At 43.2% G+C, this 144,179-nt stretch overlaps 1 protein-coding gene across 1 annotated transcript; it reads right to left on the bottom strand.

Annotated features, from left to right (window-relative positions):
* Nucleotides 1-80,430: 80,430 nt before the first annotated feature.
* Nucleotides 80,431-131,213, bottom strand: LOC126455432 (odorant receptor Or2-like). Its single transcript, XM_050091181.1, has 6 exons — nt 131,047-131,213; nt 121,991-122,090; nt 110,417-110,518; nt 90,018-90,125; nt 89,776-89,931; nt 80,431-80,487 (listed from the first exon to the last, which is right to left on the bottom strand). The coding sequence occupies exons 1-6, from the start codon at nt 131,211-131,213 to the stop codon at nt 80,431-80,433; spliced, it is 690 nt and encodes a 229-aa protein (XP_049947138.1).
* Between the last annotated feature and the right edge of the window lie 12,966 nt (nt 131,214-144,179).

Below are 144,179 nucleotides of genomic sequence, written 5' to 3'. Positions count from 1 at the left end.
CTGCAGGCACATTATTTGGTACAGAGGATGAAACATTACACCATCAGATAATCAATCTTGTAAGCTTTTCTGAATTCTTGCCACAATGGAAACGTAATATTCTAGACAAGTAGTACATGAGTACGTTTTATTGGGAACATTTAATTGGCTGTTCCCAGATGAAAGAAAGGAAGACAGGTTTAACGGTCCGGCGACATGGGAGTCATTACAAACAAAGCACCACCTCAGACTGTTTCAAGAATGTGGAAGGAAACCAGCCATGTCATTTCGAAGGAACCATCCTGGCACCTACCTGGCGGTGATTTGGGGAGATCACAGAATTCTTAAATCTGGATGGCCAAACGCAGATTTCAACTCTCGTCGTCCTGAATGCGAGTCCAGTCTGCTGACCACTGCCTCATCTTTCCTCAAATGAACGTAAGTTCCTTTACCACAGTGTGTGCCAGGGATGAACAACTGGAAATGTTATACACTTGAGCACAAAATAAGGAGAAAAGTTTTATGCGAATTTTGACCTTGAATGTGGAGGCCACAAGACGCCGTTTCTAGGCTAGCCATAGCTCCAAATTCTCAGTGAAACGTCAAAACGGCAGAGGTGACGTCGCACTCACCTGGGACAGGGCAGCGTCCGCTGTGGACAAAGGTACTCAAAAGAAGCTCGTGTTACTGTCTAATTTCCTGTAAGTAAAGCAGTCGTTGAGCTGTCCACTTTCTGCGATACCATACTCAAATGAGATAGTGGGCAGTCATATGTGGGGATGAACACATCAAAGATTGAAAGCAGTTCCAACCAGAGTGGGTATATAGAAGAGGTACTCTTCACAGCCACTAAATCTTGGAAGTTCTGACATTCACGGCGCCATTAAAGATTGTAAGAAATGATCATATGGCATTTATTGGCCGGGATATCCCCTTCAAGGTTCGGCCGCCGTATTGCAATTCTTTTTAGTTGACTTGCGTGTCAATGATGATGAAGGATACACAATACCCAGTCCCCTGCCGGGAATCGAACCCGACCACATAGAGTAGTAGGCGGTAACGCTACCGCTGACCTACGGAGGCGTCCGCCATTAAATATTGAAACGAGACTTCATGTTCAATCATCGTCATCACTAATACATATTGCGACTGGAGGCGACAACATGTCAGTTGATACGCCTAGGCAACAAAGAGCTATATCACTTTCATTAAAGTATAATGCAATAACAGTGAACTGGGAGGGGATACTTGGTTCAGGACCTATTTTCTTAGTTAATCATTAAAAATTCCAATAGCTGAATGAGCACTTTTACGTCCAGTATCAGAAGACTATGACCGAAAGTCTAATTCAAGCTGAAAGTTAATCACTGACATTGAATGCTGGAATGCCCCCTCTAAAGCCTTTTTACTTTACCTATTGGTGACATCTACCTATCCATCACGTATGCACGTTTCTACAACCCTTCAAATGTTCTCTAGTCATTCCGGGCTAGCCACCTTGCACTTGCTGTCAATCTCATTTTTTATGTGTCTATTTCCTTTCGGCTGCTCCATTTGCTCCATTTTTATTTCTTCTCCTTTCGATACGTAAACTCAATATCTGCTATGTTATCCAGAAACTTCTATTGTGCACTGGTGAATTACTGTTTGTGAATGCTGTCCTCCACCAGGCAGTGGTCCCTGGTGAACGGTAGCCGCACAATACGCCGAGGACTGCGAAGAGCACGCCCAGGTGTAGTAGCTTCAAGAGCGGGACTGGCTTGCTAGCAGCCGGTGTCCATTTTAATACACACCAGGCGAATGGCTAGGCAAAGTAGGTTCGTGACTGCAGCACTGCTGGCTGCGATACGGACCGCTCGAATGCCAACACTCACAAGTTCCGTGGAGCTATCCGCAGCCGGACTTGCCAACACTTTATCATGCCAGCGTGTATAACCTGACCGCATTATCTACACCGAAGCGCTAAAGAAACTGGTATAGGTTTTCGTATTCAAGTACAGAGACATGTAAACTGGCAGAATACGGCGCTGTGGTCGGCAACGCCTATATAAGACAGAAAGTGTCTGGCGTAGTTGTTAGATCGGTTACTGCTGCTACAATGGTAGGTTATCAAGAGTCTGTACGTGGTCTTACAGCGATGAAGTGGGGATTTTCCTCTTACGACCATCTTACTAGTGTACCATGAATATTAGGAATCCGGTAAAACATTAATTCTCCGGCGTCGCTGCGGCCGGAAAAGATCCTGCAGCAACGGGACCAACGACGACTGAAGAGAATAGTTCAAAGAGACACAAATGTAACCCTTCCGAAAACTGCTGCAGATTTCAATGATGGGCCATTAACGAGTGTGAGCGTGCGAACCGTTCAACGAAACATAATCGATATGGGCTTTCGGAGCCTAAGGCCCCCTCGAGCACCCTTGATGACTGCGTGACACAAAACTTTACGCCTCGCCTGAGCCCGTCAACGCCGACATTGCACTGCTGATGACTGGAAACATGTTATCTGGTCGCACGAGTCTCGTTTAAAATTGTATCGAGCGGATGGAGAGAACCTCATGAATCCGTGGACGGGTATGGAGACAACCTCATGAGTCCGTGGACCCTGCATGTCAGCAGGGGACTTTTCAAGCTGGTGGAGGCTCTGTAACGGTGTGGGTCGCGTGCAGTTGGAGTCATATGGAATCACAGATACGACTCTGACAGGTGATATTTACGTAAGCATCCTGTCTGATAACAAATGGTTCAAATGGCTCTGAGCACTATGGGACTTAACTTCTGAGGTCATCAGTCCCTAGGGGACTACTTAAACCTAACTAACCTAAGGACATCACATACATCCATGCCCGAGGCGTAGCGGTCGCGCGGTTCCAGACTGCAGCGCCTAGAACCGTTCGGCCACCCCGGCCGGCCCTGTCTGATCACCTGCATCCATTCCACTTGGGCAATTCCAGCAGAATAAGGCGATTTACGGACAGCCCTGCAGGATTCATGGTGTCAGTTCCCTCCAGAACTACTTCAGACATTAGTGGAGTCCATGCCACTTCTTGCGGTTCTTCTGCGATCTCGCGGGGGCCCTACACGATATTAGGCAGCTGTACCAGTGTTTTTGGCTCTTTAATGTAGTTACAAACTGTGCAGACGAGCCACGTGATGGGAGTGGTGGACATCTGTCGGTGCAGCAACCAGTCCGCCGTTATTATGTCACCGTCTAATAACCTAAGTAGGATAAGTACGGGCATATAGCAGCACGGCTGTCGATGCACTCGCCGTAGTAGATGGAGGGCTGGAATTCAGTAGTAAGAAACAGAAGGATGTTTCCAGCATGTTTGCAGAAGAGCTTCTGTAAAGTTTGGAAGATAAGAGACGAGGTACTGGCAGAATTGAAGCTGTGAGGACGGGTCGTGAGTCGTGCTTGGGAAGCCCACATGGTAGAGTACTTGCCCGCTAAAGGCAAACGTCCCGAGTTCGAGTCTCGGTCCGGCACACAGTTTTAATCTGCCGGGAAGTTTCATAACAGAAGGATGGAGAAGCAGTATGACGGGGACTGGAAAAAAGGAATAAAAGGGTAAGCCGCATGACAGAATTTTGGGCTAAGCATAATACAATCATCGCTAATATTTGGTTTAAGAATCATGAAAGAAGGCTTTATATACGTGGAAAAGACCTGGAGACGCTGTAAGGTTACTGATTATTATATACTGGTCAGACAGGAATTTCGGGACCAGACTTTGAAGTGTGAGACACTTCCTGAAGCAGATGTATACTCTGACCGTAATTTATTAGCTATGAACTTCAATCCTAAGCCACTTCAGAGAGTTACGATATTAAGGAGATGAGAACTAGATAATAGAAAAAAGCAGAGGTTTATAAGAATTTCACAGGGAGCGTTGGGTGACGACTGAATCAGGGGAACGAAATACAATAGAAGACGAATAGGTAGCTTTGAAATGTGAAGTAGTGAAGATAGCAAGAAACCGAATAGGTAAAAAGCAGTGCACAATAGAAGTTTCTGGATAATATAGCAGATATTGAGTTTACTTATCGAAAGGAGAAGAAATATAAATGCAGCAAATGGAGCAGCCGAAAGGAAACAGAGGCATAAAAAATGAAACTGACAGCAAATGCAAGGTGGCTAGGCCGGAATGACTAGAGAACATTTGAAGGGTTGTAGAAACATCCATACGTAATGGATAGGTAGATGTCACCAACAGGTAAATTAAAAAGGCTTTTGGAGAAAACAGAAGCAGCTGTACGAACATCAAGATCTCCGACAGAAAACCAGCGCTAAGCAAAGAACCAAAAGCTGAAAGACTGAAAGAATGTATAGAAGGGCTATACATGGGGAATTGACTTAAAGGAAATATCATAGAAGAAAGTAGACGAAGATAAGATGAGAATATGGTGCTACGATAATAATTTGACACAGCACTGAAAGACCTGAATAGAAACACCGCCCTGGAGCAGACGTTATTCCCTCAGAGTTACTGAGACCTTTGAGAGAGCCAGAAATAACAGAATCATTCCATCTGGCGTGCAAAATATGAGACAGGCGAAATACTCTCAGACTTAAACTAGATTGTAATAATTCCTATTCCAACTGATATGTGTATTACCTAACTGTCAGTTTCCCTTGGGGAAGATTAGACTGGATTCCGCGGAAACATACGGACACGATTTACCTTAGCAGATAGGCCAAAGAAAGGCAAACATACCTTTACACCATTGGTAGATTTGTAGAAAGCTTCTGACAGTTTTGACTGGGTTAGACTCTTTTGAGTTCTGAAAATGGCAACGGTAGGACACAGAAAGCAAAAAGTTAGATATAACTTGTACAGAAATCAGACTGCAGTTATAAATCTCGTAGAATATGAAAAGGAGGGAATTAGAAAAGGAGCTGCTAGAGTAATGGATGAATTTTGGTATTTTAGCAGCAAAATAATTGACGATGATCGAAGCAGAGAGGATACAAAACGTAGACTGGCTGTAGGAAGAGACGTATTCCTGCAAAATAGGATTTTGTTAAAATTTAATATAAATTTAAGGGTTAGAAAGTCCTTTTTCCACGTATTTGTTTAAAATGTAGCCTTGTATACAAGTCGCAAGTGGACGATAACAGTTCAGAACAGAAGATAATACAAACTTTTAAAATGGACGACTATACCAAAATGCTGAAGATTAGACGGGTTAGTTCGAGTAGCTAATGAGGAGGTACTGAATGAAATTGAAAAAAAAAAAAAAAAGGAATTTATGGCACAAATTGGCTAAAAGAAGGGAGCAGTTGATAGGACACAATCTGAAGCAGCAAGGAGTCGTCAGTCTGGAAATGGAAGGTAGTGTGGAGTAAGAATTGTACAGGAAGGCCAAGAGATGAATACAACAAGCAGGTAGAAATGGATGTAGATTGTAGAGATGAGAGGACAGACTAGCGTGGAGAGTTGCGACAGACAAATTTTCCGTCTGAAGAAGAAAACTACAATAACGTGAACAGGAAGTAACGCATATCATAACGCGGAACATCTTTACAGCACGGCTGATGCAACGTTTCTCTGAACAGTAGACAAATAACTTCTATTTAACCTCTCTGATTGCTTTTTAACTTCACATTCTGTTACACTAGAGTATTACGAGTTCCCTTCATGAACTGATATCAAAATGCCCAAAAAAGTAGATTGTGTCGTAATGAAAGAAAAGCCTGCGATGAAATACACTGTGATCCGGAAGCTACTCAGAAATTTATTTTTCTTTTCTCGAGGTTTTACTCACTAGTAGAATCGCTAAAAAACTGTTACACAGCCGAAATTTACCAAAAATGCAGGCAGTATGTACAGCTGTTGGAGGAGGAAATTACCTGGCACAAAAGGTGACCGTGATAATGAATACAAAACGAATCAGTCGACTTGATAACAATATTTTTACATCGGAATCGTACTTCCGCATCGTTCTTAGAACAAAACGTTTAACGAACAAAAGAATTCAGAAATAGCGCACTGACCGCATAAGCACCTACACTGCAATTAAGGGGAAACAATTGTCCTTAACAATCTGTTTCTAACAAAGTTTCTGATGTACGCTACTGGAGCTCACAATAGTCAGTTTACTACGAAATGCGTTCCATATGACTTTTGTAAGTACCCGAAAGTTCTACAAAATTTATCTTTAATGGTACAGATATTTGCTGGAATTACTGCCAACATTTATGGAGAGTGAAGTTACACCCCTGATGATGCAGTACGAATAACGTTTCGCGCAGCTCTCATAACCATTTGAAAATGCAGACTATGTCCTACTACAGACACGTTTCGGCACACTAGAGCGCAAAAGATAAACGCTGTAGCGTTAGTTTATCTGTTTAAAAGTACAGAAAACTGTGGAACATCAATATGGCATGTCTTTCACTTAAGGCAGCTCACTTCCAAAGGCTGCATCATCACATGACGACTAATGCAATGTGTTACCCATGATGTTAGTACATGGATTACTTAATTTTTATGTAAATTGTTTGTTAAACTGACGGGTGAAGTACTCAATTAGGCATTATATTTTGTTGCTGAGTCATGTTTTTGATACATTTCTTCTAGCTTTCATTTTTGTTGACATATTACCCAGGTACACACGAAAATAAGTAAGGTATTGAAAGTGGCCATTCACGTGAAGTAGTAATGTCCAATAAAATAATAGCTTGCGTGGATAAATGAATTCATTCAAGCACTGAACACTGGTTGAATTTTCTCACGTTGAGAAATCAGAAGGAGCGATCGGTTTTGTCTCCGAAGATCGCGTGATGTTCCAACTCAAAATGAACACGTTTTGTAACAAAATTTTTGAAGATCTGAAGATGAAAGTAAAGTCTGTCGAAACTGGTTGTAGTAAATAAAGAAATATTTATGTGATTTGGCTTTAGAAAGTTTTTACCAAAACTGAACACTAATCTTCGATGTATGATTCAGTTTTATCTCTGTACATCAAATTGTTTGTTTAATTGTATAGGATGTAAAAAGAACTACGTACCGGTATACAAAATTTCGGAATTTTTAATATAGGTTAAAATAAACACTTTTTTGTGCAACAGTAATGTCACTCTTCCCTGGCTATGGGTCGATGAAGGTTTTGAGGCTAGGGATGTTCAGGGACGGTGTTCAGACTGTTAGGTGACGAATATTGTCTTAGAGATGTTGCTGAAAATATCATGCATGCGGTTACATGAATGTACAACTGGCATCTGTTTGCCAATAATTATCTAATACACTTAAAACAACGAGGTAAATTACAGATAGTGACTGTAGCTTCTGACAAACGACAGACAGCTGTTTTAGAGTGTGTTGGAGTGTCTTACATCAAACACTTCATGCACCCACCCCTTTCACCCCTCCCCCCCCCCCCCACCATCTGATCTCCACTCAAAAATATTTGTAGAGTGTGATGGCTACGATACTGGCTCAACCCTCCTAAACAAACAATTTGGAAACACATTTCTAAATGTTCTCTGACATCAACGACAGAGTGTTGTCATGCTGGAACCATAATCTTCACTGTTGGCGGTGTAGTCTCCAACACACTAAAGTTAGAATTCTGGATACGGTAGGTTCCTCCATCAAGCGTGTTAAGCGGAATATGGTCGTGAACAATGGCGGACTGTGTGAGACAATCACTATCACGCAAATGTCATTTGTGTAAATGGACGACATATTCATAAACATCTCTAAAACAATATTCATCACACAGGTTGGATCCTTAAAGAGGAAAAGGTGCACCTGTGACATTTTTCATTACAACTGAAAAGCCGGTCCAAAGTTGCAAATTTTGCTTTTTTTTACTCACTCAATGACTAGTTCCGAGATCCACTTTCGGATCATCGTAACACAGTCAAATATGGTATTTCCGAAGAAGTGAAAAGCATATCAAAAATGTGCAGCGAACAGTTACAGCGCATACAGAATTATCTAAAGAATGACATTGAACAATATGAAATAAAATCGTCACAACTTCTGAACGGTTTGCGTTAGGAAGTTCAAACTGCATGGTTGGTCATGGGGCACGATGGGAATTAGTATGCGCATGCATGGTTTGGTTTAGCGACAAGGCCAATTTCATTTGGATGCGTTCGTCAATAAGCAAAATTGGCGCATTTGGGAGACTAAGAATCCGCATTTCGTGATCGAAAAGTCACTTCACCTTAACGGGTGAATGTGTGGTGCGTGAAGATTTTGGAAGATGATATCATCCCCATTACCCAAAGTGACCCTGATTTCGACACGATGCGGTTCATGCAAGATGGAGAGCACTTTGGGGACCGCATTCTGGCCCTGGGGTTCCCAGGGGCCACTGACGTGGGCCTCGATTGGCCGCCAAATTCTCCGGATCTGAGGACATGTGACTCCTTTTTGTGGAGCTATATTAAAGGCAATGTGTACAGCAATAACTCCAAAACCATTGCTGGGCTCAAAACAGTCCTTCAGGATGTTATCGACACCATGGATGTTGCAACACCTCAGCGGGTCATGCAGAACTTCGCTATACGTCTGCGCCACATCGTCGCCAGTGGTGGCGGCCGTATCCAACATGCCATAACCTAAATCCGAAGATCCGTAGTGACGTTTACAAGTTTAATAAAGTGTGTGCACCACGTAGTTTGTAAGTAATTTATGTTTCTTTCATATAATTCAGTAATTGTCACCATATATGTGCGCTGTAAATGCTCGTTGCACATTTTTGACATGGTTTTCACATCTTCGGAAACACCATTTTCGACTTTGTAACGATGATCTGAAATTGGGTCTTGATCCGAAACAAGTCGTCGAGTGAATAAAAAAAAGTAAAATGTGCTATTTTGGACTGGTTTTTCGTTGTACTGCTTCCGCTTGTGACTGGTGCCATTATGTTGTGTTGCAGCTGGTGAAGGCTTCCTACTCGTACTACACGCTGCTGAGACAACTGGACAGCGACTGAGGCATGCTGCCACGGATCTTCGACTGAAAGGAAGGAGCATTAGAAATGGAACGACCAAAATGCAAACAGAGCACTCTTCACAAAGCACACTGACATTATGCATACCATAGGGTCCAGCTTGTAGCCAACCTCTCTCATAATGAAAACTGATTCTAACACCCTCAACCAGCGTTCGCTACAAGTCGCAAAAGATGGCGAGACAAACAAGGCAACACTGTGACTTTCGTCGGCTGTTCTGACATCTAGGAGATAAATAACTAAAATAAAAATTACACTGTAGCGCTCCAGACTTTGACAAAGCGTCTTTCACTGACATCTAGAGCTGTCCAGCTCATTAATGACAATGGTCAAACCATTTATTTTTCAAACCAGTCTATCTTGAATACATTGTAACAAAATGTGAAACAATTTAAATTTATTCTATGTAAACAGGCCACATCTCACTGTTTCGTCTTTGTGGTATAGCTGAATGTGTGCTAAGCCTTGAAAGACCTTACTGTCAAGAAGGAGATCAAATGTTAGCTTCATCACTGGAGTTGCCTTGTCTACTACTTTACGTCCAGTCACTTTCCATTTTCATCCACTCAAAACAATTAACATCATACTTCATAACATGAGGGTTGTCCAAAAGAAAAGTTTCGAAACAAACTGTGGGTATAACAGAAGGCCTGAGCACAACTATCCTCCTATTTCAGAGCCGAAGGACTCCCTGTTCCAAGAATTCCGGTGTCCGTGACAAGAAGGGGTCCTCCACTGCGCAGTTCATTGTCCGAGTAGAAGTTCTTCCGTTTGAGATGATTTTTTAGGGGCCTCGGCATTTGCATGTCGCAGGGTGACATGTCTGGGCTGTAGAGTAGATGTTGAAGCTGCTCCCACTTGGATTTGGCCATTACACTTGGTGAGACCTTGGGAACGAGTTACCGTCGAGTAGATCTTCTGTGGGCAGGCCAGGCAGTTTGCCCTTGATGTACTTGGACTTGCACAGGCTACAAAGTATCTCACAGTACACGTAACTGTTAATGGTTTTTCCGTGCTCGAGGAATTCGTTGACTTGGTCGTCGAAACACACGGTGAGCATCACATTGGCTGCTGAGGGCCCAACTTTGAAATTTTTGAGGGGTCGTGACAACACATACGCATAACCACCGCCAACACTACATACGCATCCCTAGATGCCTCGTTACGCTATCTCTAAGCGGCAAGAGCAGATCTTAACCACTGTGGCTGTTACGACTTTTCGAACCTTTTTGTTTGAACCCTCCTTACGTAATAGTTCATAGTTATTCAGCAACATTGTTTAGGCAGATAACAACCTTTGTAGAACAAATTAGCTAAGAAAGATGTTTCGGTTAAGTCAAACTTATAATCACATTAGCTGCTCTTATCCTGAAGACAACAATACTATTGTTGGTATAATCTTTAGCCATAAATACTACCTTGTAAATAAGGGCACTGATGTCATTCACTTCCAGCCATGAGCTATGTTTATTTACTTTACTTGCAGCTATCATAGTATCAGTTTTCACGTTACATGAAAACTTTTCTAACGATATTCAAATATTAGTTTGTATGCATACTGAGTTGTAGAATGATAAGTATGGAATAAAATTACAAAATATGAAATACTCTGAAGCACATTTTTTTACGTACTGTGTGACAATTCTGCTAATACTGTACTTTGTTTAGAGTCTAGAACTTACAATCAAGGAACAATAAAATAAAAGGTTGGAATGCCATTCCTAGAATACAGCGTTGGTTCTTTTGTAAATTCTTTATTTTATACAACACTAATTAAATGAAACAGTTGTTAAACGTATTGTGAAACTACTTACGTTTCTCATCATTCATTTTCTTTGTATATTTCACGTTTCGTGCTTAGGGCATTAGTGAGAGATGAGTTGCACAAAACTGTAAATTTTTGTTCCTCATATTGGTCAACAGAAATGTTTTATGTGTTCTATAAAGATGAAAGCAAACGGAATAAGAAAAAGGTAGTGAAAGCCACCCAACCGACGCTGGTAGTTCTTCCATATTCACTGTACCTTGCAAACCTGACGAAAACCAGTAGTTTCTACAGTATTTCAATTACACGAAGAATCAACTTTCCTTCAAGAATGTATTGCAATAGCGATTTGCAATTTTTTGACCACTATCTCTAGCTCATGAGAGTTAATGTCATAATTCGTGAGGTTAAATGGTTTAAAGTACTTGGACAGGTATATTTGAAATACTATCACGTTGTAACCACAGTGAAGCCCAAATCCGAAAGCGGGATCGTCAATGAAGTACAGCACTTAGCAGTGAAAACACGTTTATTGCTGGAACCAACGTACAAACAGAATTGAACTGAACCCCTCGAACAAAAATGTTGCTTTTTATACGAAAGTCGAATATGGCAGATTATGAAAGTGTTAAAAAATTTAAAAAAAACTTAGAACTTTCCATAAATCGTATGTTCTAAATAAAAAATTGTTGCTGGTGTTTGAATCAGCGATCCACAGCCCATCAGCCAACAATGCTACCTGCGACTCCACAAGGCATGCAGCGCGGCTGGTGATACTGGTCCTCTTCTGGAAAACCAGCGACCCACTACCTCAGACGTTCTCACTGGAGCCGGCTACATCGCCGTCCACCTATATTTTGTCTGAGATCCTCTGTAAGCCAGAGCCGGAGATTCCTCGCAATCTGTTTGCATTGTTACATCCTCTTTAATATGACGAGCATCGAAGGCAACCCTCTCATCGAAGCTTCTCGACCTCGAGTCGGTCTTCCGTTTCCTTGTACAAGAAGCTCCCATCGTCGATCTTGGACTCTGAACGGTAGCAGGGATAATATGGAGTACATTGACGACAACTCAGTGCTCTTATGTTATTGACGAGGATCATAATCCTCGGCTTCATATACGACACCCGACAAGCAACAAGGGATACTAAACATCCAAAAGTAAAGAATTAGTAACTTTTTCGATAATCCAGCTTTCTGCACAGTCGTACCACGTCTCCCGGACTGTATATCATTGGCTGGCGCTTGGCGTGGTAACGCCCTCGGTCTTCCACCTGGGTGCCCAGTGTCCATGCGTGACCCAGCTGCTTTCTTCTTCAGTCCCAGTGATGGGGTATCTCAAGTATTCATCCTGAGTAATGCCCGGCTAAATGGGAATAAAGCATCCATAGCCGTTTCGGGCTTCCGATGGTGGGGCAGAAAGAACGGTGTGAAACAACTAGTGTCTTGGTTTGCTGTGTTATGTGAGATCACCTCATGCTTTATTCGTTCTTATGTCTCTCTAGCCCAGATTTCTGCAGAATTGTGTCATCAAACTCTTGGTAAGAGTGACGCATTGTGATAATTCTGCGGAAGTTTTACGTTGCCAATAATTCTAAATGAATACAGATAAAATCAAGATTATACCGTAATGGCCAGTACGTTGACAAAACATGCAAAAATATGGGACACGAATTAATGGTATACAGTGCTTAGGCATTGGGGGTGTTGCTTCCTCTTGACGTCCACGACTACTGAAGTTTGCTAAGCAACAAATGAATGTTTTAACAATGCTCTTTTCATAATGAAAGGTCGGACCACAACCAATCGTCTACTTGCCAGTCCATCGTTAGCCAGCTGAGGCTGTTAAGCTACTGGCTTCCTTACCGCTGATAACGCAGTTCCATCACCCACGGTAGAGGCTAACCACTCCCAGCCTCTATAGATTTTACGTCTCCTCCTCCTCTAATTTTTAAACAGTGTGCTTGCTGAAATTAGCAGAAGTTTATTGCAGGGCTTAGGGAGCCTTTCTCCTCTCTCAACCGCGCTGCCAAGGCTGTATTTCAATCAAAGTTTAACGCGACATGAAGATACAAAGTTACTAGGACGGTATTTGTGTTAGGTCGAACTTACAGAAAATTATAGTCAACTTACTTAAAGGACGAGTGGATAACATTTAGCTGAGACCTGGAAAATGGAAATCAATTGAGGCTAAAGCTGAATCACATTATAAACCGTGGTTAGATAAATATGTGCCTAGGGAATAATAGCAGTCGACAAACATTCTTTTAAGTTCGATAGCATCCTGACATCCCAAAAACCCACTCAACATCACCGTGCCCTTTGACTGTTGGATCTGTTTCTCAAAAGTAGGGAATCCATCCATATCCACTGCTGTCGCCTCGTGATACTCTGAATTTTGAGCCCAAAGGCCAACACATGTCTTGTGATTCCTGGTTCTTCACAGAGAGATAATCTGCCGCATGGTTCTTCGTGTTTCAGAGTCGTTTGACCACACTTGTAGGATCAGCGCCACCCAAGCACTGCAGCGCACTGTGGTGCATTGTAGCCATACAGTGCCAGCAACTCGGGATGGACGCAGCATTGTTCTCCTTCAAACGCGGAAAGCGTATGACCGCGTGATACTACGCTTTATCAGTGGGCTGTAGCATGTTATTTCGGATCTTCTTCCAGATCGCTATTGTACTGCAGAGTCGGGATACCGGTGTGCACGAGGGCTGCAGACATGTACCTTCACATAAACAAAATAACAATTACATCGCTCTTTTTTTTCTAGTGGTGATATAATTTTTGCAATCCCTCGTAGGCAGCCGTTCTCACTTGGTCAGTACACGAATGGAACAGTGCAACATATAGTAAATAATGGTACTATGTACCCTCCACCATACACTTCACAGTCGCAAGAAGAATATACATCCTGACCAGAGGAAAAATGTTCCCATCAGAGCACAAAAAAGGCGAATATGTTTCTCTTTATCAAAAGACTCTGATTGAAAAGTAGGGCACCAGCAGCCCACCCACTTGCGATACTCGCGTTATTTTTAACACACAGTTCACTGCCCTAAGGGAATGGACAATCTACTGAGTACAGAACATGGATTGAGAGCAGATCGAAGAAAGTAATGAGAAATAGCAGAAGTGGAAACAGCGACAAACTCATCAGGATTGACGGTCACGAAGTAGATGAAGTTAAGGAATTCTGCTATCTAAGAGACAAAATAACCAATGACGGACAGAGTAAGGAGGACTTCAGAAGCAGTCTATGAATGCCTATATAGACATACCTGGCCAAGAGAACTCTACTAGTATCAAACACAGGCCTTAATTTGAGGAAGAAATTTGCTAGAATGTACACTATGTAATCAAAAGTATCCGGACACCTGGCTCGAAATAACTTACAAATTCGTGGTGCCCTCCATCGGTAATGCTGGACTTCAGTATGCTGTTGCCCCACCCTTAGTCTTGATAAGAGCTTCCACTGTCGGAGGCATACGCTCAGTCAGGTGCTGGAAGTTTTCCTGGGGAATGGCAGCCCATTCTTCACGGAGTTCTGCACTGAGGAGAGGTATCGATGTCGGTCGGTGAGGTGTTCTATAGGATTCAGGTCAGGACTCTGTGCAGGCCAGCCCTTTACAGGGATGTTATTGTCGTGTAACCACCCCGCCACAGGCTGTGCATTATGAACAGGTACTCGATCGTGTTGAAAGATGGAATCGCTATCCCCAAACTACTCTTCAACAGTGATAAGCATAAAGGTGCTTAAAACATCAATGTAGGCCTTTGCTGTGATAGTGCCATGCAAAACAACAAGGGGTGCGAGCCCTCTATATGAAAAACACGACCACACCATAACACCACCGCCACCGAATTTTGCTTTGGCAATACACACGCTGGCAGACGACGTTCACCGGGCATTCGCCATACCCACACCCTGCCATCCGATCGCCACATTGAGTACTGTGATTCGCCACTCCACAAACGTTTTCCCACTGTTCATTCGTCCAATGTTTACGCTCCTTACACCAAGTGCGGCGTCGTTTGGCATTTACCGGCGTGATGCGTGGCTTATGAGCAGCTGCTCGTCCATGAAATCCAAGTTTTCTCACCTCCCGCCCAACTGTCGTAGTACTTGCAGTGGATCCTGATGCAGTTTGGAATTCTTGTGTGATGGTCTGGATAGATGACTGCATATTACACATTACGACCCTCTTCAACTGTTGGCGGTCTCTGTCAGTCGGCCTGTACGCTTTTGTGCTGTAGGTCTCGCTTCACGTTTCCACTTCACTATCACATCTGAAACAGGAATGTGGAAATCTCGCGTACAGACGTATGACACAAGTTATACGCGGTCACCTGACCATGTTCGAAGTCCGTCAATTCCTCGGCGCGCCCCATTCTGCTCTCTCACCATGCCTAACGACTACTGATGTCGCTGATATGGCGTACCTGGCAGTAGGCGGCAGCAAAATGCACCTAACATGAAAAACGTATGTTTTGGGGTGTACGCATACTTTTGATCACATAGTGTACGACTGGAGTACAGCATTGTATGGTATTGAAACATAGACTGTGGAAACAGCGAACAGAAGAGAATCGAAGCATTTGAGATGTGGCGCTGCAGACGTATTTTGACAATTAGGTGGACTGATAAGGTAAGGAATGAGGAGGTTCCGCACAGAATCGGAGAGGAAAGGAATATGTGGAAAACATTGACAAGGAGAAGGGGCTGGATGATAGGACATCTGTTAAGACATCAGGGAATGACTTCCATGGTACTAGAGGGAGTGGTAGAGGGCAAAAACTGTAGAGGAAGACAGAGGTTGGAATACATCCAGCTAATAATTGAAGACGTAGGCTGCAAGTGCCAATTTGAAATGAAGAAGTTGACATAGCAGAGGAATTTTTGGCGGACCTCATCAAAATAGACAGAAGACTAATGACCCAAAAGAAAAAGTGTAACTCGCTCACATACACTAACTCAATGCAGTAACTCTTTCATTCTGATCCAGTCCCAATTGTCCATTCTCACTCATTTGGCCCAACTGATATCATTATATCTTTGCAGCTCTCCAGCTGTCACTGTCTCTTGTCTAACAGCGACAGTCACCTTCTTTCGTCCTTCTACTACTGATTACTCTTACTGTCTCCCTCTGGTTCTTTCTTACTGCCACTATCTCATTTATTCCTTTCCACTGCTGTTGTCTATTCTCTCTCTCAATGTCTCTCTCTTCCTCACTGCCATTGTCATAGATTGTCTCTCACTATCACTGCCTCTCGTCCATTTCTAGTTTCTCCTTCTCTTTATTCCTCTCCCACAGGCACTGTCTCTTTCACTCTTATCCTAGCAGTGTTTTCTCACCGTCCACTATATTCCACTGCGACTATGTCCCTTTATTTCTCTCACACTGCCATTGTCTCCTTCGCTCTTTCTATATCACAACCACAATGAAATATTTTCCAGCATTTATTACTTCCCTGCCTTTTTTCCGCTGCACTGTCTCCTTCCCATCACCATAAAAAAGCGCGAATATGTTTACTTGCCAATATTTTTGCGAAAAATTTTTAAGTGCTGAGAAAGGTAGATTGAGGCAGCTGGTACCCCACTTCTCAGTCAGAATCTTGTAAACAGGAGCATATTCCTCTTTATGTGCTCTTTTCACAGTGTGAATCCTTAACATATAGATAGATTGTCTCAAAAACGACACATATTTCACCTTAACCTACAAATAACGTCAACCGATGGTGAATGTGCAATGAAGAGAAAACTGGAGTTATTAAAGTTAATAATTACACTTACACTAAACATTATGTGACAAGCATAAGCTGTGTGAACTTGTGTGTAGAATGTGCATTGCTGACGTCTAAAATTGCAACGCTGTGAACGGAGCGGGCAACGAACGTCAAATTAGCGTTATGTCTACTTCGTGCTTTGATATGAAAATGGTTAGGACCGTAACACAGCTGAAATAATTTGGTAAATGTAACATAATCAACTTTCTATGTTTAAGGAAATATTACTTAGCATGTTTATTATTCATAAGCCTCATATAGTTAGTTGCGTGTATTGTGCCTCGTATAAGAGGGGGGCGGGAACGTCTACTAACGAGTTTCAGAATTCGACAGCGCCGGCAGGAGCGCAGACTGCTGCTCACGTTGCTCGGGATTCAGCGACGGTCGGGCGAACATGGGATCTGTGGTGGTGTTGAGTGCCTGTAGAACCGAACTGCTGAGGTCATCGATCGCTAGGCTTACACACTACTTAATGTAATTGTAACTAAATTACGTTAAGGACAAAACACACACACACACACTCATATCCCCGAGGGATGACTCGAAGATCAGACGGGGCAGCCACGCGAACCGTGGCAAGGCGCCTAAGGCCGCGCGGCTACCCCGCGCGGCACGGGATCAGTGTTTTCACCGCAGACCACACTCATCGCCATGCAGTTCTCCTAGGGCAGAGGTTCCCAACTTGCGGTTAATTACCCCCTGAGGGGTAAAATGCAATTCCTTGAGGGGTAAAAACTAAACGATTCCACTCTGTTTCAGTCACGAACCTAAATTGTTTTCGAAATATCATTACAATTATCACAATGTTTTAATATTGATAAGTTATCAATAATTACTTTTCTCAATTAGTAGCATTAATGCATTGGAGGTTTTGGGTTCCTCACATAGCCGGCCCATTACACACAAATGCTGTTCTTCGTCCCATACTTCACTGATGACAGAAGTAAGACGTACACGGAACAAGCGCTAAATTTCTCAAGAAAATGTCCTCTCCAGGTTGTAGATAGCATCTACAGGAGTCCAGAAATTGCTTCATTACTCGCTTCGAAACAGATGAATGAATTATTTGTCAGCATGACACAGCAGTAACTACATAAGGGCTACTATTGTGCTGCACACAGTGTTATTATTACTGCTACTATTAGTGGCTGTGGTCAGATGCAAAGCATTAACAGCCTGAAGTCTTTCAATTCCTGTCACTTCAGAAGTAAGGAGTGCAGCAATAAATTGATTTATGAACAGTAAGTATAGTGTCCACATTTCAACTTGGCTAATTTTAAATGAGGTTACAGTGTGGAGGTCAAGTAAGTGCCGCGATGGGGAGGAGTAATTCTGGGGAAATTTGTTTTGTTACAAGTGTCTACCCTCACTGTGGATAGTCAGCTTTCTTATCTGAGAAGAGTTGTGGGTAGCACTAGCGATGCACCACGAATTCCTTTCTCCCTCATTCAAACACACACGCACACACACACACACACACACACACACACACACACACACACACTAAATATCATTCATCATTTAAAAAATAAAAGTGTTCCAATAAAAGTCTACCATTCTACAGTTTATTTAAGTGCTAAAATTGGTGAGTATCTGTGGGAGGAGGGGAGGGGGGCGCAACAGACGGCAGACTATCCAATGTCTAATAGCACTCGGGGGTAATGGTCTAAGAAGGGTTGGAAACCACTGTTCTAGGATACCTGACGACCAGTGTCCGTGAGGACAGGCATATGACAAACTTGGCTGTGCACTATGTTCCAGCCATGTTACGTACCCCTGAAGACAGTGCTATGACGTCCAGAGCACTGAGGACTCTCAGCAAGTCGGTCACTGTTGAGGCTTCCTTTCATTTGTTTCATGTGGCAGCTCAGGAGGGGCGGGGGGGGGGGGGGGTGCCAAAATCGATGCACCCAACGAAACTTGCGGACATGAAGTGTCACTGTACCTTCTTGTCGGATTAGCCCTGCGTCTGCGTGTCACGTGATTGCGATTGTATCCATGTGTGGAGGTTGAGGAGAACGAAAGTTAACATCATATAGTCCCAACATATGGTGTGACGGTAAAGTCCTATACATCATCATCACCTCTGGCGTGCATAGTGGTATTTCAGACAGTGCCATTACGTTTAGGCCATGTTAGGACTGGCAGCAGCGTACAATATTTCAAGTCTCCAGGACGTTATCTTTCAACAAGGTAACAGATCAATGTACATTCCCTGAGTTTTCCTGACAATCAGAGTATTTCGACTCTTGTCCTGGCCAGCATATTCTCCAGATGTCTCATCCACTGGAAACATGTGGTTGTGGATTACCGAGACACTGGAATGTCGTCACTTCCCGGTCTCTACCTTTACGAACTATGGCACAGAGTGGAAGCAGATTGGAGTGGCGTACCATATCTCTCATCCAAGCTCAGTTCATCTGGGTGCCCGGCTGGGTTAAAGCCGTCGTTATTCCTAGAATATTTAAGCTCTACTTACTGATTTTCGTACCCAGTATGAACCCAAATTACAAATTGCATAAAATATTGTTTTTAATATACTGTATATCCACAATAAAGTAAATTTTCGTTGTTTGCTATCCTTACTGGGGTTTGAATTTTAATGGCTAACAGCGCAAAATGTCGTATGGGTTCGACATAGCAAATTGTTTGTCTCCTGTCTCCCTGATCGATTAATTTAATATTAAAGTACCTGTCATTCTCACATTACATTCTTTAATTACAGTGGCGAACCGCCTAGGAGGGGAACATTTTGTTCCCACTTAAATAGACGGTAAAACATTGAGTCCATTACAGATATTACAGCTGTTTTTTCTCGGTGGCGTGTTAGCATATTTGTGTTCATTAACGAGATGGCCTTCGTCGAGTGATTAAACTATCCTCCTTTAGAGAAGGTGTGACAGCATCGATCGAAACAGCAGGGTTATCACATTAAGTGTTTTAAAGCTTACCAGACACCTGTGCCGCAGGGTGTCCGCTCGGCTCGTGTGTGACGTCGACCACAGTGATGGCCGCTCGCGGACTGTACACAGATCTGGCCAGTAACCTGCAGCCTCTGCAGCTGTTGTCCGCAGTGTTTGGAGTCCCCCTGCAGCGACCACGAGGATGGCTCTGTTGCGCCTTCTCGTACGCTTACAGCCTACTCGTGTTGTCAGCAGTCCTGTGTCTCACATACAAAGCCGTGTGCGATTTGCTGGTACTAATGGCAGACAGTGATATGTACCGGTGGTCCATGACGGGAATCTTCACCTGCATACTGGCCACCGCTACGACCGCTGCTTTTATACTGTTCTCAATGGGCAGTCGCTGCAAGAGATTTGCAGAAATTGTTGTTGACGTTCGACGTTTAGACACACTAATGAAATGCAGTGCTTCGCAGTCTAATAAGAACTTCAGACGTCTGTTGGTCATCACACTTTCCTCTTTATCGATTGTTTTCGTTGTCTGCTTTTATTTCTGCACGTACATGGAAGACTCTTTCTACATAGCACTATTGGTAAGCAATTTCGTGTCACTTTTGGTCTTGCTCCAGTTTGTAACACTTTGTTCGAGTCTTGCTCAAAGATTCAGATTGCTCAACAACACACTACAGGCGGGATTCTGCTACAAATCTGAGAAGCTTGCAATGCAGGACATACTAACCGTTCTCGAGAGACCATTGCTTCCACGAACCTGCCCAGACGGCCAGTCCCGTTTGACACAGAGCGTCTTACGAGTATCGTGCAACCGACTGCTGGAACTGCAAGTTTTCCACATGAAACTGGCGAATCTGGCTGCACTACTGAATGAAATGTACTCTGTGGACATAGCTATGGCATTGGTGCTGATTCTTCTGACAATGATACAGGCTGTATCTGACGTGATTTCTCTGGAAACAGACGACGATTCACGTATATTGAGAGTAATGTGCCTTCTTTGTGCCATTGCGTTACTCGCAGAAGTCTCATACCTAATACTAACCTGTCAGTCTACATCTGCTCAAGCGAATCGCACGGAAAGACTAGCTGAAGAACTTCTACTATGGAATAATACCGGTGAGTAGTTTCAGTTTCTCTGTTCGCAAAATGCTGTTCCTTTCGAACTTAATTAGAACCAATTGCACACATGAATTACATTCTTGCCAGTGGCATATTAGGAAGACTTCGCTGCCAACATACCACATTAGCTTCTTAAAAGATGAATTAACTGTTGATGCAACTAGCCCAAGCCGAAGTGCAGAGGAATGTCTACTGGGCAGTCTATCAATTTGTACAAATGGGAAATACGTCACCATCTTTCCAGAAAGTTTCCAGAATAATTCTCCAGTAAAGAGCCAGAATCACTTTCTTCTGAGCGTATGTAGGGATTTGTGATGTGCGATTAGACTAACCCCCCATTAAGAACCTATTTGATGTTAATCACGATTATTAACAAAGAAATAATAGTAGTTGAGTTCGAAATTTCGAGTTAATTTCGTATGAGAGGTTAACTACTAGAGTAGCACAAATGTGAGTAGAGAATTACAGACTCACTTTATATTTACAAATTATATCTGTTCTGAAGCACACTATATCGACTGTCGTTATTCAAAACGAAACATATCTTCGCACTTTTCATGTACTTCTATTGCATGCCATCATTAAGAGAAAATATAACTGTCCATTTGGTTAATAACTACCGCAGGATCACTTACTTAGATGCTTCTCATTACAACGAACATTGACTGGATTTTTCGGAACTACTTCACTCTTTGTCATTAGCAGCCAGCGATTACACTGTTGGTGGAATGACCATTACGTGGTATCCATGCTGCTTTCTCTGCAGACAGACTGTGATGGGCGAATATTGCGTTCGCCGTGTCGCCCGGGTTGGACTAGGGAGGGGTCTTGTATGAATGACCAGCTCGCGGTCATCGCTCACGTGCACAGACAGTATGGATTCAGAAAGAAATGATCACGTGAAACCCAACTCACTCATTTCTCACGTGACCTCCTGAAAGTCGTGGATGAGGGCAGTTGGATAAACACAGTATTTCTCGATTTCCGAAAGGCATTTGACTCAGTGTCATACCTGCGCTCACTATCGAGAGTATCACCTCCGCATATCAAACAAAAATGTGATTAGGTTGAGAATTTGTTGGTAGGAAGGATACAGCATGTTATCTTGGACAGATTGTCATCGACGGACAATATTAATAGTAACTTTAAAATTTTTGCGGATGATGCAGTTATCTATAATGGATTACCATCTGAAAAATGTTGCACAAATATTCAGTCAGACATAAGATTTCAAAGTAGTGAACAGATTGACAACGTTGACCCGTGGGAGAGTGTTACAGAGATGATGAAGAAACTGAACTGACAGGCAATTGAACATTGACGTCAACTATTCTGGGGAAGCCTGCTTACATGTTTATTCCTGAAATTCAACTTATCTGTAACAGTCGTAGATAGACTCCTAGAGCGACTTATGAAAATTTGTGCCAGACTAGGACTCGAAGCCAGATGTTCCACGTATCACGAGTGGTCGCCTTAGCGCGTAGGCTACCCTAGAGCATTCCCAGGACAGACCCCAACTTACATGTATCACACACCTGTCTATTTCTTCTCACAGATTATGACTACTGCTTATATAGTTTCACGATTCAACTTTATGTGCTGAATCTAGGAGCTTACTACAACTCACGACACATCACTTCAGTAGGGATCATGAGGAAAAGATTAGATTAAGTGTAGCATTTACAGAAGTTTTAAAACAGCCATTCTTCCCATACCTCATGCGTAAATGGAACAGGAGGAAGTGCAAATAATCGGTACAAAAGACAGTACCCTCCACCAGGCACTTTACAATGGTTTCAGGAATACAGACGTACACACTGATCGGCCAGAACATTAGAATCACCTGCCTAACAGCCAGTATGTCCATCTTTAGCACGCATAATAGCGGCGATGCGTTGTGACATGGAAGTAGTAAGATTATGGCACCAGATCTGCACACACACGCCACCTAGTTCCCGTAAATTCCGGGGAGGGGGTGATGAGCTCTGACGCCAAGTTCAATCACACCTCAGATGTGTACGATCGAGCTCAGATCTGGCGAGTTGGGGAGGGGGGGGGGGGGCTAGCATATCAATTGGAACTCGCCACTGTGTTCCTCCGACCATCCCATCACATTCCTGGCCTTGTGATACGGAGCGTTATCTTGCTGAAAAATCCCAGTGCCATCAGGAAGCATGATCGTCATGAAGAGGCGTACGTGGTCTACGCCAGAGTACGATACTGCTTGGCCGTCATGGTGCCTCGCACGAACTGCACTGGAACCACTGATGACCAGATGAATTTTCTCCGAGTCGCTGCCAGTTTGTCTCCATCCTGCAGTACAGGCGTCAAGCAGCCATTCCTATGGAAGATGAAGGATTCGCGCCCTCCTATCGATATGATGAAGAAGGTATCAGGATTCAGCATACCATGCTACGTTCTGCCAGTGGGTCAACGTCCAGCGCCGATGGTCACTTGCCCATTTCACTGGTAGTTGCCAACGTTGGGGTGTTAACATTGGCACATGCGTGGGTCATCGGCTGAGGAGGCCCGTTGTTAGGAGTGTTCGGTGCACTGTGTATTGGAACGCGCTTGTACTCTGCCCAGCATTAAAGTGTGATGTTAGCTCCGCCACAGTCCGGCGCCTACCCTCTGCCCAGCCAACGAAACCTGTGATGCGGGGCGGCGGCCCAACGCCACGACGTCCGGACGTGCTTTCACCTTTGTTGCGCCAAGCATTGGAGACATCATGGCACACAAGTCGTGGAGTTTCCGAAATGCTCGTGCCGAGCCAACAGGCCATCGCAGTAAGCCCCGTGTCAAAGTCAAGAAACACCGCGCTCCTTCTCCATTCTACTACATGCACAGTGCGTGTGTCTGTTTAGCAGGCATTCCTAGTCGGTTGACACATCTGTCGCCGGGACGGGTTTATATCGACGGTACGGCGGTGGTCATAATGTTCTGTCTTACCAGTGTTTGTAGATGTAGATACTATAGTACCTGTCTACAGTACCTCATATGAGTCAAATCTGCCCAAAACCTGGCGGATCTGTCTCGCAGTATTCTCGAAAAGCGCCGTATTTTCAATAAGTATTTAGGACTGCTATTAAAACTAAAGATTGGATTAATAATATTAATAATTAAAAATAAATTAAATTCTATAGGGCATATCTAAATGTAGCTTTTCCCAATTTTGGTAGAACTGCTAGATGTTAAAACCATAAGCACGTATAATTTTTGTATCTGTGCATTTTTTTGCACTTTTAGAGATTTTGGTTGTGGACTGATGTAAGCAGCTGCTTAATAGATCTTGCGATTGCAGAGGATACGTTGGTAACAGTGGGCTGAAAATGCTGTAATTGTGCATACATTAAACAAGCAGTGGCGTTTTGGGCGATTTGATGGTAATCCCTCTGACCGTAAATGTATGTGAGGTGAGCCGCCCCAGGTAAGACACCACAACCAAACACACGTTCACTTCCTGTGAATGCCTGCCTCAGAAGAAAAGCACCAGCCGCACAGTCAAATTACTGTCAAGCCAGTGGAGGGATTTTCGTGATGTGGGCAGATTCACAAGTATGTTCGAAGAAGAATACGTCACTTTGAATCGGATATCTTGAGTAGGATACTACAAAGTTTCATCTACATCTACATACATACTCCGCAATCCACCATACGGTGCGTGGCGGAAGGTACCTCGTACCACAACTAGCATCTTCTCTTCCTGTTCCACTCCCAAACAGAACGAGGGGAAAACGACTGCTTATATGCCTCTGTACGAACCCTAATCTCTCTTATCTTATCTTTGTGGTCTTTCCGCGAAATGTAAGTTGGCGGCAGTGAAACTGTATTGCAGTCAGCCTCAAATGCTGGTTCTCTAAATTTCCTCAGTAGCGATTCACGAAAAGAACGCCTCCTTTCCTCCAGAGACTCCCAGCCGAGTTCCTGAAGCATTTCCGTAACACTCGCGTGATGATCAGACCTACCAGTAACAAATCTAGCAGCCCGCCCCTGAATTGCTTCTATGTCCTCTCTCAATCCGACCTGATAGGGACCCCAAACGCTCGAGCAGTACTCAAGAATAGGTCGTATTAGTGATAAATTGCAGGTTAATGCCTTTTATCACGGCAAACCGTTGTATTCCCTAGCGTTGTATTTTTAAGATCCACTTAACAGAGTTATGAGAATGCAGTTCACTGAAGCGGGTGGAGTAGCAAGTAGACATTGAGCGTCAGAAGTAGGTTCTGTGGGATTGTGTTATCACTACCGTAAATCACGACCTGACCTTTAGTGAGTGAAATCAAAAACGTGGGTAACATATCTGTTACTGTGGACCGCATGAGATTAGGTCATTTATTCGCATAGCGCGTATGTGACCGCCACATAACTGTATTGCTAATAAGTGATCACATCTACTGCGTGTGCCTGGTGTCTCATAATCAAAGTCATGCCAATATATGATGCAGATTAAGATTCAATAAGAAATCAATTATTAGCTCTCTCTGGTAGTGAAATGAAGGACATATCGGTGGTCAAAATGTTTCCTTATTCACGTTAGTAGGCTAGTGTGCTACACATAAATTCTGCATATCCTTCAGTTGCTGTAAATGAGTATTTCAGATCTGAGCTAACCATATGTTTTGCATAAGATAGCAGCACATAGACACACAAATATTTTAGTATGATCCTTGGAAACATTGAGACTGTGTTCATTGATAACTATATCAATCTGGAAAATATTTAAGAGAATTTAGTAGCTCCATACTGTAATGTGATTACAGTTATTCAACACAGAGTGACGACCGAAAACATGATGACCAGCTGCTTCATCGTGTAACTCCACATCTGGAACACAATACAACCAACATTTTCGCGTGGCATAAATTCGACAAGTACTTTGTATATATCTTGAGGTATGTGGCACCAGAAGCCTATGGTCAGGTCATAACACTCCCATACGTGACAGGCTGGTGTACTGTGAGTGCGTAACTGGCCCCCATTATAGTTCCAGGTGTACTTCATATGGTTCAGATCTGGCCAATATCAGATGTCAACATGCGTACAGTTTCCCGCTTCCCAAACCACTGCAACTCGAATCAGGCCACGTGATGCTGATAGTTTGCCTGCTGGAAGGTGCCATCGCCATCGTGGAAGACATCAAGCATTAAGGGATGCAGGTGATCCGTAGTGATGTTCACATACCCTATAGCTGTCACGAAGCCTTCAGTTGGTGCAACAGATCCCACGCAAGCACATGTAAGTGCGCAAAGCATAACATTGCTCACGCTGGCCTGAGACTATCGCACGGTGAAAGTTTTGAGTGGCCAGCCACCTGGATGGTGGTGTAATTGAGAACCACCATCGTCCTGGTCTTTCAACAAACGTGATTCATCCGACCCTGCGACATGTTTCGACTGATCCACACTCATATCCCACTGATCTCCTGCACACTGCAATCGTAACTGACGATGTTGTTGGGTCACCACGCGAACTCGAAGGGTCTTGTGTGGATGATTAGGCTTTGACGTACTGTCGACATTCGAAACACTTTAGAACAGCGCCTCTCTGCAGAGGCCAAGCGACTGGCCTCCTACACCCGCCATCTGGCTGCTGATTCCTCTGAGTGAGCTCAAAGCAGCTCCATGACATTTGATTTTACATTCGGAGATTTCATCTAATTAGCTTTAGAAGTAGAATGATGTTTCATTGTCCATTTTCTGCTATCCTTGATGGCACCCCTCTGCGAAGTAGAGCTTCATGCCCAGACTAATCAGAAATATATTTGCAACAAGTGCCGGATAACGCCTACTTTCACGATAAAGTGACTAGCCTTTCGACAGCGTAATGCGCTGGCCATAAACCATTTACGTATATTACAGGAAGATCGAATATCTCTCCATCCTGTACAAAGCCCTGTTCCACCACAAAATGAAAACTTGCTGTTGGGTACCTAACCACCCACAAGACGATCCACAGTTGGGTCAGAAAGGATGTGTTTCAATCAGGCTGAAGCCGTCGAATGCACTGTAGAATATGGCGGACAAAAAGTTTTGTTATTTCTATTTATAATATATCTACATTAGAAATAATGTACACTAGTGATTGATAGAAGGGAAACTGATTTTAATGCAATAGTAATTGTAGGTGCAGTTAGCTGTGGTAGTGAGTGTTGTCTTAATTATTAGTAGAAGTAATTACGGGAATTGCAATTAGTATTATGTTTATTGTACTAGGAAAGTTGTTGCCAATGTATAGGAAACAGTTATTATTATTATTTACAATGTAGAGGAAACAGTTAGCAATTATTTTTTGTCTTGATATATGTTTTTATGCTGTTTTACCAAAAATCTATCACCCAATGACAGGCGATAAACTGTCCTTAGTAGTTGACATTCCTGCACTTATACCCAAAACGCCCTCAATATACATTCGTTCGCCGTGGCAAAGCCAACAATACATTAAGGTGGCAAAGGTCATGGGATAACTCCTAATAAGGAGTCGGATATTCTTTTGCCCAGGTTCATGCAGCAACTCCACATGGCATGGACTCAAGTCGTTAGAAGTCCCCTGCAGAAATATTGAGTCATACTGCCTCTATCGCTGTTCATAATTGCGAAAGTGTTGCCGGTGCTGGATTTTGTGCACTTTCTGACATCTTGATTACGTCCCGTTAGTGTTCGATGAGATCCATGTCGGGCGATCTGGGTGGCCATATCAATTTGCTCGAACTGTCTAGAATGTTCTTCAAACCGATCGCGAAGGATCGTGCCCCAGAGACAAAGCGCTATGTGCAGAGTCTGGCACGGTAAGGAAGCAAGGGAGAGGATGTTGTTATGAGTGGCCAGTATCCTCTTTCTACAACAAAATGCACACATGGATTAATACGTTTCTTCATATACATAAACTGGAAGTGTTTACTTACCTTGAATAGAGCCCATGTGTTGTGATACAAGGTCATCAGTAATACTCCTACTGCAGTCAGTATCGGTAATCTTGCTATCGAACTTTAGTCTCACTGCTAGGCCCGCTACGATCACCAATCTGATCGCTGTGTACTGTCATAACCTGTGACGTGCAATGAGCCTGCTCGGCGCGTTTGCTGACAGACACCAAACTGGAAGAATGACTCTGTGAGGCCTTCCGGTCAGCAGCGGCGGCCTAAATGCATTAAATGCATGCTGTAGAGAGGGCGTTGGCAGCATGTTGCTTGTCAGTGTGTCTCTGGCCTCTCTCAAGGGGTGGGGGGGGGGGGGGAGGGGTGGGGGCGGGCGGAGCAGGACTCTCCATAGAGATGAACCGGCAGCTGTAGCTCTGGAGGGTGGCGTCCCCCCAAGCCTACCCCACCACCTGGCTTCCGAGGCAACAGAAGCTCCTTTGGAAGAATGCTGCCAGGTCACACGTCTAGGCCTGAGGGCGTGTCCTGGGGCGATGACGGCGGCGGCGACGAAGGGTCCACGTCCATCGGGTCGGCCTTGCGGGGTCGGCGGGGGCGAGGGCGCATCATCCGTCCGCTCCTCCTGGAGTGCCCTGGTGCCACCAGCGGACGGCTGCGAAGCCCGCGTTGTCCCGTCAGGCCGTGAATTTGGGGGAGAAGAGCAGCAGAATCACAGGGCAATTGAAACGCACGAATTTGGTTCTTTTGACGGCGCTGGTTCTTTTGACGTGCGTTCCTGGATCATGCCTCTTTCCCTGCGCCCACGGTTGCCATAAGCCCTCAAAAGAACAAGATCGTGCGGCGCAAAGCGAAACTTGTGGACCATTGGCGACTCCGGATGCTCTGGTGGGTGTAGCAAGTGTTGCAGCGTCCGATGGCGGCGGCCATGCATAAGTTCCGCCGGTGATGGTCTGTCTCATGGGTGGCAGCGATAGGACGCGAGAAAGAGTTGCGGGAGCTGTTCCCGTGTGTGGGTGGTGCGAAGTTCCACCATCTGTTGTTGAAAAGTGCGTACGAAGCGCTCTGCTTCTCCGTTGGAATGGGGGTGAAACGTAGAACTTGTTAGATGAAGAATGCCATTTCGTTCACAAAACTGTTCAAAATTACATGAATCGAAATATAGTCCGTTGTCCGAAACAAGTACTCCTGGCGAACCTCCTATGCAAAATATAGAGGACAGCGCTTGAAGCGTGCTTCGTGATGTGGTAGAAGCCATAAGCACCGCAAATGGAAACTTGCTACAAGAGTCTACCACTATGACCCAACGAGTGTTCAAAAATGGTCCTGCAAAGTGTATGTGCACTCGATGCCATGACGATTGAATTTTCGGCCAACCTTGGAACGTCTGTGGCGGAGTGGATTGGTTCCTGCGCGACACTGTGACGTCATATGTTCAATATGGGTATCCATGCCCCGCCAAATACAGGGCAGTCGCGCTAACTGTTTGGTACGAACAGTTCCCCCAATGCCCTAGGAGGAGAAATCGCGACACATCCATTTGTAGCACTCTCGGAATAAGCACATGCGACTGTCCACTGTCATTTTGAACTTGAGTCACACACTGTTGAACTGAAAGGTTACACCGACGTGCAAAATTTCGGCGCGCAACTGAGTTCTGTATTCTGTTTAATGAAAGAAGCCAGGACGTGCGAATGTAAGGCAACAAAATCTTGAGGTCTGGGCCTGCTTTCGTGGCCTGTGCAGTTTTTCTCTAGTTATAAATATTCCAGAAACACAGAGTGCTGCTCATCGATTTGGCAACAAGATGCGACAGATGCATCAAAAGCAGTCAGCGTCAATGGGAAGGCGAGATAGGGCGTCTCCATTGCCAAGATTTGCCGTGGTTTCGTACACAGTTTCATACTGATACTGCGAGAGCAACAAAGCGCATCGTTGCAATATTTTTGCAGTGCGTGTAGGAACCGGCTTGGACGGATGAAACAAGGACTGCAAAGGCTTGTGATCTCTCACTAAATAGAACTTGCGACCAAACAGATATTGATAGAATTTAGTCACACCATACACAAAAACGAGAGTCTCTTTTTCTATTTGACAATAATTGCACTGGGTTTGAATTAACAACTTTGAGGCAAAAGCAATCTGTCTTGTGCACCAATTGTGTGCGAAAGCACAGCGCCGATTCCGTAGGAAGAAGCGTCGGATCCCAAAACTACTGGCTTGGCAGGGTCAAAATGCACTAAACTTCTATCAGTAAGCAAAGCAATTTTAAGTTCCTGAAATGCGTCTTAATTTATTTAGTATTTACTCCACACGAAAGGTACATTTTTGAGGCGCAAGTGATGTGTTGGAACCGCGATCTGAGCGGCATGCGGTATGAACCGAATTTAATATGTTATCTTGTCTAGTACTGACTGTAGTTCAGACACATTGCGAGGAGCAAGTAGGTCACGGATTGCAAGCAAATGAGACTGGAGGGGGAGTACACCCTGACTGTTTATCACATGACGTAAATACTGTAGTTCAGTTTGAAAAAAGTCACACTTTTCGAGGCGACACTTGAGTCCTGCTTCCAGCAACACTCGAAAAATAGTACGCAAATTGGCAATGTGTTCCTCTGGCGTACTATCTGAGATGACAATATCGTCAAGGTAGTTAGAACAAAATGTCACTTTTGCAGTCAGCTGTTCCAAATAACGTTGAAAAACGGCTGGTGCGGATGTACTGCCGTGGGGCAACCGCTAATTCTTGAACAGTCCTAAGTGCGTATTTACAAGAAACACTCATCCAATTGAATTTGTAAGTAGGCATCACGCAAATATGTCGTACAAAAGTAACGTCCTGTACCAAGCCAGTCCATGAGTTCCTCAGGGCGAGGTAACGCATACGTGTCTACTACAGTCTGTGGGTTGACTGTAGGCTTGAAGTGGCCGGCCGGTGTGGCCGAGCGGTTCTAGGAGCTTCAGTCTAAACCGCGGTACCGCTACGGTCGCAGGTTCGAATCCTCATGTGGCATGGATGTGTGTGATGTCCTTAGGTTAGTTCGGTTTAAGTAGTTCTAAGTTCTAGGGGACTGATGACCTCAGATGTTGTCCCATACTGCTCAGAGCCATTTGAACCATTTGAACTAGTGGATAAACATACTCAAACATATTACATAACTTGCAAGGTGGTGCGAAGTGGAAGCGAAGTGTCCTGGTTGTCTGCATCTGATGAAGTGGGGTGAAGCAGTCGCGGAGCTCTTAGACCTCGACAGCACCGGCTAGAGGGTGCTGTCGTCGGTGTCTCTCGTAGTGCCAACCTAGCAGAGCGGAACTACGTTGTGGCATCGTAGCTATCGATACCGCAGTATGACCACCACATAGGAGATGAAAAGCAGCCAATACCGTGAATTCCCTGGGAGATTCATCTCGGGAATTAACCTAAGTTGAATTACGCAGCTGCAGCGTAACGAAATTGAGGAACCTCACGGCTGGGCAGACTAGCATGTAGGTTGCTATAAATCGTATTTGTGAAATAAATTGTTAAAAAATTAAATTGAACTTAAAATTAAGATGACCTCCTAGCAATAGCGAGCGTTTCAAAAGATCGTACAACAGACGTGCCATCCGAGGGATGGATCGCATGTTCGTCCACCATCTTAAATTATCCTATATGTACGAAACAGACCGCACGGTTGGCGACGCCGCTCTGTGTGTCCGCAGTGGGTGGCCGCGGCGAGGTGTCGCAGCAGCTGCGCCAGCTGTCTCGCCAGGTGCGCCGCCGGGCCGTCGCCTTCAGCGCGGCCTCCCTCTTCTCGGTGGACGGCCGCTTGCTCACCGGCTTCTCCGCTGCCACGTTCACCTACGCCATCATTCTGATGCAGTTCTGACCTGTGACCCATTCACGTATACAGGGTGAGGTAGCTAAGCAAAGCGGCCCAAAATTATCCACAGAGAGGTGCAGTTTTCGCTGGATTACAGTGGCCACAGTAGCAAATTTTGCACTGACGGCAACAGCTGCTGTGAAGAAGTCGCTGTTTCCTTAGAACTGTCTTTACAGAGACTCATCCGAGAGCGGCTCTCGCTGCACAAACTGTTCTGATAGCTGCAAGTTTATAAAGCGCTTGGTTTAATCATTCACGAAAACATGCTCCTAGCCAAAGCTCAATGTTTCCAGTTTTTCGTTATGACACAACGCTTCTGCCCCTTATCTCGACTCCTGAACATGTGATTTTTTTCATATGTCTTTGTTGCACTTTGCACGTTGGTTATCATTGTCGTTACAACCTCTTGTGGCTACTGATTCAATTTTTAACGTAGACTTCCTCAAAGTTGTCTGGTCTATTGGATTAGCCTAAAAATTATCTGTTTCTTGTTGTCAAAGCACGTATGCAGCATTGCTTCACAATATGTCTTGTCACGCCCACCACTTACAAAACTGTAATTATTCCAATTGACTGTTGGATAATTAGTCTCCTCTAACGAAGACATTACGATTAGAGAAGATAAATGCGGGGCAAACTGATATTATCACTACGGTCTTCGGTTACGACTGAGGGGAATTGGTTTGATGCTCAAGAGAAGCATTAAATGACAAATATACAGGCTAACGTGTCCTTCATAATGAGTTTCGGACAAACAGTCTCACGCGCAACTTGAATTACTATCTTGGTAGATTTGAGTTTCTCGTCCACAGCGAGAAATACATAACTTCCCTTTTTCCATTAGTCTATCCTTTTAGTATTCACTCTAAAAATCTCTTCGGTCTCAATTTTTGTTTTTAAGCAGCTTTTTATAGCTATTATTCCGTACCTATTAAATTTTTAAATTCATGTGTTAGTTTGGGATGTAGGTGTTTGAAGCAGATTCATATGACACAAAGGAAATACCGGTAGTCCATTTATATGTGTAAATAAACATGCAAAATGCAAGAACTTTGCACATAGCTGGTTTCGTCACCTATTTTACACTGGCATGCCGGAGCTGAACATTATAGTGGCAGTACACCCCATTAAAAATACACAACTTGTGGAGCTCAACAGTGCATCTTCTGCACAAGGCAGCTAAAAATGTATAGATAATGTAAAAAAAAGTGCAACTCCGATATGGTACCTATCTTTATTATTATGATGATCATATGAAGCGCTCAAAATATTTTTCTGGAGCATTCATACATGCTCCAAAGTGATTCCAGAAAATAGCACCACACGTTGCACACCATCTTGAGTTATCACATCTCAGGTCAAGGTAATACAGCATTTCACGCCTTTGGAAGTCGTTAGTATTTTCTTGCAAATACTTCATTTTTGTGACACATAGAGGACCAAGAGTGAACGTTCTGGTTGTGTTGTGCATTCGTAACACCAAATCCATACATCAAATTTTCTGCTAAGACGATCTGTAAGTATCTGTGCAGAATGGACCTCTTGTACAATGGTACACATTACAACCACTGCGGTAGCATATGTTAGCACATGTAGACACTTCTAGCAATTTAGAATTCTATCACTAAAAAAGAGATGAATTACGCTAGTGAGCAACAGCTTGCATCACAGTTTGTCAGCCCAGCATGTTGCTCATCCATCTCTCACAACCAGCATCGATATTCGGCGTGTCCTGTGTTAGCTACCTCATGCTGTATATGTACCACAAATAAACACATTTCTAGCCAAAGATCAGATGTACGATTCAATACATTTAAGAGAAAAAATCGAATACCACAAATATTAACCATACACACAAATTATTGTATTGAGATACACAAGTTAATTATGGAGGTATTTAGTTTGGCACGTTACTAGTGGCATCTTCTTTGTTAAATACTGAAGTTGTTATTCACCCTGTGGACATATTTAGACACACTTAATTTGAAATGGTTACACATTTGTCATTGAAATTTAAATAAAGTGACATCTTAGAATTTTGCTAGTACCTTACTGACTGAATTTGATGTAATTTGATTTAATTTGAACACGGAGATAAAAATAAAAGTGGCCCCAGCCCACTATTGCCCATACTGAAACAGGGTTTATTGTGCAGTTTTATTCCCTGTTATTCTAGTAAAGACAACAAGTACCATTAAAAAGTAGTAGAAGGGCCTTTGCTACTCTTTTATTGGACAAGATTGCTTCAGGACTTCATGACCCAAATATTCTGCATCTTTTCGACTCAAACACTTCACTTTGGAAGATTAGATATGGCGCAGTTTTATCACCCTCACCACACCGACTACACCTAGGGGCTCATTTCTCTATATCCATCTTGTGTAGGTGTTTCTATGGCTTTTCATTAGCCCTACCATGAGTTGTGTCCATCTCCTGTCCAACCCCAGAATTACAGAACTTCTCTTAAAACATCATTAGTTGCCATTTTTTATTTGGATCATAGTCCAGTATTATTCATTATTCATTATTCATATTCCGACACTGACTCGTAGTTCTGAGTCAACCAGCGCCTCAGTGATGGCTAGGTCAAGTTCTGGTAGAATAAATGGAATCGTCGCACCTGTCCTGGCCAGCATATCAGCTTGTTCATTGCCACTGATTTTTAAGTGACCAGGGGCCCAAAGCAGGTTTACACTGTTGCTCTCTCATAGTCTCATGAGGGCTTTGTGGTATTCTGCAACAATCAGGGCCCGACAGAGATTTTGCAGCTGCTTGGTTGTCTGAAAAAATGTAGATGCTACGCAAATTCTCCTTCATGCACATCCTGATAGCAGATATTTCCACCTGGAATACCGTGGCCAACTTCCCTGTGGAGACTGCTTTCTAATATAGGATGTACCCTGTATCCCCAGCCCCACTGCCTTCGTCTGTTTTCGACCTGTCACTACACAAGACTATGTTTCCTGCACTGTGTCGTGGTTTGTTCTTCCAAGGCTCCATACTCCCAACTGTCACACTGAAAGATTTATTGAAGAAGCTGGAAATTATAGTATAGTCATCAAACATTCCTATCTTTACCACATTCCCTATTCTGGTGTGAAATTCTCGGTATCCTAAAGATATCCAATTATTTCCAGTTTTTAGGCTGTGTACTCCTCTTGCTGCCCCATTTTGACTCACAGGTATAGTGGGAGCATGTCCAGCATTGTCTCCATCCCAGCAGTGGGTGTGCTGGTAATTACGCCTATCATGGCTCAACAGGCCAATCTCTGCACCTTGTCAAACTCCTTAGCCACCTTCTGTTTTACTTTGTTCCACCATACTGCAGCCCCATAAATTATCATAGGTCTTATTAGCGAGTATGCAACGCATCTCCTTTGAGGCTTAGACTGTGGTGTTTTCCGCCGGCTCTTCTAGTCCTCATAAGAGTACATTCTGGAGCATATATTCCGTCTGCTAGGAGTACGTCATTGTTTCGCACCTAGAGTTACCCACAGATACTTAACTGCCTCGCCTACTTTTAGAGTTTCATCAAGAAACTTAAGGTTCTTCCTCATAAATGGTACTACAACAGTTGTCTTGGGGCCGACCCTTATATCCCGTTCCTTGCACCAGTTCTGCACAATGTTCAAAGCACATTGTGCTGTTGTTCTAACAGTACTGCAAAATCTACCAGTTATTACTATGACGAAGCCGTCTGCATATCTCTGTCAAAAACAGACTTTAATATTTAGCTCTTCAATGAATTTATTCTCCATTAGGTGGGGACTAAATTCCTCCTTGCAGACTCCGTCTGGTGTTGTTGATCACCATCTTTATACTCATCACTGTGGCTTCTACCTTTCCGACGGTGGTGTCAGTGCTATACACTTCCGCAGTCTAGCCACGGATTCGAATGTTATATTACTGAAAGGCCCCTGAATGTCCAGGAAGATGCAGAGAGCAGTTTCCTGAAAGTGTAGTTCTTTTCCACCTTCCCAACATGCTGGCGAAGAGCTGTTTCATATGAAATGCTTGGTTGACACGCATGTTGATTTACATGTAGGGGAACCTCAGTTAACCTCTTTTCCCCAACGTGCACATCAACCAGTTTTTCCAACGTGTTAAGAAAGGAGGAGGACATACTGATCAGTCGCATTTCCTTCGGCTTGGTATGATCAGTTCTCTCTGGCTTCAGTAGGAAAACAATCCTCACTGTCGTACAGGAATTAGCAACGATTCCGGGTGCAGGTGCAGGTGCGGGCTCCCAACTTTCCTTTTGGCCACCTGTAAACCAGCTCCTCTCAGGAACTCAATCTTGGTCTGTGTTATCCACCAGAATGCATTGAGGGACATGAGTCGTGAGGAACATGTTCAGCATCTCATACACTGTTCTTGTATACTCACCATCTTCCTCCATCAGGGTATCTCCTGGATTGTTTGGTATTCCAGAGACGATTTCGTGAAATCTCTACCTTCCACTTCCTCATAGAATACCTTCCAGAATGATAGTTTCGCTTGCTTCATCGCACAGTTGTACTTGCCACAGGCTTTCCAATATTTTCGCCATTGTCTTTTCCTCTTTGCAAAGCTAAACAGTTTCCTTAACTGCTTCCTTTGCAATTCCAAGTTATTGTTCTATCAAGGTATATTCGTGTTTGTGCACTGCTTGGTGATAACGATAGACGTCACGGCGTATAACATTTCCTCAAAATCCACTAGATTCCCTATCGTTCTAATTTCAGATAAACTTGAGGTATTTCCTATGCGAGTCCCAGTCTCTTTTCCTAGAATTTCTATAGGCCATTATCTATTTAACTTTCATTTCAACCAGAGACTTAATATAAATGTGGTCAGATAAAGATGGCTCCAACGCCACATGCCATTGTTTGACATGACTGCCCATCAGAATGTACCCCGAAGCTATGTCAGTTAGTTCGTCCGTAGATTCCCTGCCCCTACACAGGATCTCCAGGTTAAAAATGGCACTCACCTGACTGTTGCTGTCGTTGGTTCCCCAGAACAGGTTATGGGCATTAACGTCACAATTGAACAGCACTTGTTTAATCTGTTGTCTACTAGTCTCGTCACTTCCTGGGAAGGAGCCAAGGAGGAGTGCTGTCCTTGTAAGGTAACCTAAAGCCAATACAATTTCTTGTGCGTCCTTCCTCACGTTGTTTCATTCTGATGGTCATCAAGCGCCTGGAGCACGAGTCCACCATCGGTATGAATTATATAGCATTCTTAACATAAATACACATTCTAGAGTTCCTTAGATTCCCAGCATGAAGCAACTTACCTGCCGTACCTCCAAGACCTAATGCTCCCTTTAAGTAGATACGGTTCCTCGATCAGAGTCAGGGACACTCCCCATCTTCCTAGAGGACGACTCAGGACGGAAATTGTCCTTTACTGTGTTGAAGTTATGTCTAGCACTCGCAGCCTGCAACTTGCCGCCATCGTCACTTCCGATGTCTTTGATTATCCTGATGACAACCTTCGACAACACAAGTACAATTTCAGGCCCTGTTCTCGAGTTGTCGTCAGGAATTCCACCACAAGGGTTTTTTTCATTCAGTACAATCTTTTGCTTGATTACGCCTTACACCCCTCTGTCGAGACCTTAAGGTTCTGCGCATGGACTTTCTCGAACAGTTTTACGAAAAGTATCGTCAAGAATTCTCAGTACCCAGAGTGGTATCTTTGCGGTTTTGAAGAGCTCAGCCGTTGTCTTGGGCAGCAGCTTCGCCTTCTTCCACACAGATGTCTTGGACACCGTTTCCTTATGCTAAATCATTTCCATGCCTCTGAAGACAAATATAAGAGCACCCTTGTCCAGATAGACCCTCCTGAATTAAGAGCGTGGACTTGCATTCTCCCCAATTTTCTCAAAGAAAGTCATCTGAACACTCTGCCACCCATGAGGTTATCATGACCATTGGATATCCCTGCTACATAACTGCCATTCTCACAACCAAGACAGCAATAATACAGATCTGTTTCCATATTTCCTGACTCAGTTTTTTATGGATCCATTTACCATGAGAGTTGATAGTACTGGACTCCTCCCTTTTTCCCTTACTTCCTGCCTTAGAGGTAGTTCTTTACATTCTATTGCTTTTTCGTTCTTTGAGAAGTTTCTTCCTCTGAGCCCCTGACAAGGATTTCGATGTTGTGGTCAAATTTCTCAGCAACACTTTCCGCTTATTGGGTTAGTTGTAGCCTGACCCAGTTGCGGAAACAACTTCCATCGGTTCCAGTTGCTTTGCTTGGGTGTTCACAGGTCTCATCAATTCCCTCAACATTCTAATTTTTTCCGGTATTCTCATTTTCGTCCCACGAGAACTGGGGATCTATTCAGTTGACACCACTGAACTCCAAGTGGTGCAAGGCTAATTGCTCAGAGGAGCAGTCCGGTACCCCAGGCTCCGTTAGCTACACATCTTCCTATGTGTCGCGCACACCTCAGCACCGATCACTTCACACCTTAGGCTGGCACTTGGGGAATGGGGGAAGGAAATGGGAGCGGATAAGGGAACGATGGGGCGCTGTGGGACACTCTTCGTCTGTTTCATCTCCTGAGAGCCGTCTGGCGTGGCGGTCGCTGCCAGTAGCCGCACCACAGCCGGCGTGGCCAACAGCTTCACCCAAACGTGCCAGCCTCTCCAGCCACATGGTGAGTACCTCGACAAGGCGGCGCCCCCACAGTGGATTGGCTGCATACTGGGTCAGAAACTCGTTTATGGTATGCAACCATTTGTGAAGGAGAAATAGCTTTAAACTCTAGTGACCTGATTATTATAAATACCAGCCAGCTAGATTGCTTTTCAGACGGTTTTTATTTTATAAATCACTCACGATGAGGCCATTTCGGTATATTGCCATCATCAGCGACTCTTAAATGTAATATCGTTGCTACCATGTCCTGTCCTTTTTTTAGAAGTACATGTATTAAGTTTCTCCTTAGATGTACGTTTTAGACGTGTATCTGACTTTAGTCGGCTTTTATGTATGCTATTTTTCTCTTGACAGCTTGGATGACATCAGCGATATTAGATGTTTCTGTAATGAAACATGTAATATGCCGAAATGGGCTCACTGTGAGTCATTTATATAATAAAAACCATTTAAAGAGCAGTGTAGTTGGCTGATATTTACAAGAATCATGTCATTAGAGGACATATTTTGCACTGCGGGTCTCAAAGAACAGAAGTTAACATTAGGATTGCAGCGCGAATTTCACTGTTAAATGCAGAGGAGAGAGCGGATAGGTGGAAAGAATATACTGAAGAGCCCCATGACGGGGAAGACTTGTCTCATGTGTCAGAAGAAGAAACAGGAGTCGATTTAAAACAAGTATGAATCAAGTACCAGAATCAAAATTTCAAAGAGCTGTGGAGGACTTAAGATCAAATATAGCAGAAGGAATAGATGACATTCCATCAGAATTTCTAAAATCGTGAGGGGAAGTGGCAACAAAACGACTATTCGCGTTGGTGTGTGGAATGAATAAGTCAGACGACACCCATGTGATTTTTGGAAAAATATCATTCACACAATTCCGAAGACTTCAAGAGCTGACAAGTGCAAGAATTATTGCACAACCAGTTTAACAGCTCATTCATCAATTTGTTAAGAAGAAGAATATTCAGAAGAATGAAAAAGAAAGTTAAGGATGTTATATATTTATAAATTATAGAGCGCAGCAATCAGTCGTCCTTTTCTTGCAGGTTTTATTTGGCAAATCCAGATTTCGGCAAGTGCCTAGCCATTATCAGTGCACTACTTTCTAGTCTCTATGCAAGTCAGTTCCCTCTTTGAATACTACTGAACTGTGACTGACGTCCGAACAAGAGGGAACTGACGTGCATTGGGACTAGAAAATAGAGCATTGATAATGTTTAAGCACTAGCCGAAATCTGGATTTGCGAAATAAAACCTGCAAGAAAAGGACGACTGATTGCTGCGCTCTATAATTTCTAAATCATATCACATTCGCTGAGTGCACCCACGTTCCTAATGGAAGATGACCTGATGAAAATTGAGGACGTGTTATATTACGACCCGTTTGGCTTTAGGAAACATAAAGGCACAAGAGAGGCAATTCTGACTTGGCGGTTAATAATGGATGCAAGACTAAAGAAAAAGGCAGACACGTTCATAGGATTTGTCGACCTGTGAAGAGCGTTCGACAACGTCAATTATTCCTACTGTTCGAAATTCTAAGAAAAATAGCGGTAAGCTACAGGGAGAGACGTGTAATATAAAAATATTTGCAAGAGCCAAGAGGGAATAATAAGAGTGAATGACCAAGAATGAAGTGCATGGACTAAAAATGTTGTAAGACAGGGATGTATTCTTTCGCCCCTACCGTTCAATCTGTACATCGAAGAAGCAGTGAATGAAATAAAAGAAAGATTTGGGACTTGAATTAAAGTTCAAGGTGAAAGGACATCAATGATACGATTCACTGATGACATTGCCATCCTGAGCGAAAGAGAAGAAGAATTATATAATCTGATAAATGGAATGAACAGTCTAATGAGTAGAGAATAAGGGTTGAGAGTAAATCGAAAAAAGTTAAAAGTAATAAGTAACAGAAATAGAACAGCAAGAAACTTAACGTAAGGATTGATGGTCACCAAGTAAAGTTGGCGAATTCTCTTACCTAGGCAGCAAAATAACCAATGACGGACGGAACAAGGAGGACACCAAAGGCAGAATAGCACTGGTAAAAACGGCAGTCCTGGCCAATAGAAGTCTACAAGTATCAAATACAGGCCTTAAATTGAGGAAGAAATTTCTGAGAATGTATATTTGGAGCACAGCATTAACAGTGGAAAAACAGGAATAGGAAAGAATCGAAGCATTTGAGATGTGGTGCTACAAACGAATGTTGGAAATTAGGTGGTCTGATAAAGTAAGGAATGAGGAGATTCTGCGCAAAATCGGAAAGGAAAGGCATACATGGAAGACGGTGACAAGGAGAAGGCACCGGATGACAGAACATCTGTTAAGACATCAGAGAATGAGTTGCATGGTACTAAAGGGAGCTGTAGAGGGCAAAAACTGTAGAGAAAAACAGAGGTTGGAATACATCTAGCAAGTAAACGAGGACTTAGGTTGCAAGTGCTACTCTGAGGTGCAGAGGTTAGCACGTCTCAGGAAAGGCTGTAGCTTTCGATCTACGTAATTTAGCGTATACGTGGCTAATGTCCGCGGGGTACGGATCTGTAACGTACGATAAGGCACCACTAGCATTCAGAAGGCACTAGACCAAAGGAATCTAGCATGTGACAAATACGGTTTGCGGATATTCGAAGCGAAAGATGAAAATAGGGGTGTCGAATTAGTGAATACATTTGGAGGAAAGATTTACATTAATGAACACAACTGGAACCGGGTATTTTTTGCAGACAAGAAGGTGACAGCCGGTATCCGTTATCACAGTCCATGTTGGCAGGCTACTTGATAATCTTAATCACCTCTCGTGCCTTTCAGTCGACGCTAAATACTCGTTTACAGCGCTGTGAAACTAAGCGAACCTTCACTACCAATCGTGCGTGCCTGTGGAAGCGGATCATAAGCATACAAACCAGGTGAACGCTGCGACATTGTGTTTTAAGCGTGGAAGTCATCGACGCGCAGGTCAATTCTGCGCAACACTGCTGGAATCGCAACACAAAATGATGATATTCACATAGTGTCATTTTGAACAGCGTACTCGCTATGCGCGAAGAAGCTGGAAAAATGGAACTGTAAAAGCCAAATGTAGGTTCTATTTTTAATCAAGTGTTAAACCCGTGATGGTATGACACCTACCATAAAATTCCAGCTCCATTCTTCCTCAGTATTTTTTTAAAACTTTGAACATATGTCAGTTGAATGTTTTCGCTGACCTCTCATAGCAGGCTACCAATTACACTTTTATTAATACTGGATAAATAAAAAAATATATTAAGAGACCTTTATTCACAAGATTTACGTTCTGATTCTTAGGTGCCGGAGACAGATGGGTTAATACTTTATATTTTATTTCAGTATCTGCTGCATCACAGATAGGTCATGATGTCTGCAGAACAATATGCGATGCACCTAGATTTCATAAAGTACGTACAATAACAGTGATGCCAGTAAAAGTACAGTTAATGTACTGGAAGAATGTGCATTCGAACTGTCGCAGAGGTGCTTGATAAAAATCAACTGTGTAATTTGTTGAGGGGAAGATAACATGATCAAACAATTTTTTTTATTTATTCAGTTATATAAAACGTTTTTGGAAGAGTAGCATTACATATCTGATGTAGTTACAGAACCTTGCAACGAAGCCATGAGAATGTTAAAGTCTTACGCATATTTTTAGTTTTACATCCCACAACATCATAATTACATACCCGTATTTCCTTTATTTCAAGGAAATTCGTTATACTGCTCCTTTTTATTAAAAGAAAATACATACGTTAATTTCTCCTGATTCTCTTTCTGTCTGATGGAAGGAGGTAAGGAATTTACCTGTCCAGTTGTACCTTTGAGTCCTCCGGCTATTTATAACCAAGCACACACTTTACTCCTGTTATCCTGTGGATACATTTGACAAGCCACATCGAGCATATAACAGGGATCAGTAATCACACAGGAAGCGGACGTCACCTATGCCACGAGAGAGCCTTTTTCGTAACAGAAGTAGTTTTTTGTAATAGTTATCTTCTGCACTCTAATTTTACTTTGCTACGTAAAAGTTTTAGAGATGGTTTTATATTTAATGTATACCTCTAAAATTATTGCATTTATTACTAGTCTTCTACAAGAGATTGTCATATTGCTTTAATGTAAACTTACGTTACTTAACACTAGCAAGACGCAGTGCTTACGCGCTTGTACACACATCAAAAAATGTTTGCATCACCTCGGTTCCGAGAGTTCCGGAACCTCTACAGAAAATTGGAATAGAGATCAACATAAACATCATTTCCGCCCTTTTTATTGCTCACGAAAACCACACGTTGCATGAGGCCTTCAGAGGTGGTGGTCCAGATTGCTGTACACACCGGTACCTCTAATACCCAGTAGCACGTCCTCTTCCACTGATGCATGCCTGTATTCGTCGTGGCATGCTGTCCACAAGTTCATCAAGGCATTGTTGGTCCAAATTGTCCCCACTTCTCAACGGCGAGTCGGTGTAGATCCCTCAGAGTGGTTCATGGATCACGTCGTCCATATACAGCCCTTTTCAATCTATCCCAGGCAAGTTTGATAGAGTTTATCTCAGGAGAACATGCTGGCCACTCTAGTCGAGCGATGTCGCTATCTTGAAAGGAAGTCATTCACAAGATGTGCACGATGGGGGCGCGAATTGTCGTTCATGAAGATGAATACCTCGCCAACTTGCTGCCGATATGGCTGCACTCTCTGTCGGAGGATGGCAGCCACGTATCTTACAGCCGTTCCGCGCCTTCCATGACCACCAGCGGCGTACGTCGGCCTCACATAATGCTACCCCAAAACAGCAGGGAACCTCCACCTTGCTGCACTCGCTGGGCAGTGTGACTAAGACGTTCAGCATAATCGGGTTACCTGCAAACACGTCTCCCACGCTTGTCTGGTCGAAGGAATATGCGACACTCATCGGTGAAGAGAACGTGATGCCAATCCTGAATAGTCCATTCGTCATGTTGTTGGGCCTATGTCTAAAGCGCTGCATGGTGTCGTGGTTGCAGAGATGGCCCTCGCCATGGACGTCGGGAGCGAAGTGCGCATCATGCAGCCTACTGCGCACAGTTTGAGTCTAACGCGACGTTCTGTGGCTACACGAAAAGTATTATTGAACGAGTTGGCGTTGCTGTCATGGTTCCTCCGAGCCATAATCCGTAGGTAGCCGTCATCCACTGCAGTAGTAGGCCTTGCGCGGCCTGGGAAAGGCATGTCATTGACAGTACCTGTCTCTCTGTATCTCCTCCATCTCCGAAAAACATCGCTTTGGTTCACTCCGAGACGCCTGGACACTTTCCTCGTTGAGAGCGCTTCCAGGCACAAAGTAACAATACGGACGCGATCGAACCGCGGTATTGACCGTCTAGGCATGGTTTAACTACAGACAACACGAAGCGTGTGCCTCCTTCCCGGTGGAATGACTGGAACTGATCGGCTGTTAGACGCACGCCGTCTAACAGGCGCTGCCCACGCATGGTTGTTTACATCTTTGGGCAGGTTTAGTGACATCTCTGAACAGTCAAAGGAACTGTGTCTGTGATGCAATATCCTCAGTCGACGTCTATCTTCAGAGGTCTGGGAACCAGTTTGAATGAAAACTTGTTTGATGTGTGTATACAGGGCGCACTGCTTTCCAGTTTTCCCCATAGCATAATCTTCCGTAGTGTTAAACGGAAGTTTTTCTTTCTGGTGACGTTGTTCTAGCTCATCTTTGCTGTTTTTATTTTTTTATTTTTTTTATTGTATTTCAATTCCCCATCGGGGCAGGCTGGCAGCAGCATATGCGCTGCTCTTCAGCCGAAAGACATAGAACAAAACAATAGAAGACATTTAAAAACAGCAAAGGAGAGAAGAAGGCGAACATAGATATAAAAAAGGGAGAACATCATGGAAGGCAATATACAAAAAACGGGGTGACTGTAAAATGGAGATAAAAAAACTGTTTAAAAGTAGCACACACAAAAAGCCACACACTGCGACGATTAAAAGAACACAAGGCACAGTATGACTGGAGCATAAAGGTGTTGACGGATGGCATAGCACACAACGTAACACTGACGGCGAACCTCAAGGCAGTACACAATTAAAATCACACCTCTGGACGCACACGAGAAACAGCACGAAACACAACACTGACGTGGCACACTGATGATGATCAATACAGAGGATCTGCCAGGTTCAAGGAGATGAGGGAGACCTGAAGAAGGGAGGGAGGGGAAGAGATGGGGGAGGGGAATGGGGGGCGCTCGGAAGAGGGCCAGGTAGGGAGGGATGTGGGAAGGAGAGAGGCAAGTATGGGGCGCAGGGTCTCAGGGGAGGGGGGGATGGAGGAAAATCCGCTCTGGGAGAAGGAGGAAAGAGGAGAAGGGGGCCCTGGGGAGGGGGGGGGGGGAACAAGGCCGGGTTATAGTTGGAAGGAAGGGTATATGTCACGGCGAAGTTCGTCATCCGGGAGGGGGAGGCGTTGGAAATTGCCCTGATGAAGGAGATGGAGGGTGTGGAGGTGGAGAGAGGGAGGGATACAGCGATAGAGGCGCGGCAACGGGCGAGGGGTGGAGAGGAAGGAGGAAACCAGAGGGTGGGGGGGATCAACCCTGCGAACAATGTAAAGGATGCGGAGATGTTGGAGGAACAAGAGGAGGTGGGGGAAGGGGATCAGTTCATACAGGAGCCGTGTGGGGGAAGGAAGGCGGATACGGAAGGCAAGGCGGAGCGCATGGCGTTCAAGGATTTGGAGAGCCTTGTAAAAGCGGGTGGGGGCGGAGATCCAGGCGACGCTGGCATAACAGAGGATAGGACGGATGAGGGATTTGTAGGTGTGGAGGATGGTAGAAGGATGCAATCCCCATGTCCGGCCGGACAGGAGTTTCAGCAGGCGGAGGTGGGAATGGGCTTTCTGCTGGATGGTCAGGAGATGAGGGGTCCAGGTGAGGTGTCAGTCAAGGGTGAGGCCAAGGTATTTCAGGGTGGGAGTGAGTTGGATAGGACGACCATAAAGGGTGAGGTAGAAATCTTGGAGGCGAAAGGAGCGAGTGGTACGGCCTATGATGATTGCCTGGGTTTTGGAGGGGTTGAGACGGAGGAGCCACTGGTTACACCAAGTGGTGAACTGGTTAAGGTGGGTTTGGAGGGTATGTTGAGACCGTTGAAGGGTAGGATAGAGAGCCAGGAAGGCGGTGTCATCAGCATATTGGAGAAGGTGAACTGGTGGGGGTGGCTTGGGCATATCAGCTGTATACAAGAGATAAAGGAGAGGGGAGAGGACAGAACCCTGGGGGACGCCAGCCGTGGGATAAAAGATACGGGAGTTGGTGTTGTGGAGGGTGACATAGGAAGGACGGTGCGAGAGGAAGGAAGCGACCAGACGGACAAAACTGATAGGCAGGGCGTAGGTTTGGAGTTTAAAGAGGAGACCGGGATGCCATACACGGTCATAGGCATTTTGGAGGTCAAGGGAAACAAAAATGGCGGAGCGACGGGAGTTGAGCTGGAGGGACAGAAGGTGAACAAGGTTGAGGAGTTGGTCGTTAGCAGAGAAGGAGGGTCGGAAGCCACACTGGGTAAGGGGGAGGAGGTGGTGTTGAGCAAAGTGCCGATGGATACGGTGGGAGAGGATGGATTCAAGGACCTTACTGAAGACGGAGGTGAGGCAGATGGGGCGATAGGAAGAGGCGGCAGAAGGGGGTTTGTTGGGTTTGAGTAAGAGGAGGACGCGGGAGGTCTTCCACAGGTCAGGGTAGAAGCCAGTAGAGAGGATGACATTATAGAGATGGGCGAGGACAGTTAGGAAGGAATAGGGGCTTTCTCGAAGGTGACGGTAGGTGACACAGTCGTGACCAGGGGCCGTGTTGCGTTTGGACTGGAGGAGAAGTTTAATGTCTTGTGCTGTGATGGGAGTGTTGACGTCGGAGGGGGGCAACTGCCCCAAGTACTGGAGACTAGGAGCAAGTGGAGCAACTGAGGTATCAGCACGTTCCATGACGGTGGGGAAAAGAGAATGATCAAAGTGGAGATCATCGGGGATGGAGAAGACCTCAGAAAGGTGGGAAGCGAAGTGGTTGGCCTTACTGAGGTTGTCTGGAAGGGGGCGATCGTTATGGAGAAGGGGGTAGTGGGGAGCGGAAAGGGAACCAGTAAGACGATGGAAGGCAGACCAGTACTTGGAGGAGTTGATAGGGAGGGTGGCATTGAGTCGTGTGCAGGTCTGGCGCCAGTCCCGGCGTTTCGTTGCTGTAATAAGGTTCCGTACGTGTCGCTGTATTTGCCGGTGGCGTTGGAGTGTATCCCTGTCACGAGTGCGGAGGAAGGAGTGATAGAGGCGGTGGGATTCACGGAGGAGGAGGACAGCCCGTGGAGGGAGAGTGGGACGGTGTGGGTGGATGGTTTTGGTAGGAACATGGGCCTCCACGGCGTCAGTAATTACCGTCTGAAGGAAGGACGAGGCGCGGATGATGTCGTCAGGATGGCGATAGGTAAGAGGGTGGCTTTCGACCTGGGTGGAGATGGAGTCCCGGTAGGCATCCCAGTTGGCACGGCAATAGTCATGGACGACCTTGGGAGGGGGTGCAGGTTGCGGAGCCGGAGGGGGGCGGTTTGCAGACGTTATGGTGAGAAGGACAGGGAGGTGATCGCTACCTGGGTCAAGGACGGCGACAGTGATACGCCCAAGGAGGTTGGCGGAGGCAATGACAACATCGGGGGTGGTGTTACTTTCGGGTCGGGTGTGCTGGGGAATGGGAACAAGATCACCCTGGATTGTGGAGAGGAACTGATGCCACCGCCGAAGGGCAGCAGGAGTGCGGCTATGGATGTTGAGGTCGGCGGCAAACACATAGGTGGAGAAGGTGTGGTCAATGTGTGAGATGAAGTCATAAGGAAGAGGAGCAGTGGAGCGGACATAGATGGTGGCACAGGTAATGGTGAGGGAGGGGAAGAAGACGCTAAGGATAAGGTGTTCAGTGGGGTCATTGAGGAGAGGTTGTGGCCGGACGGGGATATGCTTAAGGTGGCCAATCGCGACTCCACCCTGCGCACGAGGACCAGGAGCATCAGTGCGGTGGAGGATATAGGGGGAGGTGCGGATAGAATGGTGGGGCTGGAGAAAGGTTTCGTTCAAGAGGAAGGTGTCGACCTGGTGGTGGGAGAGGGTGTGCATGAGGAGGTATTTGTTGGAGCGGAAGGAGCGAATGTTCTGGAAGAGGATGCGAGACTCGTGCCGCGCCATGACGGGAAGGAGGGGGGGAAGAGAGGGAAGGCAAGAGACTTAAACGAGGGTGTCGAGGCGGGTGAAGGTGAAGTGGGCTTGGTTGTGGGAGTAAGTGGCGAAGGTGTTCAGGTGGAAAACAGAGCGAGCAGCAAGGGATATTTGTTGGAAGGTGTGCGGGCGCTGAAAAGGGTGAATGTTTTGGAGTACAACGGTAATGAACCGGATGATGTCCTCGGCCGTGGGGGGTGGACGGAGGGAATTGTTAGGATGGACAGGAGGATCGACGGGACGAACTGGGACTGTAAGTTCAGGGGTGGCTGGAGGGGGTTTAGCTTTACACTTGTGGGAGTATGTGGGATGGGGGCCATTGCAGGTATTACAGGAAGGAGGAGCAGCGAGGTTGGGGCAGTTCTTGAGAAAGTGGGAGGCCTTGCAATGGGGACAGGTGGGGGGGTTTTTGCAGTTGGGAGTCAGGTGGTCATTGTACATCAGGCACCGTTGGCAACGGTAGGATTGGGGAGGGGATTTGGAGGATTCAACAGGGTGGCGACGGTGGTATATCAGGGCACCCTGGGTGAGGAGATGGTCTATGGACGGGGCGGACTCTGAGAATACCCGCATGAGGTAGGTGGGACCAGAGGCATTGTGGATACGGCGGGCAGAGCGGATTTCCAAGTCCGGGTGGGAGTTCAGCTCTACCAACACTTCATCCTCTGTGACCACCGGGCTGAGCTTGGTGATCACAGCGGTGTAGGTGGGGGGGGCGACGGGGAGGCTGGGGCTGACGAGGAGTGGAAGCGGAAAGGAAGGGTGTCAGAGAGGCGTGGGGGCCAAACATAACTCGTGGGAGTTTTCGCAGGAGGTCTGTGTGAAATGATGGGGACGGGGACTTGATAAGGACTGAGTCCCTGCGGGGAATGAGTTGGGAGATGGGAGCACCAGGTAAGTACTTTCGTATTTCCTTGGTGAGGGTACGAGCGTCGAGGAACTTAGGATCGGGAGTTGACAGGACAAAGGTGTGGAGGGTGGGGGCCAAGGTAGGGGTGGCAGGAGGAGGGGTGGTGTCCATGGTGACGGCAGGGGGAGGGGGAGGTGGCGTTGATTTTTTGTGGGAAGTGGCGGGAGCAGAGTCGGTAAGGACGCGCTTTTGGGGTTTTTTGGAGACTGGAGGCTGGGAGGAGGGGAGAGGGACGGGGAGGAGAGGGAGGTGGCGGGTGGCAGATCCCTGTGGCGTAGTGGAGGCACCGGGAGAAGCAGCTGGTTCAGTGGTGGCGATGATGGCTCGGCGGAACGTGATGCGTGCGGGAGATGCAGAAGACGACGCGACGGGGTCGGTGAGAGAGGGGAAGCCAACCACCTGAGGGGCGGCAGCAGAGGCGGCAACAGAGGCGTACGTGAGGGCGGGGGTAGTAGTGGGAGCTGTTGAGGGTGTGGAGGCTGGAGGAAGGGTGTAGAGGTGTGGGTATACAGCAGGGGAGGAGATAGGGGGGTGGGTAAGTGGAGGAAGGGAAGGGGAGGTGGAAGGAGGGAGGCCAGAGGCGGCACTCCAGGAAGTGACTGTGGGAGAGGGGGAGGTGTAGATGACGGTGGAGGTGGGAGTACTCATTGCAGACGAACGGCGACGGACAGACGGACGTGCAGCAGGCGGCGTCGGCGTCGGCGATGGGCAGCGGCGAACAGCAGGCGGCATCGGCTGCGTCGGCGGCGGCGAACAGACGGACGAACAGCAGGCGGCGGCGGCGGCGGCGGGAGCGGTTGCGACGACGGCGATGGACAGCCAGCAGGCGGACGGACGGACGGACGAACGAACGAACAGCGACAGCAGCGGGCAGACAGACAGACAGACAGACACACACACACAATCTTCGAAGACGGAGATTCCACCCTGAGAGTAGCCCAGGCTTTGCAAAATGGCTCTGAGCACTATGGGACTCAACTGCTGAGGTCATTAGTCCCCTAGAACTTAGAACTAGTTAAACCTAACTAACCTAAGGACATCACAAACATCCATGCCCGAGGCAGGATTCGAACCTGCGACCGTAGCGGTCTTGCGGTTCCAGACTGCAGCGCCTTTAACCGCACGGCCACTTCGGCCGGCCCCAGGCTTTGCAATCTGACGGTTTCGAAGGAGGGGATCCAACCCTCTAGATGATCTTTGCTGTTCGTTCCCCATGCATTTATAGCGTTGGCACTCAGTAAATAGAACTCTAGCTTCTGCATGCTGATGTTATGTAGCATTACTTTGTCAGCAAATGTATTAGAATATTTTATACGTAATGTATAGCTGTAAATTTTTTGCATTTTTTAACCTTGTAGAGGAAATTTCATTCCTACTGTAAAAACAAAAAAAAAAAAAAAAAAAGCAAGGCGTAGCTCTTATGCGCGTGTATTTAGCGCCCTCTGCAGTCTAATTTTTTCTGATCGCATGAGCCAGTACCTTTGAACGACTGGCCCTTGTATCTGGCATGGTGAATACTTAGGTTATGCAAACATTGTATCCTTTGACTCCTGCTATAATTTTATGTTGACAAGAGCCTTTACTGGTGGTTGAATATACTTGTGCATTTATTCTGAATGTAATCTGGCTGCTGGCTTAAGCCACAACATGTGATTTTTCTGGTGTTTATGTGAATTTTATATATGACAAGAACCACTTAGCTTCAGGTAATGTAATTTACCACCATGTGATGTAATAAATGAGTACACCTACCTCACTAACATTTTTCTATTTTTTACATATTTTGTTATGTTCGTAAAAAGAATTTTCGTAACCGGATCCACACATTTCTAGGGCCCACTCATTCTAAAAAAGATTTTTTAGAGACATCAAAACCTAAGTCAAGGGCTAAAGAAACCTTTGATAGCAACTGGTTGGATGATTTTTTCCAACCTCTTCAGGTTTATGCAGTTTCTGATTCGCACCCATGTTTAAGATTTGGGCTTACAGAAATGTTTGATACAGCACTGAATGCAGTTTATTCCCGCGTGACACTGTTAGTTCCCGGCGTTTCCGGTAGGTAGCATGCGCAAATGAGTTATTCCGTTTATCACGGAATCGGCTCGTAAAGGTGCAGAGCATGCACAGTGCTGTTCATGGCCAAATATCGCAAACCAGCATCTCAAAGGCAAACGGTTACTAACTGATACAAACCTTTCACCGAAGCTGGTTGTGTATCACATTGGATACCAGGTCAGGGTCGGACAGCAGTCTCTAGCGTAGCGATTGAACAAGTTTACATTTGTAGTCCGGATAAATCAACGAGACGTATCAGCCTTGAAGTGAATATGCCTAGTGTTGCAGTTACAATAGGATATTGGCACAGAATTTATTTTCCAGTAAGATGGCGCGCCATCACATTATCACCGGGAAGATGTCACGTATCTGCGTAGGAATGTGCCGGCTTGGACTGGACGTGGTGAAACCTTATCCTGGCCATCACGATCACCTGATTTAATCCCAATGCACTTCTGTTTTTGGGCTTACGTTACAGACAGAGTATTTTTTCTTCCACTTCCGGGAAAAGTCGACGACTTACGACAATGGCTAACCGAAGCACTTGCCACCATACATAAACACTTGCTTCATAGGATTTGCCAAGAAACTGATTACACATTGGATATTTTACATGTTACGGAAGTTAGCCACACTGAACATTTGTAAATAAAACTTGAAGATATGCTGCATTCATTGCAATATCAAACTCTTGTCTAAGTTGTTTACCTTTTTCACAATTAAATGTTGCTTTTGTATAACTAATTTATAAACAAACTGTATTTTGTTGAGACAGGGCGATGTATTTGTGAATGACAAACAGAACATGAGATTCGCCTGCGGCTCAGATACGACAACAAGCAAGGGCGGCAAAATGATAAGGCACCACGATTTTGGCGCTCTGAACATGCAGATTCTTAGCGGTGGATTACACCAGAACAAGCCGGCCGCTGTGGCCGAGCGATTGTAGGTGCTTCAGTCCGGACCTGTGATGCTGCTACGGTCGCAGGTTCGAATCCTGCCTCGGGCATGGGTGTCTGTGATGTCCTTAGGTTAGTTAGGTTTCGGTAGTTCTAAGTCTAGGGGCTGATGACCTCAGTTGTTAAGTCCAGGTCCATAGCGCTTAGAGCCATCTGAACCAATTTAGAACACCAGAGGAAACAGAAGCGAACGATCGTCAGCGAAGGAGCATTCTCCCAGGTGCAAACGGTAGGCCAGCGCGAGCGACGGAATTCTGTCGTATTCATTTCGCATTCGCACATGCTCGCTTGTGCTCAGGTAATAGAACCCTAGGGATTGGTCGATGAGATGACACGGAACAAAAAAGGTATAATGAACTTACGTCCGGAAATGCATGGTTTCCATGTTAGAGACCATGTATTCAGTTATTCAGTCATACAGAGACTGCGGTCTAATATGCGCTGTACCATGCAGCCACAACTGAAGTATGTGCTGAAAATGGTTTCGATACGCCTCAACGAATACGTGTACGCGCCGCAGTATGTTCTGTCTCACAGACTCACATCGGCCAGGCTGCATAAGAACAGGGTCAAAGGCAGCATGAATACGCTGCTCCAGTGTCTCCACATCAGGAATAGGCTCTGGATACTCGATAGTTTTGAGATGGCCCAATCACCAGAAATCGTACGGGTTGTGATCCAGTGAGTAAGCAGGCCATGCGACTGGACCCCTTGTCCGATCCGCAACTGAGATGCGTCCGGACGTTAACGGCGAAGTGGCCTGGAGTACCATAAAAAATGGTTCAAATGGCTCTGAGCACTATGGGACTTAACATCGGAGGTCATCAGTCCCCTAGACTTAGAACTACTTAAACGTAACTAACCTAAGGACATCACACACATTCATGCCCGAGGCAGGATTCAAACCTGCAACCGTAGCAACAGCGCGGTTCCGGACTGAAGCGCCTAGAACCGCTCGGTCACAACGGCCGGCGGAGCACCATCATGTAGCAGCCATACAACCTTTCCGATCATCAATGGCACTTCTTCCAGCAAGGGAGGCAAAGTCACCTGCAAGAAATGCCGATAGATCCGACCTGTTAGACGACGTGGAAGGAAGACTGGCCCCAAAATACACTCACCAATTACGCCGGACCACATATTCCGTCTGCTACTATGCTGATGATTCGCTGCATACTGTCCAACAGACGACTCTTGTGAAAGTTGAAGATGCCACCCCGCGTAAAGGTGGTCTCATCTGCGAGTAGGATGGATGACACAAATCTCGGAATCGTGGTTGCCTGGTGAAGAAACAGTGACAAAAGGTCTCCCGATGTGGAACGCCTGTCGCTGGTAAGCCCTGCACATGCTGTAAGTGATAAGGATAGTAACAATTGTCGTGGAGAATGTCCCACACGATCGGCTGGCTTACCTGTACTGGCGAGCCAACTGCCTGGTGCTGACACGGCGGTCGCCTTCCACAGTGTTAATCACATTTTCCTTCAACCCTGGTGTCCGAACATTTCGGGTACATCCTTCACTATTTGCTGCTTATGGTAAGTCAGCAAGGGAAGTGAATGGGACACAACACTTCCAATTACTATGGCAGGAGAGGGCGCTAGGGCATACATGAGAGAGAGTGATACAACGAAGTTGCAAGCTGAAACGGGTAATTACAAGGATCAGTAATCACATAGGAGCCGTGGTTCCAAAGGTCACTCGGGGATACTAAATGGCGTTGCAGTCATTTAGGCACATACTGCAAATGGACGCCCGCTATAGGAGATGCTAAAAGATTTGTCCAGATGCATCGAGACACGCCTGGATTCAACGGTGCACCCTCTGAAAGACTAAAGGTACCTGGTGTCTCTCGAAGACATCCTGCTGCCGCTTCAGTCCTGCCCACCAGGCCCTCCGGCGATGTAATACACAAGGCCCTTTAGATATCCCTAAGGGAAAAATTCGATTGGGGACAGATCGAGTGATCGCTGCGGCCCTGCAATCCAGCCGGCGGGAAAGGTTGCCTGCACACGTGCCCTCGTCTGTGTGCTGAAATGCGCGAGGGCTCCGTCGTGCTCAAACCGAATTAGGTGACGAATAAGCATGGAACAATCATTCAGCATGTCCGGCAAAATCTCTCGCAGGGATACGATATGCTTGCGACTGTCAAACTTGTTCGGGAGAATATACGACCCAATTAAATAACCAGCCAACACGTTAAGGGTAAATTTGCGTTGTGACGCATGCGTACGAGTAGCATGTTGGTTGACCCACGTAAGCAGGTTGTGAACATTCATCACATCCTCGTGTGAGGAACGCAGCCTCATTGGTGAAGAATATACTCGCTGTGAAGCTTCAGTCTGCAGCGTATTCCTGCAAAAATCACAGCGCAAATTCCATGAGCTTGTTCTAGTCCCCCGGGTTGCAATGGGTGGGAGCGTTTGAAATGAAATGAATGCAGTCCTTCATCGTGTGCAATTCTCCAGACGGAGGACTGGGGGACATTAGTGGCGCGGGGTACACCATGAGTACTTGTTTGACGGCGTACGCTGCACCCTTCCCAAAACGCTTTCTTCCACCACAACTGTCCGCGTTTTTCGCTGGCGACCAGCGTCCTGCTTGTGCACACAGAACGAGCCGATTTCGCTCAATCGGCCATGCAGGGTGGCAAATAATGTGTGGCGCAGAACCTTTATATCGCGATATTTCGCACGATGCAATTGCACGGCTTCTCGTCCAATGCAGTTGGCCGCGCCATAAATCAAATGCATCTCAGTCATTTCGCGCCCCGTGTAGCCAGCCATGTCACTTCCGACACTTCAACGGCGTGAACGGCGACGGTCTCGGTGTGCTCCGCCAGCGCCCCCTACAGAGGGCGGCCTGCGCGCCCGCTCAGTGACGTCACGCACAGAGTCTGGTGCCGGTGCCCGCAGTCCGTTTGGCCACAGCAGTAGACTGTAGAGGGATCCGGACGGCGAAAATTTGTAAAGAGAACTGATACACCTCTCTCATGAATTACAACATTTCCTTTCTTAAATGACCCAATTCTTTTGTCTGAAACTTATTTCTGCATACCTTTTAGCCCCGACGTAAAAAGTGGCTGTAATAACTTTCACAATCTGAGGCATCAAAACTCCCAAATGAATGGAACCATTTCATTGTAGTTTATTTTATTTTAAAGTTGCTTTAATGGAAATTTTCACGACTTGTTTGATGACAGTCTGGTTAGCCGTTCAAAGATCGTCAGCCATCGAAATGAAAGTGTGTGCTTTTTTCCAATACGATTTCTAAACTGTAAGTGCTTTAGGGCAAGTACAAATTGTAAATCTCGAAATGGCCTACCTAAACGTCTCCAACAGCATATATTTATCTTTTATGGCTGACCACCATTCACTATTCTTCCGTTTCGTAGTTTCATTTTCTTGTCCTGGCAATTCTACAGTTTAGCTCGTTTAGATTATATGTATTCTGTATTCTGCAGATTCAAGCAGTATAGCCTAAGCACAATCATACTTAAGTAGTTAAATATCTCAGTATATCGTTGTACTTACTGTTTGTGCTGTTTGTTGGTAGGAATAAAACTTGGTTTATAATTAAGTACATGCTTTAAGATACAGACCACTTTCGATGTATTCTGCTTCTAGTATTTAGTTCCGTTTCTTTCTGCTGTAAAGTCTTCAGGAAGTTGCCTGTTCAAAAACAAGGTATGTGTTGTACCCATAAATTAAAAAAAAAATGTAAAAGCAGTGTCTCAGTAGCTTGTTCTTAATAAATTATTGATGGGAATTTGAAGTTCAATGCAAGGAATGTTACTATTAGTGAATATAGTAAGTTTTCGAATTTACAATGCACAAATAAATATTTTGCTTTAAAACCATAGAAAGGAGAAATGAATGAGTACATGAATGGATTAAAAGGCCATCAGAAAATGGACGGGAGAAACTGTGAAAACATGCAAAAAAATAAGAAAATACTTGTGTATTTTACAAATTATTACTTTCTGGGTCTGGAATTTCAGATACATGCCAGTGGTCTACACAGCTGCCTTATAGATACACAACTAAAGTACTTGAAAGCAATTGTGTGCTCATGTTTAGCCTAATGGGTAGCACATAAATGGCAATGTATTAGTTTATTATATTGTCAGTTTTTTTGTAAATTATGAACTCATATATCGACTAGGGAATAGCACCTGAAATACAAAAGCAAAACAGTGTCTATCTCATAAAAAGCACTACCATTAAGTATTTCATAGTTCTACAGGATATACAGTGTGAGAATTACTTTGAATTATTCTGTTACTGTTTCACAGTTGCTTCTATTGACCACACCAGATCAAGAGATTAAGCAAATATCCCACTCCTCTAGTGAATATATGAGCTTCAAGGCTAAATTATAAATTAAATTAACGCTGTTACTAAATTAGGCTACAAACATTAGTCAATGTTTGTAATTATCGATGGGACAAGTACTTTCTTCATTTCACCATCTGTTGAGGAGCTTGTTGCCATGACGTGTGACTGCATGTTTTGTGATATTGTAGGGTTACTGTTTTATGGAGTTACTATGCCATGGCCACACTTATCACTTGAGTATACCTCTGCATTTCAGTTGGGAGTCTATTTGTACACTCCTGGAAATTGAAATAAGAACACCGTGAATTCATTGTCCCAGGAAGGGGAAACTTTATTGACACATTCCTGGGGTCAGATACATCACATGATCACACTGACAGAACCACAGGCACATAGACACAGGCAACAGAGCATGCACAATGTCGGCACTAGTACAGTGTATATCCACCTTTCGCAGCAATGCAGGCTGCTATTCTCCCATGGAGACGATCGTAGAGATGCTGGATGCAGTCCTGTGGAACGGCTTGCCATGCCATTTCCACCTGGCGCCTCAGTTGGACCAGCGTTCGTGCTGGACGTGCAGACCGCGTGAGACGACGCTTCATCCAGTCCCAAACATGCTCAATGGGGGACAGATCCGGAGATCTTGCTGGCCAGGGTAGTTGACTTACACCTTCTAGAGCACGTTGGGTGGCACGGGATACATGCGGACGTGCATTGTCCTGTTGGAACAGCAAGTTCCCTTGCCGGTCTAGGAATGGTAGAACGATGGGTTCGATGACGGTTTGGATGTACCGTGCACTATTCAGTGTCCCCTCGACGGTCACCAGTGGTGTACGGCCAGTGTAGGAGATCGCTCCCCACACCATTATGCCGGGTGTTGGCCCTGTGTGCCTCGGTCGTATGCAGTCCTGATTGTGGCGCTCACCTGCACGGCGCCAAACACGCATACGACCATCATTGGCACCAAGTCAGAAGCGACTCTCATCGCTGAAGACGACACGTCTCCATTCGTCCCTCCATTCATGCCTGTCGCGACATCACTGGAGGCGGGCTGCACGATGTTGGGGCGTGAGCGGAAGACGGCCTAACGGTGTGCGGGACCGTAGCCCAGCTTCATGGAGACGGTTGCGAATGGTCCTCGCCGATACCCCAGGAGCAACAGTGTCCCTAATTTGCTGCGAAGTGGCGGTGCGGTCCCCTACGGCACTGCGTAGGATCCTACGGTCTTGGCGTGCATCCGTGCGTCGCTGCGGTCCGGTCCCAGGTCGACGGGCACGTCCACCTTCCGCCGACCACTGGCGACAACATCGATGTACTGTGGAGACCTCACGCCCCACGTGTTGAGCAATTCGGCGGTACGTCCACCCGGCCTCCCGCATGCCCACTATACGCCCTCGCTCAAAGTCCGTCAACTGCACATACGGTTCACGTCCACGCTGTCGCGGCATGCTACCAGTGTTAAAGACTGCGATGGAGCTCCGTATGCCACGGCAAACTGGCTGACACTGACGGCGGCGGTGCACAAATGCTGCGCAGCTAGCGCCATTCGACGGCCAACACCGCGGTTCCTGGTGTGTCCGCTGTGCCGTGCGTGTGATCATTGCTTGTACAGCCATCTCGCAGTGTCCGGAGCAAGTATGGTGGGTCTGACACACCGGTGTCAATGTGTTCTTTTTTCCATTTCCAGGAGTGTATTTTAGAACTAGAAACTAACTTTATATACATAAATTGTTTTCTCACTATTAATATTGTCATCACATTCATTTGTAGGCACCTCTTTCACTTTTTATTCATTTTTAATTACAGGTATATCATGTTCACTTTCACAAGAATGATGTTATTTGGGAAACACAAATTGTGAATGAAGGGACTGGTCAGTTATTAACTGGCCCCCTTCGAAAATCACATTTGAGACCAGATGCAGTTCCATCACTACTCCCAAACTGTTCTTCCTACCTTTCAAAGGAAGAAAGCAGACGTGAAGGGCCAGAGGAGAAAAAGCAGAGGCTTGAAAATGAGCAACTAGCTGCAGCATTACGATATAGTTTAGCGTCACAGAAAGACTATAAAAACACTTTCAGCTTCTGTTCTTTACAAGAAGGAAGTCGAATTGCCTAATGAGTGAAGTGTGATTGAAAAAAACTTATTTGTATGTTTTTTGAAGATAACAAGAAAACCAGCACCATTCATTACACATTGTGTCGTCATAGATAGTAATTTAAATGTTTCGTTGTTTAAGAAAGATGTACAAATTAAGACATTAGGAAAAAGAGCTTTTCCTGTAATTGTAACCAATATCCATTAAATTGTCAGTGTACTGCAGGAGTTTTCAGAGTCAGATTGTAAGCACTCAGAAACTTTTATAGAAAGGATTGTAGAGGTAGTGAAAGACAGTCTAGGAGTGCTGAAAGACAGTGTACAGGAGAGTGAAAAGGAGATGGTAGACTTTATATATGAACAAGTTAGTCTCATAAATGTCAAGAAATTTAATCATAGGTTTAGTTCTAGCGCCCTCTCGTGGCGCTTGCTAAGTGATTACTGATCCCTGTTGTTTGCCCGATGTGCCATGTCAGTTTCAATTATTTTTTTTGGATCACTATGTATGTGATCAAAAAAAAAAAATTGAAACTGACATGGCACATCGGGCTACAGCCGATGCTTGTGCGATCCGATATATCCGCAGGACAAGAAGAATAACAAAGTATGTGCTTGGTTGTAATAGCCGAAGGACTCAAATGTACAATGGACACTTGAGAAGACAGATAAATTCATCAATTTCTTGCCTCAGACGGGAACAAAATGAAGAGAAACTAGCTGCTGTAGCAGGAGAAGTACAATGAACTGTCTTGAAAGGAAATAAATAGAATATGTAATTATGATGTTGTGGGATGTAAAATTAGAAATATACTTACGACTTTAACATTCCCATGGCTTTGTCGCAACGTTGCTATAACTACATCATATACATAGTACTACTCTTTTAGAAAATTTTGATATAATGCACAAATGTAAAAAAATTTCTTTAATCGTGCTATCTTCCCTCGAACAAACTAAATAATTGGTTTTTATCAAGCACTTATATGACAAATCGAATGTACATTCTTCCATTACATTAACTATACCTTACTAGCATCACTGTTATTTACGTACTTTATTAAATCTAGGTGCATCGCATATGGCACTGCAGACTGCATGAACTACCTGTGATGCTGCGGATACTGAAATAGGGCACAAACCATTAACCTATCGGTCCCCGGTACCTAAGGACCAGAATGTAAATCTTGTGAATAAAGACCTCTTAATACATTTTTTTATTTAACCAGTAGTAACAAAAGTGTAATTGGTAGCCTGCAATGAGTGGTCGGCGAAAACATTTAAGTAACATACTTTCATCGTTTCAAAATAGTGCTAAGGAAAACTGGAGCTGGAATTTTCTCGTTGGTGCAGTACCATCACGGGTTTAACACTTTCATTAAAATTCATCCTATATTTGTCTTTTTCAGCTCAATTTTTTTTCAACTTCTTCGCGCATAGCTCGCTCGCTGTTCAAAATAACACTATGTGAATATCACCATTTTGCATTGCGGTTTCAGTCGTGTTGTGCAGAGCGTAACCTGCGTGTCAATGACTTTGGCACCTAAAACACAATAACACAGCATTCACCTAACTTCTACGCTTATGCTCTGTTCCCTCCAGTGTAAACACTCTTCCATAGGCACACGCGAGTTGTAGCGCAGACTGGCGATTTGTCTGGAAATGTTGGTTTGCTTACTTTCACTGCGCACCAACGAGTGTTTACCGTCGAGTGAAAGACACGAGAGGCGATAGTAAAGTAGCCTCCCAACATGGATAGTGATAACGGATACCGGCTGTCATCGTCTTGTCTGCAATAAATCCTCGATTCCAATTGGTTCATTTTTGTAAATGTTTCCTCCAAACGCATTCACAAATTTGACACTCCTGTTTTCGTCTTTCGCATCGAACTTTCGAAAACTGTATTTTCGCACGCTATATTCATATGGTGCAATGGTGCAGTGTCTTCTGAATGTCACTGGTGCCTTGTCCTAAGTTGCAGATCAGTACCCTGAGGACACTGTCTAAATATACGATAAACTACGTAGATCGAAAACTACACACTTTCTTGAGACATCCATAGGATTATGGCGTTTAACATTGTTATATGTCTAGTTTTACGATGTCTATCCACATTAATGTGACCACACTTCAAAAGCGTGAATAACCTTTTTTTGCAGTGCGGACAGCTGCGATACGTACAGGAAGAGAGTGAACGAAGTTCTAGAAAGTACCAACAGGGATGTGGAGCCATATTTCTTTGGTGAGGATCCATGGTGCGAACAGCAAGATTCAGGTGGTCGCACAGATTCTCGATTGAGTTTAAACCCAGAGAGTATGGTGGCCAGGGAACTACGGTAAACCCCATCCTGGTGCTCTTCGAACCACGCACGTACACTGCGAGCCGTGTGACACGCTGTATTGTCCTACTGGGGTAGATGCCATCATGTTGAGAAAAACAAACTACATGTAGGGGTGGACATGGTCCCCAAGGTTAGTTGCCACCATGTCGAGGAAAACTGCTTGTAGTGGTGGACATGGGCCCCAACGATAGATACATACTTGTGCTGTTCCAGTGCGCCTTTCAGAAAGACGAGATCATCTAGAGAATGCCGCGAAAACATCGTGCAGACCATAACGTTCCCTCCTCCATGCTGGATCCTTCAGACGAGAGTTGCAGGGTGTTTGCCATCTGGCCAATGGAGCGTAAAACGTGATTGGTCTGAAACGGGCACCTGTCGACACTCATCGGACGTCCTGTTTCCTTCGTCTCCGATGAACAGCAGTCAGCATTTGTGCATGAACCAGATGCCTGCTGCAGAAGTCCATGCACAGCAACATTCACAGTTGTTGAGCAGACATTATTGAGAGCCTATTGGTTCATCTGGAAGCTCAGTCGCTCAACAGTTGTACGTCTGTTCGACCGTCTTTGGTGGACCACAGTTGCCTCTGAACCGGTTTTGGGTAGCACTACTCTGCCATGAACGCCATTCATTAACCACGATGGCACGCGAACAGTTTACAGACTTAGCTGTTTCTGCAACGCTTCTATCCGTGGCCTGAAAGCCAATGATCAGGTTCTGACGTAAGATAAATCGCTCCAGTAGCGACTGTGCTGTTTTCTGTGTCCCCCCGACGCGCTGTGTACACCATCCCCTCTTAGTGTTGCTATGTGCCGTCTGCGATTTGTTATTCAACGTTGAAAAGTAATTACAGGCCACAACCTTGTTTCTGTCTATTCGATCAAATTCATTCTCAAAACCGAAAATGGCCACGTGAATCTCTAAAGTAAACTTCTTCCTACCTACTTGTTATAATTAGCCGGCCGGGTGGCCGAGCGGTTCTAGGCGCTACAGTCTGGAACCGCGCGACCGCTAAAGTCGCAGGTTCCAATCCTGCCTCGGGCAGGACATTACACGTGTGTGATGTCCTTAGGTTAGGTAGGTTTAAGTAGTTCTAGGGAACTGATGACCTCAGCAGTTAAGCCACATAGTGCTCAGAGCCGTTTGAACCATTTTTTGTTATAATTAATTGTCGTATTGGCCCCTTATCAGTTACAGGGCCGCACGACAGTCAAGCAAGGAACAAGGTGGGCTGCTGTCTTCCCTTCAAGAGCTCACCAGTTGATGTAAACATCAACAGACTTTCCGCATAAACACGGCACTACTTCGTGAAAAGCCACGTGACAGAAATCTTCCAATTGGAACTAATGTGACTATGTGTAGCACTCTGCCGGATCGGTGTTAGGAGCACGCCAGCAGAGTCAGACCGGCAGTGTGTACTGCATGGGGGCTTAATTAAATATATATGATTGAAAATGATTTTTTGTTTTTAGTATGTCCGATTACGCAAGTCTCGTAAACGGTTGGCCCTGACTAGTACTATTACGCTATCTGACTGCAACAAACAATGTAAGAAAATTTTCGTAAACACAGTTAATTAATTAAGTCCCCAGCAACTATAAAACCTACAACACCAATAAGCACAAGAGTAACTGTTCTGTATGTGGGAGTGTGACTCAACGTCCACATCTGGCACGGTTCTTTTCCAACAAGATAAGAATTTTTAAATACCAACTATGCTGACGTGACAAAAGAAAATTAGAAAACTATAATTACGCAAGAAAACCAGAATTCACTCTAATACAAGAACACAAGCCAGATGCTTTGTTGACTGAACCTGTAGTGACGCATTATTTCAGACACACAATTAATAAAAGAACATTGTAGATTTTACCTTCATATATTGGCGAAATGCACTCATTACAATAACATCTGCTATCTCTCCCATCAAATAACTGCATAAAACATGGAACAACACTCTTTACTACCACATCTCACTCCGACTTCACGACAAGCAGTGCCCACTAGCACATCTCGGTACGAACTCTTAACACACACTGTCCTCTACGAGCTCTCTACTAGCACTGACTGCTATGAACTCTCAACAACCACTGACTTCTACGATCTCTCAACAAGCACTGACTGCCACGAACTCTTAACACACACTGTGGAGGCGGCTTAATAGTACTCTTTGGCGCAATCTCTGGCGCAGTGGCACAGTGTAGCCACCTTTCATATGCCCCTCCTCCACAGGCCAGAATTTGATGGTATTTTTGCCAGCATTGGTGGTGAAAATACCACCAAATTCGTCCAGAAAAATACAGACAAAAATAAAAGATAATATTAATACCTAAATATCACATAATTAGTTAAAAATTTTGGCTTTGCACTGACCTTTTACTAACCTAATATATGAAATACAGTAAGCGATACAACTTCTTTTCATACATGTGACTTTACATAATAGTTTACACAATATACAAAAAATCAGTTTATACAAATGTTCACATAAAATGCTTTCAATGATTAGTTTATACACAAAAAAAAAAAGACACTAACAGGTGACATCTTTTTAGTAGAAGCAGTTCATCAGTTGCACCCAGTAGAGTTTAGCAGGTACACCCAGCAACAAGTCACATTAGTTCAGTAGAAGCAATCCATCAGATGCACCCAGCAATGTTAAGCAGGTGCAGACGCCAACAAGTGACTTCATTTCAGTAAAAGCAGTTCACCAGTTGCACCCAGCAATGTTGAGAGCAGGTGCAGACACCAACAAGTGATACCATTTCAGTAAAAACAGTCCATCTGTGGCACCCAGCAATGTTGAGTAGGTGCAGACAGCAAAAAGTAACATAATTTCAGTAGAAACAGTTCTAACAGTGGCACCCAGCAATGTTGAGTAGGTGCAGACAGCAACAAGTCACATCTCTCAGCCGAAGCAGTTCCACAAAGTTCACTAGCACTGATCACACTGTTCATCAGAGTTTATGAGCAGAAATTAAACATGTCCTAGTGGTACCAATCATGTAGAAAAGGTACAGGTAACAGTCCATAATTTTTTTTTTTTTTTTTTTTTTTTTTTTTTACAATCACTGATCACACAGTTCATCAGCAGAAATTAAACATGACTAAATGTCACACATCATGTTGAAAAGTGCAGGTAACAGTTCAGAATATTTATCTTCACTAATCAGACAGTTCAGGCATGAACAATAGTTTGAATGCACATACAGATGCTTTTACAGTAACATACAAATCATAACAAACACACAAATGATGTCAGATAATTGTCCTATTAACTATTACAATACACAAATACCAGTAAACCTATAATATTCATGGGTGTCAGTGCAAGCCACTACCAACAAATAAAATAATATTTAGGAGATAGGTGGGTAGGATTAGGAAAGGAAAACACACAAAACACACTCACGCATCTCTCATCCACATTAAATACTACTGTGTAATTGAATAGTGTTAATTGTGTAAATGAAATTCTGTCTAAATCTGATGTTCATCATGTGTATCAAGTAGTACTGGCAGCAATGTATAACAGTCAATAATAGTTAGTCAACGTCATAGTCATCATGTCAAGACCAATGTTTGCCAAGCCAGATTAAAATGTACTGTTGCTGAACAACTGTCAGTGAGCCAAGATATGCAATTACTTCCTCTCTTCAAAAAAAAAAAAAAATATACTGCTTAGTTATTTAACAAAGTGTGTGTATAGACTATCTTCCTTCTATTTTAGTGTTCTAGTCTGGTATCTTCATCCTCCTTGTTCCATAAGACCAACAAAAAAAATATGCTCCTCACTTACTTTACCTCTTATACACCAAAACTCCAATAATCATCAGCATCACATAATCTCAATACGTCCCTAATACTTCTTCAATACGTCGATACATATAACTCTTATCATCAACATCATTTACCTTACCTCTCGTCCACAAAAACTCCAATAATCATCAACTTCATATACTCTCAATAATACCTCAATAATACGTCGCTACATATAAACCTCAGCACCAATATCATTTCACTTCCATAACAACTCTTTCCTCTAGTCAGACTCCTCGAACAAGTACAGATAAAATCCTAATGCAAACCTCATCATCCCATACTATCCGAAGACACATTGTCAACACACAACCTCTGTGTAATCCATCTGACCCAAATCTTCTACTCATTATAAATTATAAACAAAGAAATGCATACATGACCTCTAACAGACTTAGTTCGAATAACTCTCAGTAATTAAGTACGATTACGGAGTGTGAATGATCATAATATTTCACAGTGTGTACACCACTTCAAGAATCATAGCAGAAGCAAACATGTGGAGTATTTTTTGTGTCAAGTGTCACTTCCTATTTCAATTGCTCACGAAAAATGCAGTGTAATAATTGTTAATGGTCTAAACCTAGTTTTGGTCTGTCATGTCGTTAGCTTCCTTCCTATTAGCATAAATTTATACAGCTTCCATAAAACCTCAGCTCATGTGACTTCTATGACTTTCTTGTACTAATGTCGTTCGTCGAATTATAGCAGTTAATTTTCTTATCTTAAAAATGTAAGGCACTGAGCGTAAGAAAAACTTGCAATAGCGATTAAATATACCAGTAGAGAACAGAATGTCAACAAGTGGATGCAGCACAATCCCTACAACGAGGCTCTGCCAAGCAAACAATCTATAATTAACACCATAGTGTGACCTAAACTCTATGTTTATACACAGTATATCAGCATTTCTATACACCAAATTAAAGAGCAGTTATGGCAACAAAACAGAAATGTGTAAATATGTAATCCATGCAAAAAGCAGCAAACGTATATCTTACGTAATAAACAGGTCATTAACATCATATCAGCATAAGCAAATAAATGTTCATATGTCATCTTAATAAATAAACATGAAGGCGCAAGCAGATAAATCACAAAGTATAACTTACATACCTAAACACATCAGCACAATAAATCAGGTGACAATTATAATTTAAATAAATAAGCACAGCAGGCACATAATTAAAAAATATGACATCAGTGAAATAGCAGTGCAGCCAAGCGATGCATAATATATACAAGTCACAACCCAGTTCATTAATAATCATTGTCAAAATCAGTTAACGTACGCAAGCACGTCGCTTCACAAGTAAATTCATAGAACATGAAAGTAGCACATCACGTAATCGCGAGCAGCAAATTACGTCTAAAGTACGTACCTAAGTGGAAATATGTTACCTGAAAAATAAACTCCATTAATAGTTACCTTTTTAGTTTATTAGTTTCTTCTTCGAAATTACATTCTTCCTGAAATTTTCTCGATAGCAAGTCGTCTTAACGTCGGACACGCACAGAATTTACCTGAAGTTCTTAAATACTTTATACACCGTATCCTGCAAAATACTGAATGTTAATAACACAATTCAACAAGTCACTATAGCTTTATACTGAATTTAGTCGGAGAAATTAGACTGTGTATTTGTTTACGGCTAACAGTGCATTCGCACTGAGCGCTCGATCAGCTGTGGGCGCGTGACGTAGGAAGCTATTGTTCGCGGTCAACGACTGCCTTGTGCGGCGCGCAGACTTGACTGTTGCTTTGAGTATGTGCCGCCGCCAAAACACAGCGCGGTATCCTTGTACTCTCCGCATGTTTACATGTAGCTGTTATTTTCTCTCAAGTATGTCATTCTATAAAAATTTTGACGTTTGATATATGATGTATTCCTTTAGAGCGTCGAGATTTAAGAGTTTCTACTTCGACAGTGTTATCATGAATAATTTTGCGAATTCTATATGGACCGTTATAAAGCAGAAAAAATTTGCGACACAAGCCTTTTCCTTTGTGAGACAAACGGTGGGACTTAATTAACACCTTCTGACCAACTGACAAGATTTTTAAACGACCAGGACGCTTAGCTGATTTCTCTCTTCTAGCAGCCGCAGATGCAATATTTTGTAGAGCCAGGTTGACAACTTCAGAATGCCGCAGTTTCCGTGAAGGCGGAAAAGGAACGATTTCAGAAATGCGATTTGTTGGTACTTTATTTTTTAATATCAATAGAGGCGGTAAAGAAGTTGAGTCATTAGGAAGTTCATTCAGAATGTTTTGAAAAATATGAAGATACTGAGCCCACGTTCTGTGATTCTGATGACAATAAAGACGACACAATTTATTGATTTCCTTCGTCCATCTCTCTGGAGCGTTAGATTGAGGGTGAAAAAGTGAAATGAAAATTGGTTTAATTTTACGACGCTGTAGAGTACGAAGCCAAATTTTAGAACGAAACTGTGATCCATTATCTGATATAACCTTATCAACATGCCCAACTTCTTTAAGAAAATGTTTGATGAAAGCATTAGATACTGAACGAGCTGTTGCTTTGCGTAAAGGTGTAAAACACACATATTTTGACGTCAACTCCACTGCTACGAAAATGTACGCAAAACCATTAGTAGAACGAACCACTGGACCAAACAAATCAACTGCAGCCATCTCCTTTAATTTCGCTGGAATGATAGGAAACAACGGTGCTCTGTGAGAAACTGTTGGCGGTTTAGCCTTATGACATAATTTGCTTTTGGCAAGAACAGATCGAATACGTTTTTCCATATTACTGAAGAAGCAATTTTCTCGTAATTTATGAAAACATTTTCTGGGACCAAAGTGTGCATAACTGAAATGAGTATACCAAATCAGCTTATTAACCCACTCATCAGGAATACAAACTAACCAAACAGAGTTGTCGACCGATTTTCGTTTAAAAAGAATGTCATTGCGAACTGAATAGCATCTAGTTTCTCTGGATCAGGAAGAATACCTTCTGTAGAAATAATGTGGCCGAGAAATTTCACCTGAGAACGACCAAATTCAGATTTTTCCAAGTTCACTGTAATGCCAACTCTTGCAAAAATACGTAATAATGAATCCAAAATTTTGTTGTGCTCACTCCAAGAAAGTTTAGCAATAAGAATGTCGTCAACATAAGAAGTAATATTGTCACGAAGATAAACAGGTAAAATTTCATTTATACGACGATGAATGCTGCAATAGGTACAGTAATTCCACATGGTAATTTACAAAGTCACTTTTGGGTAAAACAGTCATATCCGGTTATTGTTCACTTACTCACTAGATAGATTGATAGTCGAAGAGCTGTTTTGACAGATGCAAAGAATAGTAAAAGAGTAGGCAGCGGTCCAGAAAACTAAAAGAGAAATAGCACCGCTACAGCTCGGGGCCCTATGCTCGCTACGGCACATATTCACTTAGAGTAGTGAATCCCCTGAGGACATTAATAAGTTCAAACAGTAATTTTCGAAATCTCATTTAGGTAAATAGTCAAATCTGGTTATTGTTTACTTACTCTCTAGATAGATTGATAGTCGAAGAGTTGGTTTGACAGATGCAAAGAATAGTAAAAGAGTAGGTAGCGGTGCAGAAAACTAAAAGGGAAATAGCACCACTACAGCTCGGGGCCCTATGCTCGCTACGGCACATATTCACTTAGAGTAGTGAATCCCCTGAGGACATTAATAGCCGCACATAATTTCAAGTTTGTGACTTAATGGCAACTTTGGCGGAAGTGCGTACGCAAATTGACCTGACCATGAACATGGATGTATGTCATTCTTAGAATTGCGGAAGATCTTAAATTTCCGGACAGTCAAAAAGTGTTTATAATCAAAGTTTTCGCCTCGTGGCGACATAGACCTACCGCGTCTGTCCCGGTCCGAATGTCGATTATTGTAAAGTTCGCGCGCCTGGCGCTCTCTTGTTGCATCCCGTAAATGAAACAAATTACTTTCTTCACATCCTTCTGCTACCTGTGATTCTAAGTTCCTTCTGCTATCTTTTCCTACAATTTCGCCTTCGATCTGCTTGACTTGCTTTCGTAATGCCTCAAATTCCCTTTTCACGCGTTCATTAAATTTTCCCTGATTTTCAACATGCTTATTTATGTTCTGATACTCTTCGGTTTCTGCAAATGGTAATGGAGCTGTATCATCCGAATCTCTGTCCCCATGTAAACTAAGATTTGTCAGTTTATCTGAAATTTCCTCCACTCTTTCCGATAAGTCACCAAATTGTTCTTTCTGTTTATTTACGTCTTCCGTAAGTGTCGCGACTCGGGTTTCAGTATTGTCACATTTGGTAGCTAGCTGTTCATATTGTTGTGTTAGGTTATTTAATCTGTCATTTGGTACGGATCCTTCGATTCTCTCAAATATTTCTTCCTTATCCTTTGCACGTTGTAAATTTAACTCTGAAAAATTCTGTACTATCACGCGATCTCTTTCTTCCTGTTCTCTATCCTGTTCCCTTTGTCTGATTTCTACTGCAATTAATCTATTATTGTGAGAATTCAGAATCGGTTGTACTTCTTCCCTGATTTCTTTCTTTAATTCATCTTTCATATTTTTGAAACATGTCCCTATTCTTGAATCTAACCGTGTTTCCAAAGTTCCCATCTCTGTTTTAATTGTTCCAATCTCTGTTTTTAATTCAGATCCAAACCGTGTTTCCATTGTTCCCATATCAGTTTTAATTTCAGATCGCAAAGTTCCCATCTGTGTTTCCATTGTTTCCATTCGTGTTACCATTGTTCCCATTTGTGATCCCTGTGAGTCTAACCGTGTTTCCATACGTGCTCCCAAATTTAATATAGCACTCATCAACTGCTCCATATTAAATTGTTCAGAATTCTTTTCGCCCCTAACATTTCCCACAAAACTAACTTCCTTCCGCATAGCCATAAGGCTATCTGTGTTCGATACTATTCCAGAATCTTCTGTCATTAATCTCGTATTCTGTAAATTTTCTGATTGAGAAAAACCTTGAACTGGTTCCGGACTGTCTTCCCGACTTATTAAATTGTTTTCCACTTCATTATCCATCATGCTGTTTTCCTCTGTTGGCGAGTTCGCCATGTCAACAATTTCGTCATTCTCACTATCCATCATTTTTGCCTTTTTCATAGATCGCGTAATCATTTGCAAAACATACAAAAAAAATTCGTCACTGTACGAAAATTACACACCGTGACTCTTTATCTCAACAATACCATTCAAATGCAATGACTCCCTCAAACACGATCAATCGAACAATTGAAATAATTGCACTAAATTGTCAAACCCGTTGACAAGACAACAAATTTAATTCTGAGAAAAAATACCATTAGAAGAATGACAATTACCAAATCTACACATGCAAAATAGACTACAATTACTAACTACAAATTACTACAACAATACTACAGTCTACAATTTTCACAATCAGAAGAATCCAAGGGACGATCCGAAGCAGCGGTCGCCACGTGCATGGGGGCTTAATTAAATATATATGATTGAAAATGATTTTTTGTTTTTAGTATGTCCGATTACGCAAGTCTCGTAAACGGTTGGCCCTGACTAGTACTATTACGCTATCTGACTGCAACAAACAATGTAAGAAAATTTTCGTAAACACAGTTAATTAATTAAGTCCCCAGCAACTATAAAACCTACAACACCAATAAGCACAAGAGTAACTGTTCTGTATGTGGGAGTGTGACTCAACGTCCACATCTGGCACGGTTCTTTTCCAACAAGATAAGAATTTTTAAATACCAACTATGCTGACGTGACAAAAGAAAATTAGAAAACTATAATTACGCAAGAAAACCAGAATTCACTCTAATACAAGAACACAAGCCAGATGCTTTGTTGACTGAACCTGTAGTGACGCATTATTTCAGACACACAATTAATAAAAGAACATTGTAGATTTTACCTTCATATATTGGCGAAATGCACTCATTACAATAACATCTGCTATCTCTCCCATCAAATAACTGCATAAAACATGGAACAACACTCTTTACTACCACATCTCACTCCGACTTCACGACAAGCAGTACCCACTAGCACATCTCGGTACGAACTCTTAACACACACTGTCCTCTACGAGCTCTCTACTAGCACTGACTGCTATGAACTCTCAACAACCACTGACTTCTACGATCTCTCAACAAGCACTGACTGCCACAAACTCTTAACACACACTGTGGAGGCGGCTTAATAGTACTCTTTGGCGCAATCTCTGGCGCAGTGGCACAGTGTAGCCACCTTTCAGTACCTACAGCTAGGACAGCTCTGGCTAATACCTACGCCGACTCTAGCCTAGTAAACTCGCCGGAGCCTTCAGTAGAAAGTTGTATCTCGCTGTGCATAACGCCACTTTGTAATCGTGTAGCGTAGTAGTTTGGTTATTATTTCTTTTTATCGTCGTGTACTCTTATCTGGCCTTTGCCACCACAAGAATTGTTGGTTTTCTTGTTGTTCTTGTGTTTGGAAATTAGTGCATACCAAGAAGGCATTGTAGTTAAAGTGGGTTCAGACTTGATCATTAGTTCTTTCCTGTCGACCCCAGGACACAACATTAGTTATCCGTACAGATTAGTCATTTTCTCCCATCGTACTGTTTGTTTGATTTTACGTCGTCATTCAATAATGTTCATCCGATTTCACAAAAGTACACCACCCACACGAATGCAGACAGAATCTTGGAGTAAGTCTTAATTTACGCATAAGACTGCAGAGGTTCTTATTTTCGAAAGGTATATCTTTTACATGCGCGCCCATACAACCTTGGGTGCCTTTCACAATTACTTTTACGATGACCTTTTTCAGTTACCTTTCACAGATGTTAGATGTTAAATGTGCCTACCATCGGTCGCAGATAGCAAGCGTTCTTGAAATCGAACGATGTAATGTGGGGTCCGTCCGCTGCTTACTGCCGATCCGTTGCTGTGCCAGCTCATTTTTAAGAAATGTTCTTACATGCAGAAGCCATTGCTGTGGAGTTCCATCCAGTTCAAAAATCAAAGTCTACTTCATCTCCTCGTAACGATGGATACAGCGGGTCCCCAACATATCCTATACATAATTGGTGGATTAAACTAGCGCTTTCGGAAAACGACCGGTTGTCTATATTCGGGGAAATGGCGCTACACACATGCTTTGGACAGTCTCGCTTGTGATCGGTATGTGGGTGGCATGTTCCACATACTCTTGCAGCGCGCCGCTTTACAACTTAAGCAGAACGTACTCTCAGCAATAAACACTATACGGAAGAGGAAATTGTTATCATCCATCTCCATACCAGAATGAATTCACTTGACCTACATGTTGTTGTACACTCTAAGACACAAAAAAGACGCACCAAGAAGAAGTGGGATGAATGCATGACGCTGCAAGACAATTTTGAGGCACAACTGCCATGGATAGTGAACAGGGGCTATGTGGATACCAGGACATAACATAACATAGCATATACTTTGGGTTTCTAGATCTCCTTTCCGAAAATCCTTTTTCAACCGCTTTCGTCTTTTTCCAAACAGTTTTTACTACTTTTTCGACTATCTCTCTATTAATCACGAACCTTGATGATACTTGTCATATCTAATATGTGACAAAGATTTCAAAATAAACGTCAAAGGTTTTCAAAAAAATCGTAAAATTTCAACCAAAACATTTAGTTGTAAAATTTTCAAATGTTCTTGAATATGTTTACAAGAAAATGTAAGAACTCAAATAGGTAAAAAAAAGCACTGCACTGTACGTTCAGCTACCCAGTTTAGACTACTTTTGAAACTGCTAAATTTTCGTCGATTTTTTATCTGTTTTTCTATATTTTTAATAATATTTTTTTAAATTCTAGATACATTTTAATCCTTTTTGTGCATTTTGTATGTTCTAAATAGAAGCTGAAAATAAAATGTGTGCTACAAATAAAAGACATTCTATTGCAGAACTTGGAAGTATAACAAAGCCAATCAATGGAAGATTTTGGTTATTGATACTTACAGAAAACTTAAATAATAATAATATTGTTACAGATATTGGATATATTATCTACAAGTGGTCGATATTATTGATTTTGTTCACTTCTTTCTAAAGTTTATCATTAAAAGAATCCTACATCCTTCCCTCTTTTGGACTGCAAACATCTACAACTGTTAGATGATATCTTGGAATTTGAAATCTGTCATTATTCTCTCACTTATGAAGCTGTATTCATGAATATTCCCTCTCCATTTAACATTAACTAAAATTGCTACACCAGCACTAGTTCGTTTTCTTTGTGGAACACCACTCTGAGCCATGCACTAATCTGTCAAATCTTTTGTTCCTTTTAGTTTTTCCTTATCTCCAGTTAGTATTGCAATTTATACTTCCCTCTCTTTGAGTACTTGATTTAACTCGTTTTCTGTGTTGGTCAGTTCTCTACCATTCCTCATTGCCAAAGACAGATAACCTGTAACGACAAGTCGTTTGTCCTTTGAGATTGTCACAAGTTGATCCAGTCCTGTATCTAAGGCTGTTTGTGAGTCTGACTCTAATTTTATGATCTCCTGCCCGCATTACAGGTGCTGTGCACATTAAGTCGTGTGTTGGGGCTGCCACCTCAAGATACAGAGACCTGCCTGATTTTCCGTCGGGGTTGTCTCCCTTAGGAGAGCTGGCTTTACCATGTCTGTTCAGCCCTCCTTGCGCTGTGTTATGGGACACTCTTTGTCTGGCTCCTCAGCCGAGACCAATCCGGCTTGGGAGACTCTTGGAGGACCAATACAGGGAATTCGCATTTACGAAAAATGTTAAGTCGCACAAAGTAAAGTTAGCAGCGGGACAGAGACGACGGGACAGAACATACATAGAAAGACCACACTTGATGCCTGGGAAAGCTTCTCAGAAAGGAATGCTTTCAGAATAACAGTATAGGAGCGAAATATGAATGCTATAGGTCAGAAGGAAAATAGTTTCCACCCCGTTTCTCAAGCTTAAAAGGCGAGTAAGGTATTGCTAAATGTATGTAATTGTCCAGCTAAAATAGTATAGACAATAGGGCATACTGAAGTGTTCTGAGTGTAATATTTCGGAGGGTAAATTTTTTTACGATCATTGTATTGTAAGTTACGCTAGGGGTTGTTTTCTCATGTAGGAACGCTTTTGAAATGTTGCCATGTGTTCATGTTTATCACCATTAATTTCATTCAGTTTATGAATTCATTGTAAGGATCTTCCTAATTATAGATGATTTTACAATGCCACCAACTACACACTTGAACCCAATGTGTATGGTGATTCTGTAATAAAAAGGTTTAATACAGGTAATAGTTCTTTGTGTGTTCTAGAATAGAGACTACCCCTTCCTCAATGAAATATTTTAGGGCATGCAGGATGGCTGTTATTCTGAGGTCTAATTGTGACTTCATCCGGGATCTTCTTACCTTGCAGAGCCTGGGTTCACAGGCCATTTAGCGCTGTCAGATATCTCCATGCGTGGCAAGTGGTAAGGACAGGTCATAATAACTGGGGGTGGGGGAGGCGGTATGTTAGTGTACAAAGGACGTCAGAGACACTTTCACGAATACACTCTAGATGCTATGACCTACTTAAAAAAATATGGGTGACCTTATTTCTTCATAACATTCACATGCAACTCCTCATTGCCAGAAATCAAAGAACAACAAAGATACGGAGAAACCCCTATGCATGGGCACCTAATAACAGACCGAGTATTCTGATAAAAATAAATAGGATTTATTGAAGTCATCACAAAATACCACATCTTTTGAAGCCATTAGATGCTGGATGTACATAATTGAATGGCAAAAACGACGTAGTAGTGAAAAACATTACCACGGACCACGCAGATCATTAAACCCAATTCTCCACATATGAGTGATGTAAAATGTATGAAAAATACCCAAAACCATACTTGAGCGAGACACAAATCGGAATTGACGGCTATCCCAAATACAGAAAACGATCACCCAAAAACGTTGGCTTCATATGCATTCGAGGCAGTTACGCACTAGATATAGATAATCAGTGGTTAGTACCATTTAACACACTACCTTCCAAAATGTTCCAAGCACATATAAAGGTAGAATACTGTATTCGAGTGAAGTCCTTCAAATATGTCTGTAAACATGCGAACAAAGACACTGGCATGCCAGTATTTCAAATAGCCAAAAACAACGAACAACAAAGCAGAAACGATGAGATCCTCATGAACCAAATGGAAAGATAAATCAGCAGTAACGAAGCAGCGCAGCGGATTTTTGGCTTTACAATACATGAACGAGAACCAACAGTGCAACATCTAACAGTAAATTTGGAGAAAAGGAGACACTGCCAGAGAAACTGCAACTGAACCACTTCAGAACACAACATTAACAGCTTTTTACCAACTGTGCCAAACGGATTCATTTGCCAAAACATTACTGTATGTCGACATCCGTACCTATTGTACGTGGAACACAACAAGAAAAATCTTTTGATGACGAAAGCAAGGAATTCCAGTAAATCATCCAGAGATAATGGAAACTGGCGCACTAGGCTGAGTGTGCATCACACATCCGAACGACGCCGAATGTTCCACTCTCCGTATGTTGCTACACGAAATACGGGGACCTACAATTTTCGCAGATCTCAAGACTGTTGACAGTTACCTATGCCAGACTTACAGAGAAGCATGCTAGCACTTAGGACTACTGTAAAATGACAACTACTGGGGATTAACACTACAAGAAGCATCACTCACAGCCTCAGCTGAGCAAATGAGAATCTTATTCGGCGTAATTCTAACAACATGTAACCAATCGAATCCAAAACGGAGAGTATACTGCACCAGATCTGAAAAGCTCATCCTGAATTGACCATCGAATTCAACGACGACATCTTCAATAAAATACTCATTTGCATATAAGATAAATGTTTCGCAATAAACAACTGGATCTTAGTACAACTTGGGTCGCAAGCAGCATGACAAGATGCTGAAAAAAGCGACATCATCAATGAAGTACTTCAGTACATTGCTCACAACAAACCACTCTTCAATGACACTCAGAACTAAATTTACAACATTTCATGGACCAGATGGACAACAACTCTGGCGAAATTATTTACTTGGACGCACCTGGCAACACCAGAGAAACGTTTCTAATAAATCTATTGCTATGTAATATCTTAGACTTTCCCGGCGATTTTGCGACATCTCGTTGAATCGGGTGTACTGCCGGTGGTCTGCGTTTTTATGACACAATATTACGACGTCACAAAATCGCCGGGAAAGTATAAGAAATTACATTGCAAGACTCTGCGGGTTGGAAATGTGCAAGAAGATGAATTTTCTGGACAAGTTACAACAGCGCAAAGAGAGGATGGCGAGCTCGCTCGGTTTCCTACTTAGGTGCAGGACGAAGATGTGGTGCCTGTTTGTACCAAAATTAAACACCACATAACATCTAAGGCTGCTAACAGAATGAAGCATCGCGCCAATATGGCCCCAGTAAGGGATAGGATCCGTGATATGCGGCATAGACTGGACGTCACCTCCAGGGATCTGCTTCGACTACAACTGGACTTGGCAAACAACTTAGCACCAGAGGATTGGAACAGGATGGACGGTACGTCATGGTCGCTGGCAGCATGCATTAAACACAAAGCACATGAATAAAAAAGTGCAACTGACACATGATACTCACAAGGTGGTAAATTTGAGTGGTCGCCCCTTTCGAAGATGCCACCTTAAAAGTACTCAGAAGGGGCCTTAACTTTGCAGTCACTCCTAGAGACCTGCCAATCTCCCTTCATCAGCTCTGTGGAGCAAGTGGTCAACACACTACCATCAAGTGTTGCAAAAGACATTCAGAGAGAGATGTGCAGGACGCTCACCGAAGCTAGACCACCCAAAACAAACATTTCAAGAGATGAGAGGATGGCCCTCAAAAGTTATCCGGAAGATGAAAGTGTAGTGGTGCTATCGGCAGACAAGAGAAAGTCTACTGTCGTACTGTAGAAGACTGACTATGACCAGAAGATCAGTCAGCTTTTAGAGGACCCTGCTTACAGTCCACTAGAAAATGACCCCACTGATAGAGTGGACAGGAAAACCAGAGCACTGCTCAAGGAAACCGGATGGCCTGAGAAGGTTGTCAAGCAACTGAAAGCTAAGGCACCAGTACCACCGAGATTATATGGATTGCCCAAGGTCCATAAAGAGGGCATACCGTTGCGTCATATCGTAAATAATATTGGTGTAGCCACTAATCCTACAGCCACCCACTTTAAGAAGATGTTAGCACTGTATGTGGGAAAGTGCGTCCACCACATCTGCAACTCACCAGACTTCGTGGACCGTCTCAAAAACCTATGAATCTCTAACAAAGACATCATGATCAGCTTCGATGTTGTGTCTCTGTTCACTAGGATATCACTTCGGGACAGACTCGATTTAATCAGTGAAAAATTTGGTGGCTCTGTGTTGAACCTTTCAAGCATATCTTAACATCGACCTACTTCCTATGTGGAGTCCAATTTTATGAACAGACTGAAAGAGTGGCGATGGGTACCCACTATCTCCGGTAGTGGCAAATCTGTTTATGGAGGGATTCGAGGATGAGGCACTTACGACCGCTGCCTACAAGCTGACTTGTTTCTTTAGGTACGTTGATGACACGTTTGTCATCTGGCCACATGGTCGGGAAAAACTGCACGAGTCTGTTGACCATCTGAACTCGAGACAACCCAGCATTAAGTACACAACTGAACTAGAGAATAATGGTCAACTACCTTTCCTGGATGTTCTGGTGAAAAGAAGACAGATGGCACATTAGACCATAGGCCGTAGTTGAGCCGTAGTAAAGTTAGCTTTGCAGCGCGTAGCGTGGAGCAGTCGCCCTCCGTTTTCTGGCGGTGGCGTCTTTGTCGCAATTGAAGACTTCGTTGTCTCCCTCTAGCGGGAAAGAGGAAAAGTGGGCGGTTCGTGTGGTTTTAAGGTGTGGCTGTATGGGCTCTCGTGGAGAGTTGGCAGACGGGGCATCAAGAAGCGACTTCTCTGCCGGTGCTAGGGGGACAGCGCGCAGACCGCGGCATCAGCGTAATCGACGCGAGCAGCGGCTCCGTTGCATGTGATGTTAACTGCTCGTCGCGAAAGGAATCTTCCTGAGCGTGGGTCCGCAAGGGGCCTAGTCTGCAGTTCTGCCGTATGCTGTCGACCGGCGAGGAGGTTCTGAAAATCGGCGCGCCTTCCTGCGTCCGTTGAAACGGCTGGCAGCGGGCGCCTCGGCAAAGTATTTGGAGGTGCTGCGTTGGTTCAGTTCTGGGAGTCGTAACGCACCAGAAGTTGAGTATTGATTGTCAACAGATTTTATGAAGTTTAATTGAATTCATCTTACTTATTCTTATTAATTATACCAGCCGTATATTTTGGGGGTTTCCCGCCATTCATTCTCGTCTGCTCACCCGCGGGAAGGTGGTAATATTAGAAAGGGTGGTCCGTTTGTCCCCTTTTGAGGACGAAAAGAGGGAGTGGAGTCAGAGTAAATCTGTGGGTCGGATTGCTTCTTTCCCCTCCCAGCCTTCCTACGGGTTTATTCGACTGTTAGCCTCTGCCATGTCTGTGAAAGTCTAAGGCACCAGTGGCTGTACTGTTTAAAATGCAAGGCACTGAGACCTGATCCATTCTCTCGCCTGCCGTAACTAGTATTACTAGAACCAAGTGTAAAAGAAATAAGAAAAATTCCTTTTGCGTCGTGGTAAGAACTAGTCAATTGCATAACGAATTCCTGCTCATCTGGAAGCTGTAACTTATGTAAATTTGTGTTTATGTGTATTTGGCTATAATCAAGCAAGGTTGTTAATGTACGCCGTAGTGGATTTTTTGTGGTGTCACCGCCAGACACCACACTTGCTAGGTGGTAGCTTAAATCGGCCGCGGTTCATTAGTACATGTCGGACCCGCGTGTCGCCACTGTGTGATCGCAGACCGAGCGCCACCACAAGGCAGGTCTCGAGAGACGGAAGAGCACTCGCCCCAGTTGTACGACGACTTTGCTAGCGACTACACTGACGAAGCTTTTCTCTCATTTGCCGAGAGACAGTTAGAATAGCCTTCAGCTAAGTCAATGGCTACGACCTAGCAAGGCGCCATTAGCCTTACATAGTTTGATAGTTATCGTATGAAATGTCTCATCAAGAACGATGTATACAACAAGGATTAAAAGTTAAGTAATAGCAGCTACGTACTTTTCTTGCTACCATTCATTACGTATCCTGTTTCAGACCTCTATCTAGCCTAAGTGAGATTACGCGTGCCTTTCGGCTACTTCAGTGTGGCGTAGCTGTCTTGTTACGCCACAACATTTTTAGTATTGTTTCTAGTGAGCAAAAACTGTTGTGTGTTTTTCCAATTCAATACCTTTTAAGGTTTTTACTCAACGTTCTTATGTGTTTTATACAGGTAGTTGGTTATTAGAGTGTTTTCTTGCCATGCAAAAGTTTGCCATTTCATTACAAGTAGAAATTGTTGCCTTGAAAGCAGAATGTTGTAAAGGTTCGCAAGTCCTACCTTTCGAACGTGTGTGTTTGCCGTAAGTTAACTGGCAGAAATTTGTAAAATTTATTTTTTTATATATTTTGGAAATGTTAATGTTATTAACTGTGAGTGTCCCCCCACCCCCCCTTGTGCATGATTCATGCGTTTTGGTTTTTCTATTTTGAGAACTTTTGTAAACGGGATTGTCTTTATATGTTGCAGACAAGTTAGATTCTGCGCCATTTATTGAGCCTGAGTGAGGTTGTTGTGGGCGGCCGTAGCTACGGCTGTTGTATCCAAACGGGAAATTTGTCTGCCCAGAAGTGAAGCCATATATTCAATTGTATTCATTTATTAATGGAGTGAAATTCACCTGTAATTTAGCTGAGCTTGAAATATTATACAACGTCGCGTTGTATACATTAAAATGCTTGCCTGTACTTGCCTTTTTCTGGCGTGAAATTTTTTATAATAATTTAGTAATTTAAAAGTCCTTTCCTATCGTAAATTGTGACTTATTCGTTAAATGATTGTCGTTTTTTTAAAAAAATATCGTTAAGTTTTGCACCAAATGTGACTAAAGAGTGTTACTGAAAATTGTGTGTAATTTCACCAGTTATTCATTGGCACCTACTTCCACTTTACATTTTGTGTATTAATTGTGATTAATAACCTTTGGTGAACCAGTAGTAATTTTAAGTTCATTACTGGTAGCAGAGCGTGGTTACGATCCACGGCCCTCTGGGTTATGGGCCCAGATTTCCAACGTAGGTTTTCATTCTTTAATAGTAGTTTGATTATAACAGCGAGATTCTTAAACAATTTATAGCATAATCACAATTCTCACAAACTGAAGAAAAAATACCGAAGGTGCTCTATTAGCATGCGTCCCCTATACAACATTCTTTAAAATGTTACAAGTTGAAATTGTGGGCCTAATAAAAATCCCCTATAAGAAAGAACACCATTTAGATTTCACTGTCACCAGTCTGAAAGGTATCCCACAAAGAACTGTTGTTGATTCGTCACATTATATATTTTTAATTTTATTCCGTACTCATCATTCTACAGGTCATAATGCGTAAAAAAATGGTTCAAATGGTTCTGAGCACTATGGAACTTAACTTCTAAGGTCATCAGTCCCCTAGACTTAGAACTACTTAAACCTAACTAACCTAAGGACATCACACACATTCATGCCCGAGGCAGGATTGGAACCTGCGACCGTAGCGGTCGCGCAGTTCCAGACTGTAGCGCCTAGAACCGCTCGGCCACCCCGGCCGGCTCATTATGCGTAAAAACTAATATTTGAATGCCTTTAGAAAGGTTATTAACCAAGATCAAAACTGATAATATGAAAGCTGCAAGAAAACTAAATAAACCCACTCATGGCAGAAAATTATTGGCACTGATGACTTAGGTGACTAAGTAGCTTACGAATTACACCTGTAATAATACTGTTTTCTTCAGGATAGGAGCAGTTAAGGTAGCTACAAGTATGACGTAGCAAAAACATCTTTCTTACATAATTTTATTTAAACTACGAAGGTTGATGTAAAACATTGTTGAATAACTATGAACTATTGTATTATGAAATCTGAGTAAAGCAATTGGAAGGTGGCTAGGCGCGAAGTGTTAAACTGGGTTAACCCATCTGGAAACAGAAATGAGTACAGTAATATTTCACCATGTTAATGATAAAATGTTCATTCTAGGCTTAGCACACATTGAGTTGTGCAGAAATGGGAAGAAAATCAGCTGTGATCTTTAATTTGTGTTACAATATATTCGTGAGTGAATTATTTACTAAAGAGATGGTGAGGCCATCGTCTTAATGATTTGGAATTCAACAGATATAAATGAAAGGCGCATTTCAAGCTTCACAGTGCTACATTGTAACGTTTATTTTGGAAATCCATTTTTCATATTCAGAGCAGCTGACGGAAGGGCCGGTGCTACCATGTTCCGCCATCCTTCCTGTCTTTCAGTGGACGCTGTCTGAGGATGTTAGAATGAGTTGTGATTATCTGAGAGGTCGGCTACAAGATGGACGCTGCGCTACGCGTACTGCCGGTGTGCCGTGAGAAGGGTGCTCTGCCTGCACTTTGGTGGTGCTGTCGCTGCTGCTCCTCTCCTTCCTTTCAGCCGGGGATCCGTGGCCGCGTAGCTCACTCAGCTGCTGTCCAGTTGTCTCAGCAGAGTGTAGTGCGAGTAGGACGCCTTCATCAGCTGCAACACAGCACAACGGCACAGGTCACGCACGGCAGCAAGTTTATACTTGTCGGTCACACCACTGCAGTACAGTCTCATGCTGGTGGACAGAACCATCACTGTATGCAAAGTGTAAGAAACAACGTTTATAAAATTGTAGGTTGTTTAGAGAAAACAAAGAAAAGGTGTTTTTCGTGTGACAAAAATGTCTCAAGGTCCTCGTTTCCCCACTAAGGGTCCATCACGATTTTGACGCTTGTGATGAGACGGTGTCGAAATTATCGCCTGATGAAAATTGTTTTAGAGGTATTGCTGAAAATGTCAGTCTACGTTACTGCATTACTGGCAACTGCACGCCAATGACTGTCCAACACAGCCCGGTATTGTTCGCGGTCATCTGATTGTGCCGTATCTTCTGCTTAACACTCTCGGCGGAGAAAATTTTTCTCTGTAAACTACTACAGAAAATGCTAGAGAAAATCCCACCAGCAGTCACGCAACGATTATCGTCCCAGCCCTTAGTGTCAGAGCACTCCCCATTTGTTGGGATTCGGGTGGGGGGGGGGATAGGGGGGCGGGCGGGAGGATAGGGGGGGGGGGGGACCTGAGAAGCAGATTACCAGTGCCCGTTCAACCCAAGTTCCGGTCTTAACTGGTTTCTTACCTCAAGGTCACTGATGAGGGCTTCCAGTGTTACGTTACGCACTTGAATAACAAATTAATACTACGTACTTCAAGGCATCAGCAGAGACTGCACCCTCACAGAGAAGTAATTAGTCTCATTCGTCCGAAGTTTTACGTATTTATCCATATTTTCTACTTTTTTCGTATTTTCCCCAATCACAAAGTTTTTCTAAAAGTTGTGAAATTTTTCCGAAGTTGTACACCACGCTCTTCAGTGGGTGTGATTGACTCTGGATCTGTGCAGCATGTGGACAGAATCAGTCTATGTCTATTTGTTAGTAACGAATTACATTGAGTAATGGAACTCAGGATCTATTTGTTAATAACAATTTAATATCTCGTATTCGAGACGCCAGCAGAGACCGCATCCAGCCAGATATGTAAGAACCCTCATTCTATCCCAATTTTATGTATTTTTCACCCATTTTCGTATTATTTTGTATTTTCCATAACTTTGCGTATTTTTTCAGACAAGTTCGCACTTTTCCAAAACGCGAGTTCTGTCTTGACTTCACATGAACATCACGTCACGTCGTGTCTCAGACAGTCGCAATGCGTCATGGACGCGAGTTCATTACATGTGTATATTAACAACGTCATAGAAATTCTATAAGTTTTACCGTTCCCCAACCAAATGTACTACATGTATACGAAACACTGCACTCGAATAGATAAACCTCCTGCTAAGCCACTACTATATTATGAGACATCATAGGAAAATTCTGATCCTTCCAAACAAAGATACTGTTTACGGATAGCATAGCACTTGAAAATACTCTCCTAGGGATTGAGTTGACCAGTCTCCACACCCACCACAGCACGTGTTGGCTAAGCTTCCCCTCTGACACTGATGTGAGGTGAATAGCTGTGGACACTGCTCCAAACCAGCAATGGTTCAAAAAGTTGCATTATTGTAAGTGTAATATTCTCTAATATGCTTGGTAGCACAATAGACACTGCTGATAGTCTAACAAGTCAAGTAACGGGTGATAGGGTACGGAACTTCTCAAGCAGCTGTGACTGCCATCTAACCCCTGGCCACGAACGGCGGACCTGCACGTCTACCCAAAGCTGCGCCAGACCATCTTCACAGGAAAGGTAGACATATTTGCATTACTTAAACAATGTGTACATGCAATCGTCTCTGGCGTGATGAGACCAATTTGGTGGCTGGCACGCAGGGCAGTGCTATGAAATCTGACATCCAGTCACAGTAAACCAGTTGTAACTCGTCGACACCGACACGGACACCGGCAGAAATCTGTGGGACGACTTTGCAGATAAGCATTGCTAACTTCTGCGTTGTTCAGACCATAGCAAAAGAACTTTTTGCTGTACTAGCTGATAGTTGCTTGACTAACAGATAATCGACAAATATAAAGATAGATCCATATGAAGTAAACAATACAAGTCATTTAAGCTCCTGTTACATACCTGTCGACTCTAATTCTACTGAAGTTCGATGTTTTCTTGTGCAATGACAACAAAGCATTTGTCTTCCTTGAATGTTCTTCTGTGCGCCTCTCTGCTGACCTGTAAATGCTTGCAAGGTTTTTTTTAAAAAATATTCATAGAGTGGGCATCGGACAAATTCTCAAGCTGAAGATAACAAGCAAGTGCGTGGTGCAGTTACGCCGCCTGTTGCATCGTAGAAACTGTTCATCTACTGTATTGTGGTTTGCGCTTTAAGATTGTAGAAACTCTCTCCTGTTGAAATCGAGAAAAGTTCGACTGGAGGCTCCGGATGCTTTTACAAGTCCCTGTCTCCGAGGAACAGCATACATCACAGAGAGGTGCTCCTTCTACCAAGAAAAAGCCTTTAACACGTAATTTTTCCAGTAGTCTACATCGTTCCCTGCTCTATACACAGTCGCGTTCAGCGTTAATCATGCCCTTATTTCGACTCAGAAAAAATATTAAATCTCTGTAACAGGGCTGACAACGACGTTCTGAACTGCAAGCGTGCGCAACATGCGGGTCGCGTGCCGGCCAAGGCTCGGCCTATTCAGCTTTACCCGGTCCTCCGCGGCACTCTTTCTTCTGGCATACGATGCGGTTTTTTCTGAGCGGCACCGCTGTGTACTTCTCGCTGCTTGCTTGTGGTTTAAAGGAAGTGTAACAGACAGTGCTTGTAACAATGGTACAAACACTCAAAAAGAGGCAGTCTAGCCACGTATTGTCACGACCATTAAAACATGAGTGGGAGTTACTACATTTTTTCGAAGAGAAGGATGAAAATTCGCAGTGTCCGGTACACAGTCGCATAATACTTAGACACTGCAAAGAAAGGCTATAGAACGGCATTACACCACAGTGCACAAGAATTTAAAGATTTAGTTGGTGATAAAAGAGAAAACAAGTTGACAGAACTAAAGAGGTGCAACGTTGAACAGACATTAATCCGGCGCGTAGCTGTCATTGCAGCGGGTGTCAACAGGCAGTTAACTGACAAGGCCAGTAGGTTCGCTGCATTTTCCATTCCTCTGGACGTTTAGATCGACATTTCGGACACGGCACGACTTACAATTTTTGTTGGTGACGACAGCAGTTAGCACGTGACAGAAGAACATTAGATCTGGTTCCAATGTAGGACACAATGAGAGGAATCGAATTGCTGAAAACTGTTGAAGGGACAACTGAAGCCGTTGGCCTGTACTGAAACATGCTACTCTCATTGCCAGCGACGAGAGTGGCACAAACTCGGCTCGAAGCATTCTTGCGCAAAAAACTAAAACGTTCGACAGACGATTTGCACGGAATTCGTTGTTTTGCGCATCAAAAAGCACATTGTGTTAAATTTTCAGCGATGGTGGACGTCATTAAACTAATGATCCGAATAATTAGTTATCTAAAGTCACATAGGTTATTACATGGTCGAGGTAAACAGTTTCTGACGGAACTGTAGGAACGGTTTGGAGAAGTGATTTACAACGGCGACGCTTTAATTATTCTCCAAAAAGTCATCAGTTGGGACAACACAGAATAGGTTTTTCTGTCACTAGAGACATCTGAACGCAGTAACTATCACCGACAGCATATCCTAAACCGAATGTAACAGAGACTCTGGACAACTTGGGACAGTCTAAATGCCTTTCGACAATGGATTTAAAAGAGGTTATCACCAGTCGGTTAAGTCGAGGGGCATGCCGGGAACTATTTTTCCAGTTAAGGCCCACTGTTGATCAGTTTACAAAGGAAAAGAGAGGCAAGAACCAACGTTAGAAGGTCCGGAATGGACAGCAAATCTCGCCCTCTCAGTTGACTTGGCTGCACACTGCAACACCCTCGATAAGGCAGTGCAAGTGGGGAACAACTAATATATAATTTAATGGCAAAGGATGATGGATTTAAGATGAAAATAAAAGGACAACTTCTGAGTAAGGACACAGCCCATTTCCTGAAGATCTTTTATGTTAAAAAAAATGCCATTTCGAGCAATTCATTTCTGTGCTGGAACAAATACAGGAACAATTATGAAATTTTTCAGGACACTACCAACCTCACAAGATCACTTGCCATTTCAGTTGCCCATTTGCAGATTGAATTGATCGATCTGCAGCGTACTTTCTGACTAAAAGCCAAATTCTATTACACTAAAACTGTTCAGGAGTTCTACAAAGGTTTTCCTCGGGAAGGCTTTCCTCGTCTCCATAATGGGGCTGCAAAAGTGATATCTATGTTTGGATCGACTTACGTGTGTCAAAGACTTTTTTAGATAATGAAATAAGTAAGTCACGATTATGTGGCAACATGAGTGACGACAATCGGATAAACTACCTGCGTCTATGAGTGTGCCGACAGTTTGTACCAGACATAAGTTTTATTATGACTTCAGCGAAGCAAAAGTAATTAAATAACGAAGAAAATTTCGTTTTGTTTCTGATATTTTTGTTGAAAATTGTAGCCACGTCTATTTCGGTAGAGAAGTGCTATGTAATAATTGTGTTTCTCTTTTTATATGTAGTTATGATAATTTATTGCGCTCCTAACGGTATGCTCCAGACTAATTGTTTTTGTATCTTTTTGTGTATCTCAGATTAAATGTTGTAAGAATTTTACATGGAACTGTGTAACTAACACAATATTACTGACGTAAAGCAATTGCAAATTCAACTTGATTCAATGTTTTTGTTTCTGTATTTATATACGCTTGTACTGACAGTCAGTAACAGTGTAATATCGCTCTTCATGACACATAGGTCAAATTTTCGAATTTCCTAATATGGCATAATACGAAACCACGCCGCATGCAAATTGGTCTGTGTTCCGTGCGCGACTGTTCTGGGCGCGTCTGCAGTTCTTCCGCCGGCCCTACTCAAACGGCATAGCGAGATCAGGGGAGCAACGCGCAGTAGGACACGAGAGGGCGGCCCACGTGCCACGGGCTCACCCACGCGCCAAGTTTCTGGGCGCCCCTGCTCTATATTCAATATACATTCGTATTTGGCTTTCCAAGTCGAAAGTAGTACCGGTAAACTAGCAACATCTTTTTTTTGTCATTTTGGTTAAACACAATTCCCGAAAGACAGATACATTTTAAGAAGATTAAACATGCAGGGGCAGAAAGAACCTTCTGACTCCAATCCTTACGACAGGTGGCCTGATATGACAGCAGTGTGAAAGTGGGTCAAGACTCTATTTGAATTCTTCTCCGTACCCTTCTGAGAAGTGCTAAGGTACGACTGGATCCAGTTTCTAAAGTAAAGACTCGTCCCAAGGCGAGCAACTGGTGGAAAGCATCAAGTGCGAGAATTGGTAGTGTAGTACAAGCCTCACCATAGCGAGTGAAAAGATAGAAAAAGTTTTAAGAGATTTCGGACATCAACCACTATGGCTACATAATATTCTGAAAATAGTCGAAATGTTTAATGTGAAAAAGTAGAAATTGTAATTTGAAATTTTTTGCAACAATGTGAGGATTTTTGAGGAATTATGTATGAAATCTTTTAACTTTGTGACTTGTTTAGCTTCCATAGCTGCCAAGTCTGGAGGATACTGATCGTGCATTTCTGATTTTTTTTTTAACTGGAAATTATAATTGTCTACTCTATTTTACGTATTTCGTAGGATTTATTAAAAAATTGAGTATCACAGGGAATAAGAGGCATAGCAATACACATTGCTTGCAGAAAATTTTAACAGAAGATTTCTTGCCGCACGCACTTAACAGAGATAAATTAGTACATACATCCCTACGCATTATTAAAGACATTTCTAGTAACTCACTTGTTATAAAACTTTGTATAACCTTTTGTAATGTCAATAGGAAACGACGCTATGAATTTTAGTTTAATCTCTAAAGTAACATTCGAATTATTCAAAATTATTTAAAATGCAAGAATTGTGGCTATCAATGCTAATATGTTTTAAAAATCTGAAACATGACTGCGAAACAGCAACTGTGTAAACGTCAAGACGCTGAAAAATCAGCCAACGAGTTGCCCTTGACGTAGGTTTCCATGTTTGTAAAAACATCTTCAGGAGTAGTGAATCTTATTTTGTCAATTTTGTATATGACAAGAGCCGCTCGACTTCATTTAATCTAGCGTACCATCATGTGGTGTAACAAGGCCCACTACTTCTGAAGAAATCTATGTCAAGGGCTAGTAAACCTTTGTTTGTAAGTGTTTGCCTAATTTTTCAACCTCTTCTAATATGTTTTGTGCAAAACTCATTGAAGAACTTTAACTCAATCTTTGATGATTAAATAACTGAGTAGACAGCATTTTCATTAAAATGCTAAAATTTGCGTAATTGTTGGAGTTAGAGATAGCTAGTACTATTTTACGTGTTGGATGACGTCATTTTCATTACTTGATTATGATTTTTGATTTGTGGGGCTCTCAACTACACCCTCATCAGCGCCCTTACAAAGTCCCAATTTTTTCACAGTCCACTTCTTTTAACAGTCCAATATAGCCACTGCCACGAATGATGAGGGTTATGATGAAATCATAAGGACAACACAAACAGCCAGTCTCCGGGCAGAGAAGATCTCCAACCGGGCCGGGAATCGAACCCGGGGCCACGTGATCCAGAGGTAGCAACGCTTGACACTGGAGCACGAGCTGCGGACTTCATTTCTTGTGTGGTCTGAGTGAACGAGGGAACGAATGCGTCACGTCTGTGAAGTATGATTTCTTTACAGAATGTGAGTTACGTACGTGGAGAAACTAGACATTTTTCAGTACTTTAATAATATAACATGGGACGTATTTACTTTCTAGAATGTATTATTTCGTGTTTTCGTGTCAACTGATTTCGTGACTGGGGCTGTTTGAAAGACGGAGATTACTGGGTTATGTGAATTGAAATAAGAAGCAGTTTGGCTAATGTGTTACCCGGCCAACGACAGAAAATATTTCACGCACTTTGGTACAGGGAAAGGATTTTCATTGGTGATTCTTGAGGAGTCGGTGATCAGTTGTCACGTCTGAGATAATGCAGTCCGGGGCTCTAATAATTTTTACGAAGATTGAGCAATAATTTATTTATGAAGAATTCAATTAGGAACGTGGATAATTGGTGTGCTAAGCACAGACTTACAATAGCCAAATAAATCTGCTATTGCAGAACATTGTCTTGTCACCAGTGATCCTACGAAATGTAACAACACGGAGATTCTGGCATGCACTTCCAGCCATTGGGATTGTGTTATTAACGAAGCTGTTATATCAGCAAGTGGCGTTATAAAAAGAGATGAAGGTTTTTGCTTAAATTCTGCATGGGATCCGTTTCTCTCCCTTGCAAAAAAGTACAGGGACAGAGTTAATGCTATCTTAGCCGCCGGTACTAGTTTTCACTATCGATATCTTCTGACGTCGGCCACCCTTTTCTAAGCGGTGATGTTGATGTTTACAATGTGTGTACCTACGTTCGTATGTGAGTTTGTGTGTGTGTGTGTGTGTGTGTGTGTGTGTGTTTGTTATCTTTACGGATATGAAACTGAGGTTTTCAGTTCCCTTGCACGGCGCTTCCTTGCGGCATTCGTGTCTTGATAATGACGGGGTGTGCATTTGTAGAAATATCGGCAGTTCTCAAAGACATCACGCGGCAGCATCCCCACATCTTATTAGAATACTTGTGGTGTGTTTGAATGAGTTAGAGTGCGTATCTGTGTATTAAGTCTCTGTGTTTACTACAGAAGCAGTACTCTTAACAGAGAATTGGTTATCCCATACAAACTTAATTTCGTCACCTTTATGTGTGTAGAGGAGTAGTAGAATTTCATCAGCATTAGATTAAAGCATGCGCTTACAAATCAATCAACCCATAGAAAAGCCTGTTGGGGTATTTTGCTAAAAAGGGGAATAAAAGATATAAACAACTTTTTACATGAATTGTATGATCTAAGACACATAGAAACAATAATTTGGAGAGCAGTTTCTGCCCTCTCGAGTTTAGTAGCTCAACGGACTCAGATTTACAGTTTCTCACCACAGAGAGCAGGAGTAACTTACATACTTAATTTTATAGTGACCTAGATAATTACATAAAAAAACTATAGTTGTAAAATTTATTTTTTTGCAGTTGGAGTAACATCATCAGCAAAATCGGTTAATTCACTAAAAATTAATAATAATTAATATTTTAAAATAAGAAGCTAATGTTCATTTCCCGACCTTGAAATTTTGTTAAGCTGCCTACAATATAAAAAAATTAAATTTCTGTTTTGAGGTTTTAATATACGTGCCGGAAAAAGAAACGAAAATGTAATGCACAGCACGCAATCTCAAGTGAAATTTTCGAAATAAACGAGGTTCCATTTGAGAGTATTCCTCACCTGATCGCTGATGCATATCGGCAGCCTTCTACACGTAAGGCGGTGGAATGGCACACGATGGAAACACCTGCATGAAGCGGCTGAGGCACTCCAGCTAGGGTTCCAGCCAGTAATGCCACTGGCAGCCTGCAGATCTTCATTTAAATGTTCTGGCAATATTCATCTACGGTAATAGAATTCAAGAGGACGCAGTTCGTTTGCTTTTACTTGAGTACTGAGCAGAAAATGAGCTGACCTTTTCGTATTGCAGCTATTTAGCAGGAAATTTTTCGTAGTCAATGCCATTATAGATGTTGGCTTTTACGCAAGTGCTTGCCACTTCGCGAAGGCACTGTCCACCAAATTTACTTTGTCTCTCTTCGTGTGTCTAAATAGCCAACCTATTATCTGTGGAGTCTAGTGATCAAAGAAAAAGATTAAAACTGAGGCTAATGTGAGTTTTGCTCTCTCACACACGTACATACGAACTCGTACGATAAAAGTAATAAAGAAGAGCGATAAGAGCACACGTTCGTTCGCGCCCTTTCGAAAGGAACACTCTGAGCACCCGTTTTCATCAATTTAGATGTAAATTAGGAATACTTGGTAGAGATTTGAGCCCCAGAGTTTTCAAATGTAAATCTAATGCACTAACCGCAGCGCCATCATCTTGGTTTGTGGCGATGTGTTCCTATCACCATCATCACCATCACAACACAACTAGGTAAATATCTCAAATTAAATAGCTCGTCAATGTGTTGTAATGAACTCGCATCCAACACAACTCCCAAGAGTTTTGACTTCTTCTGTTAATGCCTTAAACGCAACGACAGTAGCAGATGGAGAGAAACTGGACTGACCGCTACGAAGGCCGCCGTGTTGACGGGGTAGAGGTGTCCCGCCGTGATGAGCAGTGGTTTCTGGGCGCGCGCCATCACGATGGACAGCGCCCTCTGGAAGACGGCGCCGGCGCCCACCCAGTGGCTGCTGTACGCCGCCAAAGACAGTGCCTCGCCCTGACAACAACGGTAACACGGTGGAGGTCACTCTCAGGAAACCGACGCCAGCGGTCACCCAGTGGTTGCCGCACGCCGCCGCTGACAGCTTCAACTCTACAAACAACAACAATGCGATTATGAGCACTTTCTGGAAGGTGATACCAGCGCTCACCCAGCGGCTGCTGTAAACCTGTTAGACACATCGCCTCACCCTGCAAAGAAAAAGAACAACAACACGATGGAAAGCACGCTCTGGAAGCTTGTGAGCTCGTGCCACACCTCAGCCAGTGGCTGCTGTACACTTTCTCGTCCTACAAACACTAACATCACCAAATAGAACGCTATCAACGCGTGTTCACCCACAATATCATCGACAGCGCCGCCACGACACACAGCAGCCTCTGAATGCTGTTCCTGTCGCCTAACCAATAGCTTTTGTACGCTGCCTCTGACGCTGCGTTCCCCTGCAGACAACAATGAGAACAACCCTACGAAGTTTTGCTTTTAGCCGGACAGTCATATTAACTTTCCCAAACATCCTTGAAGAGGCACCCATTAAAACTTTATTTCGAATATCTGTTTATCGATACCTGAAGAACTGGTCGACGTTATAGATCCAAAAACAACTTGTGAACTGTGGACAGCCCTCTGTTAATTATGTAAACTGCAGACAGAGGGAAACTGGGGGCATGTTAGCAGCGAACATAGGATTTAGTCAGTCCGAGGGCCACCACGAGGAAGATGGCAGACGGCCTCCCATATTCGCCACTCAAATTACAACTAAAACATCAGTCAATAAATACGTCACTGACAAACAAAAAATCGTCAAAAAATATCATCCAGTTTCTTCTTTTCCAGTTTTTGGGTAAAAAACTTGAAACCAACTCTTTTGTTGAAAGATTCAGTTTAGTTAAAACCGAATCGATCGATGACTCCATTCCTCGGTTCGTCATTCTACACCCATAAAAATGCTTCCTTCTCAACAATTCTTCTATTTTTTTATTTTTATGGGAAGCTTCGCAACTGTTGGTGGTATAGTTGCAGGTGGACCAGTATTCGGCCCATACAGTTGGCAGAAACAAGGTTTTGGGGGATATGCAGTACATGTGTCGAAAACGTAGCTGGTAAATTTGACTATTGCAGGGTTCTGTTTCAAACCGTGCTTCCCACGCCCAGTCAACAGGGATAACTGTCATGAAATCATCAGTGAAGCACTCCATCACCTCTTCAGGACGCAGGAAAGGCAGCACGAAGAAATTTTCAAGTAGTAACTCTCTGGCATGTTGGGAGTTGCCTTATAAGTATTCGACTGGTCTAGCACCTGTATCATCCACCACCAAGTCTGAGCAAGGTGAATTCTAAAGCCCCTGACATGTGAATTTTGCCAAACCCTGTTCAATGTTTCACGAATGGCAGTTTCAAATGCGATGAGAACACCTTTTTGTTGGACGTCTTAGTCATGACAAATTTGCAAGATGCTGTAACGCAGTCGTGTATGAAGATGGGAAGTGAGTACATAAATGTAAGTACAGCTGAGTGGATGAGCGGAACGGAGCGTTTCTCGAACGTGAGTCCTCAGTTCACAACTTACGACAGGGAGGGTCGAGGGGCGATTATCGGATTAGTCGATAAGCCGATAAGCCTGCTCAGTTGGCAGTCCCGTGGCAACGTAGTCAGGTGGAACCAAGTATACGCAGTCCACATGCAACCGACCCAGAACACTCGTTGTTTGTGGAAAACTTTCTAGGTATTTGATTTAGGGTATCTATTTTATTTTCCGCTGTCTCTTTCGTTTCGGTGGACATCAAAACAACTGTGATCGGAATCTATGGAATGGACAGGCCTTTGCTATTCAACATCGTTCACAATGACCTATAACATAGAACAGGCAAACCTACACAGGGCGAAGACGTCACACTGGCACCGTGTATAGTCTGTCTATGTCCCGTCTGTAACTACCCCTCCCCCTTCCGAAGCAGCTGGAAAAACCATTTTGAAGGTGGCCAGCCATGGCTGCATTCTTGTGGTGTAGATACAAAAGCAACGTTGGGCTAACGGCCAGATGGGGCGGCGAGTGGCCTGTGACTGAAGCCGGTTCCAGCAAGACTGGAGCGGAGATGGAGAAGCGAGATGACATGTACCGGGCTGTGATGGAGACCGGCCACGGCAACAGCTTCGTGGCGAAGGCGTGAGTTGAGGGCAGTGTCGGGCGCAGCTGATTGGAGGGAGCATGGTGGCTGGGCAGGACGGCATGGCAGATGACCCCATAAGCTGTACCGTGTGGACTCAGACACGAGATGGTGCAAGAGACATCGAAGGCACTGGAGCCAGAGGAGGTGGTGCTCGAGCCAGAGGCACTTGGGCAAGTGACGCCAGACGTCAGTGACGAACCATATACCTCGACGTTGTTTCGCATGGACATGGCTACCAACGACAAACCGTCTCTCCTGATATTGTTTTGCCGCCAGCAGGGACCTCCAGAAACGCAACGCAACATCAAACAAACAACCGGCAGCGAAGCCCACAAGCACTGAACGGGACCAAAGTGATGTACATAACAAGAACCCCTGAATTTACACAAATACCTGAATAAGAATGCAAGATAACACTGCACAAGGCTGCCAAGTATGTGGCATAGGACCCATGACAGCTGATATACAACAACTGACAAAGCATATAAACAGTACACAATAACTTCCAAAAGCTCAGTGCAGGGCACAAAAATATACTGAACTAAACAATTATTTAACGCAAGGAAATGATCCCAAAAGAACATGCATGTCATGTTCTTATAAGGGAACGGCAAGTGGCCTCCGCATGCGATGGCAGAGCCAGCGGGGCGACTGCGGGGCTTATGGCAAGGTTTCCGGGAAGAACAGAGGTCCGGATCGGTGGCGCCAGTGGACAGGCTGAGACAGGTGGTAGGGCTGGCAGTAACAGAGGAAGCGGCCATATCGTACAGTGTAAAGCCGAGAAAGGCCGGCCGCTGTGGGCGCTTCAGTCTGGAACCGCGAGATCGCTACGGTCGCAGTTTCGAATCCTGCCTTGGGCATGGATGTGTTTGATGTACTTAGGTTAGTTAGGCTTAAGTAGTTCTAAGTTCTAGGGGACTGATGACCTTAGAAGTTAAGTCCCATAGTGCTCAGAGCCATTTCTCATTTACATTATAATTAGAGTTGGCCACGAGCTGCAGATAACTCAGAATCCAGCTCTCACATGGAGAAGAGGCAGTTGTATTCTTCATCAGTGATGGAAATGAAGTCCCAACTGCCCCGTCTCAGCAGCCATTCTGTGGCGTCGAAAAGCTGAATTATGACAGGCAGTGGCGGTAACTGTGGGAAAATGGGCCGCCACAGTCTGGACAAGGTCTCGCTGGATCATCTGAAGACAGCCATTCCCCATACAACAGACACTGGGCTGGGCACCTCCTGCCTCCCAGAAATCCTTCTCATTTTTTAAGTCTTCCGTCTTCTGACTAGTTTGATGCAATCCACCACGAATTCCTGTCCTTTGAAAATTTTTCATCTCAGAGTAGCACTTGCTCTCAACATCCTAAATTATTTTCGGGATGTATTCCAATCTCTGTCTTCTTCTACAGTTTGTACTTTCTACAGCTCCCTCAACGCATCACGGAAGATACTTCCTGATGTCGTAACACATGTCTTATCGTCCTGTCCATCATTCTTGTCACTGTTTTCCACACATTCCCTTCCTCGCTTATTCTGTGGACAACCCCCTTATTTCTTATCGGTCCACCTAATTTTCAACATTTTTCTGCAGCACGACATCTCAAATGCTTCGATTCCCTTGTTTTCTGGTGTTTCCACAGACATTGATCCACTACCGTACCGTAATGTGTTCCAAATGTACATTCACACTAATTTGTTCGTGAGATTAAAGACTGTATCTGATACTGGCAGCCTTCTCTTGGCCAGGAAACCCCTTTTTTCCTGTGCTAATCTTTTTATATCCACTTGCTCTATCCGTCGTTGGTTATTTTGCTGCCTAAGTAGAAGAATTCTTTAACTTCTTCTACTTCGTGATCTCCAATTACGTTATTAAGTTCGTTGCTGTTCTCATTTCTGCTACTTCTCATTACTTTCGTCTTTCGTCAGTTTACAGTCTATATTCTTTACTCGTTAGACGATTCATTCCCTTCAACACATCGTGTAATTCTTCTTCACTTTCACTGAGGATAGCAATGTCATTAACGTATCTTATCATTGATATCTTTGCACGCTAAATTTTAAAGTCACTCTTGAACCTTACTTCCCTTGCTGCTTCTTCGATGTATAACTGTAAGGGTGAAAGGCTATACCCCTTACTTACATCTCTTTTATCCGTGTACTTCGTTATTGGTCGTCTAGTCTTATTGTTTCTTCTGAATTCTTCCACATATTGTACATTACGAGTATTTCCGTATAACTTCCCCACAATATCCCTACATCAGTCTCAGAATTTCAATCTTGCTCCATTTGACACTGCCGAATGCTTTTTCCAGGTCGAAAAATTCTGTGTAAGTGTTTTGATTTTAGTTTGTTTCGCTTCAGTTATCAACCACGACGTTAAAACTGCCGGTCTGGTGCGTTTATCTTTCCTAAAGACAACCTGATCGTCACCCGATACATCCTCCATTTCCTTTCCCATTCTTATATTATTCTTGTCAGCAACTTTGATACATGTGCTGTTAAGCTGATTCTGCGATAATTCTCGCACTTGTCGGCTCTTGCTGTCTTCGGAATTGTGTGGACGATGTTTTCCCGAAAGTGTGATGGTATGTCGCCAGTCCCACACATTCTGCACACCAACGCGTATAGTCGTTCTGTTGCCACATACCCCAATTATTTTAGAAATTCGAATGGAATATTATCTATCCCTTCTCTCTTAGGTGATCTTAAGTCGTCCAAAGCTCTTTTCAATTCTGATCCCCTATCTCTTCCCTGTCCACGTGATCAGACAAGTCTTTCTCCTCGTAGAGGCCTTCAGTGTACTCTTTCCTTCTATTCGATCCCTCCCCTGCGTTTATTAGGGGAATTTCCATTCCACTCTTAATTTTACTGCCTTGGCTTTTAATTTCACTGATAACTGTTTTGATTTTCCTATATTCGCGGTCAGTCCTTTCGTCAGTCACTTCGTTCTGATTTCTTCATGCTTTTCATGCAGCTACTTTGCCTTACCTTTCCTGCCCTTCCTGTTTGCCGGCCGGTATGGCCGTGCGGTTCTAGGCGCTTTAGTCTGGAACCGCGTGACCGCTACGGTCGCAGGTTCGAATCCTACCTGGGGCATGGATGAGCGTGATGTCCTTAGGTTAGTTAGGTTTAAGTAGTTCTAAGTTCTAGGGGACTGACGACCACAGATGTTAAGTCCCATAGTGCTCAGAGCCATTTTTTGAACCTTCCTGTTTATTACATCCCTAAGTGACTTGTATTCCTGGATATCCTGAACATGTACTTCTTTCTTTCATCGATCAACTGAAGCACTTTTGCTGTCATCCTTAGTTTATTCGCAGTTACCTTCCTTATATCCACGGTTTTCTTTCCAACTTCTGTAATTACCATTTTTAGAGATGTCCTTCCTCTTCAGCTGAACTGCCTATTGAGTTAGTCGTTATCGCTATATTTGTAACTTCAGAGAACTTCAAGCGTATTTCTACATTCCTTAGTACTTCCATAACCCACTTTTTTGGGCACTGATTCTTCCTGTCCAGTCTCTTAAGCTTCAGCTCACTCTTCGTCATTGTTGAAGTGTGATCTGTATCTGTTCCTGCTGCAGGGCAGATCTTACAGTCCGTTGTTTGGTTTCCGAATCTCTGCCTGACCGTGGTGTAATGATATAAGTGAAAACTTCCTGTATCTCCCGGCTTTTTCGAAATATATCTCCTCCTCTTGTGATTCCTGAACAGTGTATTCTCTATTACTAACAGATATTTATTGCAGCACTCAATTAGTCTTTCCCCTATCTTCTGATTGTGGCATTGGCATGACTATATCTCAACTACTGTTCTCCGTGTTCGTTTGTTGTCAGTTCTGAAGAGAACCAACGAACTGTACACCGCAACTCACTCTATGCTTTAGCTACCTATTCAAGATGAATCCTACTCCAGTAGTACCACTTTTTCCGGCGGTTGGTATTACCTCATATTCTTTGTCTTCCTTGCATTGCAATTCACTGATCCACACTATCTCTAGATTGATCCTTAATATTTACCTATTCAGACTTTCTAGCTTCTGAAGCACGTTCCATCTTTTGACATTTCACGCCCCGATTCTTAGAACGTTATCCTTTCGTTGGTTATTAGATCTTTTCCTCATGGTCACCTCCCACTTGGCAGTTTCCTCCCGGAGATCCCAGGAGGGGCCTAGTCCGTTTCATCTTTTGTCAATGGAGAGATCATCAGGACACTGTTTTCAATTAGAGAGTACGCGCCCTGTGGATACACATTATTTGTCTCTAATGTAGTGGTTTCAATTGTCTTCTGTATCCTCATGCCCTTGATCTTTGTTGATTCTTCCGCCTTTTAGAGGCAATTTCGCATCGCAAGAGCAAGAGAGTGCCCTGAGTCTCTGTCCGCTCCTCCACCCTCTCTGACAAGGCCGTTGGCAGAACGAGAATGACTGCTTACGCTGGAAGTTATTGGTCACCATTGCTGATGATTTTTATTCAAAATTTAAGCAGTGGTGAGGTTCGAACGCGGAATCATGGACGTTTTGACTACTGGTCAAAGGCGCTACCCCTAGACGACGGGTCTAGAACTTTATCAATGTAGTGACCGGTTTTTTTTGTTTTCTTTTTTTTTTTACAAAAGATACTGCTACAAGTTTCCATAGAACGTTGTCGCACAGATCAAGGGAGGAGAAAACACATGGGTACATGTAAGCTAATGTAACTTTTGGTATTTGAGAGATAACGGAACCAAATTTTGCATATGTTGTCATCATGTTGCTGACTGTAATCAGGAGGATTTTTGCATTCTTTTTGTCAAATAAATTGTCAGGAAATTGCTGGACACTTTTAGAATACATGTTATCAGATGAGAAACTGAAAGTTACTTTACTTTTCACTGAGAAAATGGGGTAGGTTATTCTTAGTAATCAGATAAAGGAATCTGTACGAGTTTTTTAATATCCGTCTTAAAAGTATCGCAACCCATTTTCTTAAATTTATGTGAACCATACATAGGAATTTTTGTTTCACCAAAATTGAAGTGAATTTGACTGTAATGCACTTCCAAAGATCTCTTAACGCGTGAAGTTGTGTTATAGTACGTACAAAGCCTATAGAAAATTTCACCGTTTTTTTCTGCAGTGGTTCAGCAGAACATGTTCCTTGTCCAGCGAAAGTGAAAATTGCGGGAAACGCAGAAAAAAATATTTTATTTGCAGAGACAGGTACCTTTATACTGGCCGTTACCGTAGATTTGGCCTTCTTGGTCTTCAATACTTTTTCTTCTAGTTTCATCCTTCTGGCATGCCCTTTTGCCAACATCATTCATTGACAGTTCAGAACTAGCAATTCGCACATCATCATTCTTCTTCAGTATGTTTTCAGTGAAGTAACCAGCATCAATTCCTGGTCTCATAAGGGCCCTGATGCTTCAGTGTATCCGTCATTGAACACCAGATGTGTGGATAATATGAGGAAAGTCTGAGAATAGTAGATGACCTAACGTTGTCTTTCGGCTTCTCTTGTAAATGAGATTATAAAAGCTTTCGTTCAGCTTTTGTGTTTCACCACGTGTGCATTTCTTCAATAAATCGTAAGTAATCGCATCCTAAATAGGCTCAAAGTCTTCTGCACTCTATAGATGTCTTTTCAGATGACACGTCACAATAAAATATCGGAAAAAAGGAGAGAGTGGTGTAAAAAGGAGGCATGGCACTGTGAATTGATTCAAAGAAGCTGGATTTTACATCATTCCAAATAGGAAATAAACTTTGAAAATTGAAAACAATATTTTTTACATGCTAAGGAATTATCTTGTGCAAAAAGTTTCTACAATTTTGACCAGTTTTACATACAGCCCCCCCCCCCCTTAATGAAGCGTGGCCGGAATACTCTTACGTTGCTCTTACTTCTATTCTTTTAGTTGTAATGGTAGCAAAAATGTCTTTAGTAGAGAGTACCATACTATGTGCTTCTAAAGTTAAAGTAGTTTGAAATTAATGAACTTGTTTTTACATGCACTCTGAGAAGTAATAAACAAAAAAATAAAAAGAAACCAAAAGAAACAGAACGACGTTATCACGAAGAAATTATCTAGAGCGACGAAAATCGGTGTATCTAATGTACATGCACAGAATAACAAACGTACATGTACATTCAATTGGTTATTGAATTTGCCTCTGCCCATGATGTTCCGAACGTTCTCAATTGGGGATACATACAGCGACGTTCCAGGCCGAGGTAGGATTTGCCAAGCACGAATATAAGCAATACCAACTCTCACTACGTGCGGTTAGGCATTATCTTGCTCACACAAAAACAGAGGACGGCTTGCCATGAAGGGCAACAAAACGGAGGATAGAATTATTGTCGACGTACTGCTGTTAACATATTAGAATAACGATATTTTATTTATTTATTTCTTATAATTACAGCCTATTATCCGAAAAGCTAAAATAGGCCATACAAATTACATTTCCATGGATGTAATAAATTGTTGTTTTGTTGTGGTCTTCAGTCGTGAGACTGGTTTGATGTAGCTCTCCATGCTACTCTGTCCTGTGCAAGCTTCTTCATCTCCCAGTACCTACTGCAACCTACATCCTTCTGAATATCCTTGGTGTATTCATCTCTTGGTCTCCCTCTACGATTTTTTCCGTCCACGCTGCCCTCGAATACTCAAGTGGTGATCCCTTGATGCCTCAGAACATGTCCTACCAACCGATCCCTTCTTCTAGTCAAGTTGTGCCACAAACTTCTCTTCTCCCCAATCCTATTCAATAGCTCCTCATTAGTTACGTGATCTACCCACCTTATCTTCAGCATTCTTCTGTAGCACCACATTTCGAAAGCTTCTATTCTCTTCTTGTCCAAACTATATATCGTCCATGTTTCACTTCCATACATGGCTACACTCCATACAAATACTTTCAGAAACGACTTCCTGACACTTAAATCTATACTCGATGTTAACAAATTTCTCTTCTTGAGAAACGCTTTCCTTGCCATTGCCAGTCTACATTTTATATCCTCTCTACTTCGACCATCATCATTTATTTTGCTCCCCAAAAAGCAAAACTCCTTTACTACTCTAAGTGTCTCATTTCCTAATCTAATACCCTCAACATCACCCGACTTAATTCGACTACATTCCATTATCCTCGTTTTGCTTTTGTTGATGTCCATCTTATATCCTCCCTTCAAGACACCATCCATTCCGTTCAACTGCTCTTCCAAGTCCTTTGCTGTCTCTGACAGAATTACAATGTCATCGGCGAACCTCAAAGTTTTCATTTCTTCTCCGTGGATTTTAATACCTATACCGAATTTTTCTTTTGTTTCCTTCACTGCTTGCTCAATATACAGATTGAATAACATCGGGGACAGGCTACAACCCTGCCTCACTCCCTTCCCAACCACTGCTTCCCTTTCATGCCCCTCAACTCTTATAACTGCCATTTGGTTTCTATACAAATTGTAAATAGCCTTTCGCTCCCTATATTTTACCCCTGCCACCTTCAGAATTTGAAAGAGAGTATTCCAGTCAACATTGTCAAAAGCTTTCTCTAAGTCTACAAATGCTAGAAACGTAGGTTTGCCTTTCCTTAATCTGGCTTCTAGGATAAGCCGTAGGGTCAGTATTGCCTCACGTGTTCCAATATTTCTACGGAATCCAAACTGATCTTCCCCAAGGTCGGCTTCTACTAGTTTTTCCATTCGTCTGTAAAGAATTCGCGTTAGTATTTTGCACCCGTGACTTATTAAACTGATAGTTCGGTAATTCTCATATCTGTCAACACCTGCTTTCTTTGGGATTGGGATTATTATATTCTTCTTGAAGTATGAGGGTATTTCGCCTGTCTCATACATCTTGCTCACCAGATGGTAGAGTTTTGTCAGGACTGGCTCTCCCAAGGCCGTCAGTAGTTCTAATTGAATGTTGTCTACTTTCTGCTTTCCCTTCTTTGCTTAGAACTGGGTTTCCATCTGAGCTCTTGATATTCATACAAGTGGTTCTCTTGTCTCCAAAGGTCTTCTTAATTTTCCTGTAGGCAGTATCTATCTTACCCCTAGTGAGATAAGCCTCTACATCCTTACATTTATCTTCTAGCCATCCGTGCTTAGCAGTTTTGCACTTCCTGTCGATCTCATTTTTGAGACGTTTGTATTCCTTTTTGTCTGCTTCATTTACTGCATTTTTATATTTTCTCCTTTCATCAATTAAATTCAATATTTCTTCTGTAATAAATTATGTATTAATTACGTATTTACTTCTGATACGTAATTAAAATAAAGAGATTAAAACTAGTTCAACTACTACAAAACTACGTTCAAACCCCTAACCAATTACCCAGCTGCTAATCTGCTACAAACGCTACATAATTCGTTGTGAGTTTGTTCATTTATTTTGGTGCACATAACTTACGGGTGGTTGTCTCCGGTACTGGATCCGCCCTCATGCTATCCTGTCAAGAGTCATAATCTGCTGGACTCTCTGGTCGTCGGGAAGCAGTTCAGCAGCATTTCCACTTAGCAGAAACTCCACTAGTCACTATTACTCCTGAAAGTCCATACCTCCATGATCTCTTTCACCAACGCAATGTAGATTCTTGGGACAGTATTACAGTATTTCTTTCGCTAGTCGCCTACCTCAATTACTTTCTCTCCATCTGCACAGTATGTTGTCTAGCCTGGATGACAGCATGTTGACTTATGGTTGAATGCCTCGTGAAGGCTTTCTTGACCTTCCTCGATACTGCGGCTGCAGTATCGTCGAAGATGAGCCAGGTCGACTCGCTCCTTAGTGCTGCTTTGCGATCCCGTATACTTAATACCTGACGTCCATCATCCGCTGCATCTTTATAGAGCGTGTGTTCTGGTGTGTCCACACAGCAGCAGGCGCAGCTGTCACTCATCTATCTTCTGATTTTGTACACATACGCGGTATAAGGGCCATGGCCAATCAGGTCCTTTGTCAGTCCACTCGATGGGTTAAGAAATCTCATTTTTAATCCCTCCCTGATGTTAGTGAGGAAATGTTATGTTCTCCTGCCTGTGCCTCAGGTGTCCCACTCACATTGCCACAGTTGTAATAAGCGATCATTAACTGCTTTTTTCAAATTGGCGTCAGTTCCAAGTACTTCCACTTTATTGCCTTTCTTTAACCAGTAATATGGTCCCCTTTTCCTAATTTTCAAGTCCAGTGGTTATATTCGTAGAACAAAGCATCATCCAGGGTAGTGGATCAGGCTCCCTTTAATCTTAGTAGTACACCTCGTTGAACTCTTTTTACCACTGAGGCTAGCTTCACTAGCTTCAAGGGAAACACAAATGGCCAATATGCAATGGTTATAATTTTCTTCATCACAATTCTACTTTTTCTGCCTGCTTCCCATACATGATGTGCTAAGTTACGACTCCCGTCCAGAAATACCCCTACATATTTCGTTACTGCGCCTGTCCTAATCGTTACATAATTCAATTTCATTTTAAAGTTTCTTATTAAGTTGCCTTTCAGCAGAAGGTACGTTGTTTTGTGAGGTGCTAGTGACAATTTAACACTTCGACACCACCCCTCAAGTTCGTGTCCACATTACGTTTGGCTTCTATAATTCTTCTGGAGTCGCCATTTACAACGAACAGCACGTCATTCGCAAATCTCACCAGTCAACTTATGTCACCGCTGTCATATAACTTCCGTAGTTTGGGCTTCAGTGCTACATCCAGAAACTCCGAGCTACACACTGATCCCTGTGGACAGCCTTTTGTTATTGTCTTCGTTATTTCCTTTCCTTTCTTTAAAGGAGCACATCACCCGTGGCAACAATTTCTCGGGCAATTACAAAGCGCTTCTGGACACTCCAAAAGAAATACGGCCACATAGGTCATCGAAAGCGCCAGCAATGTCAGTCATCGTCGCTAGAGCGTACGTAGAATGAGTATCTGTCGCTAGAAAAACCCGCACTGGTGAGGACTCATTCCATGTAGCAGTCTGTGATCTTGTAATCTTTTGCATAACATTTTTTTCAAATATCTTACCGAGAACGTTCAAAAGAGAAATTGGTCTGTACTATTTGAGTATCAGATGTACTGCTGTACTGTAATGACGCCGCGGGTGCCAACCGGAGGTGCCCTAATATGAAATGAAACAGAATGTCAGACGTCACTCGTGATTCTCAGGCCGTACAGTGTGGTGACAGTCAGACTGCTGTCCCACCGCTGTATGAGGCGTCTCCAGGTACGTATTCGCCCCTCATAGAGGCTCAGTTCGAAGGGGGACTCATCACTGAAGAAATTTCTGCTCCAGTCAATCAGATTCCAGCATGCACGTGCCTGACACAAACATAAACGGGTTTGTTGGTGCACAAAGGTCAACGGTAGTCGTCGCAAGAGGCGCCATGAACTCAGCCCCCTTTCTGTGAGCCACTTATTTATGGTCTTTGTAGTCAGTGATGTACTCACAGCACGTAGGATCGTTATGATGGATCCGGAGATCTGAGAGCATCTGTAACGATTGCTCGGTCCTCAGGTTCTGTCGTCTCTCAAGGTCGACATTTCCATCTTGACGTTGTGTTCGGCCGTGGTTCACCCATCGCCCAACAGTGGTATTGCACCAATTCAAATGCCAATCGATTCGCCGATTACTCCAAAGTGGCTTTTTTGAGCCCAAACACACGTCCGTTCTCAAATACTGACATGTGCGTATTTTATCCAGGCGCCTGCCTGTCTGAGAGGTGTAGGCAATGCCGAACTGATGACGTGAAATGAAATTCGCCAAGACTTTATGCCATGGTATCGACATGTCGTCTATTTACTATCTTTGCCAGCTAAAAGAAAGCTCCGCCCGGACAGGCAATGAAGGCCCAGCGGTACCGACCGGCCACCGTGTCATCCTCGGCCCAGAGGCCTCACTGGATGCGGATGTGGAGGGGCATGTGGCCAGTACACCGCTCTCTCGGCCGTATGTCAGCTGCTACTTCTCAATCAAGTAGGCCCTCAGTTTGCGTCACAAGGGCTGAGTGCACCCCGCTTGCCAACAGAGCTCGGCAGACCGGGTGGTCACCCCTCCAAGTGCTAGCTCAGCCCGACAGCGCTTAACTTCGGTGATCGGACGGAAGCCGGTGTTACCACTGCGGCGAGGCCGTTGATCCTTGCGTTGCTGCGTCATATATTTACCCATCGCCCGCTAAAGTTTACATTTTCGCATTGTAATTCCATACCTTCACGAATATCAATTTCGGACCAGTTTTCATAACCCTTTTATGGGACGTTGATATTATTTTTTCTTCTTAGAGCGCATATTTTTATTAACCAGTCGTCATAATGAGTCAGCTTCTCACAGTCGTTAAGCATTCAGGAGTTCACTCAGCTCATTTACGAGTCATCAGAGCATCGGCAGCGACACAGCTGCACTGTACATGTCGAGCCAGCTGTCGACTTTTTTCTGTGTACACGTAAATCAGTTACACCTATACATACACTAGGCTTTCATTTTCTTCTTGGACACATTTACCCGGAATTAAAGATAACTCGCATTCTGACCGACGGTTTCAGCTCATTATACTTGATTTTAAGGCAAATGCTTGAAGTGGGAATACCCTCCCGAAATGTCCCCAATTTGGGCTCTCTCTGCCCTGCTATACTACCAGGCTGTCTGTATTCACTCATTACTCGCTCTCTCTTCCGGGTTATGAAATGAAAAGTATTAAAAAATGTGGATCATAAATAAATTTTACGATTCTAACCGAGACAAAACAAGAATTTCCGGCGCTACTTATGTCACAGCCCTTCCCATTAAAACAATGCGTCATTCCGGCGTCCCTGCGGTAAATGCGGAAAAGTGAACTATGGCGACGTCACTACCAAATGCGTCCAAAAAGGACTAGCCTGCTGTTATTCTTTTCTCGGCTGGGGAAGGACAAACGCCGGCAGACGTCTGTGGAAAAACACCGTTAGGGAATGGAGTGCGGAAAACGGCGCTGCTGCTACGTGATGACTCGCGTTCCCGTATCGGAAATTATATGGATGTGAGGTGTCTGTTCTTTCGGACATATCCCAAAAAGATCACACACCACACATTCATATGATTTGATAGGCCTGGCTGTGCAATGGAACCACCTTCTTCAGTGCGAATGCGCAAATACGTCCGATCTCATGTGGGAATCTCGGAAGAGGAAATATGGAGGAAATGGACAGGAGTCAAAGCTCGGTGGGAGTGTGGATCAGCCGCGAGGCGAGCGGAGATAGCCCGTGCAGTTGCGATAACACACTGTCCCGGATGGCGCAGTGGTTACCGTACCTTCCTAGTAAGCGGGATATCTCGGTTTCGAATCCATGTCCGATACACATTTTCATTCGTCTCCGCCGATTCCGCGTAATGTCCCATTGCAGATGACAGCAGTGGTCCCTCCACTTTCCTTTCCTTACTTCCTCTCTCCACCTTCAATTTACGTGAAATTTACGTATCGCAAATATCGTAACGCCCAAGTTACACCGACTCACGTGGGAGACACCCGAGCACCGTCCCTATAGTTCTGAACTCCTTCCCTGCGATCATCATGCCTTCGGTGTCTTAAAGAAGTCCTTCGTGGATCGATGGTTCCCGTCGGACAAAGACGTGCGGCAGGCAGTTTCGGACTCGTTCACGCAGCAGAACTCGGTGTTTTAGCAAAGAGGTATCTTTGACGTGGCGGCGTCAATGGGATGATTGCCTCAATGATCACGGCGACGTCTGACTGGCATACCGATTCTGGACTGCACTTTCTGCGAACTGAAACTTTCTGGTCGCCATTTATAATTGAGAGCAGCAGCAAACTAGCTTTTTTTTGGAATTTCTGTGGAATTGGTAATACGGTCCCGACGTTTAGAAGTTTTGAACGACGAAGCTCATTAGACAATCTTGAGGTAATCAACAAATTATTACTTATTTTTGCAAAACATGAACTAAATGTCTTACGTAGGCAATACCACACAATGTGTCTCTGAAGTTAAAGAAGGTTACATTGATGAACTTCTTTTAATATACACTAAAAGACAAAAAAAAAAAAAAACTGCACCTCCGCACCTCGAAGGAATTACCTGAATGGGACGGAAAGCGGTAGGTGTGATATACATGAACAGAAAAACAAATGTACAAAGCAGTTGTTGGGCTTGGCCCTGCCCATAATGCTCCAAACGTTCCAGACCGTCACTCCCGGTTGTCGGACAGTGTGGCAGGTGACAGGCAGTTTGGTATCACACCGCTGGAAGAGGCGGGTTTGGGCATACCATCAGAGTTCAATTTGAAGTGACCCATCACTGAAGACAGTTCTGGTCCAGCCAACGAGATTCGAGGCCGAATGTACTGGACACCACTTGTTGGAATACAAAGGTCAATACTGGTCGGTGCAAGGGGCGCCGTGAGCTCAGCCTCTTTCCTGTGACCCGCCTGTTGGTGGTCCCTGTGGACACTGTAGCACCAGTTGCACGCCATATCGATGATGATGATGGATCCGGGGCTCTGAGCGCCTCTCTGACGACTGCTAGGTGCCCCGGTTCTGCCGTCTCTCTAGGTCCACTCCTCCTTCTTGACGCTGTGTTCGGCTGTGTGTTAGCCATCCTTGCCAACGTTGTCGAATGTCGAGCAAATCGACGATAACTCCAACCGCTTTCTTTGAGCCCAATTACATGTCTTCTCTCAAATACTGACATCTGCGTATATTGTTCACGCGTCTGTCTGCTAGCCATATTTACTGTTCAACTGAGTGCAAGGAATGAAATTCCCGAAGATCTTATGCCGTGGTATCGAGGTGTCCTCTGTTTGCTATCCTTCCCAGTTGCTTGGTGAAATTGCGCTACAGCGGCACACATTCATCCGTCGCCTGCCAAAATTTACAATTTTGCATTTTCTTTCGATTCCTACATGAATATTAATTTGTGATTGTTTTTTGGCTGCAGAGGCAGGGCTGGAATGTACATGTCGAACCAGCGATTGACTGTTTTCAACGTACGCCTAAACGAATATGGTTGTATAATGAGGTGACAAAAGTCATGGGATAGCTGCTAATATAGTGTCGGACCACTTTTGCCTCGAGTGGTGTAGCAACTCGACGTGGAACGGACTCTACAAGTCTGGGAAGTTCTCTGCGGAAATATCGAATCATGCCGCCTCTATAGCCCTCCATAACTGCGGAAGCGCTGTCGGTGGAGGGATTTGTGCACCAGCTGACCTCTCGATTATGTCCTACAAATGTTCGATGAGACACACGTCAGGCGACCTGGGTGGCCAAATCATTCGCTCGAATCATCCAGAATGTTCCCCAGACCAATTGCGATCAGTTGTGACCCGGTGACATAACGCATTGTCGTCCCTAAAAGTTCTATCTTTGTCTGGGAACATGAAGCCCGTGAATGGCTGCAAATGTTCTCCAAGTAGCCGAACGATTTCCAGTCAATCATCGGTTCAATTGGAGCAGAGAACACAGTCCATTCCATGCGAACACAGCCCACACCATTGGCAGCTACCACCAACTTGCACAGTGCTTAGTTGACAACTTGGGAACATAGCTTCGTGGAGTCAACGCCAAACTCGAATCCTACCATCAGCTCTCTCTCCCCCTCCTTCTTGTTTTTTATGTAGCCCGCCATGAGATCCTCTTCTGTGACTTACGTCCTCAGTTGTTTGCTGGATGTATTCCAATCTCTGTCTTCCTCTACAGATCTACTTCGTGATCACCAGTCCCGATCTTAAGTTCTCACTATTCTCATTTCTGCTACTTTCATTACTTGCGTCTTTCTTCAATTTTCTTCCATATGCTGTACTTATTAGAATGTTCATTCCATTCAGCAGATCATGTAATTTCACTGAGGTAGGCAACGTGATCGGACAATCTTATCATTCATATCCTTTCACCTTGAATTGTAATTCCACTCCAGACCCTTTCTTTTATTTCCATCACTGCTTCTTCGATGTACAGATTAAACAGCAGGGGCGAAAAACTGCATCCCTGTCTTCCGAGCACTTCGTTCTTTTCGTCCACTCTGATTATTCCCTCTTGGCTCTTGTACATGTTGTATATTAACCATCTCTCCCTCTAGTTAACCCTATTTTTCTCAGAATTTCGAACATCTTGCATCATTTGACATTGTCGAACGCTTTTTCCAGGTCGACAAATGCTCTGAACCTGTCATGATTTTTCTTTAGTCTTGCTTCCATTAGTACTCGCAACGTCAGAATTGCCTCTGTTAGGTTAGGTTAGGTTCGATTAGGTTACGTTGCCTTTACCTTTCCTAATGCCAAACTGATCATCATCTACCACACCTTCAATTTTCTTTTCCATTCTTCTGTATATATGCATAAGGTGATTGTGCGGTGATTCTCGCCCTTGTGAGTTCTTGCAAGCAGGCTTGGGAATCGTGAGGATGATAGCCTATTTTTCCGGAAGTCAGATGGTATATCACCAGACTCATACATTCTACATATCAAAGTGAATAGATGTTTTGTTGCCAGTTTCCCCAGTAACCCCTTTTGCCTTCTTCGGTCTTAAGTCTTCCAACTCTCTTTCAAATTCTGATTCTTTTATCGACTCCTCTTTCTTTTTCTGTCACGTTGTCAGACAAGTATTCCCCACATAGAGGCTCTCCTCTGCATTTAACAGTGGAATTCACTGTATGAATTTTAATGTACCACCCTTGCTCTTAATTTCACCGAAAGTTAACTTAACTTTCCTATATGATGAGTCAGGCCTTCCGACAATTTCTCTTTACATTTTTCCCGTAGCCATTTGTCTTTAACTTCACTGCTCTCACCAACTGAAATGGGGACTCATCTGACGAGTCCACGGTTTTCCAGTCGTGCTATTAGCAAAGGCTCATATCGGTCGTCTGCTGCCATAGCCGTCTGCTGCCACCGACCATTAACGCCAGATTTCGTCGCACTGTCCTACTGGATACGTTTGTCGTCCGTCCCACATTGATTTCGACTGCCATTTCACGCACTTAAGCAAATGCCGCTCCTCTCGGTGGTTCAATAAGGCCGTCGGCCACTGCATAGTCCTTGGTGAGAGATAACACCTGAACTTTCGTATTGTCGGCACACTCTTGTCGCTGTGGGTCTCGGAAAATAATCACCTGAGCACAAATGACAACTCCGCCAACGCACTCTCTTTTATACCCTGTGTACGCGATACTATCGCCATATGTATATGTTCAAATCGCTGTCCCATGGCTTTTGTCTCTTCAGTGTACAAACACTAGGCTTTTCTTTTATTTTCGTCTTAACCGACTAGTGTCACGTAACAACGTCAGTTCCTCTTCTTTTCTTGTTGTCTTCTATTTTTTCAGTACTCCCATGTCGTTATTTCCGTTCTTCTGTCCATGTTGTTTCCGATTTCTCACTTCTTCCGCATTGAGAGCCTTCTAGATTCAATATTTCATTCTTGAAAAGATTTATGTCTGTTATTCTTTGATATTGTTTCTTTCTATATATTTCCGTGCTATTGTTGATATCCTCATCCAGAAATACAGGAATATTCGTTTCATGAGCGCCTCCTCATTCATTACGTATAGATGTGAAAAAAGATTAATCTCCTTTTAGCCATTACTTCTAATATTTTCTGTACATTTTTGTAGATCTTCTCATTACTTCTCATTTTCCAGCAGTCTGTAGTTTGTATTTCACCCATTGTTTTTCTAACTATGAGTCTTTCGTGTACCTCCATTCTGTTCAGCTTATAGTTCATTGTTAGGCATTACATCCACATAAACATTCTGGTCGTACCAGAGTGGTATAGTGTTTAAGTTTTGTTTTCCTGGATATGCATTTCTTGTTATAAATATTCTTTGACGAACTATAACACTAGGCTTTTATTTTTTGCTTGGACATGTTTCCCCTGAACTAAAATACAAATAAATCCTATTCTGACCAAGGTTTTCGACAGGGATTTCTTGGTTGTAAGGCAAATGCCTGAACTGGGAATGGCCTCCTAAAATGATCCCAACTTCGGCTCCCTCTGCCCCGTTACACTACCAGATAGCCTGCAATTGGCTGAGCACTTCCTGGCTCATTACTTCAAAAGCTCGTTCTGCCTTTAAGGGTAGGGAACAGAAAATATTAAAACATTTACTAATCATAATTAAATTTTACCATTATAAGCAAGATGAAACGAGAATTTTGCGGAGTTGTTTGTGTAACAACTCTACCTATTCAGACACCTCCTAACAATCGGACTGTAGTTTGTGGACCATATTTTATTCGCAGAAAGCAGGCAATATTAATTTATTTGATTTAATGGTGCCCCAGGTTACCATATTAAAAGCTGTAGTTTCGAACTGGCTTAATTCCAACTATCAGATCATTACATCACCAGAATCGATTGGGTCAATTAAGTAAAGATGTTGTCCATGGCCAGAAAGTGGATCAGTCCAGTCTGTTACTTAAAAAGTCTGTTGCACTGGTACTGCACTTCTCTCAGCTCGTTTTAGAAATAAAGAAAATGAATTTTTGTTGCAATGTTTGCATTCGTTTAATGTCACTGTGTAATATAATCATTTATGTACATTATGACAGATGACAGTTTTAAGAATAAGAAAAGTTTGGTTTATACGTGCGTCCATGGCACAATCATACCGTTCCTTGAGGCGGAGAATCTGATATGTGACCATTTATTCGTAATAACCATGTTGTTGATGTGTGAGTGTAGCCCCCTCACTAAACCGTCGCAGGGTCACAAGAGAAGAGGTGTCTCACAACCTCCAAGCATGCAACAATCTAGATGAAGTCCCTATGCAGCAAGTAAAAGCGATAATGTTGATGCTGCTACACCTAGTGTTGTTAAAAAGCTGTTACATAGATTCCAGTCTTTGCGTGGTACTATTCTTTCTCATCCAGTGACACTTTCAGCGTCAGAGGTATTATTTGTCATATGACACGAATATCGATGTTGAGGAAGATAATTAGCTGTTGGAATATGCAAAAGAAAGAAAGTATCAGCTCATAATCCACAATGAAGCATGTTTATTCATTAAACTGTGCAGCTGCGTTAGTAGTACATGGTCTGTTCGTACACTATAACACCAAGAGCTCTGACTAGTGAGGCGGGGCTATGAGCTCAGTCCGGATCTTTCCCGTGTGCTGGGCTATTCACCTCAGGTCTGGCCTGACACAAAAGCTCATCTGGGCGGCTTCCCAATCCAGATCTCAGAAACTGAATATAATCACACAGAATGAAACATACGCTTTGTGTAGAAAACTGGCATACACCTTCTCTCAACGCTTTCACCACGATGACATTACAGAGCCAGTATAGGCATTGAGCAACGGAAACCAGAGTCAACATTTGCTCGTAACGTAATGTTGACTAACCTGCTGCGTGATGACGTCAGCCGTCCAGCAGTAGAAGTAGATCTGGATGCTGTGGAAGGGCATAGTCATGGCGTACTGCAGGGCCGTGAGCGCGTCCTCAATCTGCACGCACAGAAACACATGCGCGTAACAAAGATAAATACTCCGCATACCTCCTGTCAGAAGGAAGGACATACCATTACCGCAGCTGAGGCACCATGTACGTCTGCATCTACGTCTGTATCTACGTGACTGCCCTGCTATTAATCCTAAAGTGCCTAGCCGAGAGTTATTCGAACCACCTTCAGGCTATAAGTCTACCGTTCCACTCTCTAACAGAGCGTGTGAAAAATGTATACTTATATCTTTTTGTACCAGCTATGATATCTATCATTTCATTATGATGATCATTTCTCCCAACGTAGGTTGCCTACAACAGCATATTTTTATTTTTAGAAGAGTAAGTTGGCGATCGAAATTTCGTGAAAATATCTCGCTATAAATGAAAACGACTTTGTTTCGTTGCTTCATTAGCACACTTAGATGTATTTATTGTGAGTAATACACATTAATGCCTCAACCTGACTAACAGGGCATTTGGTACCGGTTCAAAAATGGTTCAAATGGCTCTGAGCACTATGGGACTTAATTGCTGTGGTCATCAGTCCCCTAGAACTTAGAACTACTTAAACCTAACTAACCTAAGGACATCACACACATCCATGCCCGAGGCAGGATTCGAACCTGCGACCGTAGCGGTCGCGCGGTTCCAGACTGTAGCGCCTAGAACCGCTCGGCCACTTCGGCCGGCTTTGGTACCGGTAGTACAAGTATTGTACTTAGAATTTTCAGGAAAAACTAATGTTGTCATCTTTTCATGCACTTCTTATAGGCTTTCTATGTAAAATAAATGTATAACGTTACTGGTTTTTACTGTTATGATGTGTAATTATCTGCTTTCACTGTATTTCTACTGTAGCAGTTAACTCATGCTGCTTTACTTAGGTGACCAAGGTGGTTTAACGTGTCCCTGGAACTACGTTGAGTTAGTTTTTGATGTTCAGATATATTGAACCTAATTGGTTCACGATCCTGTACTGCTTTTATCTTTTATTAATTTTTATACCAGTTGTACACTTCACTTATACTTGGAAAGTCTAATGATTATATAATATTTTATACATCGACATAAAGTAATTTTGTAATGTGCCTATGATAAAGTGATATGAGATTATCTTCATATTTTAATAATATGATAATCTTAGGTTTTTAAATGATCCTAAGATGTCTGTTGGTATGGGTGATTTACTTTGTATTCTACCATGTATGTAGCTCTATAGGTTACTATAGAGCTAAGATGTCTGTTGGTATGGGTGATGTGTGATTTACTTTGTACTCTACCATGTAATTACGTTATTTTCTGCCATGTGATAGCTCTATAGGTTACTATTGACTTCATAGACATCACATAATGTACGTCTAAACGCACCCAGTAATCTTGATTTCATGTGATATTTTTGATTAAATGTAATGTCACTACTTGCTTCCAAAAATACGTCGATGTTTTGGGCGCCATCTCCGTTGACAAAGATATTGATTCTGCCAACCTTGACTATAACATACGGCCTATATTCTTTCAACTGCAGATTATTGTTGTTTTCTGTAATCTTTGACAATACAGCTTTGGCACTCAGCTTGTAATGTATACCTCTTTGAGTTTGAAATAAGGAGTTGCAACAGCAAAGGATTACATTCCATATGGTATTGTATTTGTATAAGACAAAATAATTTTAGCTCATCTGACTCTATGAAGCCATTTTACGAAAATATGTCTGGGGTTCATTTGAAGATAATGTCTTCGTGACTCATCATTGTACACCTTTGTAAGTACTTTCTGATTGACTGTTCTTCAGACATGTCCTTCTTTTGTCTGCGAATACTATCTACGTTTTTTTCTGTTTCTATATTTTATAGTCTTTCTGTGAAGATGCCTATTTAACTGAAACTGGTAGAGAACAAAGGTGTATCTCTACAGGTGATGGCTCAGAGATGCATTTCTTCAAATTTTAATATTAATGATTACCATCCCAAATCGTTTATCATATCGTGATGGTCTCTCTCCTATTTCGCAATAACACAAAACGAGCTGCCCTTCTGTGAACTTTTTCGATTTCCTCCGTCAATCCTATTTGGTAAGGATCCCACAGGAGAACTCTTGCAAAGGACGGACAAGCGCAGTGTAGGCAGTCTGTTTAGTAGACCTGTTGCGTGTTCTAAGTGTTCTACCACTAAAACCTACTCTTTGGTTTGCCTTCCCCACAACGCTATCTACTTAATCGTTCCAATTTAAGTTGCTCTTTATTGTAATTCCTAAGTATTTAGTCGAGTTGTCAGCCTTTAGATTTGTGAGATTTGTCAAGTAATCGAAATTTAACAGATTTTTTTTTGTACTCATGTGTCTCGTTATTGATAGACAATTTCCACTTTTCGCACCATTCAGATATGGCGTCTAAGTCATTTTGAATTTCGTTTTGATTTTCTGATGACTTTAGTACACGGTAGATGACCGCATTATCAGCAAAAAAAATAACAGGTCTACTCAGATTATCTCCTAAATCGTTCATGTAGATTAGGAACGGCAGAGGTCCTATAACTGTTCCTCGCCAGATATCTCTTCTGTTTTACTCGAAGATTTTCCATCGATTACTACGTCCTGCAACCTTTCTGAGAGGAAATCACGGATCCAGTCGTACAACTGAAGCGTTACTCCATAGTCACGCAATTCGATTACGAGTCTCTTGTGAGGAACAGTGTCAAAAATGTTCTGGAAACCTATAAATATGGAATCAATTTGAGTGCCCATGTCGATACCACTCATCACTTCGCACAAATAAAGGGCTAACTGTTGAAACGGTACAGTAGTTTCCGCTCCATAAGCAGCAGGTTTCGCTGCTCGCTCGCACTGGGAAATACAAATGGAGGCGGCTCCGCCGCCAATTTTATTGCACGACACGGCCGGCCGCGGGTGCAACAGAACCCATGAGGACGGGTGGAAAGAAATGTGTCAGGCTTCATAATACGTATTTATATGTGTCGTGTATTCAGTATTTCTTGTACTTGAATGTTAATCTGCCCATGAACTTTCCCAATCCCCCTCACACCTTTCCATACAGCGTGGCCAAATCTTAGTCGGGAAGTAGTTTCGTAGTATAGCAGTGCCAACATTACTCCTGAGTAGGGGATCAGAGAGACAGTACAGGCAGGTAAAAGTCAAAGACGTTCCAGTGTTACAAGATTTGGGGTGGAGAGGTTGGTCACAGCCAAGTGGTTTGACCATCCCCTCCACCGGTGCCCAGGAAGACCTCTGGGTGCCGGCGATATTCTGGGACTGTTACAGAAGACGGGTAAGTGAGCAGACGCGCCCTCAGTGCGTCTGTCTCCATGTTCACGCGTGGAAGACAGGTATTTGAATATTTGCACTAATTCTTTTATTTCAAGCTTCGGATTGTGTAAGGAAATGAATGTTCTCGTTTAATTTCGGAAATTTGCCCCCCCCCCCCTGTGTTAATGTATGTAGTCCCGAGTTTGCCCGTTATCCTCCTCACATAGTGGATGTCCCATGTAAAATATTGGGAGACTTTGGTGGTATACATTTGTCCAACGCAAGTCCGTCTTGCCAGTAGAAATGTGCGTGCAGATTAGTATAGGCTATAATATACCCGAGCTATAAGTTGTAAAATTGTAATATCTGTAAACTAGATCAATTGCTGCAATCGCTGTAAAGTCGAGTGATAATGTTTAAAATAAATAAATAACCAATTTTCATCAATCTTTAACACACCCTAAAAATCACAAAGGAACCAAGTTAAATGGAATTCATTTAAAATAATATAGAACGCAGGGATCCACACATCAGCCTGTGAGCCATCCAGCCCCTTGCCTAGTATCATATAGAATAGGGCACGCTCTCTAGGTAGCGCTCTGAAGCTCCCATCCCCAGTTACTCGTTGCGAAATTTTCATTCAGGGCTTGATGACATCAACTTTCATCTGGCGTCCCTAGGCAAGGAGGTTTGACGGTAATCTTTCACTGTGTTTCACAAGAACGATACTTTCTGGATTCGTGCTGACTGTTTGTCAATAGGCCTTTACCTTCAAAGTAATTACTAATGTTCGATCACAGTATATCTTCCAAAATCTACTGCAAATCGACATTAGTGATATGAGTCTGTAATTTATCGGATTACTCCCGTTTCCTTTCTTGAGCACTGCTGTGACTTCCGCTACTTTCCAGTTTTATGGTGTGGATATACGTTGAGCGAGCCGTTGTTTGTGGTTACTAAATATGGAGCTATTGCATCAGCATACTCTGAAGGGAACCTCATTGCTATGCTATCTGGAACGGAAGACTTGCCTTTATTAAGTGCATTGAGCTACTTTGCTACACCGAGGATATCCGCTTCTATGTTACTCATGCCTTGCACTGAAGTCTGCACAGATATTTCCCCCTGCATTGCACTAAAATGAAGTTCCAGTAGAACTGGCAGCCGTTACTTCTGTGATGCCTGCTTGCCTGCACTTGTAATTAGTCTATTCTATTTCTTGCTGCTTTCACCATTTAGCACGTCTTTACAGTATGCATGCATTGATGCTTGATGGGTTTTCTCCTAGCTGAGCTATGGGGCAAGCATATCGTTGGTGACTCGGGTGTACTAGCGTCTCTGATGTGTACGCTGCGCCCTTGACCTCTGGACTACCTGGATGCAGAACTCTGGCGTCAGATGTCAGAACAGCACCGCGCCTACTCCACCCACCATGTTATAGTTAGGTAAGAAATTTCGATCGGTCTGTGAGCGATTACGGGCTATTTACCCATTGCAGTTAATGAATCTCGTGTTATAGCGTACAATGATAACTGACGAAGGGAACTGTCAGATCAACATGAGATTGCAATACTTCATTCATAACACTCACGTAACTAAGGTAACAGCTACGGCATTTACAATTTCGCTCGTAAATTTGTCCCTGAAAATAGTAACATGTAATTTAGTGCTCCAGAAATTTTTGGTGGACTTTGTATACTTTGCAAGAAATTGACAAACATTTGTAACACTATTCCCAAAATCGTTTACCTGTTACCTTGTATAAGTATCTGTGTTGTCAAAAGTAGACCACATGAAGCACCCACGTGTGCGACTAATTTTCCTGAAAACTTGATATTTAATGCCCTGTTGAAGAAAATATGTCCACTGTCGCTTTTGCAGTACTTGTCTCTAAGACAACGAGTCGCAACATAAACGTCGATAGGCAGTTCATCACTTCTGATACCAAATATTTAAAAATGTATTTCGTTTTAGATTGATATTTCTTAATATCAGGTAATGCTTAATAAACACTGGCTTTGTTCATATGACATATTCATCTGTAGTGGCATATGGGTATACCCAAAGCCATATATGTCCTTGGGGTGGGAAACTACCCCTAAAGTCGGAAGAATCAGCTATGATCAACGGCATGAGGGTGCAGAAGGCAATGGAAATCACTGCATTAAAGACACATAACATTTATACGTAGAAAATGTGGTTTGTTCTTGAAAAAGTGTCATGATGATCTCTTCATTGGCGAAAGATTCCGGAATAGTCCCCCATTCGGATTTCTGGGAGGGGCCTGCCAAATGGGATGTGACCATGGGAAAAGATTGAATAATCAAACAAAGGATAATGTTCTACGAGCCGGGGCGTGGAATGTCAGAAGCTTGAATGTGGTAGGGAAGCTAGAAAATCTGAAAAGGGAAATGCAAATGCTCAGTCTACATGTAGTAGGGGTCAGTAAAGTGAAATGGAAAGAAGACAAGGATTTCTCGTCAGACGAGTAGAGGGTAATATCAACAGCAGCAGAAAATGGTGTAACAGGAGTAGGACTCGTTATGAATACGAAGGCAGGGCAGAGAGTGTGTTACTGTGAACAGTTCAGTGATAGGATTGTCTTATCCGAATCGACAGCAAACCAACACCGACAACAATGGTTCAGGTATACATGCCGACGTTGCAGGCTGAATAAGAAGAGTAGAGACAGTATATGAGAATATTGGGTATTTCAGTACGTGAAGGGTGCTGAAAAATCTGTCATAGGGGGATTGGATAGCGGTTGTAGGAAAAGGAGCAGAAGAGTGGGTTATGGGATAATATGGGCATGGTAGTAGGAATGAGAGAGGAGAAAGACCATTTGAGATGAGCAATAAATTTCAGATAGTAATAGCGAATACTCTGTTCAAGAATTTGGAAAAGGGAAGATTTCAGTTAGTTTACATCATGGTCCCCCCCTCCCCCCCCCCCCCCCCCCATGAACCATGGACCTTGCCGTTGGTGGGGAGGCTTGCGTGCCTCAACGATACAGATAGCCGTACCGTAGGTGCAACCACAACGGAGGGGTATCTGTTGAGAGGCCAGACAAACGTGTGGTTCCTGAAGAGGGGCAGCAGCCTTTTCAGTAGTTGCAGGGGCAACAGTCTGAATGATTGACTGATCTGACCTTGTAACGCTAACCAAACGGCCTTGCTGTGCTGGTACTGCGAACGGTTGAAAGCAAGGGGAAACTACAGCCGTAATTTTTCCCGAGGGCATGCAGCTTTACTGTATGGTTAATGATCATGGCGTCCCCTTGGGTAAAATATTCCGGAGGTAAAATAGTCCCACATTCGGATCTCCGGGCGGGCACTATTCAAGAGGACGTCGTTATCAGGAGAAAGAAAACGGGCGTTCTACGGATAGGAGCGTGGAATGTCAGATCCCTTAATCGGGCAGGTAGGTTAGAAAATTTAAAAACGGAAATGGATAGGTTATAGTTAGATACAGGGGGAATTAGTGAAGTTCGGTGGCAGGAGGAACAAGACTTTTGGTCAGGCGAATACAGGGTTATAAATACAAAGTCTAATAAGGGTAATGCAGGAGTAGGTTTAATAATGAATAAAAAAAATAGGAATGCGGGTAAGCTACTACAAACAGCATAGTGAAAGCATTATTGTGGCCAAGATAGACACGAAGTCCACGCCTACTACAGTAGTACAAGTTTATATGCCAACTAGCTCTGCAGATGATGAAGAAATTGAAAAAAATGCATGATGAAATAATAGAAATTATATAGATAGTGAAGGGAGACGAAAATTTAATAGTCATAGGTGACTGGAATTCTAGAGTAGGAAAAGGGAGAGAAGGAAACATAGTGGGTGAATATGGATTGAGGGAGAGAAATGAAAGACGAAGCCGTCTGGTAGAATTTTGCACAGAGCATAACTTAATCATAGCTAACACTTGTTTCAAGAATCATAAAAGAAGGTTGTATACATGGAAGAATCCTGGAGATACTAGAAGGTATCAAATAGATTATATAATGGTAGGACAGAGATTTAGGAACCAGGTTTTAAATTGTAAGACATTTCCAGGGGCAGATGTGCACTCTGACCACAATCTATTGGTTATGAACTGTAGATTAAAACTGAAGAAACTGCAAAAAGGTGGGAATTTAAGGAGATGGGACCTGGATGAACTGACTAAACCAGAGGTTGTACAGAGTTTCAGGGAGAGCATAAGGGAACAATTGACAGGAATGGGGAAAAGAAACACAGTAGAAGAAGAATGGGTAGCTTTGAGGGATGAAGTAGTGAAGGCAGCAGAGGATCAAGTAGGTAAAAAGATGAGGGCTAATAGAAATCCTTGAGTAACAGAAGAAATACTGAATTAAATTGATGAAAGGTGAAAAAATAAACATGCAGTAAATGAAGCAGGCAAAAAGGAATACAAACGTCTCAAAAATGAGATCGACAGGAAGTCCAAAATGACTAAGTAGGCATGGCTAGAGGACAAATGTAAGGATGTAGAGGCGTATATCACTAGGGGTAAGATAGATACTGCCTACAGGAAAATTAAAGAGACCTTTGGAGAAAGGAGAACCACTTGCATGAATATCAAGAGCTCAGATGGAAACCCAGTTCTAAGCAAAGAAGGGAAAGCAGAAAGGTGGAAGGAGTATATAGAGGATCTATACAAGGGCGATGTACTTGAGTACAATATTATGGAAATGGAAGAGGATGTAGATGAAGATGGAATGGGAGATACGATACTGCGTGAAGAGTTTGACAGAGCACTGAAAGACCTGAGTCGAAACAAGGCCCCCGGAGTAGACAACATTCCATTAGAACTACTGACAGCCTTGGGATAGCCAGTCCTGACAAGACTCTACCATCTGGTGAGCAAGATGTATGAGACAGGCAAAATTCCCTCAGACTTCAAGAAGAATATAATAATTCCAATCCCAAAGAAAGCAGGTGTTGACAGGTGTGAAAATTACCGAACTATCAGTTTAATAAGTCACGGCTGCAAAATACTAACGCGAATTCTTTACAGACGAATGGAAAAACTAGTAGAAGCCGACCTCGGGGAAGATCAGTTTGGATTCCACGTGACGCGATACTGACCCTACGACTTATCTTGGAAGCTAGATTAAGGAAAGGCAAACCTACGTTTCTAGCATTTGTAGACTTAGAGAAAGCTTTTGACAATGTTGACTGGAATACTCTCTTTCAGATTCTGAAGGTGGCAGGGGTAACATACAGGGAGCGAAAGGCTATTTACAATTTGTACAGAAACCAAATGGCAGTTATAAGAGTTGAGGGGCAGGAAAGGGAAGCAGTGGTTGCGAAGGGAGTGAGACAGGTTTGTAGCCTCTCCCCGATGTTATTCAATCTGTATATTGAGCAAGCAGTGAAGGAAACGAAAGAAAAATTCGGAGTAGGTATTAAAATCCAGGGAGAAGAAATAAAAACCTTGAGGTTCGCCGATGACATTGCAATTCTGTCAGAGACAGCAAAGGACTTGGAAGAGCAGTTGAACGGAATGGATAGCAGCTTGAAAGCAGGATATAAGATGAACATCAACAAAAGCAAAACGAGGATAATGGAGTGTTGTCGAATTAAGTCGGGAGATGCTGAGGGTGTTAGATTAGGAAATGAGACACTTAAAGTAGTAACGGAGTTTTGCTATTTGGGGAGCAAAATAACTGATGATGGTCGAAGTAGAGAGGATATAAAATGTAGACTGGAAATGGCAAGGAAAGCGTTTCTGAAGAAGAGAAATTTGTTAACATCGAGTATAGATTTAAGTGTCAGGAAGCCGTTTCTGAAAGTATTTGTATGGAGTGTAGCCATGTATGGAAGTGAAACATGGACGATAATTAGTTTGGACAAGAAGAGAATAGAAGCTTTCGAAATGTGGTGCTACAGAAGAATGATGAAGATTAGATGGGTAGATCAAATAACTAATGAGGAGGTATTGAATAGGATTGGGGAGAAGTTTGTGGCACAACTTGACTAGAAGAAGGGATCGATTGGTAGGACATGTTCTGAGGCATCAAGGGATCACCAATTTAGCATTGGAGGGCAGCGTGGAGGGTTAAAGTCGTAGAGGGAGACCAAGAGACGAATACACCAAGCAGATTCAGAAGGATGTATGTTGCAGTAGGTACTGGGAGATGAAGAAGCCTGCACAGGATAGAGTAGCATGAAGAGCTGCATCAAACCAGTCTCAGGACTGAAGACCACAACAACAACAACATCATGGTCAAGCAGAGATACCGAAATCAGTTACTGGATTGTAAGGCGTACACAGGGTCAGACATAGATTCAGATAACTAGTTGGTCATGATGAAGAGTAAGCTGAAGTTCAAGAGACTAGTCAGGAAGAATAAATGCGCAAAGAAGTTTAATACGGAAGCACTAAGGAATGAAGAGATACATTTGAAGTTCTGTGAGGCTGTAGATACTGCGATAACGAATAGCTCAGTAGGCATTTCAGTTGAAGAGGAACGGACATCTTTTAAAAAAGGGAAATCATAGTAACTGGAGAGAAAAACGTAGGTGCAAAGTAGGTAACTGCGAAGAAACCATGTGTTACAGAAGAAATAACACAGTTGATTGATGAAAGAAGGAAGTACAAAAATGTTCAGTGAAATTCAGGAATGCAGAGGTAAAAGTCTCTTACGAATGAAATAAATAGGAAGGGCAGGGAAGCTAAGGCAAAATGGCTGTAAAAAAAACGTGAAGCAATCGAAAAATAAATGATTGTCGGAAAGATTGACTCAGCATATAGAACAGTCGAAACAACCTTCGGTGAAATTAAAAGCTAGGGCGGTAACATTAAGAGTGCGATGTGAATTCCACTGTTAAATGCAGAGGAGAGAGCGAATAGGTGGAAAGAGTACATTGGGGCCATGTATGAGAGGGAGGACTTATCTAATGAAGTAATAGAAGAAGAAACAGGAGATGACAGGAAAGAGATAGAGGATCTAGTATTAGAATTTAGAAGAGCTCGGAAGATTTAAAATCATGTAAGGCAGAAGGGATAGATAGCTTTCCATCAGAAGTTCTAAAATCATTGCTGCAAGTGCCAACAAAACGACGATTGACGTTCGTGTGTAGAATGTGTGAGACGCGATATACAATCAGAGTTTCGGAAAAACATCATCCATACAATTCCGAAGATTGCAAGTGCCGACAATTGCGAGAATTATCGCACAATCAGCTTAACAGCTAATGCATCCACGTTGTTGACAAGAATAATATACAGCAGAATGAACAAGAAAATTGATGATGTGTTAAATGACGATCACTTTGGCTTTAGGATAGCTAAAGGCGCCAGAGAAGAAGTTCTGACATTGTGCTGGATAACGGAAGCAAGATTAAAGAAAAATCAAGAAGCGTTCATAGGATGTGTCGACCTGGAAAAACTGTCCGATAATGTATAACGGTGCAAGATGTTCGAAATTTTGATAAAGATATGGGTAATCTATGGGGAAGACGGGTAATAGACAATATGAACAAGAACCAGGAGGCGACAATAAGAGTGGAAGTCCACGGACGAATGATGTAAGGCAGGGGTGTAGTTTTTCACCCCTGCTGTTCAGTGTATACGTCGAAGAAGCAGTGCCGGAAATAAAAGAAAGGTTCAAGAGTGGGATTAAAATTTAAGGTGAAAGGATATCAATGTTAAGATTCGCTGATGACACTGCAGTCCATAGCAAAAGTGAAGAAGAATTACAGGTTGTTACTATAAATATCAACCAGCTACAATGTACATTAAATGGTTTTTCTTTAATTTTTTGTTTTTCTGTTTGTAGATGGTGCCATTCACCCATTCGGATTTATTCGGCTCGGCTCTTATGGCCCCGTCCCCTTTTGTCTGCGACGGAGATTCCCCTGGCAGAGACGTCACGTCCACTATGCACGCATTCAAAAATCAACTTACGATTCGCTGAAAAATCAGCTTAGAATGTGTTCAAAAATACTAGAAAATCAACAAGGATGCGTTTCGAAATGACGTGAATAATCGATAGACCGACGTGCGCTGGATGCGAGGTGCTTCGTGAAAAAAGCTTTTTCTTCAAGAATATGAATTTGGCGCCCCCTGAAATTGTCGCTAGGGGGAGACACCCCAGTTGCCTCCCCCCCCCCTCCCCGTTGCCAGTGATCCAGGCCTGCGTGTGTTTGTTTAAAAATAAACTATACATGCTTAAGAAGCACGCTTCATAGGTAATTTTTCCTCACCTGGATCTGCTGGTAGAGGTCCATGCAGAGGCAGAACATACTGATGGAGAACTGCACCAGCACCATGGTGCTCATGGCGGCCTCCAAGTCGTGCAGGAACCTGCAGCACATGCACCACATTCTGGACCCCGGTCGATTACATCTTCACTTCACAGGCACGTGGATATTCATTCAGAGGTTGAATTTATTGAACTCTGGCTCTACACACTGACTGCAGAAACAATCTCAGATTAAGTCCAAAATTTAAAACACTGCCAAACCAAGGTAGTCACTAATTTATTAATATTAACATAAATCATAAGGAAATCATTTATAAGAGTGATAAATTACATAAATTAGCTTACTATTCATAAAAGATTGTATTTCTGGTAACTAAAGGCCCATTACCCAATGAAAACAAAAAAGGAAAATAATATTGAGTACTAACTATTGTCACCTAGAATAACTCGAAAAGTATGATAGGAGCTGCAAAGCTTGTAGGACAAAAGTTACAAGGGACAACGGGGGCCATAATAGGACGTTGGTTTTTTGTTTCTAGGTGGGGTCGCTTCGGAGATATGAAGATCAACTTCGTTTTTTTAAATGGGGTGCTATAGTTTGGTACTTACTTTCGGTGTCGGCTATCGAGACGAATCCGATGATGTGTAACAGTAGGGGCTTTGAAGGTCAACGAAGATCACAAAGGTTGGATGACCGTCCATTTACAGAAGGCGTTCGAAGTCATGACCATTGGTATCAATGCAGTGCTTCAATCTTCTTATCATGGATTGAGTGGTATTCCTTATCACATCGGCACTTATAGAAGTACAAGCTCTGACAATTGTCTCTCCCATATGTTCAGGTGTAGTTGGAACGTCTTTATAAGCAATGTCTTTTACGAATCCCTATAAGAAAAATTTCAGAGGCATCAAGTTTGGCGAACGAGCCGGCCACGGCACTTCTCCTCTGCGTCCAATCCACCGTTTTGGGAATTGTCTCTGCAACTCATTTCTAGCCATCAGCGAAAATTGTGCCGGACACCCATCGTATTAAAACCACATTCAGTTCCTTTTTCCTAAAGGTATTTCTCCCAATAACAGATCTAACGTTTCTTGCAGGAACGTGGTGTACTTCCTACCATTAAGACTTCCTTCGATGAAATGGGGGCCTATAATTCTGGCCTCCAGTAACCCACACCATACATTCACCGACCTTGGTTTTTGATGTGCAGCTTTCCGCAGCCAATACTGATTTTCAGTTTCAAAATAATGCATGTTTTGCGGATTAACATTTCCATGGTTCGTGAATGTAGCCTCGTTGGTAAATAAAATCAAATTAATAAATGTGTCATCCCTCTAAATCTGAAGGTGAGCCCATCGGCAGAATTCAATGCGACGCGTACAATTGTTACCAGTTAATTCTTGGTGGAGACTGATATGGTAAGGATGATATTTATGACGATGCAGAACACGAACACTACTATTCTGGCTCATGCGAGATTCCCTTGCGATTTGACGCGAACTAACACAAGGATCTCCGACCACAGTGGCAAGAATACCAATTTCCGTTTCTTCGTTAGTAATTTTCCTTCCGATGCGTTGTTGTCCTCAATTTATCATACACATACTTAAATGTACGACACGTAGGGTGAGAACGTTAAGCATATCTTTCAGTGTGTAAGTCTCTAGCACCCACTGAATTTCGTCGGCATTCTCCGTAAATGAGAAGCATATCGACTTGTTCTTTAAAGAAATACATCATTCACATTCACTTGATTCGACGATACTAGTCTCAGCGTTCCTATTAGTATTGTATTGCGAAACCGTTAAATGGTTTTTGCCTGTCAATGGCACGTTAGATGGATACACCGCATTCGTCGAATATTTACTATTTGCACGATATACAAGAGAGAATTGTCAGAGCATGTGCTTCGATAAGGGCCGAAGTGATAAGGACTAACACTCAGTCCATGATGAAAAGATTGCAGCACTGCATTGATACCAATGGTCATCACTTCGAACACCTTCTGTAAATGAACTTTCATGCCGCCTTTATGACCATCATTGACCTTCAAAAACCTTATTGTTACACGCCATTGGATTCATCTCGATAGCCGCTATCAGAAAATAAGCAACAAACTATAGCATCCCATTTGAAAAAACAAAGCTGACTTTCGTATCTCTGAAGCGACCCCACCTACCAGCAAAAAACCAACGACATAATGACCCCCGTTGCCCCATACAACATTTGTCCCACAAACTTTTCAGCGACTGTCATACATTCGGAGTTATTGTAGGTGGCAATAGTTAGTGACTCACCAGTTTAGTGAACAATAAGGACATTAAAAGCGGGCATGGATGTGTGTGACGTCCTTATGTTAGTTAGGTTAAAGTAGTTCTAGGGGACTGATGACCTCAGCAGTTAAGTCTCATTCCGCTCAGAGCCATTTGAACCATTTGACATTAAAATGTAGCATGAAGTGATACAGGGGTTCAGCCTATCCTCCATGTAATTCAATATCTACGATAACCTAGCAGTAACGGAAATCAAGGAATGAGTGGGTAAGGGAATTAAGGTCCACGGAGCCAAAATAGAAACTGAGGTTCGCAAATGATAACATATTTCGATATGAACCTGCGGATCTTTGATTAGTAATGAAACCGTTCTCGGTCTCGGATTGGGACCCCGTCACTGCTTAAATTTTGATTAATAATCAGCATTGGCTGCTGAAGACTTCCAGCATAAGAAGTCACCCTCATTCTGGCAACGACCTTGCCAAAGAGGGTTAGGAGCGGACGGTGGTTTAGGGCACTCTCTTGCCCTTGGGGTAGGAAGCTGCCCATGTGGCCTGTAATTGAAAAATTGTCTTTATGATATCTCCATTCGGATATCCGGGAGGGGACTGCAAAGGGGAGGTGATCATGTTAAGAAGAATGAATAACAAACGAAAGGGTATAGTTCTAAGAGTCGGTGCATGGACTGCAAGAAACCTGAACGTGGTAGGGAGAAAGGAAATGCAAAGGCTTAATCGAGATACAGTAGCGGGCAGTGAGGTGAAATGGATGGACGACAAGGATTTCTGGTCAGATGAGTACAGGGAATATCAACAGGAGTAGAATGCGATATGAATAGGAAGATAGTGCAGATAGTGTGCTACTGTGAACAGTTCAGTGATAGGGTTATTCTCATCAGAATCGACAGCAAACTACCATCGACAACGATACTTCAGGTATACATGCCAACGTCACAAACGAAAGACGGAGAAAGTATATAAGGATATTGAATGGATAATGCAGTACGCAAAGGGAGATGAAAATCTAGTAGTCATGGGGGACTGGAATGCAGCAGAAGAAACGGTTACGGGTGAATATGAGCTTGGTACAAGGAATGGGAGCTGAGAACGACTAATTGAGTTCTGTAATAAATTTCAGCAAGTACCAGCGAATACTCTGTTCAAGAATCACAAGAGCAGGAGGTTTACCTGGAAAAGATCGGGTGATATGGGAAGATTTCAGTTAGTTTACATCATGGTCAGACAGAAATTCCGAAATCAGATATTGGATTGTTTAGGCGTAGCCAGGAGCAGATAAAGACTCAGATCACAATCTAGTATGCTGAAGTTTAAGAAGACTAAGAGATTAGTCAGGAAGAATCAATATTCAAAGAAGTGGAATACAGAAGTACTAAGGAATGAAGAGATACGCTTGAAGCTCTTTAAGACTATAGGTACTGCAATAAGGAACTTCTCAGTAGGCAGTACAGATGAAGGGGAATAGACATTTCTAAAAAGGGCAATCACAGAAGTTGGAAAGAAAAATGTAGGTACAAATAAGGCAAATGCAAAGAAACCATAGGTAACAGAAGAAGTGCTTTAGTCGATCGGTGAAACAAGGAAGTACAAAAATGTTCCGGGAAACTCAGGAATACAGAAATAGAAGTAGCTTAGGAATCAAATAAATCGGAAGCGCAGGGAAGCTAAGATTAAATGGCTGCAGGAAAAATGTGAAAAATCGAAAAAGAAACGATTGTCGCAAGGACTAACTCATCATATGGGAAAGTCAAAACAACCTTCGGTGATACTAAAATCTAGGGAGGTAACATTAAGAGTTCAATGACATGCCACTGTTAGAGGCAGAGGAGAGAGCGGATGGGTGGAAAGAGTTCACTGAAGGCCTCTATGAGGTAGAAGATTTGTCTGATGTGATAGAAGAAGAAACAGGAGTCGATATAGAAGAGGTAGGATATCCAGTATTACAAGCAGAATTTAAAAGAGTTTTGGAAGACTTAAGATGAAATAAGGCAGAAGGGATGGATAACAATCCATCGGAATTTCTAACGTCATTTGGGGAAGTGGCAACAAATTACTATTCACATTGGGGTGTAGAATGTGCTAAACTGGTGATATACCATCAGGCTTTCGGGAAATTCTCATCCACACAATTGCGAAGACAGCAAGAGCTGAGAAGATCGAGAATTATCACACAATCAGCTTAATATCTGGTGCATCCACGTTTCTGGCAAGAGTAATACACGGAAGAATGGGAAAGAAAACTGAGGATGTGTCAGACACCGATCGCTTTGGCTTTAGGAAAGGCAAAGGCATCAGAGAGGCAATGCCGACATTGTGGTAGCTAATGGAAGCAAAACTAAAGAAAAATCAAGACACGTTCACTGGATTTGTCGACCTGGAAAAACGTTCGACAATTTCAAAGGGTGCAAGATGCTCGAAATTCTGAGGAAAATAGGGGTAAGCTACAGGGAGGGACGGGTAACGTACAATATGAATAGGAACCAAGAGTGAATAATAAGACTGGAAGATCAGGAACGAAGTGCTCGGATTAAAAACAATGTATGACACGGATGGAGTCTTTCGCCCCTTCTGTTCAATCTATAAATCGAAGAAGCACTGATGGAAGTAAAACGAAGGTTTAAGAGTGGAATTAAAATGCAGGCTGAAAGCATATCAGGGATTTGATCCGCTGATAACATTGCTATCCTGAGTGAAAGCGAAGAAGAATAATATGATCTGCTGAGTGGAGTCTTATGAGAATGGAATATGGGTTGAGAGTAAATCGAAGAAAGACGAAAGTAATGAGAATTAGCAGATATGAGAACAGCGTGAAACTTACCATCAGAATTGATGGTCACGAAGTAGACGAAGTTAAGGAATTCTACTACCTAGGCAGCAAGTTAACCAATGACAGACGGAGCAACGAGGACATCAAATGCAGACTAGCACTGGAAAAAAGACATTCTTGGCCAAGAGAAGTCTACTAGTATTAAATATCGCCCTTAATTTGAGGAAGAAGTTTCTGAGAATGTACGTTAGAAGCACAACATTGCATGGTAGTGAAACATAGGCTGTGGGAAAACCGGAACAGAAGAGAATCTAAGCAGTTGGGATGTGGTGCTACAGACGAATGCTGAAATTAGGTGGACTGATAAGGTAAGGAATGAGGATGTTCTGCGCAGAATCGGAGACGAAAGGAATATGTGAAAAACGCTGACAAAGAGAAGGGATAGGAAGATAGGACATTTGTTAAGACATCAGAGAATGACTTCGATGGTGCTAGAGGGAATTGTAAAGGGAAAAATTTTAGAGGAAGAGAGAGACTGGAATAAACCCAGCAAACAGTTGAGGACGTAGGTTGCAAGTGCTACTCTCGAGATGAAGAGTTTGGCACAGGAGAGAGGTTCGTGGTGGGCCGCAGCAAACCAGTGAGAAGACCGATGACTCAAAAAAAAGGGCAATCCTGGTAGAGGAAGCAAAGAACTTGGCAGATAAGTTTAACGGAATAGATAGCGTCTTTAAAAAAGGTTAAAAGATGAAAATCAACAAACCAATAACAACGTAACAGAATGTAGTTTAATTACGACAGCTAATGCTTATGGAATTAGATTAGAAAATGCTACACGAGAAGATGAGTTTTGATATTCTAGTAGAAAATTAACTGATGTGTGAAGCTAAGTGGTTATGAAGTTCAGACTAGCAACAGGAAGAAAAGTATTTCTGAGAAAAAAGATTTGTTATTTTTCTGGAGTGTAAGCTTGCACGAAAGTAAAACGTGGGCGATAAGCAATTCAGAAAATAAGAGAATATAAGGTTTTGTTATGTAGTGCTAGAGAAAAATGCTGAAGATTAGATGGGTAGATCGAATGACTAATAAGGAGGTACTGAATTAATTTCCATAAAAAAGAAATGCGTGCACAATCTGACAAAAAAAGTGACTGTTTGACAGGACACATACTGGGACGGTGAGGAATAGCTAATTCGGTTATGTAGAGAAATATGGGGATAAAAATAATAGAATATGACCAAGGCTCTAATACAGTAAGCACATTCAAATGAATATAGGTTTCAGCAGTTATTCAGATATGAAGAGACTTGTACAGAATAGGTTAGGATGGAGAGCGGCTTCATATCAGTCTTCGACCTGAAGGCCACAACAACAACAAAGTTACTTCAATTAATTTATTAATCATTTAATGAAGTGGAAGAAAGTTCATTGAATGATAATAAAACTTGTGAAATGGTTTGTTATCTTGAAATTAGAGACAGAGACGGTACTATTCTACCAGTCCATTTCGTTTTGATTTAGAATAAGCTGAACATTAAAACTGTATATACAATGTGCAAGTCCCAGAAGTAGACAATGCTATAAGATCCAATAACATACGGACGCTTGAAAAACTAATCTGTTTACTTTGTGTCCATTATTTTATCCCTCTTAGGAAACGGATGTGCTCTGTTTATCGACAGCGTAGGCTGCGTGCGTATCGTGTTCGTGGGACTCTAGCAGACGATTAATCGATGAGTGCCTTCTTTTTTCCTTGAGCATTTCCAGTACCACTGGTGCTTTTTCCAACATGACTGGTTTACGAGTTTGACAAGTTTTACGAGTCTGCTTGAGGTAACCAAGCACGGCTCACGAATTACACTTACTGCTCTACTTCAGCCAGTACCTTCCAGTCTTCGCAGAAGTTATCCTCCTTGCCTTGTGAGACTAGCGCTCCTGTAAGAAAGGATATTGCGGAGACATGGCTTGGCAACAGCCTGGGTTAAGCGCTCACGTAGTTTTAAACGCAGAATTTAATATCTGAAATATGTGTTCTATTTCCTATTTCAACACCGTACTGACCCACAAGATACTGTATGGCAGGTTTCTGTTATTGTACTTTTACACAGGACACGCATTTTATAGCTGCTTCTTTTTTCAGGTCTTTCGCAAAGATCCGATTACTGAATTTGCTACAGGCTTCACACATAGCTGCTACGGAATCACAAGCTTCGATTACGATTTCACTATCGAATTTTCGGAAGCGTCCTTTATTACGATGGTGGTATTTTACTTATTTTCACTAGATAGTCTGAATAATACCATATAACGAAGTTGGGTGTTTGGCATCTTTTATTTCTTTCTTTGAAAGATATTTATCAAGAGTGCGGTTGATCATGCGTGTAATCTCCCATTTACGAGAGACTTCAATTTACGTTTCAGTGAAAAGAAACTACACAATGGAGCTGTTCGGAAGTGGACGTTAATGTATCCTCACTCTAGATGGGACGTCGAACGACATTGCTACGATTAGCCTCATATGTAACGATTAAAGTCACATTGTGAGATACAATCGATGATACGAAATGCCGGAATATAAAATCAGAATCAGGAAACTAGGAATGACGAAATTTATTAATGGTCAAAGAAAAAATCAAAACGCATATCCCCGACAAAGTTTATTGTGTTTTGTTTGCTGAATACAAAATAACGTCAAAAACAGAATGAATTTTCACTCTGCAGTGAAGTGGGCGCTGATCTGAAATCTCCTGGAAGATTAAAGCTACTTGAATCTGCCAGGAAGTTTGAACCAGCGCACACTCTGCCGCAGTCCGAAAATTCATTGTGGAACGATCACCCAGGCTGTGGCTAAGCCATGTCTCCGCAATATACTTTCTTACAGGAGCGCTGTTCTCGCACGATAAGGAGGATAACTTCTGTGAGGATTGGAAGATACTGGCGGAAGTAGAGCATTAAGTGTAAGTCGTGAGTCGTGCTTGGTTACCTCAATCAGTAGAGCACTTGGTCCAACATACAGTTTTAATCTCCCAAGAAGTTTCAATATCAAAAACGCATTTTTCTTCTTTAACAGAGCTGATTTATTTCGCACTAAGAAAAGGTCATTTGATGAAGACTGTTTCATCACTTTATATTCTTATTCAAGCACAGTATGGAATCTTCTTGATCCAGGTATTGTAAATCCTAAGTGATTATCTGCTTTCAGATGTCATGTCTCTTCTGTGAAAGGATAATGGAAAAATATCCAAGTTATCTTGGGACATTTGGAAAGTGCCACTAGAACAAAGCAAATAATGAAGTAAAGATTAAAATCATGAAATCAACCACTATAACAAGTTCTGATGCTGTAGTGTGTGCAGAATACCATGGCCGCTGTAGGTGCGCAGATGACAAGACACGTGTTGGGAGAGCGGTAGTGGTGGTGGTTGGCAGGCACTGCAAGGGAAATGCCGAGCATTGGAGGGGAAGTGCCATCCTGAACTCTACCCTATACTCACGTTTTTCTGTAAATATTAAGCGGGGGACCCTCCACACCTACATTTCTCTTGCTGTGATGTCAAACTTTCCTTCTTTTGCCAAAACACAGCGAAGTTTCACAGCCTCACCTCACTAACAACAGTGCAGAGGCAGTTGCAAAAGAATTCTGAAAAAGTGGTTTATCAAGTTTATTAAGTGAGGAACCAAGGAAAGGTAAGGCAGTCAGTGGTTTACGGAAAAGCACATTGTCGATTCAAAATACACGTGGTATGTTTCCAATTATGTTGTTATGTTCCAACCCCCCTCCCTCTTCCCTTCCCTCCCCCCCCCCCTCCACCCCAAACGAGTAAATGCCAACTTTCTTCCCGAGAAATTTTGACACTCTGATTCTGTTCAGTCTCGTCCTCTTCTGTTCTTGGCCTGTATGGATGCCTAAATTCATGTAGAATATTTTGCTGTTCTGTTCCATCACATTCCATCCTGTTCTGTTCCATAATGTGTGAAGCGACGCTTACAGACACTTACTTTGTGATTTTCTGGTGGCGTCTGATGCGGGCACGGAGCTCCACATACATCATCTGCTGCCTCTTAAGACCCACATCGCCAGCCAGGTCCACAGCACTGTCGCCAGAGAGCCGCAGTCCAGAGATGCGCTGCCCCAGCAGCTGCAGGAGGGTTCCCACGTGCAGCATGGCCGCCACGAAGAAGCAGTCCAGGCCGACGACGATGGGGACCTGAGTGAGGAGTACTGCACACTGCAGAGTGTAGAGCGCGGCGTACGCGCCGGGCCACAGCGACTAGTCCACTCCGTGGATCTGCACCACGGGCAGCAGCTTCTGGTCGCCGCCGGCCAGCAGCGGCGCCGGCAGCCTCAGCAGGATGAGGGTGTAGATGTAGGCAGTCAGTGGCACAGTCATCCGGCGGGCCCAGCGCCGTGCGGACTCCAGCTCGGGGCGGTCCCAGTCCTCGGACACCATCAGATCCAGATCTCGCACCAGCCGGTAAAAGGACTGCCTGTAGCCGAAGAAGAGCCCCGCCTTGACTGTCCCAGCGACGATCTCGAGCGTGTGCATCAGCGTGTGCGAAACGTCGTCCACGTCCCCTCTGGCGGTGTGGACGCTGATGAGACCGACGGCCACGTAGGCGGCGGCGCCCAGCTGCACCAGCGCCGCGTGCAGCAGGTGCAGCGCCGGCCGCCCGTGGGGCCACAGCCCGGCCACCCGCGGGTACAGCACCTGGCCTGCCAGAGTGCGGCCGCTGCCGCGGTGCCCGTCCTCCTCAGGCAGTGGCTTCTGAAACCGACAGAGCGAAACAGGGCTCCAACACCTGATCCATATAATAACGTGGTGCTAGAATACTTACATTTTAGAAAACTGTTTTTACATTTCAGTCGATCTGTACCGAAAGGGACACAGTCTTGGAGAAAATGAGTTATTTCCAAAATAATACTTCTAGAGACTAACCTAATATGCTAAGACGAAGAGTCTTTGGTCCGATGATTATAAAGCATAGAAAAAACATTACGTTTCGAAATACCACAACGAAAGATTCTGTCCACGACTGATGTCCTTCCTCGATTGCAATGCCCACTAGCCAGAACTTTTAGGTCTCTTCTTGATGTCTGCACAGCGGCCACAGATCGCACAAAGCAGCTGTTGCAGCATTCCCCCGGTCTGCCGGCCGGAGTGACCGAGTGGTTCTAGGCGCTTCAGTCTGGAACCGCGCTACCGCTACGGTCGCAGGTTCGAATCCTGCCTCGGGCATGGATGTGTATGATATCCTTAGGTTAGTTAGGTTTAAGTAGTTCTAAGTTCTAGGTGACTGATGACCTCAGATGTTGAGTCCCATAGTGCTCAGAGCCATCTGAACCATTTGAACCACCCACTCTGGCACCAGTCGCCAGTACGTCCATCCCTTTGGTAACCAGTTGTCTTAACGAAAGCCTGGACGCCATTTCAGCATTACAAGTGGGTGACTATAGGGCATCTAGGCCGTGTAAACTACAACAGGGTGCATATAAATAGGGCCCCCAAAGCCGGCAAAAGAGATCGTATCAGAGTTCACTGTATAACGGACGACTGCCTTGTGGTCTAGAGAAGCAACGTCACTCAACTATCGCCCACTGGCGCAGCCATAAACGTCAGACAGCATAAATCAACAGAACCACTTATTACATAGTCATGCATTAGGCGTTGATGCGCCGAAGGTTCCAATTAAAGTGTGTACAGACTTGCTACTACTGCAGGTCGCAAACCTCTCACTGTGACTACGTAAAGGAAAAAGAGAAAAGCCCGTTACATATTCACAGAAATACCCAAAATTCTTGCTTACCCTGTTTTGCAGAAATGGGACCTCCCTGCACCAGTGGGACGTAGACTGGCCCCAGCAGCCAGAGACCTCGGTCATGTGTGTGTGTGTGAGCTGGTTTGCGTGAGTGTGTGCGCGAATGCTGTCTAATTCCTTTTTGGCTGAAAGCGTTTGACAGTCTTTTTGTTGTGCCCATGTGCTACTCAGTATATCCGCTATATAGTGAGTAGCAATCAAACCTTTCGTAATATTGTCATTATTCTATCCTGGAGTTTCCATTGAGGTACCTTTAAACATGTTTGAATGTAAGTAAATACCTTCATAAAAATTTTCATCTCCTATTTCCAAAAACACTGAACACGATTTTTTTTATTCTAGCCGCGAAGCTAAATACAAATTTTCTTAGATATAACTTTAAAAATGCTTTCATAATGAAATGTGTTCACAGTTCCCAAAAACACTCAGCCACATTTTTTCTCCATAACCGAGAAGTCAGATACTAATTTTCATACATGTAGCTTTAAAAATGCTTCTGTAGTCCTTTAATAATGATTTTCAATTTGTTAATTTTCAAAATTAACTTTTAGGCACTATTTTACCACATTATTGACTGAATTTCTGACTGAGAAATCAAATATCGGTTTTCATAACTGTAACATTAAAATTCCGTTAATGGCGAAATGTTTCACAAGAAGCTTTCTTCTCCTGCTTCAGCCCGTTATGGATGGAACTGGCAAACAGTCCATTACCAAACGGCGTCTATAGTATGAGCAACAGCCTTTGCAAATTCCAAGTTTCTATCCTTAGCGGTTTGAGCTGAATTAGTTTTTTAGCATATCAATTTCATTGTTCTTAATTACGGGCTTTTATGTGACCTTAAGTCGGAAGACCGGTTAGATGCAACTTTCCACAAGTCTATCCTATTTAAACCTCTCCATCTCTGCATAACTACCGCAACCTTCCTCTGCTTGAACATGCTTCCTGTAGCCCTTGGCTTCCTTGGCCACCCTCTGTCATTTTTACCAACCACATTGCCGTCCATTAGCGAACTGACGATTCCTTGATCACGCAGGGTGTGTTCATTAGCCGATCTCTTGTTACAATCAAGCTATTTCACGAATTTCTTTCCTCTTCACCACGACTCACAACCTCATCAACTACGTGATCAACCTCTCTAACCTCCATCATTCTTCTGCACTACCAGATTTCAACACCTATTTTGTTCCTGTCTGAACAGTCTACCGTCGAAGTTTCACTTCCGTACAACGTTACACCCCAGACAAATATAATCGACTAGCTGCAATCCTCGGCGTTGCCGGGACATTTTATACCTACCGGCCAAAGTGACGGGCCTTGCGCCTTGTCGATACAGCGAATACAAGCCGCATGGGAAACTGGAATCGCTTTAAATCGAAGCGCATACTTAAAAAATCACTGTGTATCAACGGAATGCGAGGAATGAATATATCAACACCTGCGCCCTACCCCACGATGATGGAGACCTCTGTTACGTTGGGCAATACGTTCTTCGTGGCCAGCCTTGTTCTGCTGTATGTGTAACAACGGCAGCTAATCGCTAAATAAGTGTGTGCAGTCATATTTCTGTCAAATTACTGAGCTTTAGCAAGTCCCACGATGTAGTGCATCCGATGGTAGGCCTACTATCTCCTACGTCTACACCTATGTGATTACTCTGCTATTCACAACAGTGCCTGGCAGAGGGCTCAGTGAACCACCTTCAAGCTGTCTCTCTATCGTTCCACTCTCGAACGGCGCGCGAGAAAAACGAGCACTTAAATTTTTCTGTGCGAGCCCTGATTTCTCTTATTTTATCGTGATGATCATTTCTCCCTCTGTAGGTGTGTGCCAACAGAATGTTTTCGCAATCGAAGGAGAAAACTGGTGATTGAAATTTCATGAGAAGGTCCCCTCACAACGAAAAACGCCTTTATTTTAATGATTACCACTCCAATTCGCGTATCATGTCTGTGACACTATCTCCACTACTTCGCGACAATACAAAACGAGCTGCCCTTCTTTGTACTTTTTCGGTGTCATCCGTCAGTGCCACGTGATGCGGATGCCACACCGCACAGCAATACTCCATAATAGGGCGGACAAGCGTGGTGTAAGCAGTCTCTTTAGTAGACCTGTTGCACCTTCTAAGTGTTCTGCCAACGAATCACAGTCTTTGGCTGGCTCTACCCACAACATTATCTATGTAATCGTTCCAATTTAGGGTACTTGTAATTGTAATCCGTAAGTATTTAGTTGAATCTACAACCTTCAGATTTGTCTGACTTATCGCATAATCGAAATTTAGCGGATTTGTTTAAATACTCATGTGATTAACTTCACACTTTTCTTTATTCAGGGTCAATTTCCAGTTTTCGCGCCATACAGATATCTTATCTAAATCATTATGCAATTCGTTTTGGTCATCTGATGACTTTACAAGACGGTAAATGACAGCATCATCTGCAAACAATCTAAGACGGCTACTGAGATTGTCTCCAATGTCGTTAATATAGATCAGGAACAATAGAGGGCCTATAACACTTCCTTGGGGAACGCCGGATATTATTTCTGTTTTACTCGATGACTTTCCGTCTGTTACTACGAACTGTGAACCTTTCTGACAGGAAATCACGAATCCAGTCGCACAACTGAGGCGTTATTCCATAGGCACGCAGTTTGGTTAGAAGACGCTTATGAGGAACGGTGTCGAAAGCCTTCTGGAAATCTAAAAACATGAAATCAATTTGACATCTCCTGTCAATAGTACTCATTATTTCATGAGTATGAAGATCTATTTGTGTTTCGCAAGAACGATAATTTCTGAATCCGTCCTGACTACGTGCCAATAAATCGTTTTCTTTGAGGTACTTCATAATGTTCGAATACGGTATATGTTCCAAGGCCCTACTGCAAATAGACGTTAGTGATACGGACCTGTAATTCAATGAATTACTCCTACTTCCCTTTTTGGGTATTGGTGTGACTTGGACAATTTTCCAGTCTTTAGGTACGGATCTTTCTGTGAGCGAGCGGTTGCATATACTGTAATTGCTAAACATGGAGCTATTGTGTCAGCATACCTTGGGCGGAACCTGACTAGTATACAACCTGGACAGGAAGCCTTGCTTTTATTAAGTGATTTAAGCTGTTTTGCGACACAGAGGATATCTACTTCTGTTTCTCATCTTGGCAGCTGTTCTTCAATGGAATTCAGGAATATTTACTTCGTCTCCTTTGGTGAAGGAGTTTCTGAAAATCGTGTTCAATAACTCTGCTCTAGTGACACTGTCATCAGTGACTTCACCGTTGATATCGCGCAGTGAAGGTATTGATTGCGTCTTGCTACTGGTGTGCTTTATGTACGACCAGAATCTCTTTGGGTTTTCTGCCAGATTTCGAGACAGAGTTTCGTTGTGGAAATTATTTAAACTAACTCGCATTGAAGTAGTCACTATATTTCGAACTTCTGCAAAACTTTGCCAGTCTTGGGGATTTTGCGTTCTTTTAAGTTTGGCATGCTTTTCTCGCTGCTTCAGCAACAGCGATCTGAGACGTTTTCTGTATCATGGGGGATCAGTACCATCACTTATTAATTTATGTGGTATAGATCTCTCAATTGCTGTCGATACTATCTCTTTGAAATCATTCCACAACTTTTCTACCCTTACATGATTAGATCGGAAGGAGTGCAGACTGTCTCTTAAAAAGGCGTTAAGAGCATATTTATCAGCTTTTTTAAATAGATATACTTTGCATTTCTTTTTGATAGTATTTGCAGTTACGGTATTCAGCCTAGCAGCTACTCACTATTTGTCCAGGATTATTTGTTGCTAAGAGGTCAAGTATGCTTTCGCTGCCATTTACGCTTCGAGTCGGCTGATGAACTAACTGTTCAAAATAGTTTTCTGAGAAAGCATTCAGTACAATTTCGGATGACGTTTTATGCATGCCGCCGGCTTTAAACGTATAATTTTTCCAGCATATCGAGGGTAGATTAAAGTCACGACAGACAACAATTGTGTCACTGGTGTACCTATTTGAAATGAGACTCAAGTTTTTCTTTTTTGAACTGTCAAGGCGGATATTGCCGCTGTAATTTATTCTCGTGACAGGAATTACAATCAGTAAACCACGATGTATTTCATTTGTTAGGCATACAATTTTTCACTAATTTTCTTTGTTGTTTCATCTGAACGTAGAAATTTAAAGTAAATCGTCCAATAACTTTAAGAGATTTTTGCTAACAATATTTCCCCTATGTTTAAAGTCACAATACGACATCTTACGTAGACACTGATCTCCCTCTTGTTTTAAAGGTAAAGTATGCAAAATTTGATAAAGATCACCTTCATCAGAGTTGTATGAACTACGAACAACAAACGGAGACTCTTCTTTATATCTGTAGATCTAACAAAATCTCTTTTTCAGAAACCCTTTCTTGCCATCGCCATTGTGCTTTTCACGTCCTTTTTTACTTCGATCGGCGTCTTTTATTTTTCTGGCCAGAGAGCTAAACACATCTACTAGTGCCTCATTTCTGTAACCCTCTTAGGCATTGTGTAGCGGTACTTTCTGACAGCGTTATTTAAAACAAATATGCCGTACTTGTAACTATGCTTATTACTACATATTTTTGTACTGTTGCGTGTTAGCCAAGGTCTTCGGCTTTGAAATCGAATCGCAGTGTCGGCAACGGACGCACGCTAAAGCCGAAATGAGACTACTACTAAATGCTGTGCTTTGCTGCGATGAACAATGAAGATTGCTTACAATAGTCTGGCGTGACTGGACGAAATTTTTTTGGCACAACTTGTTCTGTTGTCGAAGTTGTGATGGTAGCGAAAGCGATGCTGTTTTGCTCAGCTTCCCGTTATAATCGCTAAGAAGTAAACTTTTCCTAAACTGATTTGCCAGATATCGTAAGAGCATCGTTTCCTTTAAATATTTTTTGACCAAAGACAACAGCTAGCGCTTTTCTACTACCAGATAATTATTAGGTTTTTCTGAGCTGGAAGGTTATTAATAATTGAGCATTAATGGGAGCGTTAGTGCCGATGCCAGAAGTGTTGCTTATTACCGTTCTTAGAATAGGAATTACTTAGATAAGTAGCAAAATATCCGACGAGACTTTATTTTCATTTTAAACCTTTGCCGCAGCTAGACAAAGAACGTGATAGCTTAGTAAGTTCCAACGACTGAGAAAAATGATCAGAATCAGTGAAAAAGCTTGGTGCCTAATGTAATCGTAAGTGATAAATACGGATCCAGTGTTGAAACATAAAAATCAGTATTTTAAGTAGCTTACAGTTGTAATAAACGTGTTCTCTAACAGCTAATAAAATTCAATGATGAATACTTAAAATAATTTTGCATTTCCACTTTTTCTTCAAACTTTGTTCACACACATACATACAGGGTGACAATTATCAAACTATATCAAATAGAATCGTCATAACTTCAGAACGGATTGCGTTAGAGTGTTCAAACTGCACGGTTGGCCGCGAGGCATGGTGAAAATTAGTATGCGCTGTGTGGTTTGGGTTAGCGACGAAGCCCTCTGTCATTCGCGTGAGTTCGTCATTAAGCAAAGTTGGCGCATTTAGGAGACTGAGTACCCGCATTTCGCGATCGAGAAGTCTCTTCACCCTCAACGGGTGACAGTGTGGTACGAAATGTCCAATCACGGAATAATCGGCCGGCCGGCGTGGCCGTGCGGTTCTAGGCGCTTCAGTTTGGAACCGCGTGACCGCTACGGTCGTAGGTTCGAATCCTGCCGCGGGCATGGATGTGTGTGATGTCCCTAGGTTAGTTAGGTTTAATTAGTTCTAAGTTCTAGGCGACTGATGACCTCAGAAGTTAAGTCGCATAGTGCTCAGAGCCATTTGAACCATTTGAACGGAATAATCGGTGCAATATTCCTTGACGGCATGGTGACTACCGAATATACGTGAAGGTTTTGAAAGATGATTTTATCCGCATTATCCAAAGTGGTCCTGATTTCGACAAAATGTGGTTCATGTAAGCTGGAGCTCGACCTCGTCGAAGCAGGAAAGTGCTTGAAATCCTGGGGTAGCACCTTGGGGCGCGCATTCTGGCTCTGGGTTACCCAGAGGTCACTGCCATGGGCCTCGATTGGCCGCCATATTATCTGGATAAGACTCGAGTTGCTGTATAGGAATGGAATACTGTTACATTCCTTTCTTTAGCATTCCCACAGGCGTCAGACAAATATGCATTTTGTCATCATTCCTTTTCATATTACTCATAGATGTTATAATGAGGATAACTATGGACCTCTGTAACGTGAGTATTCGTTGGAATGAGCAATCTAGGCTTAGAGATTTGGATTTTGTTAATGACTTCGTTTTTCTGGAAAAAACGCCACAAAATTCAGACTAGTAACTACCATGCTGGATCGAATGTCGGGCTGAAAATAAGTGGTGATAAGAAAACTCAGTGTTCATAAAAAGTGTAAATGCACAAATTATAGTGCAACAGAAGATATTACAAGATGTTAACCCGTCTCCATATCTCGACAAACTTATTTTTGTAATAATGGGAACATAGATGCAGGGTAGGAATGGGAAAGCACCTGCAGTCTTACAAGAAATGCCATCGATATGGCCAATAGACTGGATAAGTGCGTCCACAAAGCTGTACTCCTTCATTATCCTACCGCACACGAGCTCAATGTTTTTTATCTGAGGGGATTTTTGAGGGTTGAAATATCCCAACATGTTTGAAATGATGAAGTGCTGAGAGTAAATGGCCTGTGTACAATCGTAGTTGATAAAAGATTGAAGCTTGATTGGCATCTTCTACGCATAATAATTGAAATAATCTCAAAATGCCCTGTTGTGGAAACCAATAGATGGACAAAGAAAGATAGAAAGGCCTCGTAATCGCTGGAAATGAACTTTTGCAAAGTATTTTGAGTGCTCTGTCTTGAGCTGAAGAGGAAGCTGAAACTCTGGCAGATGTTCGAGTTCACTGGAGGAATTTTGGTGTCTGATATGCTACTTTCCGCAGGAGGAACTGGATCTAAATAAGTAAGATGCAATTGCTAATTCCGACCTCAGTTTTCAGGAGCAAATGCTGGAAATCGAATTTCTCTTCCAGATATTCCCATCTGGGACACCTTCTGTCCCATAAGAACATTGCTGGAATTTGCCTGAAAACTTTCTGAGCCTACGATAGGTCCTTACTTAAACGGTCCGCTTTATTTAGATAGTATTACGTCTTGCTCAAATGCTGAAAATCAGAGCCTTACATATAACTCACAATATCCTGTGATATTATATCACTATCCGATATTAATTCGTTCTTCGCACAATTGCTTGATTAATTTTATTGATAGTCTGCTGGACACATTGACTAGGAGAAAAACTTTGCGTTTTTCTCTCTCTCTCTCTATAAGAATTGTGTGAAATCTTGTGGGACTTAACTGCTAAGGTAATCAGTCCCTAAGCTTACGCGCTACTTAACCTAAATTATCCTAAGGACAACCACACACACACCCGTGCCCGAGGGAGGACTCGAACCTCCCCCGGGACCAGCTGCACAGTCCATGACTGCAGCGCATAGACCGCTTTGCTAATCCCACGCGGCGCGTTTTTCTAACTGGGGAATTTTTCTCCCAGCGTGGTCTCTGGGGTTCCCTTGTGTCGGCAGGGTCGAAGGTTCCCTGGGAGCTGAGCAGTTGGGCTGTGGTCCACATCATTCCTCTGTCGACAGAACTGGTGCCTCTCGTAGGCCTGAGGGAGAGGCGCCATGTAGCTATTGCTCCAGCCCAGAACCAACCTCTTATTTGTTAAGCTACGTTTTATACACCAAGAGTGGAAAGTTTCTGCAGTGTACCCCCGTTGTTTCATGGAAATAGCGATATTCTTGTATATTACATCGGGTACGGCATTGAATCATCATCCCCAGATAGTGTTTGTTTGAAACTAGAAAGTTGTGGACAGAGATTTATGTTTCGTGGCCATTCAATCACGGTGAGGGTCGCTCGTCTCCTGTATGCCGTTTAGTGTTGTTGGGTGCACATTACGTTTATTTTGGGGAAATGTAGGTGTCGCAATTGCGACAGTGTGAAGTACATTCTGAGCAGGAATCTTCCGAGTGGGATGGAAAAAGATAGATGTGATGTACATGTACACACAAACAAATGATTATAATTTCAGAAAAATTGGGTGTTTTACTCAAGAGTAGGAGCTTCAGAAACTGAGCAAGTGAATGATGCGGAGATCCACCGCTGGCCCTTTTGGAAGCAGTTATTCGGCTTCGTATTGATTGACAGAGCTGTTGGGTGTCCTCCTGAATGATTTCGTGTACAGCTCTGTCCAACTGGCCCGTTAGATCGTCAAAATACCTAACAGGTTGGAGGGTCCTGCCAATAATGCTCCAAACGTTCTCAATCGGGAAGAGATCTGGAGACCTTGCTAGTCAAGGTAGAGGGTAGCAACCATGAAGACCATTAGTAGAAACTCTCGTCGAGTGCGGGAAGACATTATCTTGTTCAAATGTAAACCCAGGATGACTGGCAGGGAAATGCAACAAAACGGGGCGTAGGATATCGTCGACGTACCGCTGTGGTGTAACGGTGGATGACAACCAAAGGGCTCCTGCTGTGTAATGAAATGGCGTCCTGGTTGTCGTGCCGAATGGCGGGCGACAGTCAGGTTCGTATCCGACCACTGTCAGGGGTGTCTCCAGACACGTCTTCCCTGGTTACTGGGGCTCAGATGGAATTGGAACTCATCACTGGAGACATTTCTACCACATTCAGTGTGATTCCGGGGCGAATGTGCTGGACACCACTGCAGACGGGCTCGTTGGGGTACAGTGGTCAAAGGCGGTCAGGCCGCGAGCTCAGTCCACCTTCTGTGAGCGTCTGTTCACGGTTCTTGTGGTCGCGCAAACACCAGCTGCAAGTCGTATCTCTCAAATGCTGACATCTGTGTATATTGTTCACACGCCTGTCTGCGAGGCTTAGTTACTGTCCAACCATTACACGGAATGAAATTCGTGAAGACCTTACGCCCTGGTATCGACAGGCCCCTGTATACTCCCTTGCTAGCTGCGCGGTGAAATCACCGTCCAGCGTCATATATCCACCCATCGTCACCCAAAGTTTATAATTTTGGATTTTCTGTCGTTATCTGTATGAATATAAATTTGTGAGCGAGTCGCTTAACTCCTTCGTGTGCGTCATTTGTTTATTTATTTATTTCTCTTGGAGTGTAAAATTATATAGAGTACCTTCCCACAGTGTAAGCATCACTTTGAAATTTGATTACGGTTTTAGGGTACTTTACTCGGCGTTAACTATTATTACCTTTTTGTCAGTCATTAGAGAAAATAAATATTTGTTAATATTAGTCTTGACTTAGATGCCTAGGTTCATTACATTGTCCTACAACTCTTCCACGATTAGGCAACCGGGTCTTCACCTAAGCTTGTTCTTCTCACTGTGATGGCATTATTGCTGTAACAGTGGCCAAGCTCAGCGATCGGTTCCATTAAGAATTCAGGGAAAGAAAGAGCATTGCACTCTGTCACGTTCTGTTAACAACGACTTGTTTCGCAAGGAGCATTGTACTTGACGCACCTTACGCTCCTCGAAGAAAATCGGGAACATAACTTTCGCTATTTTAAAAGGAACTGGTTTACTGTATTCCGCTAATTTAACGACTGTAAGCAAATTTTACGTCCCCAGGCATGGCTAAACTGTTTGGGGGATATTTTCTGTTAAAGCCCTCCGGACCTCGATAGTCCGTTTTAATCAGATTCGCAGTGTCCTAACAAAATCCTTTGTATATAAAGAACTAAAAATTTAATTACTTGACTTAATTTCTTGCACTCACAGGTAACATAACGGTGGACGATAAGTAATAATACAGAAGTGCAGAGACTTCTATGGCATAATGTGTCATCGATGATTTCTTTGCAAAATAATTGATAATGTCTTAGCCCGAAATTGTACAATCATGCAACGAAGACAGGAAAAAAGAGAGCTGCAGGCGGCACTAAATCATTCAAACAAGTCATCGCAGATGCGCACCCAGCCTCAATTAAGATCTTATTATAACCTATATTCAAGACAAAAAAGAAACTTAACATCAGAATTGATGGTAACAAAGTAGATGAAGTTAAGGAATTCTGCTACCTAGGCAGCAAAATAACCGATGAGCAAGGAGGACATCAAAAGCAGACTAGCATTGCAAAAAGGTCATTCCTGGCCAAGAGAAATCTACTAGTGTCAAACATAGAGGAAGAAATTCGTGAGAATGTGCGTCTGGAGCATGGCATTGTATGGTAGTGAAACATGGACTGTGGGAAAACCGGAACAGAAGAGAGTCGGAAGCAGAAGAGACAGGATGATAGGACATGTGTTAGGACATGAGGGAATGACTTCCATGGTACTAGAGGGAGTTGTAGAGGGCAAAACTTTTAGAGGAAGACAGAGGTTGGAATACATCCGACAGATAACTGAGGACGTAGGCCGCAAGTGCTACTCTGGGGTTAAGATGTTGGCGCAGGAGAGTAATTCGTGGCGGACCGCATCAAACCAATCAGAAGACTGATGACTCAAAGAATTCAACACACTGTACATTCCGTTCGACTAATTTCCAAATTCCTTTGTGCTCACTGTCAGAGATACATTATCGTCGGCAAACTTCAAACATCGTTTTTTCTGAACTTCCTTTTCCCAATTTCAACTGCAATCTAATTTTTGTAAATAACGTAGATCACCTTTTCACCCCTGCATTTTCTCCTTGTATCTAACGCAGTCAAATAACAGAAACTTATAAACTTCCTTAGTACTTCTTTAAGAAGCGCAAGTTATATTGTGCTGACGGTTTTCACAATTGCCTGCGGGAATGAAACGTTTGGGGCTTTTGTGTGTCCCTAGATTTCTCAAGCTCTCGAAACTTTCGAGGGATGGTTAACGCCTGTATTCAAGCATCTGTCAGTGTTGTTTTTCAACATTTCCGTGGTGCTACGACCTGAGCCAAACACACCTGTCACCATTCGTGCAATCCTTCTTTATAGACGTTAAATGTATTCCGCTCTTCCTCTTCCCCAAGAGTCTAACGTACCTGGGTAGTTATGTAGTATGCGTCGCACTGTTGTTTTGTCAGCAGCCTACATTGTAGAGAGACTGCATTTTGCGAGTATCCTACCAACTAACCGAAGCCTGCCATCTTCTTTACATATGACTGAGCCTATATGATAATTCAATGGAGTATCGAAATAAATTGCTGAATCCAGGTATTTATATCCATCCTGATCACACCTGAGGCTCGCCGATATTGCAGCCGTAGGCTACAACG

Source organism: Schistocerca serialis, chromosome 2 (genome assembly GCF_023864345.2).
Source record: "Schistocerca serialis cubense isolate TAMUIC-IGC-003099 chromosome 2, iqSchSeri2.2, whole genome shotgun sequence".
NCBI classification, from domain to species: domain Eukaryota; kingdom Metazoa; phylum Arthropoda; class Insecta; order Orthoptera; family Acrididae; genus Schistocerca; species Schistocerca serialis.
The sequence above is the reverse complement of the archived record's forward strand: the minus strand, read 5'-3'. Positions and strand labels throughout refer to the sequence as shown.

Excerpts from the sequence above, each read along its gene's own strand:
- LOC126455432 (XM_050091181.1), bottom strand. The coding sequence starts at position 131,213 with ATGCTGCACGTGGGAACCCTCCTGCAGCTGCTGGGGCAGCGCATCTCT. Across the intron at positions 122,091-131,046 it reads CGCCACCAGAAAATCACAAA|GTTCCTGCACGACTTGGAGG; the intron begins GTAAGTGTCTGT and ends CATGTGCTGCAG. Across the intron at positions 110,519-121,990 it reads ACCTCTACCAGCAGATCCAG|ATTGAGGACGCGCTCACGGC; the intron begins GTGAGGAAAAAT and ends CTGTGCGTGCAG.